This window comes from Microtus oregoni, unplaced genomic scaffold (assembly GCF_018167655.1).
Source record: "Microtus oregoni isolate MIOR12 unplaced genomic scaffold, Mior012 000091F_ref0000469, whole genome shotgun sequence".
In the NCBI taxonomy this organism is placed as follows: Eukaryota; Metazoa; Chordata; class Mammalia; order Rodentia; family Cricetidae; genus Microtus; species Microtus oregoni.
The window spans coordinates 542,093-670,414 of NW_024544600.1; the positions used below are offsets into that span (position 1 = coordinate 542,093).

The 128,322-nt window shown below is 42.7% G+C and overlaps 2 protein-coding genes and 1 non-coding gene across 5 annotated transcripts; 1 reads left to right on the forward strand and 2 right to left on the reverse strand.

Annotated features, from left to right (window-relative positions):
- Positions 1-4,333: 4,333 nt before the first annotated feature.
- On the reverse strand, positions 4,334-76,521 carry LOC121442321 (F-box/LRR-repeat protein 20-like). The gene is given in 16 exon segments (XM_041643822.1): positions 4,334-10,690; positions 11,768-11,980; positions 13,326-13,382; positions 14,543-14,587; positions 16,868-16,928; positions 18,863-18,993; positions 19,840-19,914; positions 21,646-21,772; positions 24,506-24,601; positions 30,557-30,625; positions 31,984-32,078; positions 34,172-34,246; positions 36,692-36,746; positions 50,760-50,821; positions 76,194-76,256; positions 76,258-76,521. Coding segments are annotated over 16 exon segments (1,410 nt in total). The 5' UTR covers positions 76,336-76,521; the 3' UTR covers positions 4,334-10,582.
- A 1,383-nt stretch (positions 76,522-77,904) lies between these two features.
- LOC121442320 (mediator of RNA polymerase II transcription subunit 1) lies at positions 77,905-120,049 on the reverse strand. Of its 3 annotated transcripts, none has more exons than XM_041643821.1 (18): positions 119,840-120,049; positions 115,304-115,410; positions 109,354-109,432; positions 105,053-105,107; positions 104,817-104,949; positions 103,647-103,675; positions 99,227-99,298; positions 98,251-98,325; positions 97,563-97,636; positions 95,769-95,858; positions 94,177-94,288; positions 92,202-92,326; positions 91,787-91,905; positions 90,028-90,229; positions 86,412-86,507; positions 86,208-86,313; positions 84,013-84,153; positions 77,905-78,860 (listed from the first exon to the last, which is right to left on the reverse strand). In XM_041643821.1, exons 1-18 carry the CDS (start codon positions 119,862-119,864, stop codon positions 78,830-78,832), a joined length of 1,671 nt encoding a protein of 556 aa, XP_041499755.1. In that variant the 5' UTR covers positions 119,865-120,049; the 3' UTR covers positions 77,905-78,829. The 3 variants fall into 3 exon arrangements, with proteins under 3 accessions (XP_041499755.1, XP_041499753.1, XP_041499754.1); XM_041643820.1 differs by lacking the exon at positions 77,905-78,860 and adding an exon at positions 83,565-83,818; XM_041643819.1 differs by having other exon boundaries at positions 77,905-84,153.
- Positions 93,663-93,769, forward strand: LOC121442521. The gene has a single exon (XR_005973563.1). It is a non-coding gene; the product is annotated as a U6 spliceosomal RNA (small nuclear RNA).
- Positions 120,050-128,322: the final 8,273 nt, after the last annotated feature.

Sequence of the window (128,322 nt, forward strand, 5' to 3'; positions counted from 1 at the left end):
CTATGTGCCCAGAAGTCATGTGAAAATGTCCAGCTGACCCCTAGGTAAAAAGGGTCAGCATATTCTGTGCTTTAATCCCCTTTGCTTTCTATGCTGGAGGCTGGACACAGCCTCCCTTGCCACTCCTCCTGAGCTGTCCAAGCTGAGAAGGCAAGAATCCCCTGGCAGGGGCTGGAGAGATGGCTCAGAGGTTAAGAGCATTGCCTGCTCTTCCAAAGGTCCTGAGTTCAATTCCCAGCAACCACATGGTGGCTCACAACCATTTTTAATGGGGTCTGGTGCCCTCTTCTGGCCTGCAGGCATACACACAGACAAAATATTGTATACATAATAAATAAATATATTTAAAAAAAAAGAATCCCCTGGCAATACAGTGTTTGCCACGAGCAGTGTTGGTTGCTCAACGCTGTACCAACAAAATATCTTACTTACACGGGGCAGTGGTGGCGCACGCCTTTAATCCCAGCACTCGGGAGGCAGAGGCAGGCGGATCTCTGTGAGTTCGAGACCAGCCTGGTCTACAAGAGCTAGTTCCAGGACAGGCTCCAAAACCACAGAGAAACCCTGTCTCGAAAAAAAAAAAAAAAAAAAAAAAAAAAAACAAACAAAAACTTACTTACTCCTTCCTTGTAAAAATTTTCGAATTCAGGGGGCTGGAGAGATGGCTCAGTGGTTAAGAGCACTGACTGCTCTTCCAGAGGTTGTGAGTTCAATTCCCAGCAACCACATGGTGGCTCACAACCATCTGTAATGAGATCTGGCGCCCTCTTCTGGCATGTGGGCATGCATGGAAGCAGAATGTTGTATACATAATAAATAAATAAATCTTTAAAAAAAATTTTTTGAATTGAAAATGAACTTTTTAGCTGGGTGTGGTGGTGTTTGCCTTTAATTCCGATTACTAGAGGCAGGAGAATCTCCGAATTCCAGGCCAGCCTGGTCTACATAGTGAGTTCCAGGACAGCTGGAGCCATGTAATGAAAACTGTCTCAAAAAAAAAAAATGAACCCATAAAATGTAGATTGAAAAGATTTTAAAAATGTCTGTGCTTCACATACGTGCCTATGCCAACGGAGACCAGGTGTCAGATGCCATGGAGTGGGTTACTGACAGTTGTGGGCCACTGTGTGGGTGCTGGGAACTGAACAGCAAGTGCTCTTAATCACTGAGCCATCTCTCCAATCGAAAAGGTAACTTTTAAAGGACATAATGTTTGGTTTTAGAATTTCTAAGTAGAAACACTCTTTAAACTCTTCAGGGAATGAGATGTGGCCCAGGGCAAAGTAAATCGATCTGACTGGGTCTGGAGAGGTGGCTAAGCAGTGAAGAGAACTGCTGGCTGTTTCCCTAGAGCACCCGAGTCCTCTAGGACCAGCACCCACATTGCAGCTCACAACTGTCTGTAATTCCAAGATCTGACACCCTCACACAGATGTACATGCACACCAATGCACATAAAATAAAAATTAAAACAAAACTCCATCTGGCTGGACTCCCGCCCCTCTACCCAGTTGATTTGGGCAAAAACTAAGGACTACAGCCTCTGAAACTCAACATTCAGACCTCTTGCATCGACTGAACGGTAGCTCTTGAGAGTCAAGGGCAAATGTAGCTGTTTTCCAGCACTGAGACTAGAAGGCAATGCTCAGAGCAAACCAGGACTTCGCATACGTAACCACAGAAACAGCCTGCACCTGTTTTAATGACACTTATTTAAGGGCTTAAATAATCTTTCCCCACATTAAGGCCATTAATTTAGCATAGTTTCCAATGTGTCTTTCTCTTTGTGGTTCTGAAGACTTGAGCACAGCCTTGGAGATGCCTAACCACTGAGCCTCAGGCAGTTTTTCAATTAAAATCTTAAATTACATTTAGTGGGTTGGGTGCACACATGCATACGTGGAGGTCAGAACCGACTCATAGGAGTTGGTTCTCTCCTTCCACCATGGAAACCAAGATTGGCAGGGCTGGCAGCAGGCAGCTTTCCCGCCTCAGAAATCTCACCAGCTATCTTCCAAAACATTTTTTAGGGCTCAGAATAATAGGTTTCATGACATTTTCTTTGCTCATTTTCATTCCCTTGCTGAATCTTAAACCTGATGGGCTCTGGCGAGAGCAAGTGAGTTGGAAGACAATTTAAACTGACTGGACTGACAGAGGGGAAGGGAACCTTGCTGATCTAAAGACTTGGGCAGCATCTTCTTCAGAAAGGTAAGGGTTAACAGCCAGGCAGCCACCTCTGCACGCATCCCTCACAGGGACTCTAAGGCCCACAGATGACTAATTCAGACCTCATCTGTGATTTATACAGCATAAAGAATAGATGTCACACACCTGTAATTCCGCCAGTCAGCAGGCTGAGTCACAAGGATTGCAACTTGCCTGGGATGCGTGACAGGAAACCATCTTTAACAGTCTGTGGGGGGAGGGGGAAGAAGGGGTGAGGATGTCAAGTGGGATTCATGATTTCATCAACCCAAGGGTTTTTATAGTACTGTAGATAACTCTCTCCCCCAACCCCCAGACAAGGTTTCTCTGTGTAACCCTGGCTGATGTTGAATTAAGAGATCCACCTGCCCCTGCCGGAGTTAAGGGCCATGATGCTTCGCTGATAACTTAAAAAAAAAAATTGTTTATTGGCCCAAGCGCCTTTCCTTCATTAGGCAAGTGCTTCCTCAGACCTTTGTTTCTATTTTGGTCTGAAAGAGGGCGTCATGTAGCCCAGGCTCACCTCAAATTTGTCATGTAGCCAAGGATGACCTGATCCTCCTGCTTCCACTGGAACCTTTTTCAAAAGGAAGATTTATTATGTATACAGTGTTCTACCTATATGCCGTAAGAGGGCACCAGATCTCATTATGGTTGTGAGCTACCATGTGGTTGCTGGGAGTTGAACTCAGGACCTCTAGAAGAGCAGCCAGTGCTCTTAAACTCTGAGGGATCTCCCCAGCCCGTTTTTTTTTTTTTTTTTTTTTTTTTTGATTTTTCGAGACAGGGTTTCTCTGTTGCTTTTGGTTCCTGTCCTGGAACTAGCTCTTGTAGACCAGGCTGGCCTCGAACTCACAGAGATCTGCCTGTCTCTGCCTCCCGAGTGCTGATATTAAAGGCGTGCGCCACCACCGCCCGGCTCCCATTTTTTTTTTTAAATTTTTGCCTTCTGTGTGTGAGTTCTTGCATGTATGTTTGTACATTACATACCTACTATCAGCAGAGGCCATGAGGGGGCATCTGGGCTGCTGAAGATGGTTGTAGCAGAAGCTACAGGTAATTGTGAGTCACTTGTTGTGGGTGCCGGGAACCAAACTTGTTTTTTTTAAAGACAGGGTCTCACTAGACAGCTCAGGGTAACCTTGGGGTCTATACCGCCTCCACCTTTCAGGTGTTGCATCAGAGGGATGCATCAGTGCGCCAAGCCAGCAGATCTGACTCTCGCTCATCTTTACACAGGACCTGCTATATTTCCCATTGTATATCCAAGACCTTTAACAAAGGCTGGATACTGAAATATTTGTTAAAGGGAGGCCAACAAAGTAGCGTTAGCTACCAGATCTGTATTAGACATTGCTAGTGGAGACAGGAGCTGCCTGCAGTCTACACAGGTGGTAGAGGCTACAGATCTGAACCTAGACCTTGTGACTTCTGCACTTGCATGCATCTCTCTGCACTCACTCCACCTGATCCCACCCCTTCCTTGACAAGGGAAAGGCAAGTCCTGCCCAGAAATCAGGGGTTCAGGTCAAGGGGCAGTGCTGGGGATGGACCCGGGCACACATAAGCATCCTGCCACTGATTTACATTCTGAGACTTCAGGTTCCAGTTAGAAATTTATTAAGTTTATTAAGGCGAGGCATGGTGGCATATGCCTTCAGTCTTGAAACTCAGGAGGCAAGTTCTTCAGATCTTTTGAGTTTGAAGCCAGTTTGGTCTGCATATTAAGTGCCAGGCCCGTCAAGGAGAGACTGTGTCTGGTTCAGAGGTTAGGAGCACTTGCTGCTTTTGCAGAGGACCCACATCAGGCTCACAACCGTGCAGAACAAGACATGCACATGGTGCCTGTGGAGGGCATCAGCTCCCCAGAACTGGAGTTCCAGGCAGTTCGAGCTGCCACACCTGTGCTATGAACTGCTCCCTGGTCCTCTGCAAGGGCAGCCAGTGCTCCGGACTGCTGAGCTGAACCCAGTTAAGGCGGCTCTCATTTATACCATGACGTGAACGAAGACAGTAAGGAATATTTACAAAGCAAGGATGCCGCCCCAAGAGCCTCTGCAGCTCTAGGGCCGCACTAGGATTCGCAGTCCAGAGTCAGGCTCTTCCCACAGGAAAATGAAAAGTCTTCACAGCTTATTTCCTTTAATTACATCATAAAACAAAATTAGAACATACAGGAAACAATAATAGTTACATAACCGATTTACTTTTTATATTTATATATATAAAAACATTTCTTTAGTCCAAAGATTTTTAAAGCAAAAAGAACCGTCTACTGCCTCCGTAGATTTTACTTATTTAAAACAATCTTCCCCACCCCCACATCCTTGGGTGCTGGAAGTATTGTACATACAGTCACTTAGCTAATGGAACCTGGTAAGTCCCCACTGGGGAACTGTGCGGGGCCTGGGGAGTGGCTGAGTGTTGGCGCAGGCCTGGTGAGAAACAAGCAAGCAGCTGCTCCTGTACAATGTCCAGGTCAGGCCCGGCAGCTGGGGCACAGGGAGTCGGCGGAAGGGGTGCAGGAGTGAAGAGCTCCTCAGACAGCACCAGGTACTCATCATCTCTGGCCCTGAGCAGTCAGACAGGAAGGGGCGGTCCTCACAGTGCTCTGAGCTCTGCACAGGCCAGCACTCAGGTCTGTGCTCTCAGGCTCACTGGAAGGGAGGTAAGGTGAGCAGAACCATCAGGAAACAGTAACTGGAAATAATGCCTGGGAGGAAACAGGAGGCAGCCAGAGTGGATAAAACAGGAACTGAGGAGAAAGGCAAGTTGTAGCCTCTTCCAGACACCTTTTGAAGTGGCGATCACTGATTTTTAGGGGTCACATCACAGGGAGGAAGAGCTGGCCTAAAGCTTACAGAACACAGGCCAGTAGGATCTAGGAGTAAGTGCATCATGTAGGGGTGTGGCAAGGGATTGGGGGTGAGGTCAAAGATATCAGGCTCACCCCTTCCTAAATTTGTTAGAGATTAACAGTCATCAAAACTAGGTAAGAAATGATCCTGTGTACAGGAGACACACCTTCTATGGAAACCCAGAGAGCACAGCACGGGTCTGGTACTGGGGGTCATGTGTCTCTCAGGAGAGCAGTAAGCTAACCACAGACCAGTCATTTTCAAGTAGATTTTTCTAAGACTTTGGAGGTCCTCATTCTTTAGTGACATGAAAATGAGTGGATGGATGTTTCAGGGGCTGAGAAGTGTTAGGCTAAGGGAGGAAACAGAAAAGCAGCGACTCAGGGCAGATCCGAGCTAACACAGGTAGTTAGTGGAGCAGAGATCTTAGATCTGGTTCTGGGGGTTGGACAGGAGACACTCCTGTCCCCTGATCTCTTCCTGGGATGAAGACTGTATTCACTGTCCCACACTCGCGCCCAGAGCATCAGGAAAGCCCTTCTTGCCACCAGGGGCAAGGAGTGACGAGCTGAAGACAACACACAGTGAACGTGTCAGGCAGGAAGCAGCGGTCCTAGAGCTCACGACAGATGCTCTTCCTGAGGCAGCGCATCCCAGCTCTAGACTAATCCTCTCCCGTGAGCCCTGCCTGCCATTTCTGCATGCCAACTCTTCAAAATAAAAACACACAACAAAGAAGGTCACCCACTAGGTTTCTGGGGTTTCTGTTCCATGTGCCACGCCGGCTGAGAAGGGTTGACACTCATCCATAAACTCCTAGTTTCAACTCTTAGACCAAATGCTCACGGGGCAGAGATGGAGGATGGCAAAAGGGTGCTCTTCAGCATCCCGCATGTGAGCTGCGTAACAAAAGCCTTTTCCTCCTGAATATTACATGCAACTTTCTTGAATTCCCAAGATTTGCTCAGACTCAAGTGAGAGGCTAATACTGACTTTCCTAAATGCCCTGGACAGATCACAGCCTCCAGAGATGCAGAAACTGAAACAGACAACACGGGTCCACTTGGCTTGAGTGGGAGGCTGCAGAAGCCCTTCATATTAAAAAGCTCGCCTGCCTCTTGTGGTAGTTCCTGGCAGGTGAGAATAAGAAGGTAGGGTTGAAGCAGCTGGTGCTGAGACAACATCTATTCTCTGCTAGAGAATGAAGATGTAGTCGGGACACGTGGATACAGCACTTACAGCCAAATTTTATTCTCAAACCAGCAGGGCTAATCACACCCTATTGATACTCAGTTTTCTGCATCTTCCAATGCAAATTTAAGATAAAAATAAAGGTGAGGAAGTGAGATTCTTACTCCCCCTCATCCTTGACTTAGAAGTTTTTGTCCTCAGGTCATTTAAGGGTTTCTGCTTTAAGACCTCCAACCAAACATCTAGCTCTTCTCAGACAAGGCTGGGCTCATCCCTGGCCTGTCAGCAAGACCCCCGGGACGGAAACCCATCTGTACAAGGCAGAAAGGTCCAACAGGGCTCTTTCCTCGTCTGCCCTCTCACTGATGCCAACTAGATGAGCTGTCTGACTTGCAGAGCCTTGTTTTTTGTTGTTTTTTTTTTTTTTTGAGAATTTTATTTATTGCCAGGCAGTGGTGACGCACACACCTTTAATCCCAGCACTCTGGAGGAAGAGGCAGGCGGATGTCTGTGAGCTCGAGGTCAGTCTGGTCTACAGAGCTAGTCTCAGGACAGCTACAAAGAGAAACCCTGTATCCCAGCAGCCAGCCTTCCCTTCACTGTCACAGCTCGGGGGTCAGTGTGTCCAACAAACACATGTACCTGCTGAGCCATTTCAGCCAATGAGCAATCATGTTTCTGGTTTCAAAGCTGCCACCAACAAGGTTGCCCACACGACAGACAGGAAGTCCCTCTCCTCTTTCCAGTGACAGCTCTCACACTTCCTAGCCATGTCAGGTCAAGGAATGTTCCAAACACATTTTACAAGATAACTGAGCAAAATCAAATGGACATCAGGGCTTCACAGCTCCAAACAGTCCAGACCGGACCTCAGTGACCACAGCACTCATTCATGATGAATGAGTTACAACAAACATTCCAAACAGCATAGAATGCCCCCAAAAGAACATGGTAAGTTATCTACCAAGTTTCCCTTAGAGATGCTTAAAACGCCATTTTTGACTTACATGTGCTAAATCAACCTATAGTGTGCTTTCATATACCAAATACTGGGGAAGACAGAAGTTATGTCCCTTTAGTCTTTTAGAACCATCAGTTTGACCTCAAATTTAATTCAAAGTCAAAAACCAAACACCAAGAACCATCAAGTAAGAAATGACCTGAGCTACTTCCACTTGACGGCGTAAGGATTCACAGCTGTCCTTGATAGCTGGCTCAGACCAGGAAGAGGGATCCCAAGATTAGCTAGACCGGACATACCCCACAAGAAAGAGGTTTTAACAGAGGGCCAGGGCGGGTGCTGGAAGAAATGGCTAACTACCTCAGTAGGGCGGCTGAGCAGTGTGTGCAGCGCCATCGCTGGCAGCGCTAAGATCATCTCCCTCCCGAGTCAGCCTGGCAGCCTCCGGCAGGCTTTCCCAGAGGGGCATTTTCATAGTGAGTTTTACTAGGGCTGGGACTACAGCTCAATGAGAGAACATACTCACTGTGGGCAAGGGCCCTTGCTTCCAGCCATGGCCCCGAAAACAACCCCAAACCCAATCAATCAAGCCAAAACCCTACTGAATTCTTAGAAGTATTCTGCACGTATAGACAGGAAGCATTTATATATATTCAGGTATCAGGGCTTTCTACCTGATTGAAACTTACCATTGAGTCTTAGTGTAACAAGCTGGTGTAGGATTCAAATCAACACTTGAAAAAACAATCTACTTTCCTCCAAGCATGATGGGTCTGATGTGACTTGAGAAAGGAACATGTCTCCTGCCTGACCGTATGCAGCCAGGGCTGTACATCCACAGACCTGCCCTTTTTGACTTGTGTTCTTTGTCCAGAAAGGTTGGGATTTGTCTTAACAGCAGAGATCACCAAGACAAATCCAATGAACCTGCATGTGGCAACACACTCTAAGAAAAACAGCATTTTCCAGACCTTTGACATACTGGTGGGTAACAGACTCATTCAAACTTTGATGGAAAAAAGAAGTACCTGAGTGGCCAAGACTTGGGCAATTCAAATGTCTGTCTATGAAACCATTAGTATTCAGGGTTTAATATCAACTTGTTAGGCACTTGGGGGGGGGGATCAAACAACATAGTCTAGAGCTGATGCTCCCTCAGTTTCTTTTGGTTTTGCATGAGACCCCTAGGGATCCAACCCTAAATACACCTGGGAACGTGTGTATGTCTATGTGTGCACACCGAGTCTAACTTTAAAAGTGTAGTCAATCTGACATGGTGGCTCACACCTATCATCTTAGCATTTGGGAAGCCGAGGCAGAAAGACAATCACAAATTCCAGGTCAGCCGGGGCTACAGAGTAAGACTTGGTCTCTGGGGGTGGGGTGTACACAGATGTAAGAGCCTCTGCAGCGCCATCCACTCAGGATGCTGGCTGAGGTGGAAGGGAACTGGAGCCCAGGTGCCGATACCAGTCAGCAACATAACAAATGGTCTCCGAGGGAAAAAAGAAATTTCCTGCAGGGTAATTTGAACATGAGGGGAGAAGGAATAAAAAAACACAAGTAATTTAGTTTTCAAAAGAACATAATAAAATAAGATTTTAAATAAGTTTAATATGATAAATAAATCTGGTAGTATAGAATTCTAGGACCTTTTCATCTGATTGTTTTCTACATTAATGGAGAAATTAATCAGATTTTATTCTTATATATTCTGGTAGAACCAGTACCTATAGCAGTAAACCAGTCCTCTGAACATCCTGGGATCATACTGGCTTGCACATCTACCTCCTAAAAGCCTTTCCCCCAACACCCTGTTAAACATCACGCAAGGCCTCTAACATTGGAGTTTAGAAATATGCTTTAGAAACTCATTTCATTTCGCTCGTTTTGTGTGAGTTTTTGTGAAGAGGCTTCTTCTTAATAAGCCAGATACTAAACCCCTTTCTCAGCTCAGGAGAGGGGAGTGGGATGGGGGCAGGTCCCAGGCTCGGTATAGACCCCGAGCCTCTTACTCCCTTCTCGAGGTTCTCTGGCTGCCCCAATGGCCCCATCTGGCTGCCTTCATACCACACTCAGAGGAAGGCTGCAACAAGAGAAAGAGTGTTAGCTGCTACGTTTGGGTCTTCTGAGGTGCCAGCATTAGGTTCAATCCCGCCAACACTCACACAGGCAGCTGACTGTTACAGGGCTCTTCTCGCATCCCCATGGGATTAAATGGGGGAGGGGCTCCAGAAACTAACCACAGACCCCCGCCCCCCAGCACTGCTGCACGTGGGTAGTGGGGTTTCGCCCTGCACTCCACATGAATAATGCACTTCTCTCTTCTTAATACACTCACCAGGTTTGGGAGAGGGAAATGTGCAGGGCGCACTGAGCACACCGTGCAAAGACACAACAGAAACCAAAGGGCTGAGTTTCTTTTCATCAAAACAGTTCAACTCTTTCTTAGCCTAACTTCCCTGCTCTTGTTAGAGTTTCCTTCTAGACTGGCAAAGATTCAGGCAGGTCCCCTAATAGTAAAATTTAGATTAAAAAAATATTTATTGATGTTTCTTTTAAAAATGTTTGGTAACCCCAACTAATCATCCAAAATGCAAACTGTAAACAACCAGCAAAGGAGTAACAACTGAGTGTGAGCAGCAAACTACGACTGGGGACCGGGGACGGACAGCCAGGGTGCAGCAGTGAGCAGAGCACGGTGACAGTGACGAACTGAGCAGGGAAGTAAAAGTGATCACATGTGGACCCCAGCAATTTCAATATATAGCTGCTAAGGAAACCTCTGGGCCAAATACTAAAATATCAGATGAATGGACGAGCCTTCTTTGTGAGCATGCTCAGCATGTTGGCATGGAAACAAGGAAGCACAGAAGTTGCATAAGCATCTCCCAATGGATAGCTACCATTTCTAGGATGCAAAGAAATTTTCTTTCTGGTCCCTGGATACATCATATATTGTTTTTCCATGCTACCTTTCACCCTGGAAGATTGCAGTTACTGATTCAAAATCCCCACAGAAACCCCTTAATAAAATAAACCACAGTAGCAGTAACACTGGGTTTTGCTGGAATGTCCCCTCCCTCTACCATGGCCTAAGATTTCTTCTGGGCATGTCCAACGGGAATGGTTAGGCTTTACCAATCCACTTCTTACAGCCAGTATGAACTTCGGTGCCACGGTCACAGAACTGCAGCAGATGGGGTGAGGGCATGTGCCTGTGTATGTGCGGCTCTGGGGATCTGGACGCTGCCCTCGCTTTGGAACCCTGCCCAGAATGCTGGGATTGCTTCCACTGGAGACTCCACGGCACGTCTAGCAGTGTCCTTAAATACTCAGTTCACCGAGGCTGACACCTGCACCGTCATAGGATGATGCAGCACCTGCAGAAGCGCTGTCTGCTGCCCCCTACTGACGGGGGTGGAGTGACAGGTGCGAAGTAGGCATGGACTTTAATGTTGGGTAAGTGGGTCTGCAACAAGACAGAAACATTACTCAGAAAGTGCTTAGACAGAAGGAGCAATGTTGTTTCTCAGAGGAGCCAAGGGGCTGAAGGGCGGGAGAACAGGACTGGCTCAGCACTACTTAGGGTGTGAGGTGCCCCGGGCTCTATCTGCCCTGTGGAGGCAGATGGGAATGAAAACAATTCTAAGCTTTCACTTTGTCCCAGAGAGATTCATAGTTAGAATCCCATAGCTGGAAGAAACGAGACAAGTTTAAAATGATTACTTTTTGAATTAAAATGTCTTCCTAGTCTTTACTATGTCTGAATACTTACTAGGCTTAAGGCAGTGTGGTTCTTACTAAGTATCATCTCTAGACACACTCCTCAGCTCAGTAAACGGAACCAGAGATGGCGAGCCTCCAGATAGTCAGGTCCAGGCACCACACACAGGTTGCCACAGTGGAGGCTCTAAGCCAGGCTTGGAGGTACAGACCTCTAATCTTAGCAAGTAAGAGGAGGCAGGAAAATTATGAGTTCAAGGCTATCTTCTACTACACATTGAATTCAATCAAAGTCGGTCTGTGCTACATGATACCAGGAAACACTGCTCAAGCTAGCCTGTGACTGTCCACCCTGTTGATGCAAGGTCTCCGCTATTCTAGGAGCCTTTTTCTCTGTTGAGAGAGGAGCTGTAGTCGTTACATGTTTATCTTGCAGCAAGTGTGGAGATGTTCCAATTTTCCATATCTATCTCCCCCTCTTTCTCCGTGTTCACCTCTCCCTGTACATGTTAGGCAAGCTCTCTACCCCTAAACTACATTCCTAGCCTACATGGATGCTGAGCTCACTCCGCAGTCCTAATGGCTCTGCACTTGATTCTGCTCTCAGCCCTCTGACTACCAGGATGCACGCCTTGTCAGATACTCCCTTCCCTTTAGGACCAGATTCTGGCATGCGGTTTTTTTAGATTGTTAGTTTTTCTTCCTCTGCTAAATAATCAAGAAAATTAAACAAAACAAAGAAATCACGAGACTCTAAATCTGAAAAAAGAACAGGTGAGACAAGAAGGAGATGGGGAGGGGCTGAGGAGCAGTGCGGCTTTACCCTGAGTCTCTTGATTCCAGCCCGTGTGATTTGCTGGCAGTCATAGAGCTCTATCCGCTCAAGGCTGTGACAGCTCTTCAAGTGTTCCAGGGACGCATCGGTGATTAGAGGGCAGTTGTCCAGCTCAATCACCTCCAGCTGGTCATGGGCGCAGGCCCCATTCCCCAGGTGACGAATTCCATCATCTGTGACCAGCTCACAGTGAGAGAGACTCTGTAACCAGAGAGCAAAGATGGCAACCAGGCATCTTCTGGCTTATGTCCAGTTCCAACCCAGACCCTTCTGGTTCATCCTGGTGACTACAAAGCCACCTAGAGCCACTCATGATGAAGCAGGAATGCAGACCAGAGCTGATGGTCTGCTTTCAGCATGTATGACTGGCTTTTGTTTCCAGCCTAATTCTAAATATATTTTGTGAATTCATGGAGTGATTGTGAACAACCTCATGAAATAAGACAGCCAGGTACACCCCCTTTAATGCCAGCAGAGACAGGAGGATCTCTGTGAGTTCAAGGTCAGCCTGGTCTGCACAGGAAATTCCAGGCCAGCCAGGACTACACAGTGAGACCATGGTGCCTCCAAAAAAAAAAAGTCCACTTCCCAAATTAACACTTCATACCTGTAGGAAAGACAGGGCTCAAGCTTTTCATATTCAACGTTTTAGGAAATCGGAACTAAATACTGAGTATCTGACTCAGGGCACAAATAAACAACTAGCTAAGGATGACCTTTACAGCTATCAGGAACTAGTATCACACGTAATCTGACCGGTTTCTCTTCAACTCTAGTTCTGGGGAACTGAGAACACAGGGCTCGCAAAATATACAGTGTTCTGTATTCTGTTCTGGATACAGAGACATCAACCAAAACACCTGCTACAGAGTCAGAGGAGCTTGTCCTGGAAGACATGGCTCAATCCTGGGTTTTTGCGCTACAAATGCATATTACTATATAACCCAGGACGGCCTCAAACTCTGGGTTCTCCTGCCTCAGCCTCCTGAGTGCTGGGCACAGACACACAGCATCACACATGGTTAGCAATGTAACTGGTAAGATACAGTAACACAGAACACGCTAAGGCGGGGACGGTGAGAGGACCTTGCCAAGCCTGGTGACCTGAGTCCACGCAGAGGTGGCAGAAGGGAATTAACTCCAGAATGTTGTTCTCTGACCTGCACGTGTGCGTCATGGCACACATGTGCACACAATAACAGGTTAGAGAGGGCCTGAGTTCAATTCCTAGTACTCACTTGTTTCATAAACATGCGTGGAGGCAAAACATCCATACACATAAAGTAAATAAATCTAATTTTTTGAATAAATAAATACATAAATTAGCTGGGTGATGGTGGCGCACGCCTTTAATCCCAGCACTCAGGAGGCAGAGGCAGGCGGATCTCTGTGAGTTCGAGACCAGCCTGGTCTACAAGAGCTAGTTCCAGGACAGGCTCCAAAACCACAGAGAAACCCTGTCTCGAAAAACAAACAAACAAACAAACAAACAAAAAAAAAACAAAACATAAATTTTAAAATATAAGACAGTGAAAGTAAAACTCACCAATACTTGAAGCCGAGGACAGTGTATAGAAAGCTGGATTAATGTGCTGTCTGTGATCTGAAAAAACAAATGGGTAAAATTTTATCAGCTTAGACGCAATTCATGAACTGTGCTCTGTAGTTCAAGTGTCATTAAACGACACACCCTTCGGCTTTGTGCTCCAAGCTACTAGAGCCGGTAGAAAACAGAGACGACAAGCAAAAACACCCAGGCTTTCTAATCTCCATCTTTACAGATATTTCTCAAACATCGTCTTTAACACACAGTGGTCAGGAGCCTACAGAGGGCTGACTCATTGGTTAAGAGTGTGACTCTATCCCAAGGACTGACGGGAGGTTAGATGGCAACACTTGAGTCAGTCAGCTCACAGGAATCTAATACACCCTCTTCTGGCCTCTGTGGCTCACTGTGCACATGCGTATGCAATACACATATACAATATAGACATCAAACTTCAAAGGTAATTGATACTATTATGGGGTTGCTAACTCAGACAACTCCTTGCTTTTGAAAAAAAATATTTCTCTAAGATTTGCCTAAATTGCCAGGCTTCTAAAAACCTTTTCTGGGTTCACTGTTTAAAATTTTGTTCAGTTTCTTTCAAATTGTGTGATATTTTAATTAGCCATCTGAGTATTTTAAACTAAATCAAAATCTGTCCTCTTAAGAGCTCCTATTCACCAGACTTTAATGATGTCCTTTCTTTGGACCAGAAGAGGGAAAAGCCAGAGTATATGATCCATTAAAAATTAATACCAAAGCACCCTTAAATTTTTAGGTATCTGGCCCCACACCTCCTTAAGGCAAACCAGCACAGAGGACAATTGGAGTCCCTTCTGGAACCCGAGAGGATTACGACTGTGATAGGAGAAAGATGTTTCAGAGTGATCCTAGGACTGGAAATAAACCCCAAGTTTGCCTCTTTTCAAACTCCTCTCCAACCTGTACTTCTATTACACACAGCCGAGAGCAGAGAGAGAACTGGGGAGGGCAGAGGTACTCACACAGTAAAGATGCAGGGGGTGCTGAGGCACAAACATGAGCTGAATGGACGGGAGATACTAATCCACTAATCCACGGTAGCTGCGATGCAGCACCTGGTCAATGACTTTCCTGGGGGGCTGGACAATCAGTGACACTGTCAAGTACGTCAGTGTCCTCTGTAAGGGAAAGCTTCAGACATTCAGACACACTGTCCCCGAGAACAAACGCCTCACCTGAACACACTCTTCCAGGTCCATCTTCTCGAGCTCGTGGCAGTTCTATAAAGGACAATGACAGATAATTCAGTGCAAATTTTAAACACTGCAAACCACAAAAGTCAAAAAAGCTAAGGGACTGTATGTATTAAACACACTTTGCAAATCTTGGTATTTCAGAGTTGTTGTGAGCCTAGTGTCATTTTCAATTTTAGTTTTTTGAAACAGGGTTTCTCTATGAAATGGCCCTGGCTGTCCTGGAACTAGCTCTTGTAGACCACTGGCCTCAAACTCAGAGAGATCCAACTGCGTCTGCCTCCCGAGTGCTGGGATTAAAGGCGTGCGCCCCCACTGCCTGGCTGCTACCCAGTTTTTCTATTATATCTTTTTGTTTTTTTTTTTTTTTTTTGGTTTTTCGAGACAGGGTTTCTCTGTGGTTTTGGAGCCTGTCCTGGAACTAGCTCTTGTAGACCAGGCTGGTCTCGAACTCACAGAGATCCGCCTGCCTCTGCCTCCCAAGTGCTGGGATTAAAGGCGTGCGCCACCACCGCCCGGCTCTTTTTGTTTTTTGAGATAGGATTTAGCTGTGTGGCCCAGATTACCTTCAAATCCATGACCCACCTGCCGCAGTTCCAAGGGCCGTGATTAATTATAAATGTCCATCATCATCCCTGATTAAATCATAAATTTAAGAAGGCTTTGACTACACTAAAATGTCTCAATTATTTAACATTTTAAAAATTAATACAAGGCTAATCTTTCATTTATTTATTTATTTATTTATTTATTTATTTATTTGTGTGTGTGTGTGTGTGTGTTTTCCACTAGGGTCTCTCTGTGTAACAGCCTTGACTATGCCGTATCTCATTCTGTAGACCAGGCTGGCCTCAAACTCACGGAGATCTGTCTGCCTCTGTCTCCTGAGTGTTGGCTGGGATTAAAGGGGAGGGCCACCACTGCCTGGCCAAAGAGATATTTCATAACTAAAAAATAACTCAATAAAAATTGATTTTGGGGGGAAGAGAGGAAGTTCTATTCCTTATTTTAGCCAGGTATGCTGGCTTTCACCTCATCAGTACTTCATGGACTGGCCTAAAGGCAAATTACATCCCCCTTGTTCTTTAATACTGACAGAAGTCAATCTAATTTAAATGTTACCGAGCCAGGAAGACCTGGGCTCCAGGACAGGCAAGCTACACAGGAAAACACTGTCTCACCACGCAAACAAAACAACCACCACCAAAGACGATGGTTTTCTACAGTGATTTGTACAGACCACTGTATTAAAATCCCCTGGAAATACACAAAAGTCTCTAGTGACTGGTGTAATAGTCACCAGGCCTGTATCCCCTTGAGCATTATTCTCGCTCAATCACACACCAAATCAAAGTCTTGTGAAATACCAGAAGCCTTGGCTTGGGTCAATTCACCATCCTCATGAAAACACGAAAATTCAAGCCTTATCAGAGTGCACGTCTGCACTTCCAGAGCTGACCACCTTTTCTGCGGACATCAGGTCAATAGCTCATGAAGTAGTAAGGGCAGCGGGGTTGCGTTCCCAGAACCCCGGCCGCCTGCTCGGCTAGCTTATGCCCAAAATAATTACACAGACACTGTATTCTTTTAATCACTGCTTGGCCCTTTAGCCCTAGCCCTTTCTGGCTAATTCTGTTATCCCGATCAACCCATCTCTAATAATCTGTGAGAACCGGTCTTACCGGGAAGATTCTAGCCTAGTCCATCCTGGGTCGGAGCTTCATGCCGGGAACGGGGCATGGCGTCTCTCTCAGGCGTCTGCTCCTGAGAGGAAAGCTGTCGAGTCTCTGAGCTCACTTCCTCTTCCTCCCAGTATCCTGTTCTGTTTTCTCCTCCCACCTATCTTCTAACCAATAAAATGGGCCAGGGCAGTTCCTTTATTAGCCAATGACCTTCCTCCATCATTTCCCCTTTTTCGGTTTAAACAAAAAAAAAGGCTTTAACATAGCAAAATTACATATAACAAAACAGTTATCAAGTAAAAGTTACGATAATCTTTATCATAACTACGGAAAACTATAACTATAACTAACTATTCTTAACTCCATCAACGACTCCAGAAAGATACAATACTACCTAAGCAAACAAGAAAAAAGCAACTTTTAAAACTTGAGAAATGACAGAGACATCTGGACAGTCACCCCCTGCCGCCCCATATTACTACAAGCTCATGCACAAGAAGGCTCAGAGAGCGCAGAGAGCGCAACCCTGGTCTCACACCTGTACTACTCTTTTTGCTGCTTCCTCAAAAATAAAAACCCCCAAGGAAACCTTTGGACATAAGGTAGAACCTAGGGAAATACTCACCCTCGCCAGAGTAGTGAAGCCCACATCTGTTAACTGGGAACATCTGGCCACTTCCAGTATTCTATTCAAAGAACAACGTGAAAAGAAAGTTAGGTCTTGGGTCATGAAACCTGGTTTTACTAAAACAGCAAGAATTTAAGAAAGCAATCTTTTATTCTGACAGCTTATAATTCGCAGTGACTTTAATAACTAAACAAGTCTGTACACAGGTCTTGCTGTTTGTTTTCATGTGGTTATCATAAAATGGTCCTGTCAATACCACATATCAGGGTGATGTAATCAAAGAATACAGAGGAATATAAATGAAGCTTGTAGTTAACGACCAACTGCATTAAAAGCTTCCTTGGTGGCACACTGCTTACCCAGAGGGCAGCCTGCTCCTAGAAAACAAAAGGAGATGGAGATAAATACTCGGCTTCAGTTCATCTGCTGCTGACGTAAACTAGTCTGGCTTTCATGTAGGTCTCTGCAGATTTCAAGAGCTTTAAAAACTCGACGAGAGGACAGGTCTGTCCCAGGTATGAAGTCCTGTGTTCAAAGCTGCCTGTCTCCTGGGCATGCAGAAGAAAGCCAGGATGGCAGCCACTCTCCTATTCAGCCAGCTGCTGACCACTGACCTCATACCCACAGGCCTGGGAAATCAAAGGCTGCTCTTTTCTGTGCAAAGTCAGGTAACAGCTGTGCTATGTGATGGTGCCAAAGGTCACATTCCCTTCAGTTATAACTGAAGCCGAAAGGTAAATCAGAGCTCAGTAAATCATCATCAGGTAAGAGGAAACAAATGCTGCATGGTGAACATGGCCACAGCCGCGCTGGAAACTCTCACAATGGAACAGACACACGAAGGTGGAGCTGAAGAGCCCCGGCTTTAAGCAGAGAAGGCCGACACACTGTCTTCTGGATGTTTGGTTATTTCTCAGCCACGGAGAAGACCTCTACTCTCAGACTGAAGGCACTATAACCTAGGTACTTTCAGCACCCACAGTTAGGCCACCACTAGGCAATCATCAAAAAAGTCTTTAGATTTGAAACTTTATAATTGTTACTGTGTGAGAAAGTGCCTTTGTGGGCTCTGTGCCAGAGGAACTGTCTTGGAATCCTTACTCAAGCACTTAATGGCACCCCTGGACTCTGGCTTTCTCTTCTAGGATATGTTAAGAATCAGCATTCATAAAGCACCTAAAATAATACCTATCACTGTAAGTCACGGGGCATCATGTATGCTCTTCTGGAATACCACGGCTCTGACACTATGTGCATCAGAATGGAAACGCTCTGGGTGAGCATCCAGACACTCCCATATTCAAGCAGATAAGACCTACAGAATAATGTAGCTGTTCTAAAAGATGATAAACGTAGTTAGGCATGGTGGCGCACGCCTTTAATCCCAGCACTCAGGAAGCAGAGGCAGGCAGATCTCCGAATTTGAGGCCAGCCTGCTTTACCTAACAGCCAGAGCTATATACTAGAGAGACCCCATCTGAGAATAAAAAATAAAAAATAGGAGGGTCAAGGGGAAGCGTGGAGGAAGGGAAGGGAAAGGAGAGAAATGTACAGCTCAACAAAAACGAACAGATAAGTGAGGATAAGCACAACACAGGAGGGTCTCCTGCAGAACTATGTTTAAAATTTTTCTTCATTGATTACAACATAATAGCCTCAAGATGGGCTTTCAAAAGTGGAGAAAACAATCTCCTTGAGTTCGAGGCCTGCCTAGTCTACAGAATGAGTTCTAGGATAGCCAGGACTACACAGAGAAACCCTGTCTCGAAAAACCAAAGAAGTAGTGAAAGGAATTTTAAGAAAGTACTAACTTTTCCTACATGACCAGTAAGATCAATTCTTGATTCATGTCACTTACAAAGCCAGTAGATAGCCAGCTAGAAGGGTAGTGGCCTTGCAGTGACCTTAAAGTTTCAAAATTCCAAGGAAAAACATGGATAAAGGCAGCTTCTTCATCTCTTGATTTTTTTGAGCTAAATGAACAATGTTTACCTAAGACGAGGGCAGTTCTGACCTAGAGCGTTCAGGATGGCATCTGTGATATTGGAGCACCCAGAGGCACAGAGGGACTGCAATTTATGACACCCTCTGCATATGGTGATGAGACCTTCATCTGTGATTTGCTAAAACAGACACAAAAGTGAGAAAAATCAATATACATTATTTACAAAAAATACTTCTGTGGAAGCAGCAACACTTAGAATCTAGGCAGCCTGAGCATCCAGAGACCACCCCAAACCTAGAGGCAACAGTCTCCTTCTAGCTCCTGCTGACTCTGTGGCTCTGTTTGAAGGGGAGGAGTTAGACCAGCTTGAGGAATGTCATGGTGAAGGTGTAATTAAAAAGTTATAAAACCTAGAAAACAGTTAAGGACATCAGTATTTTTTTTCTTTTTTGAGACATGGTTTCTCTGGGTAACAGCCCTGGCTGTCCTGGAACTCACTCTGTAGACTAGGCTGACCTCAAACTTCAAGTATAGCTGAAAATGTCAGAGTTTGTTTATGAGCAAACACCGGTAACCCTAACACTGGAAGGACTGAGGCAGGAGGATAAGCTCAAGATCATCCCGAGCTATGTAATCAAACTATGTTGAAATAAAAAAATATAAAAAAGGGAAGGATATATAAACATTTGTGCGGATCTCACTGTAACTCAGGCTTCCTCTGAATTCATGGCGATTCTGTTTCAGGTTTTCAACTGCTGGGATCACAGGTATGATATATTACATCTGTCTGTCTTTGAAATGGTTTACTATGCAGTCTAGTCTGGTCTAGACCTTGCTACACAATCCATGCTGGCCTCCAACTCATGATCCTCTTGCCCCGATCTGCTTAGTGCTGGGGTTTCAGTGCAGGGACTATAGGTGTGTTATCACCATGCCTGTAAGACACTGCTTTTGACGAAACTTTCGTAATAATGTTACTAGGAGAAATTACTAATACAGAAGCATTATGGGAAGGGATGCTTACTAAGCAAGTTTGCAAGTTCAAAGTCACCAGCTCAGGGCAGTGTGCACCTATGTACTTGAGAGCTTCATCTTCTAGCTGGAAAGATGAAAAAATAAGAGATTACTGACATTGTTTCAAAGTAGAAAAAGACTATACTCAGTGATCAATACATTCTCAATACAGCTTACTAAGTTGCAAAGGAACAATGAACCACAAAAAAACAAAACAAAACAAAACAAAAAACCACAACCCCCCCCAAACCAAAATCTAAAAACAAAAAACATGATCACATCTCATTCCTAGTAGTAATAGTTACCAGGATTTTAAAAGTTATTTTTTTTCAACCAAATTCTTATCATTACTATCAAATCCAGAAAAAGATTAAGGCTAGGATTTGTTCTCTCTTTTGTGAAAGAGTCTAAATATGTAGTCCTGGCTATTCTGGACTTCCTATAGAGACCAGGTTGGCTGTGATCTCTATTCCTGTGTCTGCCTCCTGAGTACTGGGACTACAAGCTTGAGTCATCATGTCTGGATATGTGTTTTATTTCTAACAAATTAAATATTTATAATAAGTTGTGAAAAGATTATAAAGGCAAAGCAGTTTTCACGTGCTTACATTACAACCCATACAGAGTCTGTGCTGTCGTTTAAGATTTTTCGGGAAAAGGCGCTGAGAAAGGACTTGCCAGAGTCTATCTGCTACTGAGCAGCTGGGTCACAGTGATGCACCCCATCAATATTTTTCAAGATTCCACAAATAACCAGAAGCTCAGCTGCTGTTTAAGGCAATTGTATATCCAGAGTTCTGCTTCAAACAAAGAAATGCTTCCTATTATGGTAAAACTGAGGGCATTTTTTTTAAATATTTATTTATTATGTATACAATATTCTGTCTGTATGCCTGAAGGCCAGATGAGGGCGCCAGACGTCTTTACAGATGGTTGTGAGCCACCATGTGGTTGCTGGGAATTGAACTCAGGACCTTTGGAAGAGCAGGCAATGCTCTTAACCACTGAGCCATCTCTCCAGCCCCACTGAGGGCATCTTTAATGGAATCCACAGTATATCGTTAGCAATCCCTGGTAAATGCCAGGCACATCTAACTCCACTACTCTCCGATCATTTCTAACGCTACCTGACCAGTTTATTTCCTCTTTTTTCCATTACCCCAGGAAACGGAGTCTTATTTGTTTTTTTTGCGTGTTTTAGAATTACATTTATTATGTGTCCGCACACGCAAATTTGCAGGAATCAGTTCCCATTTTTGTGGGTCCCAGAGATTTAACTCAGGCCATCGGGTTTAGCAGTAATCTTCACTTGCCATCAGAAAGTAATCTCTTATTTGTTTTTAATATCACTTCTTTTTTTTGAAACAGAGTCTTATGATGTAGTGTAGGCTGGCTCTGAACTCACAGGGATCCTCCTGTCTCAGCCTCTCAAATGCTAGGATTAAGGGGTGTACCAGCACGCCTGGGTTTGAGAATTTAATGAAAAGAAGTGCTATCCTGTGGCGTTACAGCAGGAGGTAAGATGCAGCTGCTGTGTACCTGGCACACCATGGACAGTTCCTGCTGGTGACAAGTATAAATTGCCAAGATTGCCCTTTTTGCCTAAGCAGCTCTAAAGAGACTTTCTCTTTAGTGCAGACAAATGGCTCTGCATGAGTGTCTCTCCACCTTGTCCCTTCTGCCCCATTTACACTTTGGTCGGGTATCAGTTCTTCCCATTCTTCAGCTCTGAGATGTGTCTTCACAGTCAGCAGCAGCAGGCACCTCCAAAGAGCTCCCAGACCCTCACTTTCACAAGCCATCCACGGAGCATTACCTGTGTGCAGCCTTTTAAGAACAAGGCCTTGAGACCCCCACAGCCTCTCACTAGTGCTTGAATGCCATCCTTGGTTACTTGGTCACACCAGGAAATATTCAACTGCTCCAACAGTGGACAGCCCTCACTTAGGATAAAACAAACAAGACAAATGTGTCACGACCTCCTCTCCCATTGCGGTGTTCACACGGACTGTGTCACTCGGCAGGGAACCTGAAATCCAGTTTACCAACAAGCACAAACAAAGCACAGACTGTTTTCCAGGTGCAGACTGGAAATGGAAATTAAATGACTAGTTTAACTTTACAGAGTAACTAAAGACAGTTCAGAGTCAAGCTCAGATTTTTCCATCAAGGAATTTTACTGGTATCAAAGGCCTACTAAACTTTTATTAAAAAAAAATCAGAAAGGCTCTATATATTTCCTTATCTGGGACATTTCTATAGAGTACTGTTTTCGCAGGCCGAAGTAAGGCTAGATCATGTTCAACCTTTCTCCAGAATACACTAGCTTCTCCTCTGAATCTCTCAGTGTACTCCACATGAAATCCTGAAGGATTTTAAATCTATCGCTGCAAACACTGCTTGAATGGTTCTAAGTTCCTTATTATTCCTATTCCTGCTTATAGAAAAGTCCTTAAATAAAGCCAGGAGATCTAGGTTTAAGCTCATCTTCAACATAAATCGTCTGATTCCAGGCAAGTCACTTTAAGAAGTTTGTCTGATTAGCCACATCCTGTCCCCAGTTTGCCCAGACTGAGACCCTCATGCCTATCACCCGCTAGCATGGTAATACAATGTACATTTATAAATCTCTTTCCACCCACAGGTTCCGTGATGGGCACAGCATCTTAGACATTTCATGGCTACTTCAGTAGTACCCAGAACCTTTTCGATTTTTTTAAAAAAATCTACACACGCTTGTCCTATCTACTGCATAAGATAAATAATAAATGAGGTCATTTGTAGGAAAGTACCTTATAAATGTCAAGGGTCACCATATTTATGGCCTTACATGGCAAGCAGCTTTAGATTCATTGTATTCAGGAGGAAGTTTCAAAAGGAGCCATGTTTTATGTCACTTACACTCTCTAATTCTTTCTCTCGTTCTGAGATAGGGTCTTGCCATGTAGCCTTGGCTGGCTTAATATTATGTAGCCTAGACTTGAGCTTGAATGTGCAGTAAGTCTCGGGCCTCAGCCTCCTTAATGCTGCGATTGCAGGTATGCAGCACCACAATAATAAAGAGTGTGGCTACCACTTTAATTTTGTGGTTGTTGTTGCATTTTTCTACACTGGAGTTCTGGCTGTCCTGGAACTCATTCTGTAGACCAGGCTGGCCTCGAACTCACAGATCTGCCTGCCTTTACATCCCAAGTGCTAGGATTAAAGGTGTGCGCCACCATAGCCCTGGCCCGGCTTTACTTTCAATGTGTGTAAGCAGAAGCAACACAAAGAACCCTAATTACTAAGGAAAGTCTAGTTAAAAAGTAGATTTCCAAAGGGAATGAGTATTCCACTCTTTTAAAATACATTTTATTTGGGAACTGAAGGCAAGTTCAAGGCTAGCTTAGAATATATGACATGCTAGCTTAATTTTTTTTTCTAAGTCAGGTCTGGTAGGTCTCTAAAATCGCAGCTACTTGAGAGGCTGAGGCAGGAGGATCATAAATCTAAGGCCAGCCTGGTCTACATAGAGAGACACTATCTAAAAATTAAAAGACAAAACCAAACCAAAGAACCCCAGAGACTTCTGGACACACAGGCAAGTTTATCTCTGAGTTCCAGGGAGACCTGGCGAGGACCTGTCTGAAGGAAAAGAGAGGCTGGGCACTGAGCTTGGTGACAGCACTTGCTTTGCCTGTGTAAACCCCTAGGTTCAACTGTGAACCTTCTGCAAACCTTCCATAAATAGTCTGTTTTCTAGACTCAGTCTCACTGTGAAGTCCAGAGTGGCCTTCAACTAAGGATCCTCCTGCCCTAGCCTTCCCTGTGCTGGGATTACTGGTGCGAACAACCTCCACCTTTACAGTACTTAGACAATATGAGAACACTCAAACAATGAGCACTGATTACGTCAGGCAGGTTTCCCTCCCTCCCTCCCCTCCTCCTCCCTCCTCCCCTCCCTCCCTCCCCCCTCCTCCCCTCCCTCCCTCCCCCCTCCCCCTCTCTCCCTCCCTCCCTCCCTCCCTCTCTCCCTCCCTCTTTCTTCTCTAGTCTGAGTGTTCTGTCTGCATGCCAGAAGATGGCATCAGATCCCATTATAGATGGTTGTAAGCCACCATGTGGTTGCTGGGAATTGAACTCAGGACCTCTAGGAAAGCAGCCAGTGCTCTTAATTGCTGAGTTATTTCTCCAGTCGGCAAGGCAGCTTTGAAAGTACTTTATCTGTGTCAGGTTGAAGCACATGAAAGTCTTCAAGCCCACCCTGTTGAATACAGGCACGACTTTCTACAGTGCAGGCTGACAGTATCTCATGTAATTCTCATAACAATGCTACAAGATTACAAGGAAAAGCTCTTTCAGGCCATGTTCAGCCACAGCTGTTAAGACAACCTGGCTCCAGACTCCATTTTAACCAGTAAGCTGTAAAAACACATGGCATTTTCTTTTGTTTTTTAGAAAGCAGTCCTCTATGAGTGTCTGCTTACTAATGGATAACCCATACTACTCTGTTCAAAATCCCTAGTTGCCTCTGGAATTCATATTAATGTACCGGTGATTTAATGTGAGCAGGGGCAAGAGAAAAGGTCTGGGGACTACAGTACACATCCATAAAACAACGCTGTCTTCAGTTCCAACTGTATTATCAGTTATTTTTTCAAAGTATGTATTAATAGGCAGTGTTACAGGAAGTTTACCTCAGAGCTTTGAGAGACATGTTTGTTATTGATGTACAGGAAGCCAAGTCGAGGTGCCTGAGTTTGGAGCAGAACTTGCTAAGGCTAGTACAGGTACTGCAAACAGAAAAAAATAATGAATACACATTAAAAATAAAGCAACCGGGGTACCAAGACGGCTCAGTGGGTAAAAGCACTTGCCACGCAACCTGAACGATTCGGATTCAGTCCCAAGGTCCCACAGTGGAAGACCCTCCCAAAAGTTGTCCTCTGACCTCATTCCTGTGCTGTTGTAATTGTGTGGCTGCACTAACAGTCACACAAAAATAATAAACTTCAATTCTGCTGTATCACACCCCTTGTTAGCAAATATGCATGTATCAGAACTGTAACAACAACAACAAAAAAGCCTGCTTTGGGAACTAAATGGAACTCCATCTTGCCGATGTGCATTCCAAACTTGAGTCTGAACTGCTCCTCCGTTTTAAGTTGTCTTTGCTTTCTCTTAGTTAAGTTTGGTAGTTTTCAGTGTACAGGACTGGTACACCCTTCACTGCATTTATTTGTAAATACTGATTCCTTTTGAAGTTATTAAGCTAAATCTTCGTGAAGTTTGCCTCTGTGTGTGCCCGTGTACAGATGTGGCCACAGGACCTTGCGTGCTCTTCTTCAGCCCCCTTTCTTGGCACAAAACTTCTCACTGGCCAAGAGCTCACCCAGGAGACTAAGTTGGCCACGAGACCAGGGATCTGTGTGTCTCTTTACAAGTGTGTGCCACCACAGCTAGCCTTTTTTTTTTGGATTTTTGAGACAAGGTTTCTCTGTAGCTTTTGGTGCATGTCCTGGAACTAGCTCTTGTAAGACCAGGCTGGCCTCAAACTCACAGAGATCCACCTGCCTCTGCCTTCCGAGTGCTGGGATCACAGCTAGCTTTTTAAAAAATATTTATTTATTTATTATGCATACAATATTCTGTCTGTGTATATGTCTGAGGGCACCAGACCTCATTACAGATGGTTGTGAGCTACCATGTAGTTGCTGGGAATTGAACTCAGGACCTTTGGAAGGGCAGGCAATGCTCTTAACCACTGAGCCATCTCTCCAGCCCTCACAGCTAGCTTTTTAATGTGGGTTCTGGGGAACTGAACTCAAGTGTCAGTACTGAGCAATCTCTCAAAAGCTGTTTTTTTGCTTGAGACAGCAAGGTCTCATGTAGCACAGGCTGGCTTCAAACTCACTATGCCACCAAGGATTGTCTTCATTTCCTGATCTCGTCTCCAACCTCCTATGTGTTTTACACTTCCTGACTTGAAACTTTTTTCTTAAATTTCATTTTTTCTTTGTGTCACTAATGTATAGAAACAGATTTTTTTGAATACTGATCTTCTAACTAGAGGATTATTATTGTTTTTGTTTTGTTTTTTGAGTGTTTCTCTGTGTATCCTTAGCTGTCCTGGAACTTACTCTGTAGAACAGGCTGGCCTCAGTCTCCTAAGTGCACCACTACACCCTGCCAGACAGTGGTGGCGCACGCCTTTAATTACAGCACTTGGGAGGCAGAGGCAGGTGAATATCTGTGAGTTCGAAGCCAGCGTAGCCTACAGAGTGAGTTCCAGGACAGGCTCCAAAAGCGATAGAGAAATCCTGTATCAAAACAAACAAACAAAAAATCAATTTCTCTAAGTTCTCTGTGTAGCCCTGGCTATCTTGGAACTTACTATGAAGACCAGGCGGGCCTTGAATCTAGATATTCACCTGTCTTGTCTGCACTGACATGAATCACCACGCATGGCAAAATAACTTTAGCATCTTACATAGTTAAGGCTAGCTGGCCTTGCTCTCTTGACCCCTTTTACCTTTGGCTCTCCAAGTGCTATGGTTTCAGGTGTACACGACCAACTCGGAATTACGTGTGCATGTGTGTGAGGCATCAGATCTCCTGGAGCTGGATGTGGTGCTAGGAGCCGAACACCCCCACATCGCCCACACCCATCATCCCAGACAAAGGGTTTTGGGCTAGACTGGGCTACAGAGAGTTAACACAATAGCATATCTGTACTGGGGATTACACCGAGGGTCTTACATTGAGAGGGTGGTGTTCTATCACTGATCTGTGTCTCTCATATATCTAGATATTTTATTTTTTTTTTTGTGACAGAGTACCACTGAGCTATTCAATTTAATCAATTTGACCTTGAACTCACTCTGCACCCTACGTGAGACCTGAACTTTCCTTCCTCCTACCTTAGTTTCCCATGTAGGCTTGTTTGAGTTACATAGCCTTGGACAGCCTGGTACTCGCCATGGAGCAAAGAGTGCCTTAATTCTCCTACCTCAACCCTGGGTGCCAGTGTGCACTCCCTTGTTAGCCATGCATAAACTGGGGAAATTCCCTAAAATTAATCACTTAAAATAGTATTCTTTCGGTTTCTGTGAGTAAACAATTCAGTTATTTTGCATTGATGCCTCCTTAAAGTCTCCTAAGACTATTCACAAATTAAGAATGGTTGCATGGTTTTGTTGTTGTTGGTTTAAAAAAAAAAAAGAAAGAAACAGGATTTCTCTACATAGTCCTGGCTGCCTAGGAACTCACTCTATAGACCAGGCTGTCCTCAAACTCAAGAGATCTGTCTGTTTCTGCCTCCCAAGTGTTGGAATTAAAGCCACCATGCCTGGCTTGGTTTTATATTTTTATGCTTATTCTGTTAAAAGAAAATGACCCTTTTATAATATGTGAAGTTATATTTAATTTTTCTATTTTGAGATAGTTTCATGGACTTACACAAGCTGGGTAATCACTATACCCAAAGCTGTTCTGAAACTCAAGGAAATACTCCTGCCTCAGCCTCCCAAGTGCAAAGACAATAGGTAAGGAATCTTTATGCCTGGCTACTTATTTCCATTCTACTCAAAAGACTTGAGAGTTTTTTCGTCTGTTGAAGACCTTTAGTTTAGCTCTTTAGTTGTGGAGAGAACACTGTTCGTTATTTATTAATCTTGTTTAGTCACCGGACTATGGTCTACTCAGGACTATGCTCTAAGTGTGACAGAAAACCATGTGTATTCTCCAATTTCTGGGTAGAACATTCTGTAGGCAGAGACAACATTTTCCATTCTTTTGTTTATGTATATTTTGGAGGGACAGTGTCTTACTATGTAGCCCTTCAGGGCTTAGATCTTGCTACGCAGATCAGGCTAGACTCCAGCTCACAGAGACCTGCTTGCTTCTGCCTCTGAGTGCTGGGATTAAAGCATCAATGACCATGCCTAGCCACCCATCTTTATAATTTTTTGGTTTTTTTTGTATGTGTGTTGCCAGAGGTTGAATCCAAGGATTCGTACATGGTGGTCACTCCAAGGCGAGATGCACACCAGGTCCTCTTTCACGTTTCCGATAAAGGATCAAAGTGGTCTAGCCTGGCCTTAACCTACAGAACCTCTCACCTCTACTTCCCAAAGTGCTGGGATTCTAGCACACCTCCTGACTGAATTCTATTTTTCCCGAGGGAGATTTGTTATTTATTTGTTTAGTGTGGTCTAGAGACTCTAATGGAAGTCTGTCTCATCCAGACCCTTGAGGCTGCTGGTGTTTCTACTCAGCCACAGCTTCAGCTAAGAGCCCAGTTCTCCTCAGTGTCATTTCATTGATAAATGCAGTAAGCCCACCCACACAGTAACCCCAACATGTTGGTTCTTATAATCTGCCTTGTTTAGAGATTATTTAGAGCTTCTCTCAGAGTTGGTGGGCCAAGAGGCCCGGGCAAGAATTTCACAGACTCGAAGCGAGGGTTTTAGCTAAATGGTAGTTTGCTTAACATGCACAAGGCTTTATGTTTAATGTTTAGTACTAGTATTTATAGAGAAGATGCCATGTCTAAGACTTTCAAATAATGACAAAATCATAGAGGATAAATCAGTAAGAGGGGTCAATGGACAAGAATGTCCACAAATGTTAACAACTGAAGCTGGGTCATGGGGTCTGTGTTCATGAGAAGCAAGCTAGGCCATGGGCTCCACCTCCTGCACTGAACGGAAGTCAGCAGAGGTGATTTCTTGACCAACATGGGTTAGAATTCAACTTGAGTTTCAGTATGTATTTGCTTTCAGTTTCTAGGAACTGCTATGAGACCTATTCTTCCTCCACCCCATTTTTGTTTCGCTTGAGACATATAGTTCAGGCTGGCCTGGAACTCACTATGTAGCAGAGGCTGGTCTTGAACTCATGATTCACCTTCTATCTCCCAAACATCCAGCACTGGGGTTACAGACACATGTAACTTTTCCTATCATGCATTTGTTTTTGAGACAGAATTTCATATGCTGGTCTTAAATTGGAGATTCTTCTAATTCTGCATACATGCAAGCAGAAAAGCATAATAAATTAATCTTAAAGGAAAAAAAAACCTTTAAGTTTTCTGAAAAACCCCAATCAGTTTAGAAATAATACTTATTAATAAAACTCAGTGCTAGGGACCAAACCCAGGCCTGAGGCATGCAGCATATAATCCACCGCAGAGCTTTGTAATTGTTTTACTCTGTGTTTGGTGGTACTGAGATCAAACTCAAGGCCTTACAGATTCTAGGTAAGTGTTCTTACATCTCAGTCTTTTTCATGTTTTTTTTTTAAAGATTTATTTATTTATTGTGTATACAGTATTCTACCTACATGCATGCCTGCAGGCCAGAAGAAGGCACCAGATCTCATTACAGATGGTTGTGAGCCACCACCATGTGGTTGCTGAGAATTGAACTCGGGACCTTTAGACGAGCAGGTAGTGCTCTTAACCACTGAGCCTTCTGTTCAGCCTTTTTTTCATGTTTTTGAGACAGGGTCTCATGGTAGCCTGGCTGGCCTCAGCCTCAAACTAGTCCTCCTGCTTCAGTCTCCCATGAGCTGTTACCCAGGTCCTCAGCCCACTTCTTAGAGTAAAAGAAGCAACAGTGTGACCTCAGAGAAGAGGACTAAAACACAAAACATACATTCTGTGCTCTAGGCGTCTACTTCTCTCTAGTAGCTTCAAAGATTCATCTTTGCAGGAGTACATTTTGAATGGGAACTCTGTAACCAACAGAGTTCATAACTGTCAACACACTTCCATGGCTTCACCTCACAACATCTCTACACTGTGTTCAAGTGAGGTTTGATTTGCATTACTACCAAAGGGTACCCCTCAGAGGAAGCTTTTCTGTCTGCTTGTGCATCTATTGTGGCTAGAATATTCTATAATATTATAGAATATATAATATTCTATATTATATCAACTTTTTTTATATCGTGAATGACAGGCACAGTTATTTTCTTTTTTTTTTTTTAGAATTTTCTTTATAATTTTTAACTTTATATGTACTGGTGTGAAGGTGTCATCTGTGAGATCTCCCTGGAACTGGAGTTACAGACATTGTGAGCTGCCATGTGAGTGCTGGGAACAGAACCAGGGTCCTCTGGAGAACAGTCAGTGCTCTTACCGCTGAGCCATCTCTTCACCCCCACAGACATTTTCTTTTAATTTTATTAGCTGTTTACGTCTGTGTTTATGATTTTAATCTTTTTATAGAATTATCTGCTATGTGTCTTTTGATAATTAGCCCTACAGTGCGTACATTAACTGCAGTTTCAAGTTGCATTTTAAGTATCAAAGATGAGTTCAAAATAAGCTTCCTGCCAGGCGGTGGTGGCGCACGCCTTTAATCCCAGCACTCGGGAGGCAGAGGCAGGCGGATCTCTGTGAGTTCGAGACCAACCTGGTCTACAAGAGCTAGTTCCAGGACAGGAACCAAAACCACAGAGAAACCCTGTCTCGAAAATCAAAAAAAAACAAAAAAAAAAAAAAACAAAAACTTCTTGTTTCACTTCTACTTTCAATAACTTCTTCTTTTTAAGATTCTTCTTGGACTAGGGACACGGTGTAGAGGTACACTGCAAGGCCCTGGGTTCATCCCTAGCATCGTAAGTCCAACAAAAACTCATTCACAGTCAAGAAAACGAATCAATCAACGCCTACAGCCAGTCACAGCTAGAGTAGGACAGACTACGGACTATGTATGGTGCGCCCTCTGAAACTCAATACTTACGCGTCTGTTGTCTTTGTACACCCATTTAGATTCAGTACTTCAATATTCCTACAATTTTGGGCAAAAGTCCTTTATAGGGAAAGAAAAATTAAAGTTATAAATAAGATGAGCAAAACTCTAGATATAAAAAGGCATCACCACTGGCAATACTGGTTGTTGGCACCCATGATGCCATAATATGCAAAATACACACTTGGTTTTCACTCCTAGCTTCTAGGATAAAGGTCTTAAGCCCCTTGCAATTTCCTGAGTGACAGGTCAGAGAAGTAGCATTTGCTCTCATATTGGTTATTTATGTCTTTGTAATACACCTCCATAAAGCCACTGAAAATGGGACCAGAACTTCTGGGTGGCTGTGCGGAGAGGGTGGCGGGGCCCAGCTCCAGAACAACAGATGTTCCTGTGGTCCTGTCCCGTCTAAACCTTGCCCTGTGTAGCACTTCCTATGGCTACTCATTCATGCACTTTATAATGGAACCCAATGGAACCTGATGTTCCTCAATTATGGGACTCATTCTAGCAAACTAGCAAATCTGAGACGTGTCATAAACACCTGATTTGTACACAGTAATGTGCGTGCGACTTCCAACTGACATCTCCCGCAGAGACTGACTACTGGGGCCGATCTAACTAGACAGTTAGTGTCCAGGTTGAATGAAAACATCCAGTATCTGCAAAATCAATGAATTGGATGCTGGGCAGAGGAAAAACAAACTATACATCTGTTGTGTGGGGTGTGAATAAGAAGAAAATTAATTTCCCACAACAAAACGCTCTTTAAGGGGCTGAAGAGATGGCTCAGAGGTTAAGAGCACTGATTGTTCTTCCAAAGGTCCTGAGTTCAATTCCCAGCAACCACATGGTGGCTCACAACCATCTGTAATGAGATCTGGTGCCCTCTTCAGGCCTGCAGGCAGACATGTAGACAGAACACTGTATACAAAATAAATAAATAAATCTAAAAAAAAAAGCTCTTTAAAGCTGTAAATGTTTCTTTTTTCAGTATTCTCAGAAGGGTCTCACTGCATAGCCCTGGTTGGCCTTGAACTTGCAATCCTTCTGCCTTAACCTCTTAATTTCTGGGATTAAAGGTTGATCTTTGAGTTAACAAAAGCCTAAAAAACGACTTACTTAAGCCCCCCCCAAAGAACTGTTTTAATGTAGAGAGCTTTTCTATTCTACCTGCTGTGTAGCACAGGCTGACTCAAACTCAGAGTCTCCTTCCCGAACATGCTAACTCTAGAGTACACTACTACACCTGGGTCCTCATTTCCTATCAGATATTTTGTTATAACCAATGTATATGCTTACATTTTTAACAGCTTAGAAACTTAAAAGCTACTTTAGCCTTTCTGAGTGAGATGGTGCTGTCTTCACTTCAATCTAAGAGGTTGAAAGTTATTTTTGAAACAGTTATATTTTCTTACCTTAATGCATTATCTCCTACTCCAAGACACCCACGAAGACTTAACTTTCGTAAAAAGCCTCCACATCGTTTTGAAATATTTTCTACTACCCGACCCTATAAAGAGACAGTTAAGCAAAAAGATGGCCTATGTTACTCTTTTGACAAGAACACATACTCTTTTTTTTTAAATGATTTATAAACAGAAATGGCTTGTAAGAAGTTTCTTCCTATGAAAATTTCAACTTATTATGAGAAAGTCTTTCTGATTAATCCTTCTACTCAAAACACCAGCATAGTCTAGTCTATATCCTTCCTTTGTTCAACTAGGACAGCCTGCACTCAAGGACCGGTGCCATCCAGTTCTTGCGGAGCTCTATATGCATGCATGTGGCCCACTTGGGGTAAATACAGACATGGAGGAGGAGCACCTTCCACACTTACTTCTCTGTCCTCCACAAGGACTCACCATAAAGCTTTGCACACAGCAAGAGCTCAGTGAGCAGGAACCATCTTGCTGAAATGATTCTGTGGGTCAGGTTTTTAAAGCATATATATCTATAAGATCAGAGAATTGTGGTGTAAATGCACCATAATGTTAGCAGGTTGTTTTATTCTTTTTAATTTTATGTGCATGGATTCTGGTTGCATGTATGCCTGTGCACTGCACGTATGCAGTGTATCACATGTGTGCAGTGCAGTGCCTGTGGAGGCCAGAAGAGGGAGACTGATTACCTGAACTGGGTTAAAGAGGGTTGTGAGCTATACCATGTGGATGCTGAGGGTCCTCTAGAGGAGCAGCCAGTGCTCTTATCTGATGAGCCCACTTGGGCATGGTCTCTTATACTATAAATGCAGCTGTAAAGCCTGCACTCACTCTCTTGCTTCTGGCTCTCACTTCTGGCTGCTAGACTCTGTTTCTGTTCCCTGTTGGTGCAGAGGACTGTTATCTAGGACAGTGATCTATAAGTCTCCCCTAAATAAATAACCCTTTATTATTCATAATTCTGAACTAGTGTGGGATTATTTTGTGACTTCCGCCATCAAGTCATCTTTTCAGCCCCACTGTTGTTAATTTTGAGACACATCTCCTGTAGTCAAGGCTGGTGTGTGTGTGATTACTGCGCAGCTGAGGATGAACTTGAACTGTGTGGTCTGTGCATATGTAAACAGGCCTTCATCTCTAACTGTTTCTTCATTCTATTTTTTGAAATAGGGCTTCTCCTGAACCTGGAGCTTCCACTATGGTACAGTGGCTAGCCAGCAAGCTCCTAGGATGCACCTGTCTTCGTCTCCCCTCCCCTCCCTTCAGTCTGGAGTTACAAGGTGTACCTCCACTCCTCACTTGTACATAGATGGTGGGGCTCTGAACCCAGGTCCTCATGCTTGCACGGCAAGGACTTTATCTACTGAGTCATCTCCCACCCTGACCTTGAACGTCTTTCAGCTCTTCTGGGCTCTGTCTCTAAGTGCTGGGATTGTAGGCATGTGCTTGCCTGGATGCTGTTATACTTTTCTATTTAGAGTTAACAGGCCATACTAAAAATTAAATGAAAAAGTAAACCCACATGCATGAAAATCACCTCTCGTTAGTTAAAAACAATTTAATAATTCGAGTTTTAACCATTCTATATTTTCCATAGAAACTATTTCCACTTTTGTTCCCCTAAGAATCAAAATACACATGAAGAATAAACACAAGTATCATCCAGCAAGTTTAAGCCTCCTGACTGCATAAAATTAATATAAAATAACTTGCTTTACATGAGCAAACACAAAAACTACAAAATAAAACCTGGTGGTCTCAGTTCAGGACTAAAATTATTAAAGAACTTAGCACTGTATCAAGGAAATAAGAAGAAAATTAGGGGCAGAAAAACGAGTCAGTGGGAAAAGTGTGGCCCATCATGCACGAGGCCCTGGGTTCGAATCCTTGTACTCTCTTCCCAAACAAGCTGTTGCATGTTTGGAGCCACAGGCTCACTGTGCAGCCAGAATGGCCGCCGACCCATCCTGATCCGCCTGACTGCTGAAACTTAAGCCAGTGTCACCATGTCCACTTCAGAAAATCCGGAGGACACTGGAGGCTTTCGTGAAGTTCAGCTGTACCAAAAATAATTTCTTCAGTGAAAAAAAAAAGATTAATATGTCTAGGATTAATACTGTAACTACTAATGAAATAAATGGGGCCACACACCACGTAATTATACCTCAATATCCCTCTGGAAATCAAACAGGTCAATTCGCTGCCAGTTGCTTCCGTCCAGAGCCAGGACATTCCAGGCCTAATTTGAATAAAAAGAGAAAGAATGAGCAGAGGTCGAAATGAAAACAGAAACTGGCAATGTTTAAATTCACACTTCAACTAACAAGTAATGAGACTGACCAAAACCTCCCTCAGTCTCCCGAATAACATCTGTGAGCACTTGCAGCACGGTGGTGCGGTGCTGGGGTAGTGGCGGTGAGCCTGGGACACAGTCTTTCTCTCTAATTGTCTTTTCCTTATCATCAATGTTCTCACGCAGGTATGCTTTATAATTAATCAATATCCTGTCCGACCTGACTCAGCGACAGCTTTGTTTTATTGCTTGTCATGCTGGGGACCCATAACCCCGGGCCTTGTACATGCTAGGCGAGCATCTACCACCGAGCTGCACCCTGCTTCGGCCTCCTCAGCCCTAGGATGCCAGGCCCTGGACTCAGGTAATATTAATACTGAAAAGTGTTTAGTCATCTCGTATACTAGAGGCAGCAAGAACATTTGTTAATCTTTTCAGCACTCAGGATTGGGTGAGAAATGATTTCAGTAAGAGATAATTTGTTGTGGATCACTTGGTATTTTAAAGACTTTAAAAGCTTCCCCTAATTAAATAACAAAAGCCAAGTACTGTTCAGAACAATAAATGTACAGTCTATTGTGTGTGTGTGTCTGAGACAAGGTCTCACTATGCAGCCCAGGGGTGTCCTCCAACCCAAGATACTCAAGTACCAGGGTTAAAGGTATGAGCCACTATAGCCAGCTATAACTCTAAAATATCCTTCCTTTCTATTTATTTATTTATTATTTTTTTTGAGACTGAGTTTCTCTGTATAACTCTGGGCGTCCTGGAACTCACATTCTGTAAACCAGGCTAGCCTTGAATTCAGAGAGACCCATCTGTCTCTGCCTCTCAAATGCTAGGATTAAAGACATGTGGCACCACCACCCAGCTTTAGAATATTCTTTATTATGACAAATTTAAGAAGCAATTTAATGTAGGTTATATTTACAGCCATTTTTCTGAGAAACAATTTTTTTTTTTTTGATACCAGGTCTCACTGTGTAGCCCTGGGTGACCTTGAACTCTGCCTCCCAAGTGTTGTGGTTAAGGCTACCATGTCTCACTTTTGTTTAAAATTTTCAAAATCTAATTCTAGATATTCTGAGAAACCAAGGGTAACCACTATAAGGTCATTAGAAACATGTTAGGGCGTGGCGGTAAGCAAGAAGCTATTCTAAAACTAGGTCAGGTTCTCACGTGGCCAACGTCACTTCTCTCTTTGTGGCTACACATTTTTCCAGTGGTTTGTTTGTTTTGTTTTGTTCTTTCTTTTAAATAGCTAGCTACAAAAGAAACAAATAAAACTCTTAAAAACCACATGTTTAAGAGATTCTTGAACTAAATATATCTCTGATTATGTGCTAGTCCTTGCCAGGTTCTTCAGGGAGCAGGAAGCATGCAGAACTCAGCCTAAAATTAGGAGTGACAGGTTCCTCCCTAGAGTCTGCATTAAAAAACAAAACAAAACAGAAAACCATCAAAGTGTTGGCAGCATGGCTCAGGGTTAGGCCTGGCCCAGTGTATGCCAGGCACTGGACGCTCCCCAGCACTGCAAGAGCAGACACCTTCCCCCAGTACAATCCCTAACTCCCGAGAACAACAGACACCAATGCACCAGCCGTCCGGACTTAATGACATTTGGCGCAGTTCCCTTCTTTCCTTAAAAGAAAACCACAGTTAAAACTCTCTTGTGAGCACCCTGGATGATGACTTCAGCTCACATGGAGTCAGGAAGAGAAATTGCTCACTTGTAAGAACAATGCTTGCACTTGCAGACCGCACAGCATAAAGCAGCACAACACCGCTGATGATTTCCAAAATGGTATGCAAACAAGATTTGCTATCAGGATGGAGAAATTGGTTTAAATTACCATAAAGGGGAAATTTCCACACTAAGGTTTGATTTCCGTATACAGTGGCAGCAGGAGTTACACTGGTGGTTGAAGAAGACACCTGTGCCCACCTAACACAGAAACAATATTTTATGGGATCTTCAAGAATGCTGGTCTACTCTGCAGCTTTTGCCTCCTTTCCTGTCATGTTTGGAAGAAAGACTATGTGGAGATAACAAGAATTAGATGTTCAAGAGTCTAATATAGACGTATGCATGTCTATGTGCCATTGTAAAAAGAACTATAAAAACAGGAAATTACAATTTTGCTACATTTTGTTGAATCAAGCTTTGTTACCATTAGCTGAGTCAATGCTTTCAATGTTTATAATATATAAATGTTAGGAATAATACATAAAACAGAACCCATCATAGAACCATATGGGACAGATGGCGTACTTGGAGTAAAATAGTATCTTCTGTAGAATATACAAATAACACCTAAAATACCAGTCAGCTCCAGAAGCTATCAGCCTCAGAGCCAGGAAAAGCCCCTCTAACCGTGCCAGTCATCTTACCCTGGAGACCTGAGCACAGCGACACAAGGTAACAACATCCAGGAAAGAAAAAATCCTAAGAAGAAAAGAGAGGCAACAAACTATCAGTTCTCTCCCTCTTACACTCTGTCTCACACATTCTTTCCTGCCCACCCCCCGTGTTGATCAGGAGGACCTTGAACTCCTGATCCTCTTGCCACAGCCTCTGGAGGGCTAGGCTTACAGGTGTGCAAACACCTTATCTATGGTTTTTTTTTTTTAAAGTTTTAGTGTTTAAAAACTTTAATAGGTTTCATTATAATTTAATTTATGTATATCATTGTACACTGCTTTAGTCATCCCTCTAGTATACTCTTTTGTCTCCGCCCACACCTCTTTCCATGCCCAAACAGCTGGGCAGTGGTGGCACCTGCACCAGCACTCAGGACGGGGATGCAGAGGCAGGCAGAGTTCAAGGCCAACCTGGTTTACAGAGCTAGCTCCAAGGATGGCCAGGGCTGTTATAGAGAAACCCTGTCTTGAAAAAACATGGAGAAATTTCTCATGGATTTAGCCTGTAATGATAACACCCAATTTCATACACACATGAACACCTCCATCGGCTAGAAGCAGTTCTTTTATTATTTTTTTTAAGTATTTATTTATTTATTATGTATACAGTATTTTATCTACATGTATTCCTGCAGGCCAGAAGAGGGCACCAGACCTTATTACTGATGGTTGTGAGCCACCATGTGGTTGCTGGGAATTGAACTCAGGACCTTTGGAAGAGCAGGCAATGTTCTTAACCACTGAGCCATCTCTCCAGCCCAGAAGCAGTTCTTTTAAACAAATAAAATAACTGCCCACAATGAAAGACATAGCAGTTGAGGGCCAGCCTCTGACCTAATTATACAAAGTGTATAGTTCAAGAGCATTAAGCACTGGCCCTTACTATGTAATCTCTACCACTTTATCTTGTCAAAAGAGAAACTTTTTATTAGACAGTAATTCCCCATTATCTATCTCCCTTGCAGCTTTTGGCAACCACCATTGTACTTTCTCTCTGGGCAAAGTACTTGCTATTATTTCCTTTGTAAGGTTAAATACTAGTTCATTATCTATAAATACTGTATTCTATACATTCATTCACAGATACTAGTGTTACTTTCCCAACTGTTACTATGAATTCTGTTCCCAAGGACACAAATACCCATTTGAGTCCCTGATTTCAAATGTTTCAGATATATACCCAAGAGCCGAATTCTATCAGCTGTACCATTTTAAACACCTATACCAGTACAAAAATGGTCCAACTGCCTATCTTTGTTAATGTTCATTACTTCTTGTTTTTTTAGCAGCTACACTAAAGGCTATGAAATAAGAACTGGTATCTCTCTGAGCCTTGTGGTGGGTGTTTGGAGACAGAATCTCACTCTGTAGACCAGGCTGGCCTCAAACTCAGGACACTTTTCGTGCCTTGGCTCCCAGGTACTTCATTTGAGTCACCACGCCACGATGTGCTTGGCCATTTGCTTATTTTGAGGGCTTTGTGGCCGCACTGTGAAGTTCTTTGTGCACTCAAGACTACACTTTTTCTACGTGTAAGTGGTTTCTTCCGTTCTTAGGCTTGCCTTATTGCTGCAAAATGTGCAAGTTTTATATTATGATGCAGAACAAGTCACATAGTTCTTTCACTTCCTGAGTGTGTGGTTTTATACTCAAGAAATCATTGTCAGGTATTATGTTACAAAGTCTTCCCCCTATGTTTTATTCTAAAACTTTTTTTTAAATATTTTATGGTTTATTTAACTTTATTTTATGTGCATTGGTGTGAAGGTGTCAGATCCCCTGCAATTGGATCTTCAGACAGGTGTGAACTGCCATGTGGGTGCTGGGAATTGAACCCGGGTCCTCTGGAAGAGCAGTCAGTGCTCTTAACCACTGAGCCATCTCTCCAGCCCCTAAAACTTTTATAATTTTAGCTCATGCTTTGGTTTTTGGGGAGGCTCTATTTGAGGTCGACACTGTATATGGTATATAGCTTCATTTTGGGGGTGTGCTGCTGGGTACCAGCACAGGGTGTTGAACATGCGTCTCATGAGTTACCACTGAACCACATTCATATTCTCCAGTTCAACGTCACCTGTTGAATGTGAGTCATGTTTTCCCAACATCACTGAATTCCCTACAAGGTGCCTCTGTCACAAGTCATTGAAGGCAGTGCGTGTGTGCGTGCGTGTGTGTGTGTGTGTGTGTGTGTGTGTGTGTGTGTGTGCTGGAAGTCTGTTTCTGACTACTTTCCCACTGGGCTTTATGTCTTCTTCTTTTTTTTGTTTTTTTGTTTTGTTTTTCGAGACAGGGTTTCTCTGTAGCTTTGGAGCCTGTCCCGGAACTAGCTCTTGTAGACCAGGCTGGCCTCGAACTCAGAGATCCGCCTGCCTCTGCTTCCCGAGTGAGTGCTGGGATTAAAGGCGTGCGCCACCACTGCCCTGCTATGTCTTCTTTCAGTATCACACAATTTAAGTATTTTTGGTTCTGATGCCATTATTCCTTTCTTGTTCTTGCTTCTGTAGGGCAGGACTTCACTATATAGCTGACCCTTCCACCTCATCTTCCAGAATGCTGAATTACCAGGACGCACCATGCCCCCCAGCTGCAGAAAGTGGTTTGGATGATTCAGATAGTTACATGGTGTCAAAAAGAAAAAAGGAAAACTAACAATAGCACTGAATTGTTACAAGAAATTTCCCTTATCTGAAGGCTCTGCTGTGTTAGTCCATAGTCCTCTTCACAATTTGAGACAGGGTCTCAGGATGCCATAAACTCACCCTGGATCCCTAGCAGGCTTGAATCTGTGATTTTTCCTACCTTAGTCTTCCAAGTGATTGGGCTCACATACCTGAACTACCAGGATCATCTTAGATTTCTGACACCTTTTTATTTGTTCCACATAAGAGACTGATAACTGAAGGCTGGGCAGTGGTGGTGCACACCTTTAATCCCAGCACTCGGGAGGCAGAGGCAGGCAGATTTCTGAGAGTTTGAAGCCAGCTTGGTCTACAAAGCTAGTTCCAGGGCAGGCTCCAAAGCTACAGAGAAATCCTGTCTCAAAAAGGAGACTGATAACTGAGTTAGAAGGATAGGAACAAGAGGGTGAGTAAACATAGCTACTCTATATCCTGAAGTGTCAGCAGAATACCCGAACAAAAGCCCAGAAAAGAACTTTGATGAGGGCTGGAGAGATTAAGAGCATTGCCTGCTCTTCCAAAGGTCCTGAGTTCAATTCCCGGCAACCACATGGTGGCTCACAACCATCTGTAATGAGGTCTGGTGCCCTCTTCTGGCCTGCAGACATACACACAGACAGAATATTGTATATATAATAAATAAATAAATAAATAAATATTTCTTTAAAAAAAAAAGAACTTTGATGAGACAATACAATGAAAACTAGGGTCTGGGTAGCAGCTTGGTAAAGTGATTGTCTTGCATGCTCAGGGACCTGAGTTTGATCTCCAGAAGCACATACACACCCTTTCCCCCACTAGCCCCTAGAGAGAGAGGAGGATAAAGAACAGAAAGTGTAAAAAGCAGCAGCAGGAGCTGAAGAGAGGGCTCAGCGGTTGAGAGCACAGGCTGCTCTTCCACAGGTCCTGGGTTCAATTCCCAGCACCCACATGGTGGCTCACGACATGTACAACAGGATCTGATGCCTTCTTCCAGCATGCAGGTGCACATGCAGAGCACTCATTCATAAAATTAAATAAAGTTTTAAAAAGAAAAAAGCAGCAGCAAGCAGGCTGGCCTCAAACTAATGGGTAACTCTCCTGCCTCTGTCTCCTGACTGCTGGAATTACGGGTGCACACCTGGCTATCTCATGTGTTTGATGTCATTTTCCTGAGACACGGTTTCACTATGTAGCCCTGGCTGATCTCCAACTCACACAGGTCTGACTACCTTTGAGCCAAGTGCTCCACCTCCAGCTCACATGTTTCCTTTCATATTTATTTCATTTTCTGAGTACGATTGTTTGACCCAAATACATGTACAACCTATATGCCTGGTTCCTATGGGCATTAGAAGAAGGCATGCTATCCTCTGGAACTGATATATGGGTAGCTGGGAGCCACCACATGGGTGCTGGGAATCAAACCTGGATCAACTGATAAGCCGTGTTGTTGGCTCACCTCCTGTGGTTTCGTGTCTTTGTTAGGAGGAAGGGAGGCCAAGACAGGGTCTTTCCAAGTAGCCCTGGTTGTCTGAGTACTCTCACTCTGTGGACCAGGGTGGTCTTAAAATCCCAGTCTTTGCCTCCTGTGTTGGGGTTAAACGTGTGTGCCACCATGCCCAGCTTTCTCATGCTTTGGAAATGATTCTCTTGTCATGTATCTGGAGAGGTGACACCTGCCATCTGATCACTTGTTAACTAGATACTCTCAGCACCATTATTTTAGTCACAATGGCATTCAGTCAGTGTGTGAGCCTGACTCAGTTTACACCTTACAAAGTATATTCAGTTCTCCTATACACAAAGTATATTCAGTTCTCCAGCGTACGCTTGTGTCAGACCTCCCTCACTGCCCAGTGTGAGATCACAGGTGTGCAACACCATGCCCGGCAGCTCACCCTATTTTTGTACTTTCTCAAGGAAAAAAAAAAAAACTAACAATCATAATTTCACAGCGGTTACTTGGCTGTGTTGATGCTTAGACCATTGGTGAGGTGGGGTGCAGCATGGGGGAAATATGTAGCCAGGAAGCACAGAGAAAGGCAGGAAGTGGCCAGGAACCCAATATTCCCCCCTCAAGGGCACACCCTGAAAAATCTAAAGTCCTTCCACTGGGATCCTACCACCTAACAGAGTCAAGGACAAAGGACCAAGTCTTCACCACATGGGTCTTTGGAAGATATTCAAGATCCAAACTACACCACTGATTATAACTTTACTAACTATATTATTATGTTGAACTGCCTGGAGAAGATCTATTGCTCTAAGTTAAAGCAGGAGGGACTGAGAGATGGCTCACAGGTTAAGAGCACTTGTTCTTGCAGAGAACCTGGGTTCAACTCCCAGCATCCACATGGTGGTTCACAACCATATATAATTCCAATTTCCAGGGATTCGACGAGGACACCAGACATGCCAATGGTGCACATACAAACATAAAGACAAAACACACATTAAAAAAAAATAGCATAGGGGCTGGAGAGATGGCTCAGTGGTTAAGAGCATTGCCTGCTCTTCCAAAGGTCCTGAGTTCAATTCCTGGCAACCACATGGTGGCTCACAACCATCTGTAAAGAGGTCTGGTGCCCTCTTCCGGCCTGCAGACATACACGCAGACAGAATATTGTATACATGATAAATAAATAAATAAAATATTTTAAAAAAATAGCATAAAACAAAAGCACTGGTTTGAGTCTCAGCACCCACATGACAACTCACAACTACTTGTAACTCCAGTCCCAGAAGATTTTATGTCCTCTTCTGGCCTCTATAGTCACTGTGCACATGTGGTATGCAGACAAAACACCTAGGCACATAAAGTAAAAATAATGTGCTGTAGGAGTACTAATGACATGTCTTTTTGACCATATTGGGCCATCCATTAGCAATGCCATTTTCTATTCCAAAGCCATCACAACTAAGTTCTGTGGTAAAGGAATGCTTAAGTGGTAAACGGGTGTTATACCGACAGGCCCACTGTAATGATGATCACAAAGCACACAATGAACAGATACAAAGGCAGACTGATCTTGTGTTCAATTATCAGGAAGCTCCTGGGGTATTTTTTTTCTTCCTTGAGGAAATGCAAAAGTAGGACGAGCCACCGGGTATGGTGCTGCACACCTGTGATCTCAGCACTGGACAGGTAAGTGGATCTCTGAGTGTGAGGCCAGCCTGATCTACATAGTTGAGTTCCAGGATGGCCAGAGCTATACAGTGGGAACATATCTCAAACAAAAAAGGTAGGATACTGTTTTACTGAGGTAAAGGCACAGTTATTAGAATTCTTATTTTTCAATAAAAATAATAAATCTTGTTCACTTGAAACACAGAAAATTATCTCTGATCCACAATTAGAACAAAGACTATTTTCACTATTCTCACAATGTTTGTAACTCCAGTTTTAGGGGACCCTATGCCCTTTTCTAGTTTCTTCAGGCACCAGTCATGTACACGGTATACACGTGCATGTAAAAACCAAACCAAACTAAAACAAAACAAAACAAAAAACCACCCAAATTTAAAAAAGAAAAATCAAGAGGCAGAGGCAGATGGACTCAAGGAGTTTGTTTTTGGGACAGGATCTCTCTACACAGTCGTAGCTGTCCTGATGACTTCAAACTCACAGAGATCCACCTGCTTCTGACTCCCAAGTGCTGGATTAAAGGTGTATAAAACCAACTCTGAGTTTGAGGCCATCTTGGTCTAGGCCAATCATATCCCAAAAAACAAAACAAATCAAACAAGCAAAGCAAAAGACTATTTATACGCTATGAACTCACAAGAAATACAGTCAAAGTTTTAATCTCTATTCTAAAACCCATGTAGAAATGTACTGCCAGCCGGGCGGTCGTGGCACACGCCTTTAATCCCAGCACTCGGGAGGCAGAAGCAGGCGGATCTCTGTGAGTTCGAGACCAGCCTGGTCTACAAGAGCTAGTTCCAGGACAGGCTCCAAAACCACAGTGAAACCCTGTCTCAAAAAACCACAAAAAAAAAAAAAAAAGAAAAAGAAAAAAGAAAGAAAGAAATGTACTGTCAATGACAGCTATAAGAGTTTAGACCTTAAGCCTGGTAAAATTTTTCTCAAACACCAAACAACAGAAAGTATATTGGAACACTCTTTTTTTTTTTTTTTTTTTTTTTTTGGTTTTTCGAGACAGGGTTTCTCTGTAGCTTATATTGGAACTTTTGAGAGGTAGTTAGCTTATGAGGAAGAACGATAGTGCTTTTATCAGGGTTAAGGTCCTTATAAAAGAGTGAACCACTGGGCAGTGGTGGTGCACACCTTAAATCCCAGCACCGGGGAAACAGAGGGAGGTGAATCTGTGAGTTCAATGCCAGTCTGGTCTACAGAGTGAGTTCCAGGATAGCCAAGGATACACAAGAGAAACGTTGTTTGGGGGGGAAAAAAAAAGGATAGCCCCTCTTCCGTCTGACTGTTACAATCTACCCAAGAAGACAATCCCCAGTGGCCCCTCTTCTGTCTGACTGTTACAATCTACCCAAGAAGATCATCCCCAGTGGCCCCTCTTCTGTCTGACTGTTACAATGTACCGAGAAGATCACCTCCAGTGACCCCTCTTCTGTTACAATGTACTGAGAAGGTCATCTCCAGCTGCCCCTCTTCTGTCTGACTGTTACAATCTAGGGAGAAGATCACCACCAGGGCCCCTTCTTCTCTCTATATAAAGCAACACCTTGATCTTGGACTTTCTGGTCTCTGAAACTGTTGAAAAACCAACCTCTGGTCATTATACATTTTATCTAGGCCCAGACACTGTCATACCAGCACACGTCTTTGTGCTATCTGAAGTCTATCAAGAGCCTGCTGAGGGAAATCACACTTGGGGAACCCTAACTGAAGGAAACTCAGGCTCCTTCACCGGGCTCCATTCTGCAGTGACTGCTTTCAGGATTAGGCTAACTGGCTAAGATCCGAGAAAAGACTTTACTAGGGATCAATATTAGTATACCACTGTACCCAGAGTGAACAAGCAAAGACAGTAATCCAGTATTTGCTGGCAACCATTATGTACCTGTAAGGAAAAGCAGCTTTGGAGCCAGAATGAGGCTGGTTACCACAGAACACAGGAAGAAATTTGCTTAAAACCTCATAGATCCCTAAACCAATCAACCTGATAGCCTGGTTTATTTCTGTGTATTACTTTATATGAGATAATCACACTGTTTGGCTGGAGCTGGAAGTGTTAATTATTGGCAGTTGAAAACAGTTTTAGGTCAAATGAACTATCTGAAACTTGCATGTTGTAGATGTTAGTGTTGTCTTAACTGCTGTACAGGATGCTACAAGCTGTCATAAAAATCTGTGATTAAATCTGCTTACAGAACATTATCTGGCATCTAAGGAGATTTCAATTTGTGAAAAGCTAAGAAAAGCTTTACCTTTAAGCAGTGGTAAGGGCCCTGGCAAATAGGTCTGATGATTTGACCTCAATGCCCAGGATTCACACGGAGAATGGAACGAACCAATTCCCAATTTAGTCCTTTGACATCCACACATGTGGCACAGTTATCTGAAAAGTCTCACTATCTTCCAGACATTCCCAGGTACTACTTACTACCCCAGCCTCAGAAAATTACTACTCTGTGCTCTGCCTCCATGGAAATTACCTACTATATGGGACTAGAGTAATAAGGTCTTTTGTGTCTGACTTTTTCAAGACAGGGTTTCTCTGTGTAGCTTTGGAGCCTGTCCTGAAACGTAAGTCTGTAAACCAGGCTGGCCTTGAACTCACAGAGATCCACCTATTTCTGCCCTTAAGTGCTGGCCTTAAAGGTGTGTTCCACCACCACCTGGCCCAGACTTCTTTCAATTAACATGTTTTAAAACGTACACAGAGGTCATAGAGCATTTTATCTCTACAATGTTACTCTAATAGAATAATTAACAATACTTCATTCTTTAAGTTAAAGTAACAGGGATTTGGAGAGATGGCTTAGTGGTTAAGAGCATTGACTGCTCTTTCAAAGGACCTGGGTTCAATTCACAGCATCCACATGGCAGCTCACAATGGTCTGTAATTCTAGTTTCAAGGGATCCTACACCCATGGCAAAATATCAATGCACAGGGGCTGGAGAGATGGCTCAGTGGTTAAGAGCATTGCCTGCTCTTCCAAAGGTCCTGAGTTCAATTCCCAGCAACCACATGGTGGCTCACAACCATCTGTAATGAGGTCTGGTGCCCTCTTCTGGCCTGCAGACACACACACAGACAGAATATTGTATACACAATAAATAAATAAATATTAAAAAAAATTAAAAAAAATCAATGCACATATAAAATAAAAATAAATAAATTTTAAAAAGTTAAAGTAACAGTCCAGTCTGTTTACTCTTCAGTTTAAAAAAACTGGGCTATTTATACTTTTTGACTATTATTAGTAATACTGCTATAATCATTCCAACTGTTTTTGGGTTTTTTTGTTTGTTTGTTTTTTTTTTTATTTTTCTTTTTTTTTTATTTTTTCGAGACAGGGTTTCTCCGTAGCTTTTGGTTCCTGTCCTGGAACTAGCTCTTGTAGACCAGGCTGGCCTAGAACTCACAGAGATCCGCCTGCCTCTGCCTCCCGAGTGCTGGGACTAAAGGCATGCGCCACCACCGCCCGGCTCAATTGTTTTATTATATTTAATTTATTTGATGGGTAGAGGGTACCAAGGATCAAGCACAGGTCTTCAGGCTTGGAGGTGAATGCCTTTAGTCATTCTATAACTATAAAAGTGGGAATGTTGATGATATGAAATTTCTAAATTTAGCTTTTTGAGAACTGCCAAGTGTTTTTTCCGTATACTAGTTGTTTTTGTTTTGATTTTTGAGACAGGCAGAGGCAGGAGGATCTCTGTGAGTTCAAGGCCAGCCTGGTTTACTGAGTGAGTTTCAGGATAGTCAGAGTTGTTACACAGAGAAATCCTGTCTTGAGAAGAGCAAAATGATGATGATGAAAAACACAGTAAAATTATAATTGACATGCTTTCCATAACATAGCAAAGTAGACAATTTATGAAACAACTCAAGTTATCAAGACCTATGATAAGCTAAGTATTGTGGCTTAGTCTATAATCTCAGCACTTGGGAGACTTAAGGAAAGGAGGTTGAGCTAAAGAGTCAGATCCTATTATCAATAAAACAAAAGCAGGCTGGCATCGGCCTATAATCCCAGAACTTGGGAGGTGGGTGATTGATGGAGGAAGGTCATTGGTTAAAAAATAAAGAAACTGCTTGGCCCTCATAGGTTAAAACATAGGTGGGTGGAGTAAACAGAACAGAATGCTGGGAGGAAGAGGAAGTGAGCTCAGAGGCCATGCTCCCCTCTCCCAGGCAGACGCAATGAAGCTACAACCCAGGATGGACGTAGGCTAGAATCTTCCCGGTAAGCACACCTTGGGGTGCTACACACATTATTAGAAATGGGCTAGTCCAGGTGCGAGAGTCAGCAGAGAAGAGGCTAGATATAATGGGCCAAGCAGTGTTTAAAAGAATACAATTTGTGTGTTGTTATTTTGGGCCTAAGCTAGTCAGGCGAACAGGAGCTGGCAGGAACGCGGCCCGCAGCTCCCACAACAGGAGATAGAGGGGAAAGCTTGCACAAGGAGACCCTTTCTCAAAACCAGCACAAACCAACAGAAGAAACCAAAAAAAAACCATTCCCTATGATAAAATATACATAAAAAACAAACTCATTTAAAAACTACTGCAGTAGGGTATGGTATTGCTTGACTTTTTTATCTCAGTACTCAGGAAGAGGAGTCAGGTGATCTGTGAGTTTTGAGGCCAGCCTGGTCTACACAGTGTATTCTAGGACAGTAAGGGAGACCCTGTCTCAAAAACAACAAACAAATAAAAAAATTCAAAAGCAAATCACCTCCATAAGGATATAATGAAGACAAATAGACCAGGGCCATAGCTCACTGCAGAGTGTTTGCCAAGCATTTTTAGAGCCTCGGGTTTGAGTCTTAGTACTGAGCAAGAAAGGAAACAGACAGCAGAGATTCTGATCTTCTTGTTTGTTTGTATACTTCTGGCTGGCTTGGAACTTGCTATGGACCTGAGCTTACCTCCAACTGAGGCATGTTCTGAAGTGGAACTGTATTTTCTTATCTTACGAGCCAGCTGTCCTCCATTCCTTCCTTTCTTTATGAAGATAACAGAAGCTGAGCTCACAAGATAGTTTACTACCTTTTGGCCTTAAATCTTCCACACAAAAAAATAAATAGACTACTGAGGTCAGGAAAAAAAAGCCTCTCATGCTCTGACTGATGAAGTGGAACATCAAAGGCTTCTAGCCTTTTTTTTTTTAAAATATTTATTTATTTATTTTGTATACAATATTCTGTCTGTATGTATGCCTGCAGGCCAGAAGAGGGCACCAGATCTCATTACAGAGCCACCATGTGGTTGCTGGGAATTGAACTCAGGACCTTTGAAAGAGCAGGCAGTGCTCTTAACCTCTGAGCCATCTCTCCAGCCCCGGCTTCTAGCCTTTTTAAACCTTTTATTTAGTATGAGTGGTGGGGAGACAGGACACTACCGGTGTGTGTGTTTGTGTAGAGGTCAGAGAACAGCTTGGTAATCCATTCTCTCTCTCTACTTTCCATGGGATCTGGAGCTCAAACGGTCAGCAGGGTATTGTAGCAAGTGCTGAGCTAGCTTATTGATCCAAACATGAGGAACTGTTAAACAGCTCACCAGGAATTGTCATGCTTGCCAGTGTGCTGGTACATGCCTTTACGCCCCAGGCCTTTGGAGGCAGGGGTTCAGGCCAGTCAGGACTATAACTAGTCTCAAAAAACAGGCAGAGCTCTGTGAGTTCAAGGCCAGCCTGGTCTACAGAGCGAGTTCCAGAACAGCCAGGGCTACACAAAGGAACCCTGTCTTGAAAAACCAATAAATAAATAAATAGACTACTGAGGTCAGGAAAAAAAAGCCTCTCATGCTCTGACTGATGAAGTGGAACATTAATATTGCTCATTATTAAACAAGAAAATGTTCACGCTCAGATTTTTTATTTTAATTTCATGTTTGGAGTAAGAGTCTTTGGCCCAGGCTGGTCTTGAATTTACTATGTAGCCAAGAATGACCTTCAGTTCCTGACCATTCCTCCTCCACCTCCCAGGAGTCACACTCACTGCAGACTGATTTTTTTCTTGTTCTTGTTTTTTACACAAGTTCTCTCTATAAGCCTTGGCTGTCCTGGAACTCACTCTATAGGCCAGGCGGGCCTTGAACTCACAGAGATCCACCTGCCTCTGCCTTCTGAGTGCTGGGATTAAAGGCATGTGCTACCAAGTCTAGTTCAGACTGATTTCTAATGGTTCCATCCATGTCAATGATGTCTAATATTCTCCAACAAAAAGAGACTGAAAGCCACATGCAGCTTGGAAGACAGCAGAGAAGACTCAGACCTCCTTATCTGTGCAGTGTTATCTGTCTACGGCACCCCAACACATCACACGATACCACAACCCACATGTGATCAGGTCTCCTATATAAAGCAGAATGAAAAGAACTATTTAGGGTCCTTATGACTTTTACCCTGAAAAAATCATGGGTGGCAGTAAGTTTAGAGAGATGAAATCCAAAAGAAAATGCAGATGATCACAAACAGTGGAAAGGAAGAGAGGCAGAAGGTGGGAACATAAATTCGACCGAGCTTGAATGATTTCTGAATACTGTATGCAAGCACTCTAGTCCAAGCAGCTAAGGCACTCCTGCAATGGGCCCAAGTGAGTGAAGCAAAGGAGTCTCCAAGCGTGAGGGTCACTGTGAATCTGTCTCTAGGAGTCAGGAGCGATTGTACATTCCTTTAATCCCGGCAGTTCAAAGACAGCCTGGTCTACACAGTGAGCTCCAGATCAGCCAGGGCTACAGAGTGAGATCCTGTCTACAAAAAGACTAAGAAACAGCTATCTTGGCCAGCTGTGGTGGAGGCAGAGGCAGGTGGATCTGAGTTCAAGGCCAGTTTGGTCCCCACAGCTAGTTTCAAGACAGCCAGGGCGACATAGAGAAAAAGGAAGGAAGAAACCGCTGTCCTGCCCTGTCCTTGAGCACAATAATTTGTTAAATCTCAAAAGAAAATATATTTTCCTTCTCAGTAATGATACCCTATAAATACAGAATATTCTGTGCAGGGACTCAGCAAATAATTCCCCAAATGTCAATTTTTTTCCCAGGGAATTCCTAAGTGAGAGATCTCTAAATTAGAGGCTGCATTTTGAGTCATGGATAGTGCTACAATGTAGTTTCTACAAATTAAAGCACTGTAAAATCCTAATCCTAATTATAATCTAAGGAAGAAAAGAACCATTGCTTTCACTTTTAAAACAAGAGGACAGGCCTCGCGGCACACGCTTTTAAACCCAGTGTTTGAGAAGCAGAGGCCATGGTATCTCTCACGTCCAGGCCAGCCCGATCTATATAGTGAGATTCCAGGCCAGTCAGCCCGGACTACATGGTAAAATCCTGTCTCAAAGAGAAAAAAACACACCCCCTCTCCTCCCTCATTTTTCTCGGAGTGGCTTGGGGTTTGTAGACTTTCTGTTCTATCACGTGTGTGTGCTGCGTTGGCTATGAAGTTGTTTGCAGCCCAAGCCGTTGAAGGACCTATACATACCTAGGAGCTGTGAGCTGTCCCAGCCAGCTTGAGTGTGCACATCTTGAAATAAATGAATGACTTGGTACACAGTGGAAAAAAAAAAAAGAGAGAGAGAGAGAGAGAAAACAGTGGCTGGGCACTGGTGGCACACACCTTTAATCAAAACACAAAGGAGGCAAAGGCAGGTGGATCTCTGTGTTTGAGACCAGACTCACTACAGAGCGAGTTCCAGAACAGCCAGGGCTACACAGAGAAACCCTGTCTCTCAAAGGGGTAGGTTGGTGGTGGGGATTTAAATCTATACCACAGAAGGAATATAAAAATGCTTTAAAAACAAGGAGCAATAAATAATTCCATGTAGTTCCCAGTGCAGGTAACATTTTAATATAAACATAAAGGAGTAGGAAAATAGTATGGCCTAGAATCTCTCTTCAAAAGATTGAAAATTTTCTGTCTTACAATAAGGCAAAGTCAAGATACAAAATCATATGCAGGTCTAAGTTGAAACATTGCTAACAATTTTTTAAAAACTGTTACAATAAACTAAATATTCCAGATAATATAGACCAAGCAGGTATAGCCTGTGAGTTGAGTCTCACTGAAGGCCACGAACTTACCCTAACACATCTGTAGAGGACAGTGTCAGAAGGTTGGTCTCTCCTGACACTGGAACACTGGGAACAGAACACTAGCAACAAGTTTATGCTTAACATGCAAGCACGATGTACACCACCAACCGAAACAGAATTAGGGCTCAGACGTACCTTAGTAGGAGTTCTTTGGGAAGTTTTTTATTGATTACAGCTTCATCACTGTTTGAGAACATCTGTTAAAAAAAAAAAAGGCCATTGCATCAGGCATTAACATTTGATCATGTTCACAGGTGGGAGACAATTCCCTCTGGAGAAAGGTCAAAAAAAAAAAAAAGTGGGGAGCCAGCAAAATGATTTAGGAGGTAAATGCTGCCAAGCCTGATGATGATCTAGTTCAAACCCTGGAGTCATCATCAGGAGAGAACTGATGGCTGACAGTTGTCCTCTTTTTGGGGGGTGGGGTTCAATACAGGGTTTCTCTGTAGCTTTGGAGCCTGTCTTGGAACTCACTCTATAAACCAGACTGGTCCCAAACTCAGAGCTCTGCCTGTCTCTGCCGCCTGAGTGTGCCCCACCACCAATCAGTAAAGATTGTCCTCTTACCTTCCTCACAATGGGGATCCAAGGTATGGTGAGACAATACACCAGCTTCCTAAATTACCTTAACCTTATATCCAATCTAGTGCCTACACTAATCCAGAAACCCCTCCCCTCCAACCTCAAAAGTTCCCTAAACTCTAATGGCGGAAGTCCCTCTCCCAGATCTGTTAAAGGGACTTTCTCTGTTCTCTGAGTTACAGTTGGAGCTCCTGCTACAGACCCCAGAGGTAGGCGGATCTGAGTTCAAAGCTAGCTTGATCTAGACAGCAGTTTCCGGACAGCTGGGACTACAGAGATCCTCACTGAGCACTGACTAGAGAGTGCCATTCACACAGAGCTGGAGGGCACTGTTGTCCGACAGCTAATGAGTTCCCTAACTAGACACACGGATTATGTCTCCATTTGTTTAGGATTACCTTGATTTCTGCCAGTAATCTACTCTCACACCCCTAAGCCTTTCAAAAAATTAAACAGTAACAAAAAAACCCACTATTGAATCTCACTATTGTAGCCTTAGCTGGTCTGGAACTCACTACACAGACCATGATGGCCTTAAACTCACAGGGATTCACCTGCCTTTGTCTCCTAAGTGCTAGTATTAAAGGTAAGTGCCACCAGGCCCAGTCACAATCATTAAAAAACATATGCCTTTTTTTAAAAAGATGTATTTATTTATTACGTATACAGTGTTCTGTCTATCTGTATGCTTGCAGACCAGAAGAAGGCACCAGATCTCATTACAGGTGGCTGTGAGCCACCATGTGGTTGCTGGGAATTGAACTCAGGACCTCTGGAAGAGCAGGCAGTGCTCTTAACCTCTGAGCCATCTCTCCAGCCCCCAATATATGCCTTTTGACTGACATGTTTAACCCATTTCTCCTTGATTAGGCGCGTCTCTCAGTCTAAGTGTTTCTAAATGTGTTATTTCTTTCCATCTGAACGGCCCCGAGTGCCATCTCCTGTGCTTCTTTACAGGGCCAGAATGGCGTTTTCTCTTGGGGGCTGTACTTTATTTTGTTACCAGCTTCCAAGGCACTCAATGGCGAATGAGTGATTTTGCTTTGTTCCTTTCTAGGATGTGCCTGATTCTCAAAGAGGTAAGAAAAATGCCTTCGTCACACCCTGATGGTAAAGCTGGGGGTTAAAAGCAGAGCATCTCAGTAATGCTATTCCTCCTTTACTTCCTTGATGCTTTTGAATAGATATTTTCTGTTGTCCATTATAATGCCTTCGTTTTAAAGATTTATTTACATGTATGAGGTTTTTCTGGTTTGTGTTTCTGCACCACATGTATGCCTGGTGCTTACAGAGGTCAGAAGAGGGAGGCTGATCCCCTGGAACTGGAGTTCTGTACAGCTGTGAACTGCCCATGCAGGTGCTGGCAATCAGAGCTGCTCCTCTGTGAGGACAAATGTCCTTTTCTTCTTCTTCTTTTTCTCCTTTTGGTTTTTCTGTAGACCATGAGAGCCTTAAACTCACTGACCCACCTGTCTCTGGTGAAGAGTGCCGAATTAGGGGAATGTGTCACCAGCAGCAGCAAGGAAGAACAGTTTCTTTTTATTTTATTTTTTGTTTGTTTGGTTTTTGTTTTTTTTTTTTTTTTGAGACAGGGTTTCTCTGTAGCTTTGGAGCCTGTCCTGGAACTCACTCTGTAGACCAGGATGGCCTCGGGAAGAACAGTTTCTTAACTGTTGAACCATCTCTCTATTTCCTTTTTTTTTTATATTTTTATGGTTTATTTAACTTTATTTTTATGTGTGAAGGTGTCAGATAACCTGCAACTGGATCTTCAGACAGTTGTGAGCTAACATGTGGGTGCTGGGAATTGAACTCGGGTCCTCTGGAAGAGCAGTCAGTGCTCTTAACCACTGAGCCATCTCTCCAGCCCCCCATCTCTCTATTTCCTAATTTTTTTTCCCTTATGTTTGTTTGTTTTTCAAGAGAGGGTTTCTCTGTGTAGTCCTGGCTGTCCTGGAGCTCAGAGATCCACCTGCCTCTTTCTCCTATGTGCTGGAACTAAGGGCATGCACTACCACTACTTGGCTTTAATTTTTTTCATTTAAAAAATGTTTTAAAAATTATTTTCCTAATGGTTGCTCTAGCAATTCCAGTATACACCCTAACTAGTCAAAACATATTTCAGATTGCTCACTATAAAATACAGAAACGACAAGAGCTCTACTTTTCCTCTTTTCTTTTACAATTATATATTAATCTGATAAACCAAAAACTATATAGTTCTTAATTACACAACTTTCAATTTAGCTAGGACAATGAAAGGACAGTTTATTTATAGTCTTTTATATTTACCTCTGTAACTAACATTCATAGTGGTTTTTCAAGTTACCATCTGGTACCATATTCTGTAAGTTTGAACAGCCTTTAATAATTCATGTAAGACAGATCTGCAAACAAATGTCTTGGTGCTTGCTTATTAGGGATTTAAAAAAAAAACTCCTCTAATGTTTTGAGCTTTGGTTTGAGTTTTTAAAACAGGGTCTTGATCTATAGCCCAAGCTAGCCTTGAATTCATATGCCTCAGTTTCTGAATAACAAAGTTTTGGGGTTTTTTTAAAATTTATTTATTTATTAAAGATTTCTGCCTCCTCCCCGCCACCGCCTTCCATTTCCCTCCCCCTCCCTCATCAGCCCGAAGAGCGATCAGAGTCCCCTGACTTGTGGGAAGTCCAACGACCACCCACCTCCATCCAGGTCTAGTAAGGTGAGCATCCAAACTGCCTAGGCTCCCCCAAAGCCAGTACGTGCAGTAGGATCAAAAACCCATTGCCATTGTTCTTGAGTTCTCAGTAGTCCTCATTGTCCGCTATGTTCAGCAAGTCCGGTTTTATCCCATGCTTTTTCAGACCCAGGCCAGCTGGCCTTGGTGAGTTCCTGATAGAACATCCCCATTGTCTCAGTGTGTGGGTGCACCCCTCGCGGTCCTGAGTTCCTTGCTCATGCTCTCTCTCCTTCTGCTCCTGATTTGGACCTTGAGATTTCTGTCCGGTGCTCCAATGTGGGTCTCTGTCTCTGTCTCCTTTCATCGCCTGATGAAGGTTAATATTCAGGAGGATGCCTATATGTTTTTCTTTGGGTACACCTTCTTATTTAGCTTCTCTAGGATCGCGAATTATAGGCTCAATGTCCTTTATTTATGGCTAGAAACCAAATATGAGTGAGTACATCCCATGTTCCTCTTTTTGGGTCTGGCTTACCTCACTCAGGATAGTGAATAACAAAGTTTCTATGGAGAAACAATTATCAGTAGGTCTGTGCATCTATGTATCTCTGTGTGTGTGTGTGTGTGTGTGTATGTGTGTGTGTGTGTAGAGAGAGAGAGAGAGAAATTAATGCTGGAGATTATAAGCATGTAGAGACGATGTCCAAAAGCTCAGGAGCTCTGATGTCCAAGGGTAGACGAGGGATGTCTTAGAACATGGGGAGGGAAACACCAGAGAAATACTTTATTTCTTATGTAAATTTCCACAAACCCCTAAAGTTGACACAGAATTTGTTTTTCCTTTTTCTTTCTTTCTTTCTTTCTTTTTTTTTTTTTTAAGTTTTAGTTCGAGACAGGGTTTATCTCTGTAATCCTGGCTGTCTTGGAACTCAGGCTCAAACTCAAGAGATCTGCCTACCTCTGCCTCCAGAGTGTTGGGATTAAAGGCGTGCGCCACCACCCAGCCAAAAACCTTTTTTAAAGAGAGAAATTTGTGTAACAATTGTTTTAAAGTGTACATTTTAGTGGGATCTTAGTACATTTTAATGTACTTAAAACTGCTGCGCTATTACCATCTTCGCAGCTCCAGAATGTCCTTATCCCCTCAGAACACTCTGTATCCATTAAGAAATCACTTGGGAGCCTCACTGTTCCTTATAATCTAGACAGCCACTGCTTTTCTCCAGTACATGAATTTTCCTATGCCTGGTTACTTCATACAAAGGGAATCGAAACATGCTGTGTTATGCATCACTGATCTCTTTTAATAATGGCTCTGAGTCTTCAAAGATCTCGAAAGAACAGTACTCAACTTCATATGGAAAAGCAAAAAACCCAGGATAGCCAAAACAATACTGTGCAATAAAAGAACTTCTGGAGGCATCACAATCCCTGACTTCAAACTCTACTATAGAGCTACAGTACTGAAAACAGCCTGGTACTGGCATAAGAACAGACAGGAGGACCAATGGAACCGAATAGAAGACCTAGATATCAATCCACATATCTTTGAACACCTGATCTTTGATAAAGAAGCAAAAAATATCAAATGGAAAAAAGAAAGTATATTTAACAAGTGGTGCTGGCATTACTGGATATCAACATGTAGAAAAATGAAAATAGACCCATATCTATCACCATGCACAAAACTCAATCCAAATGGATCAAAGACCTCAACATAAAGCCAGCCACACTGAACCTTATAAAAGAGAAAGTGGGAAGTACACTTGAACGCATTGGCACAGGGAACCACTTCCTAAATAGAACCCCAGCAGCACAGACACTGAGAGAAACAATTAATAAATGGGACCCCCTGAAACTGAAAAGCTTCTGTAAATCAAAGGACACAATCAACAAGACAAAACGACAGCTTATAGAAAAGATCTTCACTAGCCCCACATCAGACAGAGGTCTGAACTCCAAAATATACAAAGAACTCAAGAAATTGGACACCAAAAGATCATATAACTCCCCTCCCCCCAAAATGGAGTACAGACCTAAACAGAGAACTCTCAACAGAGGAATCTAAAATGGCTGAAAGACACTTAAGAAAATGTTCAACATCCTTAGTCATCAGAGAAATGCAAATCAAAACAACTCTGAGGTTCTATCTTACACCTATAAGAATGGCCAAAATCACAAACACTGATGACAACTTATGCTGGAGAGGATGTGGGGTAAAGGGAACACTTCTGCATTGCTAGTGGGAATGCAAGCTGGTAAAACCCCTTTGGATGTCAGTGTGGCAATTTCTCAGAAAATTAGGAAACAACCTTTCTCAAGACCCAGTAATACCACTTTTGGGTATATATCCAAAGGATGCTCAATTTGTGTCACAAGGACATGTGCTCAACTATGTTTGTAGCAGCTTTGTTTGTCATAGCCAGGACCTGGAAACAACCTAATTGCCCCTGACCAGTGAATGGATAAAGAAAATGTGGTACATTTACACAATGGAGTACTACACAGCAGAAAAAAAAATAACGGCAGCTTGAATTTTGCAAGAAACTAGATGGAGCTAGAAAAATTATTTTAAGTGAGGTAACCCAGACACAGAAAGACAATTATCACATGTACTCACTCATAAGTGGTTTTTAAACATAAAGCAAAGAAAACCAGCCTACAAACCACAATCCCAGAGTACTTAGACAACAATGCAGACACTAAGAGAGACTTACATAGATATAGTCTACATGGGAAGTAGAAAGTAGAAAAATACAAGATCTCCTGAGTAAATTGGGAGCATGGGGACCTTGGGGGAAGACTGAAGGGGGAAGAGGAGAGGCAGGGAGGGGAGCTGAGAAAAATGTAGAGCTCAATAGGTATCAATAAAAAAAATGTAAAAAAAAAATAAGGGCTCCGAGATTTATCTACGCTGCACTGCTGTCAGTACTTCATCTCTTTTCACGTCCTCGACACACACACTTTCTGCATTCATTCACGTTAGTGGTCACCTTGGCTGTTAACACGCCTCTGGATATTGTGAATACTGATATCAGCATCAGCATTGTTTTCTTTTGTTTTTGCTTTTTTTCGAGACAGGGTTTCTCTGTGGTTTTGGAGCCTGTCCTGGGAACTAGCTCTGTAGACCAGGCTGGCCTTGAACTCAGAGATCCCTGCCTCTGCCTCCCGGGTGCTGGGATTAAAGGCGTGCGCCACCACGCCTGGCCATGAATACCTATTTTTAATTCATCTAGGCAATGTGACACTTGAATAAAATTTTAAGAAGTCATTAAACTGATTTCTGCAGTGACTGCACCAGTCTATGTTTCTACCACAAAGACTCACATTTCTCTATGCTCCTGCCTACACCTGTCTGTGACGTTCTATCCAGCTCTGGGGACAGCGTGTATGTGGGGGACAAGCCTTCCACAACCAGCTCTATACCTATTCAAATCCTTTAACCTTAGAACTGGGCTGTTTTATTGACTAGCAGGGTTCCTTGTAAGGATTCTAAACACTAAAGCTTTCTTCAGTATAGGACCATGACTTCCATTTTTTAAGGTTATCTGTTTAAAGTCTCAGGGGTCTGAATACACAGTTAAGTGCATGTGTTCTTTGGGTTTTTTTTTTTTTGTTTGTTTGTTTGTTTGTTTTGGGTTTATTTTCAAGAAAGGGTTTCTCTGTGAAGTTTCAGAGCCCTTCACAGAAGGCATTCTGCAAACCAGGGTAGCCTTGAATGCTCAGAGATCTGCCTGTCTCTGCCTCCTGAGTTATTTGGTTTTTGAGGCAGAGTCTCACTGCATTGCTTGGGCTACTTTCTAACATATCTCAAAGGGATCCTACCATTCAGCTTTTCTGGTTGTGACTTTTGGCATACGACAACCACGCCTAGCTAGAATTCTTTCTATTTTCTTTCTGGTGGTGCTGGGGACTGGACCCAGAGCCCTACACATGCTGCCTAAAGGCTCCACTGCTAAGCAATACCCAACCCCACAATCTTGATCATGTTTTTTCTGAAACCCTGAATATCATCCAACGCTTTCTGGCTTTTCACTGTTCCTTCTGCTTGCTTCAGGCTAGAGGTCCTACCACAGACTCCCAAAGGCTTGGTTGCGGGTACACATCACATCTGAATAGCTAGTATTTCTGATCAAAGTCAGCTGTTAACCACAGTGCTCTTCTTTGTATATGAATTATTTTCTTTTTGTTTCCAGATTTGTCTTAAAACAGTTTGATAACAATTTAGCCAGGTACAGATATCTTTGTATTTATTCTACTTTAAGATCACTAAATACTGGACTGTACAGATCAATATTTTCATCTGGTAGGGCATGGTGATCCCCACGTTTAATCCCAGCACTCAGGAAGCAGAAACAGGCAGATGTGTTAGTTTGAGACTAGCCTAATCTACACACTGACGTACACAATTAATAAAAACCCAGAGAATTAGGGTTCAACCTGAAAGTCAGAAAAAGCAAAACAGCCAGCCACTGGCTCTTACCTCTACTTCAGTCTGAAATAGCAACCCTGTCCCCAGGAATCTCAGAATAAGACTGTTTGTGAGAGCTGTCTCATCCCATTTTATAGTCCTCTCTAGAGCTAGGATTAAAGGTGTGCACCATTACCGCCTAGTTTTTAAGGCAAAGTAGTGTGGCTACTGGGACTAAAGGTGTGTCAGCACTGCCTGGTCTGTAAGGTTGACCAGTGGGACTGTTTTATTCTATGATCTTCAGGCAAGCTTTATTTATTAAAATACAAATGAAATATCACCACACAATGACTTCTAAGTCAGCCAGGGATAGACAGAAAGACCATGTCTCAAAATAATAAATACGGGTATTTTCATCAAATTGTTGGTCACAGGCTCAGTATTATTCCCAGTAGCCCAAAGACAGATGTAAACTGAGTGTCCAACTACAAATAAATGGATAATAAAATATGTTATATGCATGTAAGTGGAAAGTTTAAGATAAAAAGAAAACTCTAGGCTCCCCCACCTTTCCTTATGAAGGAAGTACACTGAGGAGTTACTTAGCTTTGAAAGGTAGCTCTCAGCTGGCTACAGAGTCCATGCCTGCAACAACAATGCTTGGGAGACAAATGCAGAAGGATCATGAGTTTGAAGCTAGCCTGGGCTGAATACTGAGACCATATCTACAAAACCAAAACCAACAACGAAAAAGACAAGGCTGAGGAGACTATCCAGTGGGAAAGGTTCTTGTTACCCAAGCATGAGAACTTGAGTTCAAATCTCCAGAATCCATTTAAAGCCAGATGGACGGTGTCAGGCAGATGGGAGGCAGACACAGAATCTCAGGTGCTCACAGAACAGCTACAATGACCATGAGTGACCCGTAAGGTTGTCCTCTAACTTTCCCAAGCCCACTGTGGCACGCGCACAATCATACTCACGCAGATGAACATGGCCGTGAGCACACAGACCAAACACATAAAGGCTTAAAAAAAAACAAGCACTGTGCAGTGGTAACGAGTGCTTTCCAAGGCCTGGCCTAAGAAACACAGCGGCATCTTCCGGGATCACTCCTGCTATCACATAAGAAGTCTAGGCTAGACTTCAGGAGGACAGTCATGTGGAAGCCAGAATCAGCTGACAGCAGCACCGGTCTCATGCTCTAATAAAGGCCTATTACACACTCCAGAAACAGTCAAGAGGGATGCAGCCTGCTGAGTGACCTTTTAAAAAGACAAGCACAACTGCCAGGGTGAGCTAATTATTGTAAGCTACTCAATGGTACTTAACATTAAGAGGGTAGAGGACAGCAACTACTAAAAAAAAATGGCGCTTCATTGAAAGAAAATGTATAACTTGTGGTCTCCTTTTCATAGATTTGAACAAACTAGTAGCCTGGGACAAGTCAAATCTTATAGCAGTAGGGAACACTTTGGGGAAAGGTTAAGAGAGAATAGTCATAAAGAAACCCATAATTAAAGATGGATTTGTTTTGCTTTGTTTTTTCAAGACAGGGTTTCTCTGTATAGCACTGACTATCCTGGAACTTGCTCCGTAGATCAGGATGGACTTGAACTCAGAGATCCTACTGCCTCTGCCTCCTGCATGCAGGGATTAAAGGTGTGCTCCACACCACCTGGCTGAGTAATTTTAAAAAATACTTTTCCTATAAGTAGGTTTTACAAGGTTTGCCATTCCCTCACTCAACCAACACCAGATGTTTTTTCAATTGTTTTTCTTGCCAGAATCCAAAAGGAAAAACATTTTTGTATGCTAATAAATTTGAAACAAAATAAGATTATAATTTCCCCACCCAACAGCTCTTCCTTAGTAGAAATATAATTGTTTCTTAGAGACAAACTGTGGCCAGTATATTACCACACCCTGACTAAGCTATCTCAAGATAAAAACACCACACCACTTAACAGTCAAGCTCTCTGTGATAGACACCTATACCATCTGACGCAACAGCACACATTTTCCTTTATGTTGTTCCTACCTTGTCTACTTGGCCTACATCCGCCACCAATTCTTGGTCTGCACTTGGCTTTAGAGCTGTTTGTGCATGTACACACATCCATGGAATGCCCTGCCAGAGGAGGATGTCGGGTGTCCTGCTGTAACCCTTGAGACAAGGTCTCTCACTCACCTGGAGATGTTTTCCAGATAGGCTAAGGCAGGCAGCAAACCCTAGCAATTCTCTTCTCTCTGTCCCCCACGCCCAGTGCTGAGGTAAAAGGCAGATATAAGACCACAGGTGGGTCTTACATGGGTACTAGGGATCTGAACGTGGGCCACCATAATGGTGTTATACACGCACCGAGCCGTTTCCTGTTCTTTGCACTTTCATTCCTTTTTCGTCTCCTAACTTGGTTTTACTATCTGAGCAATATTTCAGGTCCCTAAGGACTCCTAAGTTTAATTCCCAGGACTCGTACTGAAGAAGGAGAAAACATGTCTGCAAGTTGGCTTCTGACTTCCATGGTTCCTTGTGGCATGTGCTAAATAACTGTAGTATTTAAATAAAGTGCACAAATCGTTCGTCTCCTGCCCTCTGAAGACATAATCACAGAAAGCATCATTTGAGACTACAATAAGAGGTTAGAAGAGGCAATAATATTTTGTAGCCAGTGACTGTAGAGGAGATGTGAGAAATAGTTTTATTCTGTGATGTGGGGCGCTACACAGATTAGGAATGGGTTAGTCAAGATGTGAGAGTTAGCCAAGAAGAGACTAAAACTAATGGGCCAGGCAGTGTTTAAAAGAATATAGTTTGTGTGTTGTTATTTCGGGGTATAAGCTAGCCAGGCAGCCGGGAGATGGGTGGCAGGAAGCGGCCCACCACTCCTTCTACAATTCTGGCCATGCTGATCAGAAATCCCTTTTTTTGCAGGGGGTGGTGGCACGTGTCTTTAATCCCAGCACTCAAGAGTGTTGTTTGTTTTGTTTTTTAAGCAAGGTCTCTCTCTATTACATAGCTCTGGCTGTCCTGGAACTTACTAGTAGACCTGGCTGGCCTTGAACTCCCAGAGATTCACTTGTCTCTACCTGCCCAGTGCTGGGATTGAAGGTGTGAACTATCATGCCTGACAGAGATCATAGCCTTTAATAACAGCAAACCCTATCACCTCTACTTTCACAATATAGTATATCCTTAATCCTGATGGGGGAGAGTCTTCTGTTTTGTGTTAATTTCATTGGTTAAATAAAGAGACTGCCTTGGCCCTTTAATAGGACATAAAATTAGGTAGGCAGAGTAAACAGAACAGAATGCTGGTAGAAAGAAGCTGAGTCAGGAGTCGCCATGATTCTCCCACTCCAGGCAGACGCAGGTTATGATCCTTCCTAGTAAGCCAGCTCGTGGGCTACACAGATTATTAGAAATGTGTTAGATCAATATGTAAGAGCTAGCCAATAAGAGGCTAGAGCTCATGGGCCAAGCAGTGTTTAAATGAATACAGTTTCCGTGTGATTATTTCGGGTATAAAGCTAGCCGTGCGGGCAGCCGGGTGCCAGGAATGCAGCCCCGCTGCTCATACTACTACATAATCCAAAACATCAAATGCTTCAAATTCAAAATTTTTGAGTGCCACAATTGAAAAATCTTCACCTGACCTCATGTGAGGGGGCATATTCAAAACATAGCACATTAAAATAGTGTATAAACTTAGGTCAGTCTACAAGTAGATGTAAATGAAGCAGATCAGGGCTACGAGATGGCTCAGAGGTGAGGAGCACTTGCTGCTCTTCCAGAGGTTCTGAGTTCAATTCCCAGAACCCGCACAGCAGCTCACAACTGTCTGTAACTCCAGTTCCAGGGAATCCAACACACTCATACAGACATACATGCAAGCAAAACACCAATGCACAAAAATAAAAATAAATAAATAAATCATAATGGGGAATGAGGTGAAGCATATGTTTAATCCCAGCACTTGGGAGGCAGAAACAGGCAAATAACAAGTTCAAGACTAGCCAGGGCCGGGCAGTGGTGGCGCACGCCTTTAATCCCAGCACTTGGGAGGCAGTTCCAGGACAGGAACCAAAAGCTACAGAGAAACCCTGTCACGAAACCCCCTTCCCCCCAAAAAAAGACTAGCCAGGGCTACAGAGCAAGTTCCAAGACCAGACAGAGCTACACAGAGGAACAGTCTCAAACAATGTTTTATAATACTCTCAAAGACGGTTTTATATAATATTGTCTCCAGAGAACAGGAGGGAGATTTTATTTTGGGGGCAAACCAGGGCTTTATGGATACTAGGCATCTAGTCTTTCATCCCAGCTCAACAAGACATTTTCTCCAGTTTAAATGTCTACAAGGCTATTCATCCTCTCCCCCCGCCCTATACACACCAGCAATTCCTACTGATAAGTCTTTACCCTTTATTTATTATTAGTATTGTATATATTACATATTATCCTTTATAATTTACTAATTATATTTTCAACTCCGCCAGGACAAGATTTTGTCTGTCTTGTTCATTTTTACACCCCCTGGTATTCATAACAGCAGGCACATACGAGGTACTCCGTAAATATTTGATGACTGAATTAGTCATTAGCAAATGTGACTGAAGCGGGTGTGGTGATACACTGATGCATGCAATAATCCCAGCACATGGGAAGTTGAGGCTGAATGATCACGAATTCAAGTCAGATGGTACTACAAAGCAAGACCATCTTCAAACCTGTCTCTCTGGTAGAGACAGTGACTAATCAGGTAAGAGCTAGTTTGACAAGCAGTGCTGGGTCCTGGCTTTCCCAAGCTGTCCTCCGACTTTCACATCTGCCTGTAGCACACAATTACCCAGTCCCTCTTACAGGCATAAAACTGATACAGATATGCTCTGTGTGACTATCACAGTGACTCAAAATATATCTGTGTACGTGCCTGGAGTGGTAGTATACGTGCCTTTAATCCTAGCACTCAGAACAGAGGCAGGTAGGTCTCAAAAAAAAAAAAAAAGAAAACTTAAAAATAAAGTATGTATGGGAAGTCAAGGAAGCCCTGAGTGAGTGTGAAAGGAATGGATGAGGTCCCGAGAGAATGTGTATTGTTGACAAGGACCAAAGCCTCATAGTAACAGGAACTGGCAAAGCCTTCTTCCAGGTGAGGCTTAGAGGCATGGAGGATTACCAGTGTTTCTAAACCAACTGCCTGGTGTGAAACTAGCAACTGCAGCTTTTTCCTTCTGGATGACGGCAGCCTGACACTGCTCCCCACCGAGACCTCCTACCCCTCCCTCTTACAATATATATACGAGATGCTCTTATGATAGATACAGGAGGCTCCAGGATGCTCCATAGTTGATGCTGCTCCATTAGAGGTAGCATGGCCCACCTGACCTCAGTTTCTGTGTATGTGTCTGCCATTTCTTCATTCCCTCATAGCCCCCATCAGGACCAAACTGTGCTGGACAAGAGGACAGGGTATGTACATGGTGTGTGTGTGTGTACGATCATTTATTAGTACAAAGTAATGTACAGATACCATTCTTTCAATGTATAAAGCCAGTTAAGGGGCAGGAAGAGTACTTATCTAATGTGTCAAAGGTCTTGGGTTCTATCCTCACTACTGCAAAAGCAGGAGTGCTACAGCATGCCTGTGACCCCAGACCAGTGCTTTGAATGTGAGGGAAGAAATCAGGAGCTCCAGGCCACCCTCTGCTACTTAGTAAGTTGAAAGCCAAACAAGGAGATCTTGTCTTAAAACAAAAGAAAGAGGCCTGTGACCCACACAAGGAAGCAGGAGAGTTCTATAGGCCAGCCTGGGCTAGAGCTAGACTCTATCTCAAGTAACAAAATAACAAAGAAAATAATTATCAGGTCTGAATGGCCTACCAGCTTTTGAAATGGGATTAAATGGGTTTTCCTGTGTTGACAGAACTCCTGGGCTCAAGCCCTTCCCCTGCTTCAGCCTCCCAAGAAGGTCGGGATTCCAGCACCACTGAGCCTTCCAGAGGTTTGTGTGTAGAGCACGGCACGCAGGGCTCCTCCAGCAGACCTACGCTTAGCTCCTAGAACCCATGTCCAGGGACTTACAATTGCCTGTAACCTAGTTCCACTGGGCTGCTTGGCACACTGCACTCCTGTGTACACATACGTACTGACACTCATAATTAAAATAAAAATGGCACTTTAGGAGTAAGTTCCCTTTACAGATTTCCATTGTCTAACTCTAAGGTTCCCTTTACTATGATCCTCTGCAGAGAGATTAGACAGTTAATTCATTGTCAATGTCTTAAATATCTTTATAATCCTAGTAAAGAAAAGCAAATCAGCCAGTGTGGTCTTAATGTGATGCTTTGGATACCTCGCCTGTTTCTGACTACGGAGAAGAGCAGACATCTGAAGGCTGGGATAGGGGTGGGAGTCTGCGGTACTATGACCATGCAAAAGCTTTTGCTGAGAAATAGGTATAATGATTGTGTGGTATCCTGGAGTTTGGCATGCTGTGGCTCTCACCGCTTAGCAACTGAGGAATTTATTTATATTTACAGGGCCCATTTACCAGCATTAGCTTTGAAGCCTAGGTTTGAACTATGGCTTTGCTACTTACCATCTGTATGACCTTGGGGAAGTTTTTCAGATTAAACTCTCTGTGTCTGATTTCCAGTCTCTATAATGGCTATAATACTTCCACTGTGAGGTCTAAATTCTAAGTTTGTGTAGCATTAGCAGACTCCCTGCCATACAATGAAGGTGTCTGTAATTTGTGCTTATTGTTGCCACTTTGTAGCACATTATAAGTGTTTGTAAATATATATATGTTTTCCGAGACAGGGTTTCTCTGTGGTTTTGGAGCCTGTCCTGGAACTAGCTCTTGTAGACCAGGCTGGCCTCAAACTAAAACAGATCCACCTGCCTCTGTCTCCCAAGTGCTGGGATTAAAGGCATGCGCCACCATCACCCAGCTGTAACTTAATATTTTAAATACTTTAAAAGGCCTCAGTTTCTTTTTGTGAATTTTGCTGTTGCTCCATTTTAATATTTATTTTATTTATTTATTGTGTATACAATATTCTGTCTGTGTGTATGCCTGCAGGCTGGAAGAGGGCACCAGACCTCTTTACAGATGGTTGTGTGTTGCTCCATTTTAAAAGAGTTTCTCACTATAGCCCTGGCTTGCCTGACTGGACTTCAACTCAAGAGTTCCCTGCCTCTGCACCCTGCCAGTTTTGGTCTTGAGAACAGGGTACCATGCAGTTGTCAATGACTTCAACTTTTTAATTCTCTTGCTTTCACCTCTAAAGTGTTGGGATTTTAGGTGTATGACCCTACACTCGCTAAGAACTTACTATTTAGAGGAAAGGTCTTTTACAAAGGGAGAACTATAACTGGTCATCTCCTAATTTGAGTAGGTTTTCCACGCTGGTTATTAAACGAGAGCCCCCGTGAATTCTCGTCTGAAACGTGGAAAGAACCCAGCAGCACTTCATTACGGCCATCACTGCACTCATTGTTGGCAGCTGGGATAAATGTCTGCCGAGATGAGACGCTGGCACTGAATTCTAAGTTGACATTTTAAAACACTGGATCAGTCAGCGTTTACCCTGGAAGCTGGCCGTTCTTCCCTCTCTAATTGTAGAAAATACAGCTATGATGGAACTGAAGACAGGCAGGAGATGCATCTGCTCTGTGAAGGAGCACTGTGTTGCTGACACTCAACACTCTTCCAACCCTCACCCTCATCAGCTGTTGACAACCGTTTCATGCTTGGGATGTAAAGACGTTTATGTAGAAAACACATTACAACTTATTCCTGCAATACACTTGTAGAAAACTGATTTTGAAATGTTCTTTGAATAAGTAAAAATTTGTGCTTAATGTTGTAACTTCCTAGTACATTATCACGAACTGTAACTGTAAAAGAGGCTTCATTAATATTCAGTATTCTTAGTCACAACTGATGTGTTATATAAATGCCTCTAAAATGTAGCTCTGCCTCTAAAAAGTACAACAAAAATATAGCTTTGCTAAGGTCAACATATTCTCAACATGTTCCTTAAGAGAGACTAGAGGAGGTAGAAATGTAGTTGAGCGAATACGTATTTAGCATGCACAAAGCCCTGGGCATGAATAGCGTGCTGTGTAAATATGGGGAGGTAGAGGCAGGAGGATCAGAAGTGCAAGGATATCCTCAATTGCATAGGAAGTCTGAGGTGGGCATGGATACTTAAGACCCTGTCTCACAAATGGAACAATCAAAAACAGCATTACACGGGGCGCTAAAGCAGGGGGAATGTTGTAATTTTAAGACCAGCCAGGGCTATATAAGTGAATTCAAGGCAAGCCTATGCCACTTATGCAAGACCTTGTTTCAAAAACACACCTGCCGGGTGGTGGTGGCGCACGCCTTTAATCCCAGCACTTGGGAGGCAGAGGCAGGAGGATCTCTGTGAGTTCAAGACCAGCCTGGTCTACAAGAGCTAGCTCCAGGACAGTCAGGACTATTACACAGAGAAATCCTATCTTGAAAAACAAAACAAAACAAGAGATACATGAGAATAATTGTATTTACTGTGTTGTTTTGTTTTCAATGCTGGAGATCTAACCCAGGGAGTAACCATGATCTGCCACTGAGGGAGAACACTCAACCCACCAGTGCAAAATAATTCTATTTACAGAGACCTTATATTTCTCCAGCAGTTCCGTGACATAAACTGCACGAGTTTATCAAACTTTCATGTAAACACAGGAATCGAGATCTCAGGGGACCTAATCTTGGCATTGCTGTGAACACTGAGAACTGAGGAAATCCATTTAACTTTGTCTTTATGGCTTTAAAATGAGATTGCCAATATTCATTTCCTCATCATGAGTTAACATCAAACTCTTGTTTAATACAGCTTTTCGAGCTATGATATTATTAAGGGAAAATAGCTGAAAATAAATTTTCCTTACTGCAACTCTCCCAATTTTCAAAGATAAATTGGTAACCTGTGTGGCCTTGAAATCTGACACTGGAGTTTTTACATACTACTCATCCCTTAAAATGGTAGTTCTCGCCAGAGGGTAGTGGTTCACGCCTTTAATCTCAGCACTTCCCAGCACTCAGGAGGCAGAGGCAGGCTGATCTCTCTGAGTTTGAGGCCAGCCTGGTTCACAGAGTGAGTACCAGGACAGGCTCCAAAGCTATAGAGAAACCCTGTCTTAAAAAACCAAAAAGGTCCCAGCACTCGGGAGGCAGAGGCAGGCGGATCTTTGTGAGTTCGAGACCAGTCTGGTCTACAGAGCTAGTTCCAGGACAGGCTCCAAAGCCACAGAGAAACCCTGTCTCGAAAAACAAATAAACAAACAAACAAAAAAAAAAAAACAAAAAGGAAAAAAAAATCACATAATAAAAATGAATCATGGCCCGGACGGTGGTGGTGGCACATGCCTTTCTTTAATCCCAGCACTCGGGAGGCAGAGGCAGGCGGATCTCTGTGAGTTCGAGACCATCCTGGTCTACAGAGCTAGTTCCAGGACAGGCTCTAAAACTACAGCAAAACCCTGTCTTGAAACCCCCCCCCCCAAAAAAAATCCCACAATCCAATATAACTCTCTGTTGTTAGCTGTGACATACTAGAATCCTTTTGACTAAAATGCATAAAGGCATATCACTATAAAATTACAGTTGGATGTCTTGTTTCCTCTGAGTTACTATCTGGGTGAGGGCCTACCTAAAAGTTCACTAAGCCTAGAAGGTCAGGGAGGAAAACAGCACAAAGCACTTAAATTTGGTCCCTCTCTCTCTTGGATTTCTTATAATATTTTACTTTGAATATCTAAAAATACAATTCCAGAACCATAGCACTACACTAGCTAGAGTATTAGAATTTTCAATTATTTCCAACTTGTTACAAGTTAGGAAACAGTATTTCAAGGGAGAGAAACAGCTCTTTAAACAATAACAAAAGTACTCATTGATTTGCAAGGAAAATGAGGCCAAGGTTTGAAATGGAACAGTTTTGGAAATTAAAATTTTATATATACTTTAAAATTTTTACATAGTGGGTAATGAACCCATGGCTTCCCTCATGCTAGGCAAGTGTTCTAACACTACACTATTTTTTGTTTTTGTTTTTTGTTTTTCGAGACAGGGTTTCTCTGTGGTTTTGGAGCCTGTCCTGGAACTAGCTCTTGTAGACCAGGCTGGTCTCGAACTCACAGAGATCCGCCTGCCTCTGCCTCCCGAGTGCTAGGATTAAAGGCGTGCGCCACCACCGCCCGGCTTAACACTACACTATTTCCCCAGCTCAGAATCGAACAACTTTTAAGAGAGCTTGCGGCTCTTCCGGGGGACCTGGGCTCAGAGAAGAGTGCAGTTCTCGGCACCCGGATCAGGTGGCTCACACCCTTTTTAAGTCCAGCTCCCATGGATCAGATGATCTCATCTAGCCTGGGTGGTGCTCGTATTTGATCCCAGCAGTCCAGAAGCAGAGGCAGGAAGATCTCTGTGAATTCCAGACCAGCCTTGTCTACATAGTGAGTTTCAGGTTAGTCAGGGATACTGAATAAGACCCTGTCTCAAAAAAGTAAAAACAGATTCAACAGCAGCACCTGTCTGGCCTGGTGGTGCAGGTCTCTAATGCCAGTTTCAGAAGAATACTTGAGGACCCACAGTTCAGGGTCACTGGGCAGGCTCCAGGTCAGCCGCTCCGTTGTGGAGCAGTAGGAAAGCTCTTGCCCAGTGTGGCAACCGTAACGCTATACTGACAAATGACCTAAACTAGAAGAATACTAGAGTTTGAAAGTGTGACTACTTTCAACATAAATGATGATTTAGTAGGGTGTGACAGCTCACACCTACACCCCAGTATTTAGGATGCTGAAAAGAGAATCATGAGTTGTAGCCAGCTTGGGCTATAGAGAGTTCCATGCTAATCTGAGTTATGGAACAGGAGTCTATCTCAAAAAAGTCCAAATAGGAAACAAAAGAAAAAATATTTCAAACCAGGAGGTGGTGGCCCATGCTTTGATCCCAGCACTCATGAGGCAGAGGTGCAGGAGGATCTCTGTGAGTTCGAGGCCAGCCAGGGCTGTTATACAGAGAAACTTTGTCTTGAAAAAAAAAAGCACTTTGTGGAGTTTTTGCCCAGTGAAGGTTGTCAGATATTTGCGAATGCAGCTCGGAAGAAGAGGGCCTGACTAGCATACATGAGGTCCAGGTGCAATCTGGGTCTGAAGAATCAAGAATGGAAACGAACTGTCAGGCAGCTGTTTTCAAAATCAATCCCTACAATGTTCAGAACAAATTCTTGCCATGTGTTGTGCATACACCTTCAATTCCAGTACTCTATAGTCAGAGGTAGGTAGATCTCTGTTGAGTCTGAGACCAGCCTGATGTATGTATGGAGTTCCAGGGTGGCCACATGGGAGACTCTGTCTCAAAACAATAGAAAACACGACACAAGACAACTAACAACAAAGACAGGCCTGGCAGTTCTGCCCGCAATCTCAGGCTTTGGGATGCTGAGGCAGTTGGACTGGAAGTTCAAGGTCAGCCTTGACTACACAGTAATTTTGAGGTCACCATGTCTTAAAAACACAAAATCAGGGGCTGAAGAGATGGCTCAGAGGTTAAGAGCACTGGTAGCTCTTCCAGAGGTCCCAGGTTCAGTTCCCAGCATCCACATCGCAGCTCACAACTGTAACCCCAATTTCAGGGGATCCAGTAACCTCACACAGACACACATGCAGGCAAAACACCAATGCACATAAATAAATACATCATTGCAAAACAAAACAAAAAGAAAAAAATCCACACAACTGGGACTGGGAAGATGGCTCAGCAAGTAAAAGTGCTTGTCTACTCAAGCATCATGACCCAAGTTCAACCCTCAGAAGCCAGAACCCACAACAGGAAGAATAAAGTGACCTCAAATGTTATTCTCTGACCTCTACACTGTGGGACCTGTATTCACACAATTACACACACACACGCACACACACACACTAATTAAAAAACAAACTGAGACCCTGTCTAAAACAACAGAAACAAAAGAGGGAGCTAGAGAAATGGCTTAGAGGTTGACAGCACTGGCTGTTCTTCCAGAAGACCCAGGCTCAGTTCCCAGAATCCATATGGCAGCTCACAACTGTCTCTAACTGCAGACAGATCCAAGGGATCCGATGCCATCTTCTGGCCTCAGAGGACACTGACACACATGTGGTACATATACATACATACAGGCAAAGTACTCATACACATAAAATAAAACCAAATGCTTAAATGGGTAATATGCAGGATGTTCTTCAGAGGGTATAAAAACTTAAGGAAATAAAAATGGAGTTTTAATGCTTTGTTTGAGATGTGCTTTGTTCTGAAATCTCAGTCATACCAGTGCTGTGAGACTGAGGCTGCAAACTTTTTTTTTTTTTTTTTTGAGGCTAGGTCTATGTTGTCCATGCTGATTTCCAACTCATGGGCTCCAGTATTCCTCTATCTCAGCATCCCAAGTCTCTGAAATAACGGGTGTCCCCCACCAGGCCAGCCTGAACCAAAGTATGAGAGCCTTGCAGAAGAAATGATCAAGACGTCTGGCTTTGTATATTTATTTTTTAAAAGTCACAGATTCACAGGTTACTAAACCAAAAGGTACTTAAATAATTGCTTTTAACTCTCTTGCTTAGTAAAAAAAAGAAGGAAAATCACCAGGCCAAATAAACTGTTAAAAGTTCGCCCAGAACTCGGGGAGGCAAAGGCAGGCAAATCTCAGTGAGTTTGTGGTCATCCTGGTCTACAGAGTGAGTTCCAGGATAGACAAGGCTACACAAAGAAACCCTGTCTCAAAAAACAAAACAAACAAACAAACAATAACAAACAAACAAACAAAAAGGTTGGTTCATGGCAAAGCCTACATGAACAACCAGGTCTCCAAAGAAAGAGATACAGGATGTTCTTTCATGGTGCCATACGATTTTTGTTATTTTGGATAAAGTGAGTTGGCAAAACAACAAAAGCAGGCCAAAAAAACAAAACAAAACCAGAAAACAAAGACAAGACCTAGTGTCACTGATGTCTGTACTATTATTTATTTATAAGAAAGCCAGTGAAGCATAATGAATATATTCATTAACATAGATTCAGTATGTCCAAAATAGGGTTTTTCACTTCCTACCTTACAGTCTTAACAACTCCAGACACTGATTATAAAATATTCAATGTCAGCTAAAGGTAACACTAAGGCTTTTTAAAAATGTTAATTAAGATTTTAAAAAAATAAACTCAAGTTAAAAACTTTCCCCCATCATTATGGTATCTTTACTACAGATCTATTAAAAACACGGCAAAGTCAAAACTGAATTGAAAAAAAAATCTCAATTTGAAGCTAAGGGCAAGACTAGATATTTAAATATGTCTCTTGGCAATTTTCATGAGTGTTAAATGCTGTTTAACACAATTAAAATAAAAGACACACTCATTAATTTGACAGCATATGCAAAATAAAATATATTCGGTGGATTTTAGGAAAAGCACGTTTCCACACATTTAATGTGCTTTATGGTGAGTTACACTAAAAGCAGAACGATGTGAAAGGATTAAGTGCAGAAAAATAGAGATTGGTGAGCTGGAGAGACGGCTTAGTGGTTAAGATCATTTAACTGTTCCTGAGGAGGGGGGGACACAAGTTTGGTTGGCAACACCCACACCAGGGAGTTCATTATCGACTGGAACTCTAGATTCGGGATCCTATTTCTGACTCCCACAGCACCTGCACTCCATGTATACGCATATGCACACACATATACATTCACAAATTTAATCTCTAAAAACAAAAACAAACCCCCTCTAGAGATTAGAATCTTGGTCCTCTACTGTTTCGTTTTTAAAGACAGGGTTTCTCTGTAGCTTTGGAGCCTGTCCTGGAACGCTCTGTAGACCAGGCTGGCCTCGAACTCACAGAGATCTGCCTTCCTCTGCCTCCTGGAGTGCTGGGATTAAAGGCGTGTGCACCACTGCCCACTTCTTGGTCCTCTACTGTTAAGCGGCACAATTTTAATACCTTAACCTCTTGGGTCCTAACTTTTCTTGAATGTAAGATAGAAGTATCAAAATTAAGATAGCATGTGGGGTGGAGCCTGAGGACTATTGGAAGTTTCATGCTAGCCTGGGTTACACTGTGAGTTTCTGGCCATCCTGGGCTATCGTGTAAAACCCTGACTCACAGTGTGGGGCTGGAGAAATGGCTTGATCGTTAAGAGCACTTGCAGCTCTTGCAAAGAACCTGGATTCAGTTTCTAGTGCCAAAAGGGTACTTCACAACCATCTGTAACTAGAGTTCCACAGATCTGATGCCACTTTCTGACCTCTGTGGGCACCAGGCAAGCGTGAAGTAAACACAAATGCATGCAGGCAAAACACTCAGACACATAAAATAAAATGTATCTTTAAACTTTTTTTAATTAAAAAAAGACACAACGTAACAGAGCAGGAAGCAGGAAGTTTTACAGCCCTAGATCTCTTTCATTCTCTATCCTGAACTCACCTACTTTGGCTTTACAAAGATGCTGCATATTTGACTTATATAACCAGTGATCTCTTAGTTTTAACTTTATTTTTTTTCCCTTGGGGACAGTGCTGGAGGGCACAAAGTTTGAACAGGGTCTCACTCTACAGCTCAGGCTGGCTTGGAACTCAGTATATAAACCGGACAGACTGGAACTCAGGGGCAAATCTGCCTCAGTCTCCAAGTGCTAGGGTTACAATTTTCAGCCACTAAGTTCAGTTTAACGTAGAAACTTTTTTGTGTACCTGGCTCTGAGAGTAAGATATAAAGCTTGCGGCCTCTGGTCACAATATTCAAAAGTATAGAAAAGAAAACAGCCCCAAACTGGACACTGTGGCACCTGCCTGGCATCCCAGAAAGCATGAGACAGTGTAAGAGGATGACTGAGAGTTCCAGGCCAATGTTGGCTACATACTGAGAATTCGTCTCAAAAAAAAAAAAAAAAAAAAATGAAGGCTGGGGGATGCAGCTCTTGTAGGGTCTTGTGCTGGCTCCCCAGCATCACAAAGACAAAACAAAGAAACACACACACAGGGTGGGGGGGAGGACGGTAGAGAGGGGGGAAAAGAGAGAGAGAACATTAGAACACTCCCCATAAAAAGGTTACAATGAATCAAGTATGCAAAGAGAAGTATCTTTCATCTCAGGGTGGGGCAAGAATCTTTCATTTGTATTAGTCATGACCACAATTTGAAATTAGCTATTATTTTCTATATAGATTTCCTCAACTTACAAAAATTCACATTCTGAGCTTACCGACTGAGAAATAATCAGCCCCTTATAAAAAATTATCTTAGTTCTGAGGATTTTGTTTCGTTTTTATTTTGAGACAGGAGTTCTCTGTGTCCCTGGAACTCTCGATTGTACACCAGACTGGCCTTAAATATGCAGAGATCAGCCTGTCTCTGCCTCTTGAGTGCTGGGATTAAAGGCGTGCAAACCACAGGCTGGCAATTTTCAAGATTCAAAATTTCATCAAGCCGGTCATGGTGGTTCATGGTGGTCATGGTGGTTCACATCACTTGGGTGGTTCCAGCACTTGGGTGAGTGGAGGAACACCTCAAGGTCACTGACTACCTGAGCCCCTGTCTCAAGAAAAAACAAAAGAAGTAACTATTTGAAAGTAAGAAGCAACAATGTAGTTCTAAAGCATAAATGACAGTAAGTCTTTTCCACAACCTAAAAGGGAATAGCAAATTGGTAAAGAACTCACTGCAATTCAGGTTACACCCCACTCAATTTTCAGCATTTTGGACTCTGAGTACCCCTACACTGCCAAAAGTCTAGTTAGTAATTTCAAAGGTTTTACAATAGTACTGAGTTTCAAATTGCCATAAATTAATCTTATTGGATGCTCCACTTTAGAGCAATACAACGTCCTACATAGGTCATTTTTATTATGCTCCCCCCCCCCCCGCACCCCATCCCCGTGGTTAAGCTATACATAACTCTAGTGTAACCAAGGACTTTGATTTTCTCCACTTCCTCACTGCAACTCAATACTGTGACTCTGAATTTAAATTTCCTGCGCAGGTACCCTACCTTAATCTAGCTGTAACTTTACGCTTTTTTTTTTCTCCTCATACTCTTAAAAACTACAAACACTAAATAGAGGTTCCATTCCTAGGTAAGACTTTCACCCCAAGCCCATAAATTTCTGCCTCATTTTCATCTTTCAAAAGAGAGCTGAAGGAAAACACTGCGTGTTAAAAATACAACGCCCGAGGGGAGGAGGGAGAAACACCAATGAGAAGTATGCTGGGACTGGAGTGACCCCAGGTCGGCCCGAGTCTCTGCCAGAGAAGGCCAGGTAACATTTACTCTTGCTGTGTAAGTTTCTTTGTCTCGCAGCCTACCAATGAAGCCTCTTGCACATTATTGTACTACTGTATTTCTCAGTAGTTACATTACTTCTCAATGGGATCCCTTGCTCAGTCCGTGAATCCTCTTTAAAGAGCTTGCAGACGTTCTACTGTTCAATTCCAAGACTACAAACCTCCCACTGCAGAGGACAAACCTAAGACAAAAACAGAAATGAATTCTCCGAAGGCTTTTGGACCTTCCTCACGGTCTCTAAACCGATATCTAAGTTACCAGTAACAATGACCCACAAAAGTACAGACTAAACGGGGAAGAGGAAGTATCAGAACAATATCCAAAGAGCACCAAAAACCCAACAGTCGCCTCTAGCATCCCAGATTCCCACCCCCACTTCCTACTTTCACCGAGGACTCATCGATTCCCGCTCGGGAGGTGGCAAACGCTTCACGAAGGCAGCAGGCGCTGACCAGTCGGGGACGGGTGCTTTCACTGCGTGGTGGAAGGAGGCTAGCCAAGGGCTGGGCAAAGAATGGGAAGCTGAGTGTTATGGGGGGAGGGGGGATTTAGGGCGCCAGGGCTAATCCCGTCCGGGGCCGGCGGATGGAAGAAGGGGCAGCAGGCGAGCCTCCCGTACGGCGAGGCGAGCCGGTGCGCAGAGCTTTCGGGTCGCCAGCAGGGGAGGACGCTGACTGCCCCACCGGGGGCGAGTGGCGGGCCGCACAAGGGAGGCGACTCCGGTAGGGCGACTATTTGGGGTGCGAGAGCTGGCCTTCCTCGCCGCCCGAGACCCCTCCGAGCTCACACCTCAAACCTGCTCTTGGTCACTCCGTTCACGTCCCTCCTCATGGGGCCAGCGGGTGCGGCCCGGGCAGGGCGCTGCGGCGTGCGGAGTGCAAAGACAGGGGCCAGGGCAGGCCCGGGAGTTCCGGGAGCGGGAGGCGGCGGCGGCGATAACGCGAGACCCGCCCGTCGGACGCGGAGGACAGACCGCTCGAGTCCCGCGGGGCCTCCACCACCGCCCGCGGCGTCCGCGGCCGCGACGACTTCCAGTCGCTAGCTCGGTTCTCTCCAAAGCCTCAACTTCAACCCAAAACAAAAACACTCCCCACCTGCCAGCAACGCCGCTCCTCATTGGGCAGAGCCGCCCGGGCCTCGGAACGCCGGGGGAGGGGAGGAGCGCTCGGCGGCGGCGCGAGCCCACCCCTCCCCCACCGGGCGCAGCCCCGGACGGTGAGCCCGCGAGCGGTCGGAGCGTGGGGCGGCCGGGCGCGAGCCCACCGGGACGAGGAGAGGCAGGGAAGTGCCCCAGTGTGCGTGCGTTCAGGGGGCGCTGTGGGGCGGGTGCGAGTGCGCGCGTGCTCGCGGACCGGCGTGGAGAGCAAAGCGGGGACGGACCATCATCGGAATCCTCCGAAGACTCACCAGCACGCACCGACCCACGCGGAACCTGAGCCCTCAGCTTAGTGTCCCCAGCCCTAGTCTAGTCACTTCCCCGGCGGCCTGAGCTGGCACCCACATCTTCCTGGCCCCCCAACTCCCGCCCTCTATCACTCACTGTCGCCTTGAACCCAAAGTGCAGCAGGCGGTCCCTGCTCGGAGCCATTTTCCTCCGTTTTCTAGACGTCTCTGGGTTGGGGTAGTGCTGCCGCCGCCGCGGGTGCTGCTGCCGCTGCCTCCCCCGCCCCGGTGAATTGCATTCCGGGGTGCTGCGGGGAGGCCTGGGGGGCCGCTGCGGGGCGGCTGTCTCTCAGTGCCTGGCTGCCCAAGGCATGAGCTGGTGGCGCTAAGAGGCGGACCTAGCGCCCAGCTCTGCCCAGGGACTGGTAGCGAAGCTTCACCTCGGGGTCAGGGGGTGCAACGCCCCAGCACTGCACCCATTCCTTGGGCCGGGGGAGGGGCGCAGGCCGGTGGGGTGGGGGCAGGCTAGGCACAAGGGCCTGTGGCATCCCCGCCCCTCCGGCCGGTGGCGCCCAATGGGCTGTAGTGGCTGCTTGCCCTCCAATCAGGGCGCTGGTTGGTGAGAGCCTCAACCTGACGCCATTTCGGCGGGAGAAACAAGCGTGTAGGAGCGAGTAGGCGGGGGCGTCTGCCCACAGGAAACTAGGACTTTCATTGGACTAGGATATAGAAGCTAGTCCGTGTCATCCTATTATTAATGTGAACTCCAGCCTTCAAGATTCCTAAACCTATGACCTATTGTCCATGAGTTAGGAAACAATCTAGAGTGAGTTGCCCCTTCAAAGAGAAACAAATTACACAATGTACCAATCCTGAAGTATTAAAAACTATCATAAATTGCGCCTGTGCTCTATGAGGCCACAATACTGCTTTTAATTGCATATTCAAAGCAGTTATGAGTTTGCCTTATACTCTTTTTAGTTTTAATTAGAATCCGATCAAGATGAAAATTTACAAGTGACAAGTGCTGCGAACCTTTAAAAAAACTTAGCTTGCTTACCTTAAAGCACTTTTTTTTTTTTTTGAAACAGGATTTATGTAGTAGCTCCAGTTTTCCTGGAATTCAAGGGATCCACCTGCCTCTGACTCCCCAGTTATGGCATTTAAGGTGTGAATCACCACGCCTGGCCAAACTTTCTTTTTCCCCCTAAAGAGGACTTCCTACACAAACATGCTTCAAAAAATTCAGTTCTTGGGCCCACAAAAACCTAGGTCCACGTTATATTGTCTTTGAATCCTACATGCTTCTAAATCATTTCCTTTACTTCAGCCAATGGAAAAAAAAACAGCAAAATTTAGAAACATCCCAGCAAGAATTACTGGTGCATTTATAACTGCAATTCAGGAAAAAGTGAGACAAACTGACACACAGATGAACCAAATATAGGAAAAGAAAAATAAAACCCTGTCTCTTAGGTCTACCAACTGTGCATTCCTGTGGCCCATTTAGAAAACTGGTTTTTATTAATTTGGACTTTTGAGAGGCTCACCAAATGAAAATATTCAAACGGTAAGATTTATGGTGATGACTCATCCCTGTCATCCCACCACTCAGGAGGCCGGGGCAGTAAGGACTGCTAGTTCTACAACATACTATGCTGCATAGCAAGTTCTTGCTCGACACTGTCTCAAAGAGACAAATCTCAGAACAAAAGACCATCACCCCAACTCTTGGGAAGGGAGGGAAGGAGAATAGAGTTCAAAGTCTGGCTAGGCTACATAAAACCTAGTCTCAGAAAACAACAGAGGTCAGCCTGGTCTACATAGTGACCCATTTTAAAAACAAAACCTTCAGAAGCCCATTACTTTTTATCAAAGAAATTTATTTGTATGTAAAGCAACAGTTTTTTGTGATGTTTTAGAGGGGGGGAATCCCAGAATTTGTCCACTTTCAAAAAATGAAAAACAAAATATTTACAGAACAGCCATCCACACAGAAATCAAATCAGAACTACTGTAAAGACCCTTCCCACGGCTCCTGATGGACATTTCTAAACTCAGAATTTAAAGCTCTGCTCTATCATTGAGCTTGTTTCCCAGCCTAGTTTCTAAGATAACACTTCCTGCCCCTCCAAAAGTTAACTCAAGACAAATAACTGGGGGCAGGGCTAAAGAGGAAAATAAAATACAAAATGAGATTACCCAGGGATTGTGAATGTTTCCTACACTGACATCTGCTGTGACTCAACTTTGGATACTATGTGACTCACTGGCTCCTCTGAAAATTCACGATATTGCTGTTCTAGATTTTCAGGCCTTGGCCTGACAAAAGGAAAATCCCATTCAAGAGTTATCAACCTGAAGCTGGCTTTGGCAATTATATAAGGTCCCCTTCCTCACCTTGGAAACACTTATTTTAAAATACACTGAATTTGAATCTGAAAAATTCTTGTACATCAGAGCAGACTTTGTCCAAAGACCCTTAACATGAAGCCAGAAGACAGAAGAATCAGGTCAAACTAAAAATACAAGAAGTCCAGCAGCAGCAAACAGGTAGATGTTGACTTCATGTCCATGCCGTCTTTTGATACAGGAGACTGAGTACACCTGGATGGGAGGGAGGTGTTCCAGGCTTGGTTTTTTCTGCTTCTTCTCCTCCACCCTGTGGAGAAATGCAGTGCTCCCTGGTTCCCAGGCAGGGTGAAGCAGTTTAGCCCCGGCTCCCTGTTAAGCAAGTTCAGATGCTGGGTCATTGAGTGGGGTGTGCCCATCGACATTTCAGGGGCTTATCCTTCATCCAGATCCTAACTCGGGATTCTTTGATCTGGGATGAAGACAGAAAGAGAGAAAAAGCTTCCCAGTTTACTCATTTTGGTATTTGTTGGCTCTGCTTGGGGGGACTGAGCCCCTTATAACTATGCAGTACATTTCCCCATGAGATCATCCCCACCCAGAACAAACTTTAACACCATATGACTTTAACTTTCCTGCAGAAACTAAGAGGAGAGGATTCAGAACCAGGTGACAGACTTCTGAGAAATCCAACCTGGCTGTATATCTGAGATGCTGCCACTGCATCAGCACCACAAGATAAAGACTCCAGTGTCACCTTGCTCGTGTCCTCGTTAGTGTCACCCAAGACAGTGAACTCTGATAGGGTAACAGGTAACTTTTCTGGTTCCATTTTACAAAGTTTTGTTTCCTATTTATTGCCGTGGGACACAGAAATGGCAGAGTTGTTGAGAACCGATGACCAGAAAAGGGAGAATGCCACAGGAAATGAGAAACAGTCAGGAAAGAAAGCCACAGTACATTTTCCGAGTCTATGCTAACTCCAACCTGCAGAGTGTTGGATATAGAAATCGTCCGCATCTGATGAAGTCACTCCACTTATAACATACAAACATGAATCACCTGGCTTTTTTTTCTTTTTGTAATCCAGAAGAGTTGTGCTGGGGATTATGCCCCATTCTGCTGATAAAGATCCTGAACGGAATCATCAGGAATGGCACAGTGCAGGTGGCAAAATCAAAGTAAGGCCGCGGATTTTTGGAAGGACCCTCCAAATACTGAGAACTTCTGTTGCACTCAAAACGGTCTCCTGGATTTCTATATTTATGAGAAGGGTTTCATTTGATGTCCCTCAGAATCCAGACTCAGACCTGTTTCTCCAAAAAGGTCCAATTGTGTGCTACACAGTAGCAAGGTTTATCTTCATGCTCACTTAGCATTCCAGGCCCGTTACTTCAAGTGAGCTTGAAATTGTTTTAAGTGAACTATGGCTGCATTTTTTAAAACTGTTTATCTCGGGGAGCAGACAGTAGAGTGACTTAAGTCTGAACTCTTCCTCCTCGTGATGAAGAGAAACAGAGTCCAGCTCTTAGGAATGGCATCAGCTCTCCTGCAAGCAAAATGCTGGGATGTAGACTTTTGGCACATTGTGGAACTAGGAGAACTATTAGTTCTATAATGGTTTTCATACCTTAGGGTTTAGAATACGAAAACCCTTATACCCCCAAAAGCCACCCTTCTTTTTTAACAACAACAACAAAAAAGATAAATCTTTTAACTGCATAGGGAGGTAACTTCTATTATTCCTATGTCTGAACCCTGTGAAAAACCTCCAAAGATAATAGTTTTGGTTTTTCTAATTAACTCCAAAGACAGGCTCTGATTAACCTGTGTGGGCTTGATGCTGCAGCATCAGCAAAAGCTGCAAGCTCCCCACCACCAAACAAACATTGCTCTTCCTATCATTCTGAACCATAACCTTCATAGATTTAAGAACAAACATTGCATAAAAACAAACATTAAGGATTAAAATATTACAAATAAATAGCTAAAATAATTTTCCCTCCCCCAATCACTCCTACGAACAGACACCAAACAATGCTTTAAGTGTCCAAAACTGCCAAAGTCCTTCCCTTGCCCATGCTTCAAATGGACAACTACCAAAGGTGAACAACCTTCATGCAAATGCATCAAGGAATGTATTGCTTTTTCATTTTTCTGCCCAGCCCTTCAAATACATGCACTAAAATGAGTTTAAAGCATGTCCTGAAAATGGAAAAAGGGAGAAAAAATATATATGAATATTTCCCACAACAGTTTTCCCTCCCTTCCACCCCTCCCTATCTTAAACAAGTATTTTTTAACATTTCTTTCTGGCAAAGGAATATGACTTGGTGAATAAGCAACCCCATGGTCCCTTTAGTAGGGCTTAGATATACTTTTGTAAATGTACCTGGCGTGGTGTAGAGGCCATGTCCATTAGGAATCTCAAGCACAAATCAGGCCTATCTGACTCACCCCTTGTGTTGGTTTACATGTAAATGTATTAGTTTCTTCTCTAGACTTATCTGTTTAGAAAATAAGGTTCTTAATTGCCAATCAGGGCCACATCCATAAGATCATCATCTTCTTCCCCAATCATAAAATCAGGGCTGAGCCTTGAAGGCCTGTCTGCAGATAAGACTGGGTTATTTGTCATAGATAATGTCTGATCTGAAGAAATGGGTGATTTAGACCAATTCTCTGGCTTGATGCTGTGAGACTTTTTCTTGTCTCTGTCTTTGTCGCGGTCTCTGTCTTTGACTTTCTTCTTTTCCTTTTTGTGCTTCTTATGCTTCTCTGTGCTGTATTCTGGAAGTGGTCGAACCCCGTCATCGGAGCTCGGACTGTTCTGGTAAGATTTCTCCGCTATGGAGGAGCCTGACTCACTTTCACTGTCCACATTCTGGGGTGTATAAGCTGGCGACTTACTGTGGCTGGGAGAACCACGCTCATGCTTTGGAGTGGAACCACTGATCAATGGAGAACCATAGTTTTTTGAAGAGGCTATCTGTGGCCTCAGCCCTTCTCCACTACTTTCTCCTGGTTTCTGTAGAGTCACTTTGGCTTTAATACTAGGGGAGCCTCCATCATGTTTGCTGATGATAATTTTTGCCACACCCGTGCTCCCCACATTTTTTGACTCTGAGGTCTTCTTAGAAGAATCCACTGAGCCTCCAGAAGTAGAAACCTTTGATTTGTCTTTATCACTTTTCTCACGTTTGCTCTGGAATTCCCCTCCTGCCACGTTATGTTTAGAGGACATGGGATGGTTAGAATTTGTGCTTACTCCCATCTGACTCTCCATTGGATCCTCACCCCCAGGCCCACTGGTGACAACCCCGTGCTTCAACTTATCTATAACAGCTGTCAAGGAAGGCTTCTTATTCCTACTGGGAGATTTCCCTTTGGAACTCCCATGCTGATTCTGAGAGGATGACATGGAAGAACCACTTGAGGAAAACGAGGAGGAAGATGGTGTACAAGAATTAGATGCTGGGGGAGTTTTCTGAGACATTGAGCCTGAGGATCCTGACCCTGAAGATGACTTCGTGCCAGAACTTGAACTAGTTCCTGACATATGAGAACCACCAGAACCTGAACTGATAGGGGACTTGGCTTTAGAGGATGGGGGAGTCCCAGGAACAGGCTTCATTGGAGAGGAAAGCTTATCTGATCCTCCAGGAGGCCTTGAATGAGAAGGGGATATGTTTGGTTTACTTATAGAAGGATTCATAAGTGATGATGGCTTGCCTTGCGGTTTCATCTTGGTACTGCTAGACCCACTGCTCAGACCATGTTTGGTAATGGGAGACGAGCCTGGCTTTCCCCCAGTCTGAGATGAATTTTTTGACTGGCTGGATCCAGAGGACCCCTGGCTAGAATACATACTGCCACTTAATTTGGAACTTGATGAGCCTTCAGACTTACTGCTTTTCATCTTGCCTGAGGTGGAAGCAGAAGACGAGGAAGAGGAGGAGGAAGAATGACTATGGTGGCTTTTACTGCCAGAGGAAGACACAGAACCACTGCTGGTGTACTGACTGTGAGAGGAAGGCTTGCCCACCATCACTGTCCCCTTAGGAATCTGAATAGTGATTTTGGGAATGGGCGGAGTGGCAACACCTGGGGGAGTCTGAGACCTTCCTGAACTGCCTGGAGATTTGGATCCACCTGTACTGGTGGGTGGGGTGAAAGGCCTATTAGAAGAGCTGTGAGATGGAGACTTGCCCTCAGTGTCTGCTTTCTTTCGCTTTGGAGGCTTATCTTTGCTCTTTCCATCATTGGAAGGAGTTCGGCTGCGCTTGCCTGGTTTGCTGTCTAACCCAGGGCCTGATACACTGCCAGCACCAGTGCCATTACCTTCCTTTACCCTCTTTTGAGGTTTTTCTTTCCCTAGTTCTCCTGTGGTCATTAAAGGACTCTGACTACCACTGTGGTGTTCCATAAGATCTGTAGAACCCAAAGCCTTACCAGCTACTGATATAATACTGAAGTCAACTGTGTCAGCTTGGCTACTGCTCTTAAATTTTGTCTCCCCATTATCACCCCCAAGTATTGGCATCCCCAAAGTATTTAGTGCCTGAGATGCAAATCCTTTGAAATCATCATTATCCCCACTCTGACTACTTTCATCAAAATATTCTTCTCCAAAACCACTTTGGCTTTGGCTGTTCAACAAATCAGGATTGAAATCTACTCCATCAGGGAAAAAATGATTGGTAGGAGAATCACTACTGGGGCTTGCAGCTGCATCAGCAATAAGGTCAGCTGGATCAGTGTATGGATTTTCATTATTATTAGTTTGAAAGACATCAGAGTCAAAGAGGGCACTCTGAGAATGCCCAGAACTTGAAGAATCTCGAACAGGGGTGCCAATAGGTGGGCAATCATCACTAGTGCTGGGAAGCTTTGAGGCTTCTTCTGCAATGTCTGAAAGGATATCAGTTACATCTGGGCCAATGCTGTCTGAACTGGATAGTCGGACCATCCTTTGAATACTGGGCTGGGGGTGAGGCACTGGTTGGGGGTAAGTTGTAGGGGGAGTACTACACTGGCTTGGAGCTGGAGTGATATGTGGTGTGTCCAGCGCGTCAGCCGTCATGCTGACATCAAACATAGGGTTCTGGGAGTCGACATCCATTGAAAAGAGCTCTCTCTGAAACTCGTCTTCAGTCTGGTGCTTGGATTTGTCAGGTGGTACTCTTGATGACTTCTTCTTCTTGGTCTTGTTGCTCCCCGAGCACATTTCCATCCGGGGTGATCCGGAAGAGGAGTTCTGCCTTTCTAAAGGGCTGCTTCCATAAAGGGTTGAGAAATCCTGGGCAGGGTTATCTTTAAGAAGGTTCATGAGCATCGGGTGGTTCTTGGTGTTGCCGGCCATCGAAGAGACAGGTGGCGGCGTGTGATGAGGAGGGGTCGGACTCGAGCCAATGGTAGACCCCCCGTTCCCTGTGATTTGCAACAAACTGGTAAGAATTGGGTTCTGAGACACCTTGCTGAAGTCCTCCCCATGGCCCACCGACTCATGCCGATCTCTGATGCTCATGCTCATGTTAAACAAGGTGGTAATGGGACCCCCCGGAAAGGTGTTGGTTGGTGTGGTGGTACCACTCATTGGGTTGTTGCCTGTGGCCATGCCATACCCTGGGCTGCTAGCCGGGGGCAGGTTCTTTTTCACCATGTCTTCAACTGTCTCTGCAATGAGGGACAGTGCTGGGGTGTCAGCCTGTATGGTTTCAGCCTTCCTCCGAATAGCCCTCATCGTCACAGGGATGGACATACATCTGTAAGATAGGAAGAAAGAAAATAAGGTAGCACTGGATTCATTAGCTGATGAATAAAACCTAACATTTATTGGGAACAAAGAGCTGTACTTTTGTCTGAGATTTAGTTAAGCCTCACGAGGTTTTAGTTAGCAATTTTCAGATAAGTAATCTGTAAGACAAGAGTAATTTTACCAAATTCTAAAGCTTTGCATATATTAATCCTAAAAGAACTGTGATTCAGTAAGCAATTATTAACTGCTTATGAAACACACACTAAAACTAAACCAAAATAGTTTTGAGTCCAAAAATAGTTTACAATGAACTAAAGAAAGCTAGTCCTCAAGCATGGGTAGGACAAGAACTGTGAGTTCAAAGTCAGTTTGAACTACAGCAGCCAGAGACCCTGTTTCAAAAATAAAAAGTATGCTGTGAGTTCGAGGCCAGCCTGGTCTACAAAGTGAGTTCAAGGACAGGCTCCAAAGCTACAGAGAAACCCTGTCTCGAAAAAACAAAAACAAAACAAACAAACAAAAAGTATGGAGAAACAAGGGAAGGAACTGTAATGATAATGGAACATAGTAAGAAAATGCCTTCCTTTTGGGGGCTTCACATGGCCACAGGTGATACAGCAAAAGGACCTGTGATAAGTACTGATGCTGCTGTGCAGTACTGTTTACTTCTAACTCCCGGGTAAATTTACACTCTGCACATACTTTTGAAAAAATTTTGCTTTAGTATGTATGTCAGCAAATTCTGTCCTAAGCTAAACAACTTATAAGTGTTCTGCCTTAAAGACACTAATTTTTTGATATTTTTGCCAGATATATGTAAAATGAAGAGCAGTGCTACAATAGAATTTAATGGGAATCTATTAAAATGTGTTTTGAGGCGTGGGGATGTGACTCAATTATTACAGTGCCTGCCTGCCATGCACACGGTCCTGGGCTTCCTCCACAGCACAGAATAAACCAAGAGGCTGGGTCTCTATAAGGAAAGTACTCAGGGAGTTGAAACAGAATGACCAGGAGTTCAAGGTCATCCTCTGTTGCATTATCAAGGCCTGCTTGAAATACAGAGGCCCTGTCTCAAAACTTAAATGGACAACATCTATTTTTAAAAATAGGCTGTCAGCCCTCTACTTTAGAAAGAAGTATTAAAAAATTACGTATTAATGTTCTCAGGAAGCTGACGTAAATATTACTTGCCACGCATTGCCATTTAAATGGTATATCTCTTAAAATGTGATAAAATAAGTTAAAGAAAATATCTTTAGACCAGCCATGCTGAGACCTGCCCTTTCAACTCAGTACTCCAAGCAGAGGCAGGCCAATCTCTGAATTCAAGGCCCACCTTTCCTAAATAGCAAGTTGTAAGTTGTATGTACGCAATAATGAGAACCTGTCTTAAAAAAGAAAGAAAAGAAAACATGTATCTTTTTCTCGCTCTCTCTCTCTCTCTCTCTCTCTCTCTCTCTTTCTCTCCTGAAAAGTATTTTAATGACAAGGCTTGTAATTATGAGTCTTGGGCTGGAGAGGTGGCTCAGCAGGTTAAGAAGAGGCTGTTCTTCCAGAGGTCCTGAGTTCAATTACCAGCAACCATATGGTGGCTCACAACCATATGTAATAAGATCTCGCGCCCTCTTCTGGCATATAGGCATACATGGCGGTACAGAAAACTGTATACATGATAAATAAATAAATCTTAAAAAAGAAAAAGAAATTACCAGCCTCATCCCTATGGCTCTCACAGTAACAAACAAAATTCACATTTTTTTTAAAACCAAAAATATAGTGAATTCAAATAAATGGCAATGTTTTTCTTTTAATTTTTTTTGAGACAGTTTTTTTTATCATTTAAATTCATGTTAAAAATAAAAGCATATAGCATGGTGATGCACACCTTTAATTCCAGCACTCTGGAGACAGAGGTAGGCAGACCTCTGAGTTCTAGGTCAGTCAGGGCTACACAGGGGAAACCCTGTCTTGAAAAACAACATAAATAAATAAAAGCATACACATACACAATTTGTACGAATCTTAGTGAAATTCTGATGGACAAAGGGCCACCACTACCTTTGAACAACTTTGGCAATGAAGTCATCTGTGCAGATGAGTGCATCTGACAGCCCCTTGTAGAGTTTACAGCTCACATGTGTTGAGTCCTGCACATCCATTACCACTGAAAGACAAATTGTACAGATACTTGTGATACATTCAGCTTCTCACCTTTCAAGAAAAGATACACCCCAAGAAAGATGTTTCCACCTAACAACTCACCACACACAAGGGAGTCATTCACAGGGTGCTGAAAAGATACACTGAATCGAGACTCTGAGAGGGGACATACTTCAAACTGGAGGAGCCCAGGAGAGTCTGAAAAAAAAAAACAACAAGGAAAAACATAATAACCATATTTAAGACATGAGATAAACAAATAATTATCTTTATATAGACAGTAAAATAGCCAGCTGACCACCAGGCTCACACATGGCACAAATATATACAAGGCAAGCAAAACATTCCTGCATATAAAAAAATTACGAAGCATACTGTCTTGAGAGTGAATTAAGAAATCAAAACTGGGCAGTGTGACCCAGCCACAGAAGAAGCAAGGTGTGACTGCATCGCTGACAAAGAAATGTGGAAGAGGTGGCACTTTCAACCAAGAAAGAAGGTCAAAGCTTTAAGTGGGACTTAAAGGGCCGTCCTAGTAAGAAACTTGGAAGACAGCACTGAGAGCAATATGGACTATAGATGCCCAGCTCAAGTGGTTGCAGAGGAGAACAATGGTGGCGACTGGGCTAGAGACCATTCTTTCATTATTTTGGTTAAGAATGTAGCTGCTTTTGGCACTTATCCTAAAAATCTGCTGAGACTACATTGAAGAGTTTTGGAATAATTTCATTGGCAGAGACAACCTAATCTTGATTATGTCATGTGGCTATTAGAGATCATGCATATGCAGATCTAGAAAGAAAACCAGCAAGCAGGGAAATATAAATATAAAAAGAACAATTTGAAGAGGTATAGAACAGCAGGAAATTTAATGTTTGAGCCAAGTCTCGTGCTCAAGAGATGAGAAATCTAAAGAAAGACTTGATGCAAAATAGAATAAAGGGAGTGGTGTCCTCACTGCAACTAGTAAAAAAGAAAGCTCAAGCAACAAAGAAAGCCACCAGCAAAGCTTATGCATATGTATTAAAGGAGGTGGCTAGGTCCATCCCAAGCATAGCTTGGTAGCATTAGTCACATAGTTCTGGCTCTATAGTCATGAAGGATACAAGAGTAAAGGGGTTCTGGAGTTTTCTATGAGGTTAAGAAGAGCCACTGAGGCAAGATGTGTGGCAGGGTATCCCGGCTTAGAACCCCAAAAAAGCCACTGTGTGAAGCTAAAGCTTGGATTGGGTTGGAGACTCCAAAATGTTGGAGATGCCAGAGCTATGGAATATTTGCCAAGTGGAAGCAGCTGAAGATAGAAAAGTGTGTTGCAGTTAGCAAATCTGAAAGGATGGAGCCATCTAAGTCCTTAGACACCCAACAGAGAGCTACAGGATTTGAAGTCTGCCCTGATGGGTTCTGTATTGCTTTGAACCATTATTTTATTATTTTCCCTTTTGGGATAGTAATGTATATTATGTGCCATTTTATTTTGGAAGTAGTATGATTTTTAATTTTATAGGGGATTACAATTAAAAAGTTGCCTTGAGTCTCAGAAAACAAAAAACAAAATAGGCTAAGAAAAGATTTTTGGTTTTTGTCTTATTTTAAAATGTATGATATGGTCTTGTTCTGTAGTCCAGGCTACTCTTGAACCCATAATCCTCTTGTTTTATAGCCTCTCTAGTACTGAGGTATGGTTATTCACCATCATGCATAGCTCTCAATTAGAGGGTTTCAATTCTATTTGACAAGTAGCCATCTAGTACTACTGCCATAAAACCCACGTTTTTTGGGTTGGTTGTGCTTTTCTTTCTGATCCACAATTTCACCGATTAGCCCAGGGTGACCAAGAACTCACTATGTAGAGATTCACCTCCCTTTACTTGCTAGTGTGGAGATTAAAATCTGTACCATGAAAGCCAGAATAAAACCTACTTTCTATCAAGGTATTTATCTGTCAACTATGCATCGTATAATCTGGTAAACAGAGAAATACGGGCTATTATCTAAAATGATTTGAGGTGGGCATGGTAGCACACACTTTTAATTTCAGCACTTGGAGGCAGAGCAGATGGATCTCTGTGAGACTGAGACCAATCCAATCTGCATAGCAAGATCCAGATCAACCATGAAAACAGTGACACCAAGTCTCTAAGAACACACAGACACACACATACACACACTTATACCATATACATATAAGCTTATCATTATAGATTTGTTTTGGTTACTGTTTTTAGATTTATTTTTTGCTTTGGTTTTTGCTTTTTTGGCAGGGTTGGCAAATTGAACCCAATGACCTCACCAGTGGCAAGAAAAATTATACCTACAGTCACAACTTTAACCTGTTTGTTTTTTTTTTTTAAACTGAGTTTCTTAGTGTAGATCAGAGATTCTCTTGCCTCTGCCTCCCAAAGACTGGAATGCACCACTATTCCAAGCATTCTGGTTCTTAATCCAAACATCTAGTGGCCTAGGCCCAAATCCTAATGTATACATCATATACACATACAGTTTTGTTTCCTGCTTCTCATTTTTACATGGGAATGGTAGTACATACCCATAAGCCCAGCACCTGAGACTTAGAGGTAGGAGAATCAGGAGTTTAAGAACAGCTTCCACTGCATACTCAGTTCAAGCTTGTCGAGGTACGTAAGACCATACCTCTAAACAAAATTTCTAAAGCACTTCTCTAGATTTACATTCCCTATTTCTTGTTGCCTACAACTTCCACTGATACGTACCTAACACTAGATAACTATCACTAGAAAGTTACATGACCAAGGTAAAAAATAAACTAGAGTAGACAAAATTGACATGAAAGCTTCCAATGTGTTAGAAAAACAGCCCTCAGAATCCAGACAGAAAAAGGAAAGGTCATATGTCTTAGCTATTTAGAGTTATACCTAGATTTTCCAAAGAATGGGGGTGGGGTAGAATGGTATCGTAATGACAAGATCAAGCACTTTTTTAAAAAAATAAATCCTTTTGCATTAACTTTCTCTGTCTTTAAGTGAGTTTATCTCATGTGCATGGTATGGTTTTTCTGTGTCTTTGTTTTTTAATTTATTTATTAGGTATACAATGTTCCTTGTGCAGGTACACCTTCATGCCAGAAGAGGGCACCAGATCTCATTACAGATGGTTGTGAGCCACTACATGGTTGGTTGCTGGGAGGGAACTCAGGACCTCTGGAAGAGCAGCCCGTGCTCTTAACCTCTGAGCCATCTCCAGCCCCTAGATCCAGCACTTTTAACAACCTAAACTTTAGTAATAAGAAACCATCTATCAAACTGCAGCAAGATAGGAAGTACAGACACAATGCCTTGGTATGTTTCTGTTTTCAAAAAGTGGACAGGAATGGTCATGCAGACCTTAATATTAACATAGGAGAAGCTGAAACAGGAGGATCACCTCAATTTCAAGCCTGGGAAACAGTGAATTCAAGTTCAACCTGGACTACAAAATGAGCCTCTTTCTCAAAAATAAAAGCAAAAGAACCAGGTGTATGCCTTTAGTCCCAGCACTCAGGAGGCAGAGGCAGGCAGATATCTGTGAGTTTGAGACTAGCCTGGTCTACAGAGCTAGTTCCAGGAATGCTCCAAAGCTACAGAGAAACCCTATCTATAAAAACAAAACAAAAAAAGTCATATGAGCATGAGCTACCAAATTCAAGCGCCAATGGAGAAGTCAACATCAACATTCCTAAGTATAGCAAAAGGAAAGAGAGTACCTTCTTTTAAAACAGTTCTTTTGACACAGCTTCCAATTAGGGTGTTATAGGCCACTTGGTGTCTGATCATATTCAGGATAAGAGGAACTCTGCCAGGGTGCTGAAAGGTGATTTTGCTAACCAGGGTTCCCTGCAAGCTTTGGCCATCTGGAAGAGGAGCATCCTTATTGAGGAAATAGCAGTGCTGCTGACCTGGGAGAGCCTAGGCAAAAAAGACCATAAATCAATGATATTTACTTACACTGTACCTAACCACAAACTATTCTGAAAGAAGAAGAATACAAAAGGAGGGGGCACACCAAAGCAAGGGAAGTAATGAATTTCACAAACACACACACACCTTTCAATACCTGATATTATGAATACCAATTAGTTATTCATTTAGCTAAAAGATATCTGTTTATTAATGTACTATTAAGGTAGATTCCTAACACAAAATACACTTCAGAAACTTAATTAGTAGTTCCTAAAGAGTTACAAAACTGTAGTTTAAATAAAACATGTAGCTCAAATTGTTGTATAAAGGAGCTTCTCTGTTGTATAAACTAAACTCTAAACATCCATATGAAATTCAAGACCAAAAAGGTTTGGGGTCTTTTATATTTCATGCATCTCAGCGTTTTGTTCTCCATTCACATTTAGAAGATCTTTCTCATTCTAAATTCACAGTGCTTAAATGGGCTAGGGCCAAAGAGATGGCTCAGAATTTAAGAGCACTTACTGCTCTTTCAGAGAATTTGGGTTCAGTTCCCAGCACTCATCCACATGACAGCTCACAACAGTCTATATAACTCCAAATCCAGGGGAATCTGACACCCTCTTCTGGCCTTTCTGGGTGCACAAATGTGGTACACTTACATACATGTAGGTAAAACAGTCACAGACATAAAAATAGAGTTTCTCTTCATATGCCTGGCTGTTCTAGAACTAGCTCTGTAGACCAGACTGGCCAAACTCACAGAGATCTGCTTGCCTCTGCATTCCAAATGCTGGGATTGAAAGTGTGTGCCACCATGCCCTTAAGAAAAAATTCTTAAGATCTTTAACCTCCTATAAGTTCAAGTTAGCATTAAAAGATTTTCAACTCTGAGAGTACCTTTTATTTTATTTTATTCTGAGATAAGGTCTTAAGATGTCCTCTAAGTCAAGGCAATCCTTAAGCCTCTGACTCGCAAATGTCATGAAGTACTGGCTTTCTTTGTAGTTATTCTCAGTGTGCCTATAGTCACAGCAGTCTAGAGATCTGCTGTAAGATCATCCTGTTAAGTTCAATGCCAGCCTGGGCTACATGAGAACCTGTCTAGAAAAAAGAGGAAGGGGGACAGGAAAAAATGCTCCTTGGTTAACAGCCACTTGCTGTTCTTCCAGAGGACCCAGGTTGGTTCACAGCACCTACATATCTGTTCACATTCCCTGTAACTTCAGTTTAGGTAATCTTAAGGCACCAGACACACATATGCTGCAAAACACCAATACACATAAAATTCAAGAAATATATTTATATATAATAAGTGTATATAAAGTAAATAAAAAATATATAAGTATGTATATATGCATGTGTGGTACAAATAAGTGTATACACACAGAGAAAAGTACATGGTTGTTTCTTAACTTCAAAGCTCATTCTCTTTTGCTTTATTATGTTTAAGATGACTTTTTTTGCCCAACTAAAGATGATTAACCCATCAGAAAACAGTTATCAGACCTCACTAATGCTATGAAGTACCAACAATGTTCCAGACCCACTGTGCCTACTTACAGCATAAAACCGCATGTTGTGATTCAAGGGTACGGGGTCTGGATCCTTTGACAGCTCAAATTGAGTGATGAGCTCATAGAGGGGCATGTAAGTCGGCGGAGTCTCAAATAATGGGATTCCTGGAAATACAAGAACTGATTATAATGATCACATTAAGATAAAATTAGTGACAGCTCTAGTTTCCATTTATGGTTTTCCTATTTATTCACCTATATATTCAACAAGTCCCTATTAGTATCTAACACCTAATGTCTATACTTATAAATACTTCCTTGAGGCCTAAAGAACTGTAAATTACTTAAGATAATCAGAAGTTTCCCATTCACATTTATAACCAGTAAATTTTATTTTAATAGGTAAAACCTACTTTTATTACAGTTTGGTAAACATTCTTTAAAAAAAACATAGAGCTTACCCGTGCAGTTCTGCAGTTTCTGAACAAATGCTTTAGATACTGGGATTGGCTGAGGAAATTTCAAGAAGAAACAGGCAGGAAGATCAACACTGTTGGCACTAGTGACTGAGGAGAAAGAAGGGGTCCTGCAAAAAAAAAAGAAGAGGGAATATTTTCCACTTTGAAAACTCTGAACACCTTTCCTTAGACATGTACATATTACACAGACACATATAACATCTACCAAGCAAAAGTTCACTTTTGTACTTTCCTACCCATAATTTAAAAATAAATTATCTTTTTTAATATTTATTTATTTATTATGCATATAATATTCTGTCTGTGTATAAGCCTGCAGGCCAGAAGAGGGCACCAGACCTCATTACAAATGGTTGTGAGCCACCATGTGGTTGCTGGAAATTGAACTCAGGAACTTTGGAAGAGCAGGCAATGCTCTTAACCGCTGAGCCATCTCTCCAGCCCCAAAAATAAATTATCTTGTTAAGTAGGAAATATTTAATGAAGGATTTATAATAGGGTTTAGGGTCTAATTCAGTGTGATGGTATGTGCTTCTCATTTGTAGCCCTGAGTTCAACCCTAATACCAAAACCCAGAAACAAAATCTGTTTAATTTACTTAAGACAGATAATATGGTCTAAAGCTAGGTGGTGGTACAAGCCTTTAATCCCAGCACTCAGGAGGCAGAGGCAGGCAGATCTCTGTGAATTTGAGCCCAGCCTGGTCTACAGAGCAAATTCCATGACAGGCTTAAAAGTTACACATAAAAACCTTGTCTCAAACAAACAAAAAAGAGCCGGGTGGTGGTGGCACGCACCTTAAATCCCAGCACATGGGAGGCAGAGGTAGGCGGATCTCTGTGAGTTCAAGGATCTACAAGGGCTAGTTTCCGGACAGACTCCAAAGCAACATGGAGAAACCCTGTCTCGAAAAAACAAAAACAAGCGAACAACAAACAAAAAACCTAGGAGCTGATGAGGTGGCACAGAAGTTAGAAGCACTGGCTGCTCTTCCAGAGGTCCTGAATTCAACTCCCAGCAATTACATGATGGCTCACAACTATCTGTAATGAGATCTGGTACTCTCTTCTCACATGGAAGTATACATGCAGGAATAATACTGTATACATAAATAAATAAATCTTTTAAAAAATGTGATCTATAGGAAATGTTGACATAGCTCAGAACATGCCTTTAACCTTAGCACTCAACAGGCAGAGGCAGGCGTATCTGAGTTCAAGGCCTAAACCTTTTCTCAAAAAACAAAATGAGAGAGAGAGAGAGAGAGAGAGACAGAGACAGAGACACTATCGAGTCTAAAGGAAGGACTAGGATTCAATTTCCAGCACCAGGTGGCAACTTAGACCATCTGTAACTGATAGCCTCTTCTCGCCTCCAAGGGCACCAGGCATACAGATGGTGCAGACACACATGCAAGCAAAACATACATATAAAAATTAAAGAGTGCTCGCTTCAGCAGCACATGTACTAAAACTGCAACAATCCAGAGAAGATTAACATAACCCCTGTGCAAGAACGACATGCAAATCATGGACCATTCCATTTTTTTTTTAAATATTTATTTATTTATTTATTACGTATACAATATTCTGTGTGTATGCCTGCAGGCCAGAAGAGGGCACCAGACCTCATTACAGATGGTTGTGAGTCATCATGTGGTTGCTGGGAACTGAACTCAGGACCTTTGGAAGAGCAGGCAATGCTCTTAACCACTGAGCCATCTCTCCAGCCCGACCATTCCATTTTTAAAAAAAAAAAAAAATTAATGAAAAATATTAACTATAACAAATTTGTAAAGTATGTGTCCTAATGTCTAACAGTAACATTCAGATAAGATGACTATAGAGGAAGGCAACATCTAGAAAATCAAGTAAGAGAAAAAAAAACAAAGTATTTCATACTGGGTTTGATGCTGAAAAAAATGGACTTCACTACTTCAAAATCTAATACAACTCACCATTTGTTGTCAACTGGATGTGACCCCATAATTAATGGGGCAATTGGGAGTTTGTACATAGTAGAGGTTCCTTCAATTGTCACTGATGCATTCATGCCCAAAGATCGAGGAACTGGGAATATAAAAAGCAAAAAGATTTTCTTCCTCATAATATAGATTACAAGGATAACACTAAAAGAAACAAAAACAACAAATAGGAATGATGGTTCCAGCTCTGTAAACACAGCATTCGAGAGAAGAAGAAAAATGTTGTGCTGAGGCCCTGCCTGAACAACCCACTCTCAAAAATAGAACAAAGCACAATAAAAAGAAAAAAAGCCAGCCATCATTAGAGGCTACAGAGTGAGTCTGAGGTCAGCGTGAGGAGCAAGACTTTATTTTTCAAAAGAAACACAACAACAAAATGCAAACAATCAAACAAAAAAATCCTGCACTGGGAGTCACAATCAGATACTCTAATTGCCACAAAACTTAAAAAATGCTGCAAGCTACCTTTCCATAGCTTATCAGTATTTCTTTCTGCTAATGATTAAAACACTATAGCCAAAGGGGGGGGGGGGAATCTTAAAGAGCGCATTATCAATACTTATTTTTACTCACAACTTCCCAATGTATTTAAATGTGTTTATAATTATTATAATTACAGGACAGAGTCAATGATTGAACTTATAATGAGGTCAAATAAAGTACTGGGCTATTTCTTGCTCTTTTGCAAACACAAGCCTGGTGTGGTAGTGTACATCCAGAAGGTCAACATCAATTACATAACAAGTCTGAAGCCACTTGACGCAACCCCTCCCAGTTGTGACTACATGACATCCTTAAAATGTCAAAAGCAAAAAGTTAAAATACAAAGCGCCATTCATTACTGCACTTTTAGTAACATTTATTTATTTGATCAATTTTGGTATTTATTTGATCACTCCATAGCTTAGGTTGGCCTTCAACTCAGGTACCCCTGCCTAATCCTCTTCAGTACCGGCATTTAGGCATGTCCCAAACCCAACCTTCTCCTATAAAGTAATAAGAAAAACTGGTTACTTTAGGTCAGTAATTTATATTCCATCATGAACTCATTTACACCTTAAGCTTATATACACACACACATACATATATATACATATACATAACATATATACACATATGTATATGTGTATATATATGTGCATGTGTTTAGGTATACAAATACATACACATGTATATATGTGAGATGTATATATGATGTATGTTTGTGTTGTATGGAACATATTGTAAGGACAGCAAATTCATTAGGTAATAACAAATAATGAATTACAGGGATGGAGACTGGGCATTTGAATTTTACAAGTATTTGTAGCACATTGAAGAAAGGTAAACATGGTGGTGTACACCTATAATCCCAGCACTTAAGAAGTAGACGTTATCCTGAAGTATACAGCCAGTTGAGGTCACCCTGTCACACATCCAGCTGGGTAGTTTACACATACAACCTCAGTTCTTGGAAGGCTGAAGTGGTACGTATGATCACTAGCCTATAAGTTTGACAGCTAGCCTGTGCTACATAGTAAATTCCAGAACAGCCTAGGTTAACAAAAGGAAAAATAAATGCTTACCATTCTTTTCATGCAAAATGATAGGAGATGCAGTCTTATCATCCAGCAGGTCAGAAGGAGAGGCATAGTATTTCATGTTCATTAAATGACCTATCATAAATGAAACTTATTATTTACAGCATCTTTATTAATAAATTATACTTTTAAAAAAGCATGCATACCTGTTGTGGTGTTGCTCAATTATAATCTAGGCACTTGGAAAGGAGAACAAGAAGCTAAGGAGTCTTTGCTATATGAACCCCTATCTCAAACTAACAAGAAAAGGCTGAGGATAGCTCAATGCTAGAGTGCTTACCTACAATATCCTGGGTCCAATTAAATACTTCTCCCAAAACTCCTAACAAAATACATACACGAATGCTGAGTGTGATGGCTCACACTAGCCTAAGATTACAGAAGGAATGCCACAAATCCAACGCCAGCCTATGCTATATAGTAAGTTCAAGACCCACTTGGAAGACAGTGAGACCCTAATTCAACCTAAAAAGCTGGATAAAAATGTAGTTCAGTTGATAAGAGTATTTGCCTAGCATATTTGCCAAGGGTTTGGGTCCCAGAATCGCACAGAACTTCAGAATCTATGGAGAGATGTCTCAAAAGATAGAAACACTGGCTATACTCCCAGAGGACATAGGTTTAACTTGCAGCATCCATATGGTGGCTCACAGCCATTGTAATTTGAGTTGCAGGGGATCCAAATTCTCTTCTGGGCTCTATGAGCACAGCATGCAGACATTTGTACAAGCAAAATACCCTTGTACATTAAAAAAAAAAAAAGTAGAGCCGGGCAGTTGTGGTGCATGCTTTTAGTCCCAGCACTTAGGAGGCAAAAGACAGGTGGCTAGCTAGCCTGGTCTACAGAGCAAGTTCCAGCATAGCCAAGGCTAGACAAAGAAGTCCTGCCTCAAGAAAACAGACACAAAATACATTTTTATAAGCCTATATGTAAAAAACTATTCCACAGGGACAGTAGATAGTTCAGAGGTAAGGACATTTGCCACAAAGTCTGACAATCTGAGTTCCCAGGAACCTACATGGCAGAAGGACAGAATTGACGCCCATTAACTGTCCTTTGACCTCAACATATTTAATAGAACACCAACACACACACACACACACACACACACACACACACACAGAGAGAGAGAGAGAGAGAGAGAGAGAGAATATGTAATAAAATAGAGTTGCAAAGATGTGAAAAGTCATGTTCTAAACCAGCTCATGAAATCTGACAATAGATTATTGATTCTGGGAACAATATATTTCACCCAATAAATAAAAGGAGAGGGCAAGTATTAACATCTTAGAAGTCATTACAAGTAACTGGCAAATGTCTCCTTTAGCTTATGCCTCAGAAGCTCCAGGTAAAATTAAAAGTAATATCTCCTCAGGACTGAGCAGATAGTTTAGTGGGGCAATTCCTGGCTTAGCAAGCACCAAAAGAGAACAAAATGGTAATGAGGGTGCTGGAGAGATGGCTCAGTGGGTAAGATTACGTGCCGTGCTAGCAGGAGCACCTAGTTTGGGGTCTCAGTACTCATGTAAAAAGCCAAGCATGGCAACATGCACACGTGAAATCCCAGCACTGGTGCTTACTGGCTGCTGGCCTAGGTCCAGGATCCCTGAAAAACCCTGTCTCAAGGAAATAAGGCAGAGTGGTAGAATAGGATCTCTCCTCCTCTGGCCTCCACACAAACATGGACACCACATTCACATACGTACATATTAAAACAAAACAATGACCCTTAAACTAAATCTAGACATTTTCAAAATAATCAAGATAAGATAACGTACCCCCACTCCGTGGAGTGAGATAGCCAACACTTCCATGAAGGATCTTATCCAATGGAGTAGCATTAGTTGCCTTCCTACAAGACAAATGATCTACGTTTGACTGAATTTAGTACCTGGCAGTTTCAGAACAATCCGATACTGAGTTAAGCTCACAAAAGTTTTATAATACTATCGGAATCACAGAACACATGAGAAATGCATTTCATCTGCAATGAAAGGGTCTATTTTCAAGTAAGCATCAGTATGTAACACAGTAAAAAGTAAACTAAGTCAGGCATGTATATTTCCGTAAGTCTGTAACTTGAGAGCACTATACTGGTGCATCCCATGTCAGCCAGCTTGGACATCCTAGCGACACTCCATCTCAAATTAATCAATAAAAAACAAATAGACTACTATTTATCAGATAATGAATGCAAGTTTGAAAATATTTCAGACAGAGTCTATAGAATAAGAGTCAACAACTTGGAGAAATTAATACTCAGAAAATGGAAGGCAATCATTGGGAAGCAACAGCAAAAGCAGGTATGTATAATATAGGTGTAATAGAGACAAATGCTACATAGTTATATGAAAAGTTATGTAATCAGATATATCCAAAGTACACCCATGTAAAAACTAAGACCTTAAAAATCCTCTGGATGAGAAACTAAGAGTCATATAAAACGGCCTAAGCAGCCAGTCTTACCAGTACATAATTGCCATTTTAGAAAGGTCTTGTTCTAAGGATTGGAGAGCCAAATACATTTTAGTCTTCAGTTTGCTAGAGAGTAGATGAGAAAATGAGTTAAACACTTGAAAAACAAACACATACAAGCACTGATACAGGCCAGGCAGATCTCTCTAAGGTCAGGCTAGCCTGGTCTACAAAGCAAGTTTCAGTCTAGCCAAGGTTATAGAGTGAAACCCTATCTCAAAACAACAATAACAAAAGCAAAAAGTACTTAAAGGGTTGGAGCCAACTCACAGGCTTTACTCTTAATAATGGTTAAAAGGCACAAAGCCAGGTGTGGTTTGCACACCTTTAATCCCAGCACTCAGGAGGCAGAGGCAGGCAGATTGCTGTGAATTTGAGGCCAGCCTGCTCTACATAGTGAGTTCTAGTACATCTAGAGTTATACAGTGAGATCCTGTTTCAAAAAGCCAAGGCAATAAATGAATGAATGAATGAATGTTAACAGCTGGACACACCTGTCTCAACACTTGAGATAGAGAAAGGGGAAACTGAGGAATTCAAGGGCATCCTCAGCAACACACTGAGGTCAAGCCTGGGCTACTATACTATTTTTTCTCCAAACTAAACAAAAGTTTACTTTTAGAACCACCAGAGCTTATGTTTATTTCCCTTGAATAAGAATCATGGAGATTAATAGGATCCAGACTAGGCTAAAATAAACAGGAAAGCCAGTCTCATATACTGGAAATCAATACAGGAAGGCAAAAAACAAAAGCAAACAAATAAAACACATGTACAGAAAATAAAAATTTAAAAACTAAGAAACAAATACTTAAAGTCAGAAGCTGAACTATAGATTACAGTATGACTAGAAACCAGGACTAAACATACAGCAGAAGAGTTAGAAAATGTGTAACGCAAAGCAGCTCAGACATTCTCATTCTTCCAAAGTGAAAACTTATATAAATGAATAGATGAAATTACTTACTTGTCTCCTGGAAGGTTATACAGATTAACAAGACCCTTAAGGTGCTTAGAAAACTCATCAAAATTCTTTTCCCTGTAGGGAATTCAGGAAGGTGGAGAAGAGAGAATACAACATAAAATTACTACTTTATTCTATAAAAAAAAGACCCAAAACATGGCTATCTACATTATTTTAATAATCTGTTCATATTGTTATCACGAAAAGAGCTTTTGTTTGTGTTTTTGATTTTCAAGCAAGGATTCTATACCCCTGGGTGTCCTGGAACTCGCTCTACAGACCAGCTTGGCCTCAAACTAAGAGATCCTCCTGAGAGGGCATGTGCCACCACCTTCCAAGTGCCAAAGAGTTTTATAGTCAATGAAGAACAGGGGGAAACATTGGGGGCTGGGAAAACGGGTCAGCAGTTTAGATGGCTGCTATTTCAGAGGCCCTGCTTTCACTTCTTAGTGCCCACAAGGAGCTAAGTTTCCATCTGTAACACTAAGTTGTTACAAGGCATCTGACGCCCTCTGTTGACCTCCACAAGCACTGCATGATATGGTACAGATATAGCATCCACACACACAAAATTTAAAAACTGAAAACAAGAGGGCTGGAGAGATGCATCAGCATATTAAGAGCACTGGCGGGCTGGAGAGATGGCTCAGTGGTTAAGAGCATTGCCTGCTCTTCCAGAGGTCCTGAGTTCAATTCCCGGCAACCATATGGTGGCTCATAATCATCTGTAATGAGGTCTGGTGCCCTCTTCTGGCCAGCAGTTCTGTAACCAAAGATGGTTACAGAACTGGCTCAGCAGTTAAAAGAACTGGCTATTCTTATAGAGGACCCAGGTTTAGTTACCAGTAACCAGTGGCTCCTAACTGTTCATAGACAAGACAACTATGTGGTGAACATTCATACATCTAGGCAAAAATATTCATATACAAAAAATAAAATAAATCTGAAAAAAAAATTATGGGACTGGAAAGATGCCTCAGCAGTTAAATGCACTGACTGCTCTTCCAGAGGTCCCAGGTCCAATTCCTAGCACCCACACTGCAGCTCAAAGCTCCAGTTTCAGGGGACCCAAAACCCATGGAAAAACACTAAAGCACAATTAAAAATATATAAAGATTGAAATTTGGTATATTTGACCATAAATAAAATAAACTATTAACACAGAAGCCTGATTATAAAACCTGCTCCCCCAAAGTTAAAAATCTTTATAAGGCATTCACAGCTATCTGAGCATTCCCTTATGTTCAAAATAAAACTGAACTTCCTCAAATTACCAGGAAGTCTTAAATATGGGTTTAAATTTAAACAATGGAATCCCATTCAATTCAAAGGGAAAAATCAAGTCAGTAGGAAAAGCCACCAGATAGAATGCTATCATCAAGCTTACTACTTTTATTGTGACAGATAATATATACAGCTTTCTCTCAATCTTAAGTGAAAAAGTTTATTTTCATGGTATAGAAATATTCATAATTCTCAAATATTTTCTGATTCAATGGTAGAGCTGTGGGATACTTAATCTTAAATGTTAATTAGGTGGGATTTAAAATCACTGGAGAAACAAGACTCTGGGCATATCTGTAGGAAATTATCTAGGTTAGGTAAATTGAAGTGGCATGACTCATTCTAAGATGTGGGTGGTACATCCATGAGCTGAGGACATAGACTAAGAAGAAAGAAAAAAGAAAAGAAAGAAAACAAACAAGCCAGGCATGCTGATGAATACCTTTAATCCCAGCATGGGAGTGGGGGTCTGTGAGGTGTTAAGACAGGATTGTTCTGTATAGCTCTGGCTGTCCTCAAACTCCTCACTCTGTACATCTGCCTGCATCCAGAGCGCTGGGATTAAGGTATTAAGAAGGGTGGTGGCGCACGCCTTTAATCCCAGCACTCGGGAGGCAGAGGCAGGCGGATCTCTGTGAGTTCGAGACCAGCCTGGTCTACAAGAGCTAGTTCCAGGACAGGCTCCAAAACCACAGAGAAACCCTGTCTCAAAAAAACAAAAGAAAAAAAAAAGAAAAGAAAAGAAAAGAATGCCTAGCATTCTATTTCTTTTTGAGCCACAAAATATTCCTAGGAGTCCTTTAGTATTTCTTACCCAGTTGTGATTTTGTCCTGCAGAACATCTGACAATGTGTTTATGTATGGTGTATGTGTACATGTAAGTACAAAAATATATAATTATGTATGTACATGTATATAAATAGATTAGTGGCTGGGGAGTGCTGACCCATGCCTTTAATTCTAGCACTTAGGAGTCAGAGGCAGGCAGATCTCTGTGAGTTCAAGGCCAGCCTGGTTTACAAGAGCAAGTTCCAGGACAGGCTCGAAAGCTACAGAGAAACCCTGTCTCGAAAAACCAGATAGATAGATTAGATAGATAGATAGATAGATAGACAGACAGATTTGAATTTTGTGGGGCTGAAAGAAATTGGACCCCCCAAGGTCTTATAAGCCAGGCAAATACCCCACTACTAAGCCATATCTCCAGCTTATACAGATAATTTTGATTATCATAATTGAGTGGATACTGATGAACTACAAGGGGAGAGGCCAGGGATGCTGCTAAATGCCCTGTAATGTACTGAGTAATTCACTTGAACAAAGAAATAACAGTAAGGCTATGCAGGAAGTGCACACCTGTGATCTCAGTGCTTAGAATGAAGCATGAGATCAATAGTTCAAGATTACCCTAGCTACATAGTGAATGTGAACCCAGCATGGACTATCTAACACACTTTCTCAAAAAAACACACACAGCCAAGCCTACTGGCAAATGCCTTTAATCAAATCATTCCAGAGGCAGAGGCAGAGGCAGGTGGATCTCTGTGTGAATCTGAGGCCAACCTGGTATACAAAGATAATTCAAGCCAATCAGGGCTATAATACTCTACCTCGAAGAAAGAAAGAAAGAAAGAAAGAAAGAAAGAGAAAGAAAGAAAGAGAGAGAGAGACACAAAATTATCTGTAATACTGAAGCTGTTAATTTCTGAACATAGGTGTAAAAATCATCTTGACTCAAAGCTAGGTATGAGGGGGCTGGAGAGATGGCTCAGAGGTTAAGAGCACTGATTGCTCTTCCAGAGGTCCTGAGTTCAATTCCCAGCAACCACATGGTGGTTCACAACCATCTATAATGAGATCTGGTGCCCTCTTCTGGCATACAAACATACATGGAAGGAATGTTGTATACATAATAAATAAATAAATCTTTAAAAAAAAAAGCTAGGTATGATAAAGTGTGCTTATAGAAATTGAGATGGGAGTTCAGGAGAACCAGCAGTTCAAAGGCTGAAGTGGGAAGGTAATTCAGTGGTAAAGGGTTTGCCTAATATGCTCAAGACCTTGGATTCAATACCTAGCACGGAAGGAAGAAAGGAAGGATGGATGGAAGGAGGGAGGGAGGGAGGGAGGGAAGGAAGGAAGGAAGGAAGACCGATCAGATGTAGTATTGTGCACACCATTAATTCCAGCACTCAGGAGACAGAAACAGGCAGATCCCTTTGAGTTTGAGGCTAGTCAGGTATACAGATGAGTTCCATGACAGCCAAGGCTATACAGTGAAACCCTGTCTCAAAAAAAAAAAAAAAACCTAATAGTAATAATAATAAAGTTAAAAAAATATGAAAAGTTAAAGGCCAGGCTGGACTATAAACTAAATTTAAAGCCAGTCTCAACTACACGGTGAGACCCTATCTTAAGAAGAGCTAAGATTAGAACACCTCTAATCCCAACATATAAGAGGTAGAGGCAGGGTCAGGCAATGGTGACATGTCTTTAATCCCAGCACTTGGGAGGCAGAGGCAGGTGGATCTCTGTGAGTTTGAGGCCAGCCTAGTCTATAGAATGAGTTCCAGGCCACACAGAGAAACCCTGTCTTGAAAAAATAAAACAAGAGGTAAAAGCAGCGGAATGATCAGGAGATGAAGATCACTCTTGGCTATACAGTGAGTTCTGAAATCAGCCTAGGCTACATGAGACCAAATCTCAAACAAACTCACGTGAACTCAATTCTAAACACAAGCAGAAACAGACTGAGAAATGCTAATCAAGAAAATAAATCCAGGGGCTGGAGAGATGGCTCAGTGGTTAAGAGCACTGTACGCTCTTCTAGAGGTCCTGAGTTCAATTCCCAGCAACCACATGGTGGCTCACAACCATCTGTAATGAGATCTGGCGCCCTCCTCTGGTGTGTGGGCATACATGGAGGCAGAATGTTGTATACATAATAAATAAATAAATCTTTAAAAAAAAAAAATCCAAAAGTCCAAGCTATAGAGAACAGTAAGGAGATACACTTTATGCCTAGCTATTTAGAAAGTTGGGGGATGATGACGCAGAGTTACAGGTCAGACTGGACTTTAGAATAAGACCACGTCCATCTCCCTCCAAAGAAAGAAATATACCAATATTATATGCTTACCTTAACTGCTGTACAAGCTCTGGACAGCTCTGGAATCAAAGAAATTTTGTTAAAGCATTAAACTAAATTAACAGAATTGAAAATAGAAGTTTTATATTAATTATACATGCTTTAAAACAAAAACAAACTACAGAAAGCCCTTAAATCAAGATAACAACAACAAAAAAATATCAAAAGCTCCGTGTGCATGTTTGTGTGTGTACATCTATTGTCTTCCTCCATCACTTTCCTTTATATGTTCTGAGACAAGGTCTCTTGCTGAACCTGGAGCTTACCCTGGAACTCGATGTTTCTTTCTTTTTTTTTTTTTTTTTAAAGATCTATTTATTATATATACAATATTCTGCCTGCATGTATCCCTATGGGACAGAAGAGGGCACCAGATCTCATTACAGATGGTTGTGAGCCACCATGTGGCTGCTGGGAACTGAACTCAGGACCTCTGGAAGAGCAGCCAGTGCTCTTATTCTCTGAGCCACCTCACCAGCGCTGGAACTTGCTGTTTCCATGAGGCCAGCAGGTGAGCAGACATCCAGTCCCAGAGACGCTAGCAATGCGATTATAAGTGCACCCTCTATTCAGGTGCTAAGGCTCTGAACTCAGGTCCCCAGGCTGATGCAGCAAGCACTTCACTCGTGGAGGCATCTAGCCCTTCAAAAGCCTTTTCTTTCTAGACATGCACCATGAATTTGGGGTGGGATATTAAAAATCAAATATATGAAATCAGTTATAAAGGAGTCATCTTTTTAAGTAGTTTGTTTAAAACATTATGGTCTCCAACATCATCCCTGGAACCTAAAACTGCTTAATTATTCACATTTTATATCCATTTTTATTTCAGGATTTTTCATATTATCTGTCATGATTGTAATCTTTTAGTAGGAATTGAAAGACCATTTCTGTATCTCACACAGTTGTTCATTAAACCCAAGCTGTAGTTTGTTAGTATGAAATGAAAAGGATCCCTATGGTGTTTCCACCCATCAAAGCCCTAATATATAGCAGAGGACCCAAAACTCTAAAAAATATTCTAAAACTACCAATGTAGACCATCATATCTCTATAGTAGCTTACAAAAACAAAAGACAAGCTATACAGACCCCCCAACAATTAATTTTTAATTATGTTCCTAAATAAAGCCCATGGACCGTAGTGAAATGTCACACATACCACAGGATTCTCCCCATGGTGAGCCACTTTGACATCACAGAGCTGTCCTGCAGGATCTAACTGCACTTCCACATAGAACATATCTGACGTGATGTAACATTCAGTGCCACTGGCACTGAGATGAGAGCCCAGTCTAGGAGGAACAAATTAAAACAAAAGTTAATAGAAGACACGTAAAATGCTACCTATAATTAGCACTGTGTTGAACATTTCTGCCCACAGATTAGATTACATACCCATTCTGTCTGGCTATTGATTCCAAACGATCAGTCATCGCTGGCAAAGATGTTACTATAAAAAGATGGGGGAGAAAAGAAATTAAGAAAGAATATTCCAAATAAATTAATATCTCCTTCTGTGCAAACACATAAACATATTTAATAGTTCAGACATGCAGACACTTATAATCTGCACCAAGTTTAGCTGTGACCTAGGAATCAGGAGACATAGAGATATGGTGACAGGGTAAACAGTGATATCAGCACAAGACTGATGCGTAGTCCTCATTGTTAGCTGGGCTGGGTTTAGGAGCACCAAGTGACATACTGCTATGCATTGTTATTTTGAGACAGGATTTCTCTGTAGCCCTGGCTGTCCTGGAACCCACTCTGTAGACCAGACTGGCCTCAAACTCAGACAGAGATCTACCTGCCTCTGCCTCCTGAGTGATGGGATTAAAGGCGTGCGATGCCACCATCCAGCAACTCTGTGCGTTTTTGACAGTGTTTTTCTTTTTTTTCATATATATATATATATATATATATATATATATATATACACACATATGGGTTTCTGCTTGCACCTATGTCTATGCATCTCATATGTGTGCCTGGTGACCACAAAATCCAGAAGAGGGCATCAGATCCCCTGCAACTGGAGTTATAAATGGTTGTGGGCTGCTGGGACTCCAATTCTGGTTTGGTGAAAGAAAAATCAGTGCTCTTAACCACTAAGCTAACACTGCAGCTTAGAGGTTTAATTGAGTTGCTAAGCTCACTCTGAATATGGGTGGCACAATCCTATGGTTAGGGTTCCTAGACCGAACAAGACAAAGGGGAAGTGAACTGAACACCAGCACTCTTCGTTGCATCTCACTGTAGGTGCAATGTGACTAGCCACCTCACTCTAGCTACCATGACTTCCCCACAATGATGGACTGACTGTACTGTTAAAATGTAAGGCCAAAAACAAACAAACAAACAAAAAAAAAATTTTTCCTTCCTCAAATTGCTTTTGTTAAGTATTTTAAAACAGAAATAAGGAAAGTAACCAATATTAAGATCTATTTATGGGGCTGGAAAGATAGCTCAGAGGTTAAGAGCACTGGTTGTTCTTCCAGAAGTCCTGAGTTCAATTCCCAGCAATCACAGGTGGCTCACAACCATCTATAATAAGATCTGGTGTCATCTTCTGGGTTGCAGGAATACAGGCAGGCAGAAGACTGTATACATAATAAGTAAATAAATAAATATTAACAAAAAATCTATTTAAACCAGATGGTGGCAGCACATGGAGTTAATCCCAGCACTCAGGAGACCAGCCTGATTTACAGCCAAAGATAGAAAGAAACCCTGTCTCAAAAAGCCAAAACAAAACAAAACAAATGAAAACAAAACAAAAAAAGAAAGAAATGAAAGAGAAAAATTGTGAGACCAAATGATAGATAACTAACACTTGGGGGACAGAGGTAGAAAAACCCAAAAGAGACAGGCAAGAAGAAAAAAACCATGAATACTAGGCATGGAAATGCACACTTGTTATCCCATCCCTGTACTGTATACATAAGTTTCAAGTCAGATTGGTCTATGTACCTAACAAGAATAACAACAAAAAGAACAGAAACGCTGTTGCCTTTGGGGTCCTTGTACTTGCTCTGTAGACCAGGCTGTACTTGAATGTAAAGATTCACCTGCCTCTGCCTTTGGAGTCCTGGGGTTAAAGGCAAATGCTATCACTGCCCAGGATCCTCCTTTTTATTATTACTCCTTATCTGAGTCAAGATTATCTTTTTTTTTTTAAGATCTTTTTATTTGTTATGTATGAGGTATCCTGCCTATATATACACCTGCAGACGGGAAAAGGGCACCAGATCTTATTACAGATGGTTGGGAGCTACCATATGGTTTCTGAAAAATGAACTCAGGACCTCTGGAAGAGCAACCAGTGCTCTTAACCGCTGAGCCATTTCTCCCACTCTGAGTCAAGGTATCTTTAACTTAGAAAAACGGTATGAAACTAATACAGAGATAAAAGCAAAGGTGATCAAGAGTTCAAGGTCATCTCTGACTACATAAAGACTTTTTGAGGGGCAGGAGAGATGGCTCAGCCATTAAGAGCAGTACCTCCTCTTCCAAAAGACCCAGGATCAATTCCCAGCACCGACATGGCAGCTCACAACTGTCTGCAACTCCAGTTCTGGGGGATCTGACATCCTCACGTAAATGTGCATATAAAATAAAATGACCTGCCTGATTATATGCAACCATATCTAAAAAGAGAAGGGGAATGACGGGAGAGATGACTCAACAGTTAAGAGCACTTGTTGCTCCTGAAGATGACCCAGGTTCAGTTACCAGCACCCACATTGCGTTTCCCAAACATCTGAAACACCAGTTCCTAGTGATCCAATGCTGTCTTCTGACCTCCACTGTCACTGTAATCACAAGGTACACTTATGCCGAGGGGTGGGATGGGGGGTAGGAGGGTTAATGGTAATCCCAGCACTCAGAAGGCAGAGGCAGGCGGATCTCTATGAGTTCGAGGCCAGCCTGGTCTATAAGAGCTAGTTCCAGGAAAGGCTTCAAAAGCTATAGAGAAACCCTGTCTCGAAAATTAAAAAAAAAAAAAAAGTACACATACATACAGGCAAAACATTCACACATACAACATATAGATCGGAACAAATTTAAAAAATAGAACAAAAGGACAAAAGGGAGCATGGATATAGTATTACTCTTCCCCGTCCCCAGTACAGATGGTTTTGCACATATCAGCCGAGCATTATTATTTAATGTTAAAAATAAAGTTATAGTCCTGTATGACAGCATATACCTATAATCCCAGTACTCAGGAGGATGAGGTAAGAAGATCTTCAGATCAAAGATAGCAAGGGTATCAACTTGTAATAGTTAAGACCCTATGTCAAAAAGCCCAAAGTAAAAATAAATAAATGTTTCAAAGCAAGCATGGTGGTAGATACCACAAATCCCAGCACTTGGGCTGCAGAGGCAGGCAGCTCTCTGTGAGTTCAAGGTCTACAGAGTTCCAGGCCAGTCAAGGAAACATAGTGAACCCCTGTCTCAAAAGCAAAAGCAAATAAACAATAAATGCTTCGCGATTGGGATTAATTTTTTGAACTGGAAAAAAGCATTTATCTTGTAGGCCTAACAACCTGAGCTCAAGTCCCATTCCTTACACCAGAAAGAAAAAAAGCAACTCATTAAAGATTTCCAACTCAAGACTTCCAATACTCAGGAGGCAGAGGCCGGTGGATCTCCGAAAATTTGAGGCCAGCCTGGCCTAAAAATGAGTACCAGGACAGACAGAGCTATTACACAGAGCAACCTGTCTTGGGGAAAAAAATTCTGGGTGCTGGAGAGATGGCTCAGCGGTTGAGAGTACTGGCTGTCATGATGATGGGTCAGTCATCTATAATGAGATCTGGTGCCCTCTTCCAACCTGCAGGTGTACATGAAGATAAAACACTACACATAATAAATCTTTAAAAAAATTTTTTAAGCCAGGCATTGGTGGCGCACGACTTTAATCCCAACACTCCAGAGGCAGAGACGGGCGGATCTCTGTGAGTTCAAGGCCAGCCTGGTCTACAAGAGCTAGTTCCATGACAGGAACCAAAAGCTACAGAGAAACCCTGTCTCGAAAAATCAAAAAGAAAAAAAAATTTTTTTTTAAAAATCTGACCTTCACATGTTGTTGCATGTAAACATTTGCATACCTCTCTCTCTCTCTCTCTCTCTCTCTCTCTCTCTCTCACACACACACACACACACACACCATAAAGTAAACAAGTCAATAAAAATTTTAAAAATTTGGGCTGGAGAGATGGCTCAGAGGTTAAGAGCACTGCCTGCTCTTCCAAAGGTCCTGAGTTCAATTCCCAGCAACCACATGGTGGCTCACAACCATCTGTAACGAGGTCTGGTGCCCTCTTCTGGCCTGCAGGCATACACACAGACAGAATATTGTATACATAATAAATAAATAAATATATATATATTTTTAATTTTTTTTAAATTTGCCAGGGCGGTGGTAGCACACGCCTTTAATCCCAGCACTTGGGAGGCAGAAGCAGGTGGATCTCTGTGAGTTCGAGGCCAGCCTGGTCTACAAGAGCTCCTTGTCTTAAAAAAAAAAAATTAAATTAAAAATTCCATAAATGAAAAAAAGGCAACATCCAATATAGAAAGTTATCTTCCTTAATTTATATTTCCATTTAAGTTTAGAATTCAGCCATGCCCCCAAATCCACCTTAATGTGAGTTTTAGTAAGATCAACAATTTCAAAGGTGTGTACATACCTTTGAGAGCCTTTTGCAATGTCTCCAAACAGCTGACCAAATGCTGATGCCCTCCAGAACTCATGATGACCCTCTTCTCCTGTATCAAATCAGAAAACAATTGAAACAAAAACATCAACCAAAACAATGTTTCAGGTAAACACATGTTATCCTAGCAGGAAAGTTACTGACTGAAAATAGACCACAGATTCTTTCTTTTCTTTTGAGACAAGTTTTTTAGCCCAGGCTGGCATTGCTTTCTAGCATGGATGACCTTGAACTCCTGACCCTCCAGCTTCAACCTCCTGAGAATTTTTTTTGGAGAGGGCATTTTTTTCTTTTTTGTTTGTTTTTCGAGACAGGGTTTCTCTATGTAGCCTTGGTTGTTCTGGAACTAGCTCTGTACATCAGGCCTCAAACTCAAAGATCTGTCCGTGTCTGTCTCCTGAGTGCTGGTATTAAACGTGTGTGCCACCACTGCCCGGCAGGAGGGGAATATTTTCTAATATCAATTTATTTCTGTGTATGAGACAAAGAGTCATGTGGACACAAATGGAGGTCAGAGTACAATGCTCTCTGTTGGTTCTGTCCTTCCACCATGTGAGTTCTGGTATCAAATTCAGGCCATCACTCTCGGCAGCAAGCCCCTTTACCTGATGGATCATCCCATCAACCCAAAATATTTTATGGTCTGGAACTCCTCCTATAGCCTAAAATGGCCATCAGGCTAAGATTAGAGGTGTACACCACTCACTAACCTGCTATCCTGTCCACCTACCCAAGAAAAAAAAGTTCATATAGACGAATACATCCATACTCATATGTAATAGTAAAAAAGGTAATCTAGTATCTAAGCTTTGGGGGGAAAAACTGTTAAGAATCCAAATGTCAGCCGGGCGGTGGTGGCGCTAGCCTTTAATCCCAGCACTTGGGAGGCAGAGGCAGGCGGATCTCTGTGAGTTCGAGACCAGCCTGGTCTACAAGAGCTAGTTCCAGGACAGGCTCCAAAACCACAGAAAAACCCTGTCTCAAACCCACCCCCCTCCCAAAAAAAAAAAGGAATCCAAATGTCACTGTTGAGATCTACCTCCTACAGAAGTGTGACAACATTACCAAACTGTGGTGACGAATACCTTTAATCATAAAAGGATCTCTGTGAGTTTAAGGCCAGATAGGGGATTTCCAAGACTGCCAGGGCTATGTAATGAGACCGTATTTCAAAAAACAAAACAAATACCTATCAGTGGTGGCTCACCCCTTTAATCGCAGCACTCAGGAGGCAGAGGCAAGTGGATCTCTGAAGGCCAGCCTGGTCTACAGAGTGAGCTAAGAGACAGTCATGGTTATACAGTGAAACCCTATCTCAAAAAAACAACCAATAGGGGGCTGGAGAGATGGTTCAGTGGTTAAGAGCATTGCCTACTCTTCCAAAGGTCCTAAATTCAATTCCCGGCAACCACATGGTGGCTCACAACCATCTGTAATGAGGTCTGGTGCCCTCTTCTGGCCAGCAAGCATACAGACAGAACACTGTATACATAATAAATAAATCTTAAAAAAAAAAACCAATAATTTAAAAAACAAAACAAAAGTCTCTCAGGGGGACTAGAGAGATGGCTCAATGATTAAAAGCACTTGCTGTACTTGCAAAGGACCAGGGTTCAGTTCCTAGCACCCGCATCCTGACTTAAAATCTGTAACTGGTACCAGAAGTCCCAACACCCTCTTCTAAGCCTCCAAAAGGATTTCATTCACATGCTGTACTTATATACACACAGGCAAACACTCAGAAACAGAAATAAAAATAAAAGAATCTAAAAAACATGGTGGCATATACCTTTAATTCCAGCATTAAGGAGACAAAGGCAAGTAAGTCGTTATGATTTCAAGACCTGCCTGATCTATATACCAAGTTCCAGTGAGGGCAACACAGCAAGTCCCTGTCTGAAAAAAAAGCTGGAAGGGCTGGAGAGATGGCTCAGCAAATAAAAGAGTATGTGTTGCTTTTGCAGAGGACCCAAATTTGATTTTGCAGGTAACCCAAGTCACCCTCAAAGTCACTCATGAGCATCTGTGACTCCAGCTCCATGGGATTCAACAAATGCCCTCTTCTGACCTTACGTGGCTGACAGGTAGACATGGTGCACACACATACAAAGATGAAATACTCACACATACAAAATAAAGTAAGTAAATAGAAATACATATATTTCTGGGTGATGGTGGCACAGGCCTTTAATCCCAGAACTAGGGAGGCAGAGGCAGGTGGTTTTCCAAGTTTGAGGCCAGTCTGGTCTACAGAGTTTGTTCCAGGATGGCCAGGGCTATAAATAAACCTTGTCTTAAAACCAAACAAACAAAACAACACAACTACACTAAGAACTTTCCCCCATTAATATAACTGTTGCATTTTTATCTTCCAGAGGCCATGAACTTCTCGGCATTACTGAAATTTTGTTTCTGAGAATTATTTAACTAGGAAGCAGATGCAGGCAGATCTCTTTGAGTTGGAGGCCAACCTGGCGTATAATGAAGTTCCAAAATAAAGCTGCTACACAGAGAAACCCTGTCTCAGAAAGAAAAAAATAGGGCCGGGCGATGGTGGCGCACGCCTTTAATCCCAGCACTTGGGAGGCAGAGGCAGGCGGATCTCTGTGAGTTCGAGACCAGCCTGGTCTACAGAGCGAGTTCCAGGACAGGCTCCAAAGCCACAGAGAAACCCTGTCTCGAAAAACCAAAAAAAAAAAAAAAAAAAAAAAGAAAGAAAAAAATAATACTTTTCTTTGTATGCAAACTAAATAAGGATGCACATGCATTCATTTATAAAATCATAGTTTCAGAAGCCTTATTACCAGGATGGAGATATAGCTCAGCTGGGAGACCAATGGCCCGTATGAACAAAGTCCTGGCTTCAATCTCAAGACAGGGCAGTAACTGGTCATGAACATGTAACAAGGACATGGTGGCATTTGCCTGTAACTCAGCACTGAGAGGTAGGAGTAAGATGTAGGCTAAAGACGACTTCAAGGTCACCCTCATCTGTAAGCTAGATCATATGATCCTTACAAAAACATTATGTTGTTTGATCTCCAAGTTTGAGGCCAGTCTGGTCTACAGAGTTCCAGGACAGCCTGGACTATAGAGAAACCCTGTCTTAAAACAATACAACAAAACTACACTAAGAACATTCACCCATTAATAAAAAAAACAAAAAACAAACAAAGAAACAACAAAAAAACAAAACAAAACACTAGGAGCTAGAGAAGGGGTTCAGGATAAGAGAACTGGCTTGCTTCTCCACCCACCCCCGAGACAAGGTTTCTCTGTGTATCAACAGCCCTAGTAGTCCTGGAACTAGCTCTTGTAGACCAAGCTGAACTTGATCTCACAGAGTTCTGCCTGCTTCTGCCTCCTAAGTGCTAAGATTAAAGGCATGTGCCACCACCATCTGGGGAACTGGCCATTCTTTTTTTTTTTTTAAGATTTATTTATTTATTATGTATACAACATTCCTTCCATGTATGCTTGCATGCCAGAAGAGGGCACCAGAAGAGGGCACCAGATCTCATTGTAGATGGCTTTGGGCCACCATGTTGTTGCTGGGAATTGAACGAAGGACCTCTGGAAGAACAGTCAGTGCTCTTGATTTGAGTCCCAGCACACAACATGGTGGCTCACAACCATCTATAACTCAAGTTCCAGGGGATCTGATGACTTCTTCTGGCCAAGATACATGCAGACAAAACACCCACACATAGAAAACCAAAAAAAGAAACAAAACTTGGAAAAGCAAACCAGAATTACATGCTTTCATGAGAAAACATAACTTCACAGAGATTACATAATTTATTCAAATCACATAGTAGCAAGTACTACAATCAAGTCTGATATACAGGGTTTGGTTTTGGTTCATTTATTCTCTCTTGCTAGTGAATGAACTGTGTATCTTATACATGCAAGGCAAATGCTCTACCACTGAAATAATTACACACCTTGCCTCTAAAACACAGTTCTTTTTTTTTTTAAAGATTTATTTATTTATTATGTATACAACATTCTGCCTCCATGTATGCCCACATGCCAGAGGAGGGTGCCAGATCTCATTACAGATGGTTGTGAGCCACCATGTGGTTGCTGGGAATTGAACTCAGGACCTCTGGAAGAGCAGCCAGTGCTCTTAACCGCTGAGCCATCTCTCCAGCCCCCCACAGTTCTTTTTTTTAAAGATTTTTTTATTTTTAAGATTTATTTATTTATTACATATACAATGTTCTGCCTGCATGTATGCCTGTACGCCAGAAGAGGGCATCAGTTCTTAGTACAGATGGTTGTGAGCCACCATGTGGGTGCTGGGAATTGAACTCAGTTCCTCTGGAAGAGCAACCAGTGCTCTTAACCTCTGAGCCACCTCTTCAGCCCCTAAAATACAGTTCTTTATTAACAAACTTGCCTCTTTTATTAGCAATAGTCTAATGATTGGTCAGGTAAATGATAATGAACTGGACTTACCCTGGAGCTAAAGGGAACTTTGGTGGGAAGGAGAGAATAGTCTCATTAAAGTATAATATATACACAGAAGTGTTAAAACATAAATCGCTGACCAGGCGGTGTGGTACACACCTTTAATCCCAGCACTTGGGAGGCAGGGGCGGGTGGGTCTCTGTGAGCTCGAGGCCAGCTTGGTCTACAAAAGCTAGTTCCAGTACAGGCTCCAAAGCTACAGAGAAACCCTGTCTCGAAAAAAACCAATAAAAATAAATAAATCACTGTTTTTTCATGATCAGAAAGTGAAGTAAATGAACATTTAGCAAAATTGTTACCATGCTTTTCCAGTGTTCCACCTTCCACTGAAGTAGCTCAAGTATCACCACACTGGTTTATGACTTAGAGGGAAATAATAATACGAGAGGGAAAGATACTCATTGACAGTGAATGGGCACCAAACAAGAGTTAAGAAAAACAAAGAACAAATCAAAAAACCTCAAAATGAATGAGACCCTATTTCAAACAGACCAGAGAAAAACTAGATAGAGTAGAGATGGCGGGACTCAACTGTAACCTGGGCACCAGGGAAGGTAAGGCAGGATGGCCTCAGCCATAGACCAAGCTGAAGGCTGACCTAAGCTACACACACACCCTGACTCAAAAGGACTGTGCTACAGGCTACTCGGGAAGCTGAAGCAGGCAGGAGGATCTGTATACTTTTCAAAGGCTGCCTGAGCTACACAACAAGTTCAATGCCAGCTTGGGTAAGTGCCTGACCAAACCAAGTTCAGGGCCAGAGACGGACAGGTAAGATTCTGCTTCTTGCCGGGTGGGCGGTGGTGGTACACGCCTTAATCGCAGCACTTGGGAGGCAGAGGCAGCAAGAACTCTGTGAGACTGAAGCCAGCCTGGACTAAAAAGCGGAATTCAAGGACAGTTAGGGTTACACAAAGAAACCCTGTCTCAAAAAAAAAGATTCTGCTTCTGAACCAAAAACAATATTGCTCTGCACTGACAATGAACAGCAGAGCAGAACAAATATGTACACTATTTATACTGTTTTAACTATTGTCAAGTAATGTAGAGATTTGCTTAAAGTATAGAAGAGGATGTTTAAAATATGCAAAGATAATGCTTTTTTTTTCTTTTAATGTTTTTTGAGGCAAGGTTTCTCTGTGTAGCCCTGGAACTCACTCTGTAGACCAGGCTGGCCTTGAACCCTCAGAGATCGACCTGTCTCTGCAACTGAGTGCGGGGATAAAAGGCATGCCAACAAGTCCAGTTGACAGTCTTTTAAAACAAGGAACTTAAGAACTCATGGATTTTAGGATCTATGAGGAGTCCTAGAATACCCCTGTAGATAACGGGAATTCGAGCCACTTCCTTCCTAAGCTGGCCTCTGAAATCAATACCCACCATGGATTCAGAAAGATTGCTTTATTAAGTAATTCCCTTAGTACTTAACCCATTTAGCCACAATTCTCACCATGACTTGACGCACAAGCTTAATGGTTTCACTCCAAGGTCTATTTTGGTTAAATTTTGCATGGAGCCGTTCCAAGAGGGAACTCATCTTACTCAGCTTTTCCGACTCTATAACAGAAACAGAAAACATCATTAGACACTCTGACATCAAGACCTCCACCATTTCTCTTACAGACAATCCCTGTATTTCACTTATGAACTGCCAAAATATTTTTAATATCATTTACTCTAAAACAAAGAAAGCTAGGCATGGCTGCCCACAGCTTCAATGCCAGCACTGGAAAGACTGAGGCAGGTTTGTGAATTCAAGGCTAGCCTGAGCTACAGAGGAAGATCATGTTGTAAAAGTACTCGTACACACAATATTTTCTAACTTATTTTCCTAAGAGACAGGGTCTTACTATTCCATTTTGTAGGCCTTGAATTCTTAGACGCAACAATCCTCCTGCCCTAGGCTCCTGGGTAGCTGTGATTACATGTATATACTATGTATGGCTTAGAAGATAGTTTTCAATTTTTATGCCAGGAATGGTGATGTACACTTTTTATCCTAGCGCTCAGAAGGAAGAAGCAGTCATATCTTTGTGATGTCAAGAACAGTCTAGTCTATATGAGACCGTCTTAATACAAACAATAAAAACCAAGGGGCTATAAAAACGACTACGTAGTTAAGAGCACTAGCCGCTCTTCGCGAGGATCTGGTTAGATTCCTAGCATCCATATATCAGTTTACAAACATCTCTATCTCCAATTGCAGGGGATCTGACACTCTCCTCTGGCCTCCTGAGGCCCAAGGCACACATGCTGTGCAGACGTACAAGCCAAATACCCACACACATAAAACAAACATTTAAAATACTACTAGTAACAAAAACAAAACAAACTTGATCATTATTTGTATCTGGATGTCTGTGTATGTGTATAAGTACGGGTATTAGCCTACCACAGTACCTGTGAAGGTCAGAGGACAACATGCTTCAAGCGATCTTTGTCTTTTATTATGAGGCCAAGAATCTTTCTAGCCTAGATATTTTGTTGGTTTGGTTTTAGACAGGGTCTAAACAGTCTGGTTTTGAACACATAGAGATCCCCCGCCTCTGCCTCTTGGATACTAGGATCAAAGCAGTGTTCCACAATGCTTTACCTATCCTTTTAAGCACACTAGCTGAACTTTTGGAGGATCTGGGTTCGAATCTCAGAATCCACATAGCAGCTCATACCATATCTAACTCCAGTACCAGAGGATCTGATGGCCTTGTCTGGCCTCCAAGGACACCAGATATATATTTGGTAGCCAGAAATACATGAAGACAAAACAACCACATACATGAAATATTCTTTTTTTTAAGTGTTATCAACCAAGAAATGGTGGCACATGCCTTCAATCCCAGCATACGGGAGGCAGAGGAAGGAGGATCTCTTTGATTTTGAGGCCAGTCTGGTCTACAAAGTGAGTTCCAGGACACCCAGGTTTAGCACGATTAATAAAAATCCAGAGACAGAAACTGGGGTTCATCCTAAACCATCCACTGGCTCATACCTTGACCTCAGTCTGAAATGACAGTCCTGCCTCCAGGAATGTCAGAATGAAACTGTGTGTGAGCTGTCTCCTCCTATTCTATAGTCCTCTCTAGGGCTGGGATTAAAGGCATGCAACACTACCGCCCAGTTTCCATGGCAAACTAGTGTGGCTGCTGGTATTAAAGTTGTGCATCATCACTGCCCTGGTCTATAAAGCTGACAGTGAGGCTGTTTTACTCTCTGATCTTCAATAAAGTTTTATTTATTAAAATACAAATGAAATACCATTATACCCAGGGCAGACACCCTGTCTTAAAAAAAAAAAGTTACTTATGTGTGAGGTTTTTTGCCTGCAGGTATGTGCACCCCATCTGTTCGTACTCAAGTGGTCAGAAAGTGGCACCAGGACCCCTAAAACTAGAGTTACAGATGGTTGTGAGCTGCCATGTAGGTGTGTGGGTTCTGGGATCCGAATTCTGGGCCTAATGCCAAGAGCAGTAAGGGCTCTTAATCACTTAGCCCCTTTATTCCTTTCTGAGACGGTGTCTCATGGCCCATGCTGACCTCCAGGTCTATTGGGCAGATGACCTTGAAGGCTGAAGTTAAGGCATCTGTTGCCATATAAGAGCATGAGCTCAATTCCAGAATCCACAGTGGATAAAAGTAACTGACTCCTGCAAGTTGTCCTCTGACTACCACACTCACCCTGTGGCAGATGCACCATCTCTAAACAAATAAATTCAAGGGCTGCCCTTGACCTCCTGATGTTCCTACCTCTACCTCCAAACTGCTGGGTTTATAAACATGAGCCAGCTCCCAGGCTTGAGTTTTAGACTAGATTATCCTCCTATGCGATGTGTGCCACAGACACCCTTTGGGGGGGGAGGTGTCTCTAACTGGGACCTGGGAATCACTGATTAGGCTCACTGAGAGAGCTCCAAAGACCTGCCTGTCTCGTCCTCCATAGTACGGGTCTTTAGCACAAGAAGCATTTTATCAAGCGACTAGATTGTCTAGCCTTTCCACCTCCACCCCCGAGGGAGGTCTCACACAGCCCAGTTAGCCTTGAACTTGCTGAGCAGGGGAGAACAGTCGAAGTTCTCCTCCTCCTGCCTCTACTTCTCAGTAGTGCAATTATAGGCATGCCGGCCCCAGCTTCTATCAAACATTTAATTGGAACCAAAAAATAACTTTTAATTACATAAATACACATGTAATATCTTGAATAAAAATTTTTAAGTACAATCTGAAAAAAAATGTAACTAGTTTTCAGTATGAAAACACTTATTTCATTAATTTGGGAGCATAATTGTTGTTACTTCCCCCTTTTTCCTTCTCTTTTGGTGCTGGGGATTGGACCCAGGAAGATGAACACCCTTGCTCTATCTATAGCCCCAGTCCCTAAATCATTTTTAAGTTAACATACAAAGAAATGGAGATCATGAGGCCAGACAGTGGTGGCGCACGCCTTTAATACCCGCACTCAGGATGCAGAGGCAGGTGGGTTTCTGTGAGTTTGAGGCCAGTATTGTCTACAGAGCTAGTTTCAGGACAGCTAGGACTGTTACACAGAGAAGCCCTGTCTTGAAAAAAAAAACAACAAAACAAAACAGAAAAAAAAGGAAAAAAGAAAGAAATGGGGATCACTTTGGCATTCTTATGCATCTAGAACATCACAATTTGTCCTAATTCTTCTTCCTCCAACTCCATCAATGCCCCAACCTCCGCACAGCCCTGCCTTCCACTCTCATGGCACATTTCATTAACCTTTCTTCCCTTAAAATCGCCTCATGCCAGGCGGTGGTGGCGCACGCCTTTAATCCCAGCACTCAGGATGCAGAGGCTGGTGGGTTTCTATGAATTTGAAACCAGCCTGGTCTACTAAGCAGTTCCAGGACAGCCAGGGCTACACAGAGAAAGCATGTCTTGAAGAAGAAAAAAAAAGTATCTTCACATGGGTCTGTATTTTCAAAGTCAACACATACATAAACACATACTTAAGTCTAGACTCCTCATAAGAGGGAAAATGTGGCATCTGTCTAAGTATGGCTTATTTCGCTGCCCCATTTTCCTACATGGGTCATGGCTTCAGTTTGGATAAACCAGGTGATACGCATTTAGGTAGTGAGGGGAGGATCTGAACCAAGATTCGGGAGGCAAAGGCAGCTGGATCTCTAAGTTCCAGATCACCGGGCCTACAGATAGAGTTCCAGGCCAGCCAAAGCTACAGAGGGAAACTCTGGGTCAAAAAACAAAATAAAAAGAAACCAAATAAAAAAAAAAGCAAACAAACTTTAAAACAAAACAAACAAAAATAATAAAAACCTCTTGTTGACCGTACAGGGTACAGGTTTGTAAGCTTGTAGTTGGGAGGACGAGGCAGGAAGACTGTCCTGACCTGAAGGCTAACTTAGGCTACACAGGAAGACCTTGTCTCAAAACCAAAAAGATTCAATCTCGCCCTTTTTCCTGCCCTCTTCTGGGAAATTGCTTTTTTTTTTGGGGGGGGGGGGCTGTTCCTAACACATCCTTCCAATCTCTCTTTAAAGCCACACTGTTCAAACACAATTAAAAGAGCAGTCTTTGAAACGCACGACACAGGACTTGAACTCTGACAAGAGACCTAACCGTGTCTGTCATTCAAGCTAAGCCCTCCATGACCCTGTTGTGTCTTCCTGTCATAGCATATTCAGACATCGCTCGCGGAACAAAGAGTAAACAAGTTTCCGTTTTCACTCTCCCGGAGTCCCACCAGGTTAAGCGACCCTGAGACTCAACCAACTCGTGCTGGTGCGGAAAACCTTTCACAAAGGGGGAGGGGAGAGCACCTCGGAGCTGGCGCTCCGTCCTCGCCAACACAGAGACGAGCTGATATACACGATCTAATATACACATTCCACCGGACCCAGTTCCGTGCAATGTGGCCCTGGAGGGGCGTGGGTCCCCACCTCCTCTCAAAGATTGGCTCGCCACACTTGTGTCCCGCCCCCTCTTGCACCCCCGTTCCGTCACTCACCCTCGGTTTCCCCCTGAGCCTTCATCCTGACAGCAGCGAGATCTTGGGTCGGCCACGGGAGGGGAAGCGTTTCCCCACCACTAAGAGGGGAACCAAGTTGGCTTGCGCTCCGGGGAAGCAGCGCACCAGCGGCCCCCACTCTTCCGGGGAAGGCTCAATCTGAAGTCCCTGGCGGCAAGAAGAGAAGGGTGCTCGCGGCCGCCGCCATCTTCCCCAACGGAACTTCCCAAAAATCGCGAGATTAATCGTGTTCCTGCGAGACAGAGGAAGACGGAAAAAGCCCCGAAATCTCGCGAAAATTGGCTGATTCGGCCTTTCCTTACCGCGGGATTTCGAACAGGCCCGTCCCCGATTGGCTCAGTTTGCACACCTTTGCGTTTTTAGGTGCGAGCTCTTAGAGTTGGCGTCTCTTGGAAACGTTCTGTTTTCATTTTGACAGATATACAATTTGTAAATTAAAAGCTTTAGTTCTCAGGCTGGGCCGTGGTGGCGCACGCCTTTAATCCCAGCACTCAGGAGGCAGAGGCAGGTGGTTCTCTGTGAGTTTGAGACCAGCCTGGTCTACAGAGCGAGTTCCAGGACAGGCTCCAAAGCTACAGAGAAACCTGTCTCGGAAAAAAAAATAATAATAATAATAATAATCTCTCTACTGAAAGAAGATCTTCAATTAGATTTTTTTTTTGGGGGGGGGTGATTTTTTTGAGAAATTAGGGTTTCTCTCTATAACAACTCTAACGGTGCTGGAACTCACAGAGATCCGCCTGCCTCTGCCTCCCAAGTGCTGGAATTAAAGGCTTTCGCCGCCGCCACCCAGCTTCAATGAGTTTTGATGTCAGTACTATTTTTTCAAAGATAAGTAATATTTCACAGGGCTTGTAACTGACGAGTAGAACACTTGCTTAGTATTCCCGAAGTCCTGGGTTTAGCGCCTAACTAAGGAATGTGGAAAGATGAAATTTCCAGAACCAGTGGCAGTTATGTTGTTTAATAAAATAATCGCATTATATTAAATATGTTATTCGCCTGGGATGTAACTCGTTTGGTAGAGTGCTTGCTTAGCATGCAGAAGCGCTGGGGATGAGTCCCATCACAACATAATCCAAGCTAGGTGGCTCTGCCTGTAATTCTGCCATTGAGAGGTTAGGCAGGAAGATCAAGGTCACTGGCTGCTACATAGCAATTCAAAACTTGCCTGAGCTACGAGATGGCTTTTCAAAAAAATGGTTTCAGGCTGGCAAAACGGTTCAGTCGGTAAAGGCACCTGCTGCCAAGTGATATGAATTCCATCCCTGGGACAGATTTGGTGAGAGGTAAGAACTTGCTCCTGGAAATTTTCCTCTGACAGCCATTCATGTGCCATGGTGCAGGAACCCAAAATAAATCAAAAGTTGGAATTTTAAAATTTCAAGACCAGTCTGGAATTTGTTAGATTTTATCTAAAAAAAGGGGGGAGGTTGCTGGAGAGATGGCCCCCTGCTTAAGAGCACTTGTTCTTGAAGAGGACCTAAGCTCAACTTCTCACACCCACAAGGCAACTTGCAACAATAACTCCAGGTCCAGGGAATCCAAAACCCTCTTCTGACTGCTGTAGGCACCTGTGATGCGCAGGCATATGAAAAAGCAGAACTCCCACACATAGAAAATAAATAAAATTTTAAAAATGTCTTTAAAGGAAGAAGAAAAGGATTCTGGTGCTGAATCACACAGGTTTGTGTGTGTGTGTTGTTTGTTTTGTTTTACTGTTAGACTGAAGCAGTAAGGCTAGTACTGTCTCTTATACAACTTTGCATTGCTGTGCCTGCCATGGTGCCTGATAAACATTAGATGCTTAAAGAATTATTTCAGTGAGCTGGAGAGGTGGCTCGGTGGTAAAGAATACTGGCTGGCCAGGCAGTGGTGGCGCACGCCTTTAATCCCAGCACTCGGGAGGCAGAGGCAGGCAGATCTCTGTGAGTTCGAGACCAGCCTGGTCTACAGAGCTAGTTCCAGGACAGGCTCCAAAGCCACAGAGAAACCCTGTCTCGAAAAACCAAAAAAAAAAAAAAAAAAAAAAAAAGAATACTGGCCGCTCTTCCAGAAAAGACAAGAGATCGATTCCCAGCACCTACATACGTGTTGGTTCACAACCATCGACAACCCCAGTTTCAGTGATCCAGCCTTCTGAACTCACGGGCTAGGTATCAGGACGCATCTGTTGCACCTACATGCATGCAGGCAAAAGACTCATACACATAAAATAAAATAAATCTGAAAACATTTTTAGAAAGAATGATTTCACACACACACAAAGAGATGACTTTGGAAAACAGCCTAGTCATGTCATGCTAAACTTGACATCGTACAAAAATGAACAGTCATATTGATCTAAGAATGTTAAGCTTAATTTTCCCCCTTTGTACAGAGGTCAGGCACTAATTATAATCAACAAGGACTTACATATATCAAACACAGAAACTATTAAGGTATTATCTAAAATTATTTAGAAGATGATACCATTACTTGTGGGGTTTTGTTATTTATAATGTTCTTGGTTTTGAGACAGGCTTCCCCTTTTACCTTTATAAACTGCTATTTGACCATGGGCCATGTCTGTCTCCTTTCTATCAAGAGGCAGTCCTTTGTCCCCTGGGACAAATATCCCTTTCCCTTCTCCGTCTTCCTCTGTCTCCTGTCTTTGTCCCTTGCCCTACTCTCTGCCCCTCTGGGCAATACATCTCCTTTGAGCTGAGAACTTGGTTTTAAAGTCTCTCAAGCATGCATTATTTGAGGTTACCCACACTTGTGTTGATAAATCCTCATAAACAAAAATGACAAGTTCATGGCTTCTAGAACCAAAGACTCAAATTAAAAGACAGCAGTGATATCAGTGGATGAAAGTTCTTTGTGTGGTTTTGTTGTTTTGTTTGTTTGTTTATTTTTTGAGACAGGTTTCTCTGTGTAGCCCAAGTTGTCCTGGTACTCACTGTATAGACCAGGATGGCCTCAAGCTTCAGGATCCACCTGCCTCTATTTCCCTAGTGCTGGGATTAAATTCGTGTGCTACCACTACTAAGCAAGTTCCTCCTCCTCCTCCTCCTCCTCCTCCTCCTCCTCCTCCTCTTCTTCTTCTTCTTCTTCTTGTACTTGAGAATAACTGCTCCTTATAGTTTGGATTTTTTTCTCTAGTTTGCTGAATTTTAACCAAAACCTAAGTTTGTTGCCAAACACACTTTTTTCTTTGAGATTTTATTATTTTTATTTTATGTGTATGAATGTTTGCCTGAATGTATACCTGTGTACCACATGAATGCAGTATCATTGGAGGGCACAAGAGGACATGGGATCCTCTGAAACTGGAGTTACAGGTGGTTGTGAGCCACCATGTGGCTGGATATTGAATAACAGTTTTCTGGACAGGTAGCAAGTTCTCTTAGTTGCTGAGCCATCTCTCTAGCCACAAACACATGCAATCTTAGCACTCTGTAAAAGGATTGTGAGTTCCAGGTCAGCCTGGGCTACATTTGAGAAAGTCCTTCAAAAACAAACAACAATCAAAACCAACCAGCAGTGCATGGTAGCACATGCCTACCATTTCGGTGTTCAAATATCCTAACAGGTAATGTGCTTTATATGAGTAGGCACCACAGCAGAATACATCTAATAAGAAGAAATCTTTGTACATATCTGCAAATGTACAAAGATTTTTTTCTTTTCTTTTTTTACTTTTTCTTTTCCTCTTTTTTTTTTTTTTTGGTTTATTTTTTCAAAACCGGGTTTCTCTGTAGGTTTGGAGCCTGTCCTAGAGCTTGCTCTTGTAGACCAGGCTGGCCTTGAACTCACAGAGATCCACCTGTCTCTGCCTCCTGAGTGCTGGGATTAGGTGTGTGCCATCACCGCCCAGCTTCTGCAAACGTTCTTAGTGTGTTTGTGTATTTGTGATGTATATGGGGATGCTATTGTGTGACAGCACCTTTCCTAGGCAATGCACACTCACACACACACACTCTGCTCACACCTAGACAGGTAGCTCACTACACGATAGGGCCAAATTCCAACTAGGTAAACCAAAAAGATTTACTAGAGTTACTGCAGGAATATGACTGAGGGGTTACTTCCAGAACAGAAATGATTCAAAGCCCACCCCAGCACGGTGACATCTCACAATAGCTGGGAACCAGAAGCACACAGGTTGGACAGTGTCCTTTCCAAGTGACGTAGTAGGTCTAAACTTCTTCAAGGCAGTTAAGCTGGCTTCTGCTTCTTCCAGGCAGCAGAACTAGTTTCAGAATCTTTGTGGCTTAGATTTTCTGGGAATATCCTTTGTAGCTTGGCTCTTGGGAAGAAGGGGTCTGGTGAATTTGGTCAGTTTTAGGGACTTCCTGAAGCGATTTTAAGTTGTTTACCTTGGGGTTTAAGGAGTGTCTCTGAAGGGTAGGATCCCCACCACCACCACCATCCACAGGGGTTCTCTGTGTATTTCCGGCTGTCCTGGAACTCACCATATAACCCAGGTGATCCTTTAACTCACAAAGATCTTCTTGCCTCTACTCCTGGAGGCTGGGATAAAAGATATATGTCATCATACCCACTCTGTACCCAGGATTTTAAGTGCTTTAGACACTACTATTGAGTTATATTACCATCTAGGTCTTTTTCAGATCTCTGTGTCATTCTAGATAAAAGAAGCAAACTGCTATAATCTAAAGCTTCCCTGAGGTCTTCTGTTAGTCTGGAGACATGGATCTGGTAGAAGTTTTTTGTTTTTGTTTTGTTTTGTTTTTGAGGCAGAGTTTCTTTGTTTTGGTAGAGTTTTTTTTTTTAAGATTGATTTATTTATTATGTATATAGTGTTCTGTCTGCATGTGTGCCTGTTAGCCAGAAGAGGGCGCCAGATCTCATTACAGATGGTTGCGAGTCACCACGTGGTTGCTGGGAATTGAACTCAGGACCTCTGGATTAGTAGCCAGGGCGCTCTCTCTCTCCCACCCGAGGTTCTTATTATAAGGGAGAGCACAGGCAGAGAGGCGGAGACATCTGAGAGCGTCCAGAGTGAACATGACCAGCCAGCCGACTGAACCCAGCCTTGTGAGGAGGGGAACGAGAAGCCAAGAGGCCAGGAGAGTGGGATTAAAACAAGGAAATGGCTGAGTTTTGTAGGGAGTAGCAGCTGGGGAGAAGACTGTGAGTGGGAGAGGTTGCGGTGGGGGTGGGGTGAGATGTTCTGTGGTGTGTTAAACAGGCACGGCAGGTGGCCGTTTGTCCTGGGGTTTGAAACCTAACACTTTCACGTAGAAACTTTCTATGCAAATAAGCACAAATGTCTATACTCAGTGTAGCTAGGAAAATGTAAAGTTTACAAAGCTTGTAAATCTCTTAAGTCTGAGGCCGGCTTGAGTAAGATGGGACTTTGCCAAAAAATAAAATGAGCTGGTAGTGGTGGCACAAACCTTTGATTCTAGCTCGTGGGAGGCAGAGGCAGACAAACTTCTGTAAGTTCTAGGCCAAGAGCTCCACATCTCCTCCTCCCCCCAATCTCAAAGAACATTAAAAAATGCATTCAAGGAAGAAAGATAAATATTTAAGTAATCAAGGTATACACAAAGAATATCTTGCCGGGTGGTGGTGGCGCACGCCTGTAATCCCAGCACTCGGGAGGCAGAGGCAGGCGGATCTCTGTGAGTTCGAGACCAGCCTGGTCTACAGAGCTAGTTCCAGGACAGGATCCAAAACCACAGAGAAACCTTGTCTCGAAAAAAAACCAAAAAAAAAAAAAAGAATATCTTGGTCTGATTTGGTGGATTTCATTACAGATGGTTGTGAACTATGTGGTTGCTGGGAATTGAACTCAGGACCTCTGGAAAAACAATCAGTGCTCTTAACCTGTGAGCCATCTCTCCAGCCCCACAATCATTATTATTATATTATTTTTTTATTTTTTTATTTTTTTTTTTTTTTTTTTTTTTTTGGTTTTTCGAGACAGGGTTTCTCTTTGTTACTTTGGAGCCTGTCCTGGAACGAGCTCTTGTAGACCAGGCTGGCCTCTAACTCACAAAGATCCGCCTGCCTCTGCCTCCTGAGTGTTGGGATTAAAGGTGTGCTCCACCACTGCCTGGCCGCAATCATTATTTTTTTTTTAAAGATTTATTTATTTATACAGTATCCTGCCTGTAGGCCAGAAGAGGGCACCAGATCTATAGATGGTTGTGAGCCACTACATGTTTGCTGGGAATTGAACTCAGGACCTTTGGAAGAGCAGTCAGTGCTCTTAACTGCTGAGCCATCTCTCCAGCCCCCCTCCCCCACAATCACTATTTTTACACAAGCACTCTTCTCATTGTTATTGTGAGAATTCATGGAATTCACAATTTCATTTTTCACCTTTTTTCTCTGTGTAACAGCTCTGAATGTCCTGGAACTTGCTTTGTAGACCAGGAGTTTACAAATTTTGTATTTAAAAAATCTGAGAGGCCCACATGGCAATACTTGCCTATGATTTCAGCGTTATGACACCTGAGCAGGTGAACATGAGTGTCTTGGAGACTCCAAGACACCAGGAGAGGTGAAAGGATGAGGAAAGAAAAGGAAAAAAGAAATTTTAGACACAAAATTTCCTAGGATAGAATTTTATTGCTGAGTGGGTGGTGGTGCACATCTTTAATCCCAGCATTTGGGAGAGACAGGTGGATCTCAATGAATTAGCAGCCAGCCTGGCCTACCTGAAAAACAAAAAGATTTTAATCTACCAAAAAATGTGCAATGCAAGACAAATACTCCTTAGGGAACCGCAGCTGGTATTTCCTGTACGGGGTGCAAATGTGCTTAGATCTAGGTATTCTTTCTGAGTCTCATTTTCTTATCTTTTTGTAGAAATTTGACGTTTGTGATGGCAAAACATCAACCTTTTTTTTTCAATTCATTTGCATAAGTATTTTGCCTACATGTGTGTCTGTGGGAGGGTGTCAGAAGCCCCAGAATTGCCATGTGGGTGCTGGGAACTGAACCTGGGTCCTCTGACTGAGGAGCCAGTGGTCTTAACCACTGAGCCATCTCTCCAGCTCAACAAAACATCAATCTTAGGGGTAGTATATCCCAGAGTTTTCATCCAGCAGCCCTTCAACTTTTCAGGATAATCTATCCTTGTATAAAACTTGCACAATGCATCCAGTCAAGCCAAATTTTCTTTTTTTTTTTTTTTTTTTTTTTTTGGTTTTTCGAGACAGGGTTTCTCTATAGCTTTGGAGCCTGTCCTGGAACTCTCTTTGTAGACCAGGCTGGTCTCGAACTCACAGAGATCCGCCTGCCTCTGCCTCCCGAGTGCTGGGATTAAAGGCGTGCGCCACCACCGCCCGGCAAAATATTTATTTATTTATTATGTATACAATATTCTGTCTGTGTGTATGTCTGCAGGCCAGAAGAGGGCACCAGACCTCATTACAGATGGTTGTGAGCCACCATGTGGTTGCCGGGAATTGAACTCAGGACCTTTGGAAGAGCAGGCAATGCTCTTAACCACTGAGCCATCTCTCCAGCCCCCAAATTTTCTTTTTTTAGTTAGGGTCTCACTATGCAACACTGGTTGTTCTTCCTCAGCCTCCGGAGTGCTGAATTTAAAGGTATGTTCTAGCAGGTCAGGTTCAAACTGCCTTTTGTTTGAGTCAGGATTTTTTGGTGAAATGGAGCTTTGACTGTCCTGGACTTGATTTGTATCACAGGCTGGTCTTCAACTCACAGTGATCCAACTGTCTCTGCTTCCCGAGTGCTGGGATTAAAGGCGTGCGCCACCACCGCCAGGCTCAAACTGACTTTTAATACCTTTCGTTTTATTATTTATTTATTTGGTTTTTCGAGACAGGGTTTCTCTGTAGCTTTGGAGCCTGTCCTGGAAATAGCTCTTGTAGACCAGGTTGGCCTAGAACTCACAAAGATCTGTCTGCCTCTGCTTCCGGAGTGCTGGGATTAAAAGCTTGTGCCACCACTGCCTGGTTTTTAATACCTTTCTTAAAAGGTCTTCAGAATCTGGATTTAAGTAAACCATTCAGATGACTAAATCCCATTTCCAACCATTATTAACTCCACATATCAACTTCAGTCGTTGTTCCATAGACATTTAAATTTATTTAAAAGGCTGTGAAAGGGGGGGGGGGGGAGTGGTGGCACAGACCTTTAATCCCCAGCACTCAGGCAGAGGCATTTCAGTTTTTGTGAGTTCCAGTCAGGGTTACACAGAGAGACCCCATCTGAAAAATAAAACCTAAAAGCATGCAGAAAATTTAAAGTATTAAAATATATTAGTTGTAAAAACAAAAATCCAGGAAAAACGTTTTCGTCTGTCATCCCAGCAATAGGGAAGCTGGGGCTGAATCCCCCAATTCTGAGGCCAGCCTGGGCTACAGGGTGACTTCGCTTTGGCGCTCTGCACTAACTTTTCTACCCCTAAACTAACTTCTATGAATCCGGGATTCCTCGCCTGTAAAATCGCAGTGAAGACAGTGTTAAATTTCTTG

Coding starts and splice junctions, on each gene's coding strand:
- LOC121442320 (XM_041643819.1), bottom strand. CDS start 119,864: ATGAAGGCTCAGGGGGAAACCGAGG. Junction 104,950..105,052: donor TCAATAGCCAGACAGAATGG/GTATGTAATCTA, acceptor TGTTCCTCCTAG/ACTGGGCTCTCATCTCAGTG. Junction 90,230..91,786: donor ACAACATGCGGTTTTATGCT/GTAAGTAGGCAC, acceptor TTTTTTGCCTAG/GCTCTCCCAGGTCAGCAGCA.